Source organism: Pantherophis guttatus, chromosome 7, assembly GCF_059756535.1.
Source record: "Pantherophis guttatus breed Tessera chromosome 7, ASM5975653v1, whole genome shotgun sequence".
Taxonomy (NCBI): Eukaryota; Metazoa; Chordata; class Lepidosauria; order Squamata; family Colubridae; genus Pantherophis; species Pantherophis guttatus.
The window spans coordinates 28,929,829-29,074,007 of NC_142069.1; the positions used below are offsets into that span (position 1 = coordinate 28,929,829).

Consider the following 144,179-nt stretch of genomic DNA (forward strand, 5'->3'; position numbering starts at 1 on the left):
CTAGTTCTGGCTTCCTGGAAAGAACCCAAAAACCTAAAACAGATAGATTTAGTCTAATTAGCAACACAAATAAAGTGTCTAATTGTCACACCACTTGAGGTTTTTCATATGTTTGCTACCATTTTCTTCCTGAGCATGATAGCTTTAACTATAGAATGGCTTACACTTACAAATGAGCATGTTGAAATTGGTGGGAATCCCTTCTAAGAGAGGAATATATTTCTGTGATTTAAGATTCCTCTTAACAAAGACATTCATTGCAGTGTGAGCAACAGTGCTGTGGGTTTGCATTTTTTTTTCCAGGAAATAACCAAACTACTTGTGCAGAGTTCTGAATTGTGGGCAAATGGCTTCCTCTATCTATCGGAACTCTCAAGGAGGAACCAGAAACAAAGGGTGGAGTCACTTGGCTTAGTTATTATTATGTTCAAGTCACCTTAAGTTTGAAGAAAGGGAAGACTAATCGGAGGAGCTGCTGCCTTGCTTTTCAGACATCTTCAGGATGGATGCTTGTCTCATTGGTAAGTCTTCTCTTAAAAGAAATAGAGAACTTTGGTGTTGGCTTTCTAGATATAGGATTCCTGAGAGATCTGTCCCATAGGAATTTCATCAGCTTAAACAACCCAAAAGAAATGAGACAACTGGGTAGAATATAAGTTTGTCCAACTGGCTTGGTGGATGTTTGTTGTTGTTTTGCTCCCTTAATTTCAGCCAAGTATATGTTAAAGGGAAACCATTCTAGCTGCTATATCATTTCATTATTTTGCATGTGTTCTCTTGGATATTGGTATCACTTTATAAAACATGCTCACTATTTGAGCTTAATGATTGATGGAAAGATTGATGGAGGAGCCTGGATAGCTCAACAGACAGAGCTCTGTAATTTAACACCAGCTGTCTGCAATTAAAGTAAGATCGAATCTCGCCAGGCTCAAGGTTGACTCAGCCTTCCATCCTTTCTAAGGTAGGTAAATTGAGGACCCAGTTTGTGGGGCCAATAAGCTGACTTTGTATAAATATACAAAAGTATGAAGGCTATTGCTTAACGCATTGTAAGCCGCCCTGAGTCTCCGGAGAAGGGCGGCATATAAGTCAAATTAAAAAAAAAAGATATAAAAACCTTAGTAAAAGTGAAAAAGAACTAAAGGGCCAGGAAGACTTGTTTGATACAACTTTTTTTAAATGTCTTTTCATTCATCTCCACTTGGGTGATATAGAAAGGAGGCTTCCAGCTGGTGAGGCTTAGATGTACTTTGACTTGGCCCTTAATAAAGTTTCCTTGTGACTTTGAGATAGTGATAGGTAGATATAATATCTTGGAATAAAGTTATAAAGAGGCAGGCTAAGAACTTAGAAAAAGGCGAACTATTGGAGAAGAAATAATCAGATAGCCCAAACTGTCAAGGCTTTTATTTCAAACACGCTCTCATAAAGGCACTGTTCAGAGATGGAGTTTTATGCCAATCATTCAGATCAGAAAATATGAAATTACAGAAGAAAACTATAATCAGCTGTCTGAAATGGCTAACTTGATCCTTTTGGGGAAGTTTTAAAAACCAAACAAGTCTATATGCAAAGACCAGAGCTAGTGCTCCCGCCCCAAATAAAAAATTAGGGAAAGTGCTTGTGAAATGGAGAGTTATTTGATTGCTGGGTCATCCACAATCTTGATTCTCTTCCAAAAGCCTCATTTCTTCTTTGGCTACATGCAGGGCAGCTACTCAGGAACAGGGGGAATGGAAGGTTAGTATCTCTTCTAAGCTATAAAACCTTTGGTTTCTCCATCTGAGAAAGGAAATTAAAAAACCTGACTATTCTCATTGTATCCAATAACCCTGCTGAGTATGAGTCTTGTTTTTCAAGGAGGGTATTACATTTCTTCCTGTTGAGGCAAGTAAAGAGAATCTATTGCTACAATGGATGACAAATAATTTAGAGGACTTTCACAGCCAGCTAGACTGTTTTCCAGTTTCCTAACAGATTACCCCCCACCTCCCCTTCTCTTTTGTGTTTCATGACTCTTTGTAGTTGTCCGTCACTGATATATTGAAAAGGCCCCAGACAAGTTCCTTTATATTGACTTCCATAGAATATAACTGAAGGGAAGGCAGGGTAGCTTCAGCCCATCTCTCCGAATGGTTAAAAGAACCAAGGTTACTCCCACCTAGTAATCCTATTATTCCAGTAAACACAATTATCCCGTACTCCAGCCATCAAGATTTTTCTGAAACTTTCTTCTCTTTTCTATATTGGGAGTATTTTTTCCCTCATCAGAATGAATTAGAATAATTTTTTTTAAAAAAGGATAATTTTTCAGCAGAGCACAAAATTATAAGCATAATTGTTAAAGCGGAAGTATGTTCATCTCACCTTTTTGTCATGATTTTTCATTAAAAAAATAGTTCTTAGCAAAGGTTAGACCATTGACGGGCAGAAGGTTGACAGATTCCAACAAGGGTTCCACTAGTTTAATAATAATGAAATTAAAATGCATTTTCCCTTCCTAAATTAGATTATTAAAATACAGAAGGCTTGGGGAACAGAGGGTTTGTATGTAAAAATATTTATGTATGACCTGTTGTGCCAGTACTAAAAACAACTTCATCAGCTGAAGACATGCCTGGAGGAATATTGCTTCTTACAAAAGCAAATCCAAATGAAATAGAGCTTCACTTCAGCAGTGCTCTAAGTGAAGTGCCTTTCCTGAAGTGCCTTGATGTCCCATGACATCTCATGGCCATGAGAGCTTACTGTCTTTAACAGAATCAAACGTTTCAGCTTCTTAAAGAGAAAAAAACACTTGCCTGAGAAACATATCCTTCTCCCCTGCTCGAATGTGACCAGGAACTTTGTTCAGTCAAGACATTCTTCTGCCTTTCAAATAAAAAGAGATTTATTAATGATGGGAAAAGCTTTAAGCCAGGGCTGTCAAACTCCCAGCCCATGAGCCAGATGTGTTATGTGTGGCCATGCCCACACCGGGTTTAGGGAAGGGGGGGGAAGCCCCAATATGTCACGTGATGCTGCCGTGACGACCTGAGTTTGACACCCCTGCTTTAAGCAAAGACAATGGAAGGCCTTATTTCCATGCTAAGATGAAATTTCATACTATCTCTGGTTTTAGTTAAAAATAAGATCGTTCCCAATATGGCTGGGCAATATCTAGATATTGCCAGTATCCCTAGCCAGCAACACTATCTGGACATTACAAAGCAAAATAGAAGAAATGTAATATGCAGTAATTTACAGGATCACATTTTCTTTCTCGTAGGGATAGAACATTGAACAGCTCAGATTTAGATGTAAATTCCAATAAGCAGAGATTCAGAAAATTTCTGAAAGTATAAAACAGTCCATGCTCAGAAGCTGCTTTCACCGGAATGAAGCAGCAGATCAAGTGAGATTGGCCTTGGCTTGCTGCTTGCAGGAAGCAATGTGTCTCACTTTTGTCATCACATCAAAGCAATGATGCATCTTGGTGAGACAAAACAGCACATTAATGTGGATTCACTGTAATCTCCACAGATTTCTTCCTTAATTTCCTGCCTGCTCCCAAAGCCACCATAGTAGGTCTGGTTCCATTTCAGTGCCACATACAATGTGTTAGTTGCTGGAAACTTGGCCCATGCAGTGCCACATATATTCACATTTTATTCTGACAACTTTCCCATTGAATTATTTGCAGCTGTTTTCATAGGGATGTTGTCTGTTTCTTCCCCCTTGTAGTTTAAAAGTATTTCTATGCGACCTATATGACTGCTCTGTTATATACGTTTTCTAAGCAGCCAACTTTATACAGTATGTATTGAAACCTGACACATATTTTAAACGCAGCTTTCTAGAACATCTATTGATTTTATGCACCATTTCACCACTAGATGTTGTAAACGTCTCTATCTGGGGGTGATAGAAAATTGCATTTATTACAGTCTTTTATGTCACAGTATGTAATGGTATATGAGAATGACCTTGAGAGACAGGGACTGCAGTCGGAACAGTCAGATAAAGGGAAGTTTAGCTGATAGCAGAAAAGTGGGCATGACAAATATCTCAGAAGGGACTGTCCTTAATTTCTTGAGCTGTAAAGGTAACAGGAGAGAGATGTACTCTCAAACTTGCAAAATTCTGTTCATGTAACCAGTAGGCCTGTAATTAATATAACCTTAATCAAATAGAACAAGTTCTTCTGGATGTGCTTCTTGTCGGGACTGCTTTCCATGGCTGATACAATGATTTTCTATTAATGCATTCTGATATTTCTCTGTGAAAGAGAACTACAGTTATTTTTTTAAAAAAATGTTTTGTTCTTTTGAGTTCTATGGAAAAGAAGTTCCATCCATAGCATTTCTCCAGGGGTCCTTTTTGCCCCCAGAAGGGTTTTGCCACATAAGACTGGAAAGAGGATACTGATATCAGCAGGGCTACATTTATATTGACCAGTCAACTGATGCCTTATCAGAACAAATCCAATTCAGCTATGTCCAGATTATTTATTTATTTGTAAAATTTATTAGCCAACCATCTTATCTTACTACATAGTAACTCTTATCTCAAAGTGCATCTCAACCAGAACTAAGAATTCTAATTGTCCGGTGGTAGCTTTCAAGGTTTTTGGCAAATATATTTCTTATCATCTATTACCTTATGCTTTTAAGTGAAAATGCTTGTGACTGAATGTACGCACAGATCACCAGGAGGCAGGTATTATGTTATTGGTTCACTAAATTATCCAATACAGCTAGCCAGCTATTGTTTTGTGATGTAATGTAACATCTGTATCTCTGTGCTCTGAAAACTCAAGGGAGTAGCCTTTCATTTGCAAAATACCTGATCTGCTATTGAGCTTTTCTTCCTGTTGAATATTGTGATGTATGGTGCTGGTCAGTAGGTTCTGGAGAAAACCTTTTCCGTTTGGTGGACGGAAGATATAGTCAACTCATTCTGAAAGGACATCTTTTAAAGTGTGCTATAAATGCATCACTCATAAATACATAGCAAAGAATGTGCAGTGTGTGGCAAGTGGTTACTTTTATATGGTGTAAAGCTTCTGCCTTTTTAATTTGTGCATCTGGAATCCATTGCTACCCTACTCATAGTGCTACCATATGAACTATGGTGACTGTAATTCAATGAGAAACATCTCTTCCTCTTTTTTTTTTTTTTTTGCAACTATCATTAGTAACTCCCTGTCCCCAACTCTCAGTAATTGGTTCCACTGTTAAATTTCTCTTACTGTCACAAAGTGATTTTTCCCCCCAACACGCAGTTGCCACTTTTAAACTGAGTTCATGGAAATATAGTTCTGTTCATACAATCTAAAATTTAATTTCTACTCTTTGCAGCCATACCACACTTCTTACTTACATTCAGTTTTCTATCAATTACTATTTCAAGACCTTTTTCACAAACACAATCACCAAGCCCTAAAGAAGTAAAGTAAAGAACAGATCCACATGCAACTTTCCCATTCTGGGAATTATTACCCATTCCTCAATTTTCAAAAGCTCTTTGAAATATTCCAACCTTCATTGCATTTCTGGATGAAGCCAGAGTTGCTGCTGATTTGATCTTCAGGCCACCATCAAGCCACCATCAACAAACGCCATTCTGAGGCCACCCATTGGCTTTACTTCATGTGAAGTCAAAACCCATAACATTTCCAGTCAAAACAAATATAAAATGGTTCTAGACCCTTGATGGTGAACCTATGGCATGCTTGCCAGAGGGGGCACACAGCACCGTCTCTGATGGCATGCAAGCCGTCACTCCAGTGTGCCTCCTGCCAGCCAGCTGGTCTTCTGGTCTTTGCCACGCATATGTGGGGGGTGGGACATGTGCAGGGGGGCATGCATGCATGCACAGGGGTGGGTCATTGAAGGAGCTGCATGTGCATGCGGGGGGGTGCATGTGGTGGGGCCGCATGCACATTGCATTTTGGGGTTCAGGCACTCTGGCAAGTATTTGGGCAATCCCACGCACACTTTGGGCACTGGCTCCAGAAAAGGTTAACCATCATTGTTCTAGACAGAGAAGGTAGTCCTGCTTGTATTTTAAGAACTAGATATTTTAAGTATTTAGAAGTCAAAACCAGAACATTGAATTGCATTTGGAGGCTTACTGGGAACCAGTGGAGTGCCCACATTATTCCAAGAATGTGTAATAAGGTTGAAAATCAATGTAAGTTATGAAACACCTGTTAGAGTAGAGTAGACAATAGACATGTTATGTAGTCCTGAAACAGAAACTGAAGTACCAATACAGTTGTCACCAGTTAACTTCCTTGGAGAGAGTTTCCCATTTTCAGGTCATCATCCTAGGGATGATGATGCCATGAAAATGGGAAACTCTCTCCAAGGAAGAGAGTTCTTCTCTCTTAATGTGTTAACATTCAATAAGCCCCTTCTAATAAAAAGACAACATGAAGATACGTTTCCAAAGACTGAAACCAGCAATATTGAAGGAAGTTTACATTAAACAAATAAACATTAGCAAGAGGATGCAGAAAGAACTATTTCTTTCTAGCTCCCACGTCACCTAGGGCTCTGCACATCAGCATCAATATCTTGAATCTGGCTCAGTAGTATACAGGTAAGAGACCATGGTCTTTCAGGTCTGGAGCTACAAGATTCTTGATAGACGTTTGCGGCAAGCTATTGTAATTTTTGCATTATTTAAACCACTCCTGTTTATTAAAAGAAGAGCATCTTTTCTGTTGTGGCACCCATCCTCTGGAACTTCATCCCCTGAGAAATTAGACTTGCCCCTTCTTTTGTTGCAGGGCACTAAAAACCTGGCTTTGCCATCAAGCCTGATATGCTGATACCATAAGTGAGTCCATGACATGGCTGGTATGAGTAGCTGTGTGAGTCACCTTGGCCATTATTCCTATATTATTATTTTTTTGCTTTAAACTCTGGATATTTTTATTGTTTATTTTTATTTTGTTCTAAATGAAGAATCACTTAAACATAAGTCAGCAGTATTTGCAGCTGCCAAAAAAAAAAAAAAAAAAGCCACACAGTCCTAGGCAGCATTAACAGAGGGTTAGAATCAAGATCACATGAAGCGTTAATTCCACTTCATAATGCCTTGGTAAGGCCACACTTGGAATACTGCATCCAGTTTTGTTGCCATAATATTAAAAAGTTTTGGTGCTCTAGAAAGAGTGCAGAGAAGACCAACAAAGATGATTAGGGAAATGGAGGCTAAAATATACAAAGAAGGTTGCTGGACCTGGGTATATCTAGTTTAAGAAAAGAAGGACTAGAGGGTGATATGATGGCAGTGTTCCAATATTTAAAAGGCTGACACAAAGAAGAGGGGGTTCAATCTATTTTCCAAAGCACCTGAAGGCAGGACAAGAATCAATGGATGGAAAGTAATCAAGGAGAGAAGCAACCTAGAACTAAGGAGAAATTTCCTGACATTTAGAACAATGAATCAGTGGAATGACTTGCCTCCAACTCTGGAGGTCTTTAAGAAAAGATGTCCCAATGTGGCCAGATGAAAAGAAGACAAGTATTTCAGTGTCTTCAATAGTCATACTATTGACAATATACTACAGACAATAGTTACACTACTGAAGAGGAAAAGTTAACAGCTGTGGCTATGCATAAAATGTTCTTCTCAGCTGTTAAAAGAATTCTGTTCCTTTTTTGCACCTTGTTCTGCATTTTAGTTTCACTGAAATTTGCATTCACAGAACTCATGTTTCTCCTGAAAAAGAAGCCCAGCAATGTCCAAAAGACTTACTCTACATGTATAGGATTCCAGCCTCAGATTTGCTTTCAGAATAAACTTTTTTAAAGGGAATTTGCCAGTTGAAAGAATGGTTAAATTCCTTATCAGTTGGACTAAACAGTCTATGGTTAGAATGCATGTACTGGATGGGATGTTTTGCCAGTTTCACTGGCTTGGGGATTCTAATATGTTAACTCTCTTCATTGTTAGCCATTCTACTTTGGGGGTTTTTTTTTTTTGCTTTTGTTTTTGCAAACACTCTGGTTTGGTCTTCCCAGATTAAAGGCTCACCTAGGAAACCTTGCAACTGTACCTTCAATGTACAATTTTCTGTGATCCTTGTATCTACTGTGTAGAACATTGCTCAGAGGAAATGTATGAAAACAACTGTTTATAGAGGAAGTTGAAAATGCGCATATGGGTACATTCCAGGTCTGGAGCACTTTTAATAAAATATATAGGAAATCTCAAGCTTGGAAAAGTACTCTGTCCTAGCCAGTTTCCTAAATGTCACTTCTACATTGGCTAAGGCACTGGTCTGCAACCTTAAACACTTAAAGAGCCATTTGGGCCAGTGGTGGGTTTCAAAAATTTTTACACATGGTTCTGTGGGTGTGGCTTGGTGGGCATGGCATGGCTTGGTGGGCGTGGATTGGTGGGCGTGGCAGGGGAAGGATACTGTAAAATCTCCATTTCCTCCCCACTCCAGGGGAAGGTTACTACAAAATCCCCATTCCCTCCTGATCAGCTGGGACTTGGGTGGCAGAGAATAGACGGGGGCAGGGCCAGTCAGAATTTTTACCGGTTCTCGGAACTACTCAAAATTTCCACTACCGGTTCTCCAGAACTGGTCAGAACCTGCTGAAATCCACCACTGATTTGGCCCCATTTCCCACAGAAAAAAAAAAACCCACCATGAGCCACAAAACCCTTCCCGTGTCTGACTATGTGGCCACAAAACTAGCATATGTAGTTGAATTAAACATTCTTTTTTCTTCTGAAACTTTTCTTTTCTTGGATTTATCCATAGTTAGCCTACCAGGGGTTGAAAAGCTCAATAAATCAGGTGCTGACAGGTGTCGCACATTGGCGGTTGTGACGCACATTTTGAGTGACAGGGAGCCATAGCAGAGGGGTGAAAGAGCCACATGTGGCTCCAGAGCCGCAGGTTGCTGACCCCTGGGCTAAGGGGAAAGAATCTTAGACTTCCAATGGAAGAAATAATAGACTGAAGACAAAAAGCAAGCCGGTGACTGCAATAAAGAGTATTGCCAGTGAGTAGCCTGGTTCTTCAGAATCTCTCTGGACAAGGAGGGGATAGGAGATTGTCTACATGTGCTTAGAACAGTCACTCCCAATGAGGAGACCACAAGACAGCAATCTCTGATTTTATTTTATTTATTCATTTTATTTATTTTATTTTTAAATTTATATACCGCCCTTCTCCCGAAGGACTCAGGGCGGTGAACATCCAAAGGTAAAAACACAAAATACAAAATTTAAAAGCAATTTAAAATAAATTAAATAATTTGGCCGAACGGTTTAAATACCCCATTAAAATTCAGATTAAAATTAAACAATTTAAAAATTTAAAAATTAGGCCGGTTTTGATGGGTTTTGAGCACTGGGGCATGATGGGAATAACCATCTTCCCAATTATGGTTGATGCTTTTTAAAAGTCACTAAGTTTGCAAACTTTTTTTTTCTAATCCTGTTTGATAATTGCTTGCTAACTATTTTTTAATCTATTAAAAACCTTTGAATTAACAAATCTCAAAAATGCAGGTGAGTTTGACTTCAATCTTTGGTAAACATTAGGAAATGAATTATCTCTGGATGCCAATGAAAAATATGAGAATGTAAATGTTTTCTGCTCTAGAACAGAGATTGTGCAATCTATGAGTGTATTTGGAACATTTTTTTTGTTCGGAAATCATACTGCTAAATTCAATGGAAAAACGCAAACTTGGAAGTTTTTTTTTTTTAAATGTCATGTATCAATAGCCTCTCCCAGTGACAAAAGTTCATTTAAAAAAAAAAACCCAGTCCTTCTTCTATGTTGATATCACCATTTCTGTCAGGCTCCACATCAAGGCTCTGAAAAATAATTAGACATCAGCCTTCCTCTTTTTTTCTTTTAAAAATTTAGCCAAGGCAAAAAAGGGCATGTTGAATGGGATTCTTGTTCCTCTCCCTCCTTTTTCCTATCCAAATTTCACCTTGGGTCTAGGTGGTGGCTTCCCTTTTCCTGACCATATTTAGCAATAATCTGCATGTGAAATACAAAGTAGAGAAAGAGTTTCCAGGACCAATGGATTAAACTTCCTTTTTTCTACCCTGACAGAAGAAAACAAGACAAAAATAAAATGATGTGCTACTAAATTACTGAATGTGCTTGCAAAGAATATTTGTTCTCATGTAGCAGAGACCAATCAAATAAACCAATGTGAGTGCGATTTAAAATGTCCTAATAATTACAATAACCACTGTGAGTTAAATTTGCAGAACTCCTATTGGAAATGAACCACCTCATTTTCTCTAATGGAAGAACTAATCCTGACCCCTGCTAAACATTAATTTCCCTAAACTAACTAAGGTCCATTCTGAATATCAGTATTTAGCTAAAGCAAAGCACAACCCTCAGAGAGAGATCTGACATTTACATTTGTGTGATAAGCTTCTGTGATACCTTTATTCTCCATTAGAGTGAACGCCTCATAAATGGTACAATTTATACATCAAATAAATACATTTATTTGCAGTTACAATAGCTGTTTCTCATTAATAGACAAATATTTGCTAAGCATTCATGATTTAACTGTAGTATTATCCTCCACTGCCACTCTGACGCCTTGCTACTTCTGCTTCTTTAGTAAACCATTTTGTGGCTTTTATCTCTGACTTCAGCCACCCCGTTTCTGAGAACTAAACAGAAACTGTGCACAACCTAGAGTAAGATTTATGGACAGCTTCTGATAAAGCCTCCATTTCTTTCAAAATCTTCTACCATCTTAATCTCCCTTCAAGTGGGAGGAAGATATATGTAGATAAGGATATTACAACAGGTGTCCTGGCATAAATTTTAGGTTTTATGCTCTCATTGTCATTGCATATGTATGCTGTCGCAACAAAATAGTTGCCCAATTTGGACCACTTTCAGGATATACATGGAAATGACGCTAAGAAATTACTCATGCAGTCCTCCATGTTGTGAGTTTTCTGGGACCCAAGCACTTCACACAGAGGATTTGTTTTCCTTGAAAGAAATCGTGGAAGATTAAAGCAATTTACTGGAGCAAATGGGAGCAGATACCAGCTCAAACACACAGCAACTCACCCAACTCTCACCTTTTTATAGACTGTCTCCGCTAAAGCTAAAGCCTGCTTGCTTTTAAAGCAAACCTCTGCATAAGCACACCTGGCAGGAAGAAAAACAGATCCACCTTTCTTCTTCCACAGCTACAGGCAGTCATTCTCATAACACAAAGTACTTGATCATTCACTAAATGTATTGCTGTAATTCCATTTGGTTATCTATTTGTTCTCTTCCCCGGCTTTTCCCCCATTCAAAAGGGCTGTATTGAGTTAAAAGCAGGGGTGAAATTCAGCAGGTTTTGACAGGTTCTGGAGAACTGGTAGTGGAAATTTTGAGTAGTTCAGAGAACCAGCAAATACCACCTCTGGCTGGCCCCAGAGTGGGGTGGGAATGGAAATTTTGCAATATCCTTCCCCCAGGAGTGAGGAGGGAATGGGAATTTTGCAGTATCCTTCCCCTGGAAAGGGGTGGGAATGTAGATTTTGCAGTATCCTTCCCCTGCCACGCCCATCAAGCCACACCATGACCACCAAGCCACGCCCACAGAACCGGTAGTAAAAAAAAATTGAATTTCACCACTGGTTAAAAGCATCCATAAGATTATTTTGCTCAACCTCTCGTTTTGACTGATTCATTGACTGACTATGTGCCATCAAGCTTTTGACTCTTAGCAACCACATAGGTTTTCTCCATGACAATCTGCCCCAATTAGGTCTTTCAGATCTTCCAAGGGTGCACTCATTGCCACTGTAACAAAGCCCATCCGTCATGCAGCTGATCATCCTCTTCTTCTCCTTCCTTCCACCTTAACCAGGATTAAGGATGTTTTTAGGGAGTTAGATGTTTGCATAATGAGTCCAAAGTAAAATAATGTCAGCCTGGTGCTATGTGTCTTGAGTGAGAACTCTAGATTGATTTGTTCAATGATCCATTCTTTCATTGTCCGTGATATTGTGATGGATTTTTTCCAATGCCAGAGTTCAAAAACATCAATATGCTTTCTGTCTTGCTTCTCCAAAGTTCAACTTTCACTTCCACAGAGCGTCACAGGGAATGCTCTTGCTTGCACTATTCTGATTTTTAACCACTCACTTTATTAGGATATGATGACAGCAATTCCCAAATTAAGTTTTTAATTCAAGTGAATTTGAAACAGCTCTGTGGAAACGGGTCTGTCATTCCCACAATGTTAATTTTTAAAAATTAAGTGGATAAGGGCATAGAATTTAGTAGAATAATTCAAGTGACAGACTAGCACTTGAAAACCTTGGATTCAAATCCCTACTCATTCCCAAACTTCATTCTCCAGAAGAAGATATCTATTCAGAGAAGATGGCTCAGCAGGCATCATGATATGTTCTAAAAATGGTAACAATAGGAAAGAATAATCAGTTTAGCTTGCCTTGCATCTAAGCCAGAAAAGAAATCTGGAACTCCTTTTAAATTCTCAGGAATAGCAGCATCTGCATGGATTTGCATCACAGCTTCTGCTTTTAACAATGAAAAGCACATAAACAGACTTTTCAATAACATCCATATGGTGTCATTTATCTGAGAAATAGCTGAAACAGAAGCATAACCAGAAAAAATTCTCATTATAAAAGTTTCTAGTTAATGCAAATTCCGTTTCTGGGATCAACATCATCAATCTACTTCAGGCCTTGTACTGTTACTCTTCTTTTCCAAACTTATCTTCTGACTACCCACTTGAAGTTGAAGTTTGCCCTGGTACCTGGACTTCTCATTCATTGACTCAAATTTCTTTCCTTGTGAGCACTTTATATTACTTGTTCTGTTAATGAGAGTTTGTGGGTTTCGTTCTGGAGTAATCTAACAATTTTGTCCCCTGAAACTTTCATGACAGTCTAGACCTGACTGTTTTTCAATGAAGATGAATGAAAGAATCTACATGTATCTGGGATTTTTTTTTTTTTACCATACATGCCATTTGGGATCTTACTCTTATTATTGCAGTGTGTTTTATAGTGGGAATAAAAAAGTTTCTCTCTTTCAGATTCTTCTGACTTAAATGATGCTGAGGTGACTGAGCTAGAAATAATGAAGAAGCATCAGAAAGACTTTATGGAAGACATTCAGGTAGGAATCACTTTAGTTCACCAACTAGATGGGTTGAGTTGAGTTTACTTTATTGATTAGCTCATGGGCCATATTAAAGTGCAGAGTTCCAGACACAAATTGTTACTAAAATCTGATAAAAACAATTTAAAATGGAATTGGATAAAATACAATTTAAAATGAATTTGGAATAAAATACAGTTTAAAATGAAATTGGAATAAGATACAGTTTAAAATGAAATTGGAAACTAGATGGGGTAGACTACAATTTGCAAAATCGCATTCCACATGCCTATTGACTGTGGAGTAGAAATTGTAGGAGGTCTAGTCAAGAGCATTTGGATTACCCCAGGTTGGGGATGACTGAGAGAAAGCGAAGGATTATCTGAATCAATAATGCAGCTAGGTAATTTTTGACCCTGGATTTAATAGGGTTATAGGTAATAGAAAAAGTCTTATAAAGTCAAGAGTATTTTCTTGTGAGATAGAACTGTATATTTGGATAATGACTATGCTTTTGGGAAAAGACTCCTGACATTATTACTAGAAGTTTGTTGCATGACCATCTCTACTTGGCCTGTGACTTATTGATCTCAAGAATCTCTACCTTTCCACATATATTTTTCATCTGTATCATGGACATAATAACAATATATCTTGACAGATATTATAAGGATAAATAAATGTGTGTATTGCATCAAAGTGAAATGACTGAAAAATGCAAGTACTGTATTCTTTTGGCATATAAGATGCACCGGAGTATGCAGACCTTAGTTTTTGGGGAGGAAAATAAGAGAAAAAAATTCTGCCTATCAGGTATTCATCTGGCTAGCATCCTTAGCCTGGTCAGCTTAAGCACATTAGTTCTCTCTCTGGTTTTGAGGTTGGGGCTGGTTGGGGCTAAAAACAGCTTCTAAAGCACAGCTGATCGTGGGAGGGAGCAGCAATTAGAAAAGCAGGCAAAGCACGGAAGATCCCTTTGCTCGTGTTGGGGCTGAAAAACAGCTTCAAAAGCACAGCTGATTGCCAGAGGGAGCTCCAGTGACTAAAACAGGTGAAGCACGGAAGGGGTAAGAGAAGGCAGCAGCTGTTCTGGGTAGCCATTTTGGGCACTGTACATCACATTTTCAGCCTCCAAACATCTCGCGTTTTTGGGCAGTAATTGGCAGCAATGTGCTTTGACGATCCCCGCAGCCTTGAAGGGCTCTCAAACAGAGCGTTTGGAAGCTGAAAATATGACATGCAGAGCCCCATTGTCGGTGGCAGTCTCTGCAGCCAGGAAGAGGTTGTGCAGAGGCTGAAGGGTGAGGACCGGCGGGTGGGTGGGGTTACATTCAGAGTATAAGACGCACCACATTTTCAGCCTCTTTTAGGAGGGAAAAAAGTGTGTCTTATACTCCGAAAAATATAGTATCTGTTTACCTGGCATGTAATTATTGGTCTTTTTTTTTGACCACCTTATCTTCTCTACAGAATACTTGGAAAACATTCAGTGTGGTCACTGACTTCTCCCTATATTCATTCTCATTGTTTTTCTTGCTTCCAGAAAATAAATCAAGAGATTGCTGAAATATTTCTGGAGATTGATCATTTCCAGCAAGCACAATCATGGTGAGGTGCCAGCCACATACATACATACATGCATACATACAGTAAATATACAGTATATAAAACAAAATGAGGAAATGTTGGATGTTCCACATAGAAGTTCTCTTTGTATATAGAAGGGGAAAAGGTTTTTTTTTTTTTCATGCTACCCGTAAATACAAGGGATCTTGCAAATAATTTATACAAAAAGGGCATTTCATGTTGCAGCTAACAGCCTTTACTACTTCTTCTTCTTGTGCCATGTCCATCATTGGACACTGGCGATCATGTTGGCAATCCTATTTTTGTCAACAGCTGTATGAAAAAGTGCTGTTGAGTTTTGTTCAAACCATATAAATCAAAATAAATAAATAAAAATAAATAAACCAGTCCCTTAGGTTTTCAAGCCATGATGTTTTCCTTTTTCCTGGGCCTCATTTGTCTTCAATTTTTCCCTGGAGGATTAAGTGAAGGATGCTGTATTTTTCTGGGTGTCACCTCACATGTCCAAAATACTCTGACTTTTGCTTTTTAATGGCTTTGATTATTTCCCTTTGCTTTCCCAGGTGGCTTATCACCTCCTCATTTGTGATTTTATTAACCCAGTTTATACGTAACAGCCATCTTAAATCCACATTTCAAATGTGGAAACATTTACAACAGCTTTTACTATGTTAGTTAAATTAGTGAAGAATTGAGTTTAACCATGATCCAGAATACTGATTGGGGAATCTGGGAGTTGAAGTCCATATATTTTAAAAGTTGCCAAAGTTTTAAAAACACTGAATTTTAAGCAACATACGCTAAGGGAAAAGCTGCAGCAGCTGAGACTTAAGAGCACTCAGAGTTATACAGCTTGCTTTGCATCCTAATGTCTGTTTGATTAATCTGTTAGTCTGAAATGAGAATTGCCATTCTGTCATTTAACTCTGCCTACAATTTGTAACAGCAGTTTTTGGATTTATTTATTTTAAAAAAACTAGTTACAGGCTGCCTGTATCAGGTATTCAGGACCTGGGAGAGCTCCATGGGGGGATTAGAAACTGATCCAAAAAAACAGCTGGATTTTATATGCACAAGGAACACAAGCAATCTAATGTTTTTTTCAAGCCAGACTAGTCAAAAATGCAAAATGTTTCTTCTTTAAATTCTACATTTAAATTGCTATTTTGCTTTGCTTATTTGGTTAGGATAGGCATATCTTTATGAACAATTATATGCCATCAACTTGACAAATCAATCATACAGCATTTCCTAGTTTCCTTGAAAACATTACTAAGCCAAAATTGCAAAAATACTTAGCCAAACAAGTGCTTAAAGTGATCTTCTAAACAATATATGTAATAGAAACTTTGATTTGAAAGATAAGATTACAGAGACCAAGAGTAGTATATGTCTTATTTATACTATACTATAGAAGTAGTAGTATGTAATAGAATAGAAATATTTATTTATATACCAGCTTTATTATTTTTTATAAATAACTCAAAGTGGCAAACATATCCAACATACCTTCTTCCTTCTATTTTCCTTACAAACAACAATCCTGTGAGGTGAGTTGGGCTGAGAGGGAGTAACTGCCCAAGATCACCCAGCTGGCTTTCATGGCTAAGATGGGACTAGAACTCACAGTCTCTGGCTTTCTACCCTGAGGCCTTAAGCACTAGACCAAACTGACTCTGGTTCTATTGCTTATAATATTACTTATAATTAATTAACCTTTTGCATGAAAAGCTCCATAAAATGGGCACATAGAGACACCAGGGGAGATCTGCTCTGCTTCATACTGTTCCTTTTATTTCATAAATTAGTAATGTTTAATTTGTACCTATATTTTGTCTAATATAAAACTGAGATTTAATGTGCCTAAAATTAAGTAAATCAGTTGTATAAACTGAACTTGAATGCATCCAATGAGGGAAGTTTGGTGTATATTTTGGGGACTTAGCAAAAAAACAGCTAGAAAAAAGAGAAAGTGGCTTTCCTTTGTTTTTCCCTGTGCTCTGATCCTATCTTTATATTTGCAGCAAACTTATTCAAAGGGATAAGAACTTGAGCGTTGGACGGAAGAAATTCAATATGGATCCTGTTAAGGTAGGAACAAGTCTTTCAGATTTAATTTAAGATTGAGGTCCTTGACAATCTCAGCTTTCATGTTTCAAACAGTTGATTGACGGACAGACGGAAGGAAGGAAGGAAGGAAGGAAGGAAGGAAGGAAGGAAGGAAGGAAGGTGTTGTGACCCAGGCCATGTAGCAGATATTAAATGCAAAACAGTTCCAAAAAACAAACAGATTTTATTAAAACAGCTGAGAATTAACTCATTTTCAGCGTATTCTAAATTAAATGAAAGCAAAGTCCTCAAAACACCAGTCTTTAGTTATCTCTGACCTTGGGGTAATTAGGCAAACTGCCAAAGGCTTTTCTTGGCAACAGTTCAGGAACAGAAGAAATAACTACAGCCAAACAAGAAGCAATTCTCTCAACAGTTGTTTTCTGGCAAAGAGGCCAAGAGCCATTGCTGGTCTTTTCAGTCTTATGGGAGGGGCCAATCATCTCTTGGCCCTATTCCTGAGTCGTCCTCTCTGCTTTAGCTGCTCCTGGCTTCTGGCAGCTCTTCTCATACGTGCACTAGGAACAGGCTCCTCCTGTTCCTCTGCCTCTCTACTGTCAGCCTCTGGAGGCTCCAAAATCCGCACATCACTCCCCGATGACCCTGGCCCCATCTCTGCCTCTGACGCACAGCCCTCCAGGACTGGCCCCTGTTCTTCCTCAGCCTCATCGCTGTCCGACTCTGCTGCCAGCTCCGCAGGCTGCTGACGAACTACATCGGAAGGAAAGGAAGGAAGGAATTACTTTTATGCCCACCATGTCTCAAAGCCAATGTGCATCTTAGGAACCAGCTCAAATAGCAGCTGAAACAAAGGTGTTGGTACTTGGGCTGGATGGTTAAGAGGGAGAGAGAAAGTAGTTCTCTTTCTCTCTGCCATTTCAGGACATAACCCCCACCGAGTTATCTATTGTTTGCCCTGCTTTTGAATATGGCTTTAATGGTCTTCGAGAAAAGCACTAAAGCTTTTGTTCCATTTGAGAGTGGATTTAGTGCATTAAACCCATATCAAAATAATCCCCATTGTCAGATAATAGTTTGGCTCCTGTTGAACTCAGGTATGCGAAATATTTGCTCAAAGTCAGAGTGAATTTTGACTAAAGATGACTAAATCTGAGAGACCAGCCATTGGTAAAAATTCAACTCCTCCCAATCCCTATCCCCCAACAAAGAGTGTAATTGATAGCTGTTATCAGTCAGATGATGATAAGAGGAAGGAAAATTACAACAAAGGTTGTAAGTTTTGAGGCAGAAGAAACAGAAGGAAATGCAGAGAAGAAGTAAAGAAACTCTGCGCAACCCAGTTCAACAATATCTTCTTCTTGGATTGATCGGCAGCCCCGGCTCTCATTCTATGAAGATGGCTTCAAGACCCCCCCAAAAAGGTGTAATTTGTTTACTGGGACCAGTTCATCACGTTGTATTACTGGCTGGCCTAATGACAATAGTAAAGCAATACTTGCTGCGTAAGAATCCACTTTCTACAAAAACCGTCTGCTCTCTGACCGGACCGGGTTTTCTTTTTCTTTTTTTTTTTAGATTTTAATGTATTTATGTTCAAATCGATTAAAATTGGTCAGAAGGAAAAAAAAAAAGAGGAAGGAAAATTTCTTCCTTTGGAAGAAATTCTCCAAAGTCCTTTCTTAATATGCCCCATGGGTAATGAATAAGGATGACACCATTTGGTAGCATTGTGCCAATAGAAGAATAGAGAACTGATGGATGCAGCAACTTTAACATCAATAAAGTTTTTGACTTTTTGGCTCAAAGATTGATGGATAGCACTTTAACTCAGCCTTGGAGAAAGGCTCTTAGTTGCTTTCTTTTAAAAAAATAAACCACACACCCATTATTATCTAAGCCAAATTTTTATAATTATGTACAATATACATAGATTGGGTGTATATTGGATGAGAAGTGAAACGTCTTCAAAGAAAAACCAGAAAGTCCAGTTGCCTCTTGAAAAAAAACACCATGACCTGAATGACTGAGAATTTCCATAGACCAGCAGGTTCTGGAGAACTGGTAGCAGAAATTTTGAGAAGTTTGGAGAACCAGCAAATACCACCTCTGGCTGGCCCCAGAGTGGGAATGGAGATTTTGCAATATCCTTCCCTCAAGAGTGGGGAGGGAATGGGGATTTTGCAATATCCTTCCCCTGGAGTGGGGTGGGAATGGAGATTTTGCAATATCCTTCCCCTGCCATGCCTACCAAGCCACGCCCACCAAGCCACACCATGCCCACCAAGCCACGCCCACAGAACTGGTAATAAAAAAAATTGGATTTCACCACAACCATAGACATTTATGCACAATATACTACATGAAAAACAGAATGGACAAGATGAGAGAACTTGAATGAAAGTTTTGAAAGCCAAGTAATGAGACCACTATGAAATTACAAGAAATGAAATAAGCCATATAATGAAAGGCAGGTCCAGCTCTGAGAAATCTAGATCCTCTTTCTAACAAATGATCAGAAAGCAACCCAGATCCTCTTTCTGATGAAAAATGAATATGTATACACAACATATTCTGCTCTTTTGTGGTCCGGGTCCATCCTTTTCAACATCCGCCTCCTTAAAACAAACAAATGAATGAAGAGTGCATTGGTATTTTCTCCAGTCGTCTTTCCCTTCTTTGGAATTGATAGCTTACACTTGAAATGGAAAATCAAAATTACTAATGAACAGTTATGTTAACCGCAGCTAATTTCATCTTGGAGCTTTTATACATGCCCATGTTTTGGTTTCACCATATTTCTTTCTATTTGTCACAACCAGGCTTGCCTACACAAAGATGGAACTGAGGTTGTCTTTATCCTTATCTTTCTTTTCTAGATGTAATTATCTCTGTGCATTCCACTAACTGTAACCCATTGTGAATTGCACTTCACACTGAACTATTTCTTTCTGATACTTTCAGGGTAATTACTTCCTCTTACTAACAACACTACAGTCAAAAGTGACCATTCAATCATTAAATGGTAGTTAGAATCTTAATAGAAAAGCAGCTGCCTACATTACTACAATGGGGTAAAGGTGTGCTGAATATGAACAAGGCCTTTAAGAAAAAACACGAAGGACAATTTGAATAGAATAGTATAGAATTCTTTATTGGCCAAGTGTGATTGGACACACAAGGAATTTGTATTTGTTGCATATGCTCTCAGTGTACATAAAAAGACAAGATACATTCATCAAGAATCATAAGGTACAACACTTAATGATAGTCATAGGATACAAATAAGCAATCAGGAAACAATCAATATCAATATAAATCGCAAGGATGCAAGCAACAAAGTTACAGTCATGCAGTCACAAAATGGGCGACAGGAACGATGAGAAGACCAATAGCAATAGTAATGCAGCCTAATGTGAATAGTTTGACAGTGTTGAGAGAATTATTTGTTTAGCAGAGTGATGGCATTCAGGAAAAAATTGTTCTTATGTCTAGTTGTCTTGGTGTACAATGCTCTATAGCTTTGTTTTGAGGGTAGGAGTTGAAACAATTTATGTCCAGGATGCGAGGAGCCTGTAAATATTTTCACAGCCCTCTTTTTGACTCATGCAGTATACAGGTCTTCAATGGAAGGCAGGTTGGTAGTAATTGTTTTTTCTGCAGTTTTAATTTGATAGGATGATTGATATCCATTGTGTTTTAAGATCACTTTATTAGTTGTGTTATTATTTCTGATCAATTTGTAGGTTATTATTAAAGAACCTACCCATGCAAAACTAGTTCAACTAGAAAATATATCCAGCCCTATTTACAACCCCTCTTCAAATATGAATGTGTGTGTAAACACTAAAATATCAACACTGAGAACCATTTCCCACTTACCTTCACATTGAAGAGTGCTACTGTAAACACAGCTGCAAGTTGAAGACAGTTGAACACGTTTAAAAATACAATAAGGAACTGGTGGAACAAAATATCTTCACTTAATTGATGCAATTAATTAAGGAAGTTACTTATGCATGAAAGAGAATTCTATGGTTATGATGTCATCACAGAGAAATCTCTTAAGAAATCTCAGTTCTGATTTCCAACAATCACAGGGCCTAAAGCAGAGCTCCGGAATCCAGCTATACTTTGCTTACTAGGAACATATGGCCCAACTGTTGTAGCTGAATTTTGAGAAAGAAAACTGTTGGAAATCTTAAAATACACAGAGAAGAAATTATTAACCTATTATCTCTTTCTTTAGGCAACTGAATGTTCCTGAGTCTTGAGATAATGGATAATTCATGGCTTAAAATAAATTCAAGTCATAGAACAAAGAACATAGAATAACAGGTTTGGACCTTGGAGGTCTTCTAGTCCAACCTCCTGTTCGATTAGGAGATCTTCTATCGGTCCAGGCAAATGGTTGTCCAATCTCTTTTTGAAAACTTTCAGTGATGGAGCATCCTCAACTTCTAGAACCCTAACTGCTCTTTTTTGTGACAGCCACTCAGTACTGGAAGATAGCTATCATGACCCTCCTAATCCTTCTCTTTGATAGGCACTTATCTTTGTTGCTGTTCTCTGCACTGTTTCTAGACTAGAGCCTCAACATCTTTTTTGTATTGTGGTGATCAGAACTGGAACTGGTACTATTTAACTAGAACCAGTTAAGCTAAGTTGTTCATATACCAATAACCATCAGTCATTGTTATAGTCCCTTATTTTACATGTTCTTGTTTATTTCTTGAAACCAACAGTCCATTCACAGTTAACTCATAGGACTCCTCTGTTTTCCCAAACAGGGTATTCAATATCTGGTTGAACACAAGATACTCTCCTTAGATGCACATGAAGTTGCTAAATTTCTTTACCAGGGAGAAGGACTCAATAAAACAGCCATAGGAGATTACCTGGGACAAAGGTAAGTGCATTGTCAGTGAATAAACACATCTATGTTTCACTTCTGGCCTTCAGGCCACAGAGGAAAATATGCTTGGTGGGTGGGGGAAAAAAACCATGTCTCTCATCTTGCTCCTGTTCTCCTGCCAGGGATCCACTGAATCTCCAAGTTCTCCAGGCTTTTGTAGAATGTCACCAGTTTGCCAATCTCAATCTTGTTCAAGCACTACGGTAAGTTCCAAAACATGCAAAGTAACTTAAAGATTGAGGCTAGGTGCTAGATACTAAACTAATCAAGAAGAAAAGCAGCCTAGAACTAAGGAGAAATTTTCCAACAGTGAGAACAATTAACGAGTTGAACAGCTTGTTTTCAGAAGTTGTGGGTGCTCCATCACTGGAGGCTTTGAAGAAGAGTCTGGACAACCCCTTGTTTGGAATAGTACAGGGTCTCCTGCTTGAGCAGGGGGTTGGACTAGAAGACCTTCAAGATCCCTTCTAACTCTGTTATTCTATGGCTCTCTTTTGAGCTTGATGCTCATTTTTCTTCTCTAGAGGGGAACCAACTGAGATGCTGCCAATGTGAATGAAATGGAGACATTCTCTCATGCACTTACGTGGTTTTTGTTCCACTTCTATGCATATATATGTAGATAAATTCCAGCCTTGCTATGCAAAACCAGTAAGGATTCAAGACTCTGCCATTGTGAAAAATGATTCTAAATTTGTGGCATGGAAGAGAAATCCATCCAATAGTTTAGCACTTGGCTGTGTTCACACAAGATGGTTACTGAGCTTGTATCATAACTTGAACCAGAAGCTATCCAAATGGCTCAAGTACACAAAATAAGTAACTAAGCCATGAAACCTAACCCAGTTTTTAGTCTGTTGTGGAAATGTAGCTTCTAGTTTCATAACTGAACTGGTTATACATCTTAGATCAGTGTTTCTCAACCTTGGTAGCTTGAAGATGGGTGGACTTCAACTCCCAGAATCCCCCAGCCAGTGCTGCTTCTGGGATTCTGGGAGTTGAAGTCCACCCATCTTCAAGCTTCCAAGGTTGAGAAACACTGTCTTAGATGAACACAGCTGCTTTGTATGAAGAAAATCCTAGGTCACATGTGTGAAGTCGCAATTCTAACTCGCACTTCAGTTTGTTGCAAAAAGAAAGGATTGTACTCTTCCTTTCAACCAACTCAAAATATCTATGCAATTAATAAATCATCAGATGAAAATCATTACCAGAAATAGTAGAATTGTTAATTTAATTATTAATTAGAATTTTAAGACCACCTAACTCCTCAGTGACTCTGGGTAATTTATATGTAACAGAGACATATAAAATAAAAGACAAAAAAATAAATGCATATAAAAGAGGAAATGTCCTCACCAGAAAAACAACACTGGGTTCCAACAACTGACCTTTACCAAGGCTTAGGAGACTAACCATGCTTTCAGTAATGTCTGAAACATCATAAGGGTAAAATTTCTATTTTCTATGACATTTTCTGACAGAAGATTCTGAATATATGGTTTTCTTTACAGGCAGTTTTTGTGGAGCTTCCGTTTGCCTGGAGAAGCCCAGAAGATTGACCGTATGATGGAAGCCTTTGCCAATTGGTATTGTCAGTGTAACCCAGGCATTTTTCAGTCAACAGGTGAATGGATGGATGGAGATATTTATTTAGGATACTAAAACACTAGTCCTAATAGGGTGGATAGAGATGCCTGTCTGATTTCAATCTGTGCTTCAAATCAATGTGTCTATACTATTTCTGTATTATCTACTAATTTTCAAGCCCAAGATCTAGCTGCTTCAGTTAATGCATATTTTCTGCACTGCCTTTCAACTCATCGAGTGGCTCAGTGGATTAAAAAATGCTGGAGGTGGTCAATACTCCAGTGGTTTAAGTCCTACTACTGTAAGATAAACTGAGCTCCCATCACTTGCCTCAGCTTCTGCAACCTACTGTGTTTCCCCCAAAATAAGACCCAGTCTTATTTTCTTTTGGGCTCTGAAATAAGCACTAGGGCTTATTTTTGGGAATGTCTTATTTTGAGTGCTGCCGCCGCAAGGTGAGTGGGTGGAGCTGCCCCATGCACCCCGCACCCCATTCCATCTGGTTACTCACGGTGCTGCTGACACAAGGTGACGTGAAGCAGGGGGTGGAGCTACCCCACGTACACACCAGCTTACCTCAGGGCCCCCGCAGCCAGGCCAACCATGCTCTGACAACTGCCTTGCCTCGTGGCACCGACCCACTTCTTCTTCTGGCACTGGTGTAGCATCGGAGCAGGAAGCTGAGTGATGTGTTGGTGCTGTGGCTGCAAGGCGAGGCAGTTGTCAGGATGTGGATGGCCTGGCTGTGGGTGCCCCGAGGTAAGCCAGGTGTGTGTGTGTGTGTGTGTGTGTGTGTGTGTGTGGAGCAGCACCTCACCTCATGGCTGCAGCATTGGTGCATCACTCAACCTCCTGTTCCGGTGCTGTGCTGGTGTCAGAAGAAGTGGGCCATCAGCCACATGGGTTCCTGCTGCATATGGCTGCTGGTGTTGCTGCTGTGAGGCAGTTGTTGGGGTGTGGATGGCCTGGCTGTGGGGGCCCTGAGGTAAGCTGGTGTGTACGTGGGGTAGCTCCACCCCCTGCTTCACGTCACCTTGTGTCAGCAGCACCGTGAGTAACCAGATGGAATGGACAGACAGCCGGCTACACAGGTGCTTAAGTAGGGCTTATTTTGGAGATAGGGCTTATATTGGGTACATGCACAGAAAACATTCATAGCGCTTATTTTCTGAATAGGTCTTATTTTCAGGGAAACATGGTAGCAGTTCAAAAGCATGTAAATGTGAGTAGATAAATAGGTACCACTTCTGTGGGAAGGTAATAGTTTTCCATGTTTTGCTGTACACTTCATGCTGTGGTGTGATGTCATGCTGGCCACATGATCCACAGAAATGTCTTTGGACAGTGCTGGCTCAATGGCTTAATGAAATGGAGATGAGCACCACTCCTAAAGTCTGCTTTGATCAGCAGAGCAAAACCCGTAGGGATTCCATTACCTTACTTTCAATTCATTGTTAAGGAGTAATTAAAAGCAACAAACAAGATAAGGATAACACTGATCACATCCTGATAAGTATTAACATGGAAGAGTATGTTCTGCACCCCTACAATAAAAAGGACTTCCTGAAAATTATACAAGCCATTAAGGAACTAAAGGCAAAAATTATTAGGTGCCAAGATGGACAGAGAATACCTGTGATAGCACAATATCTTTGAAAAGGGTTAGAACCTACTGTTACTGTTTTACTTATTTAGGTAAAGTTAGAAATGTTAAAAACTAAAGCATTAGTTAAGCATTAGAATTAAGAATTTGTTATGAATGACGAGAAATATATTGTAAATAAAATGAAGGGGACAAGTAATAAATTGGAATAATATAAAGAGAAATAAGGGGAAATTGTGAATAATAAAGAAAGATCATCACGAAATCGCTGTAAAAAGAATATTCATATATATGTTGTATGTCTTGTATTGTTGTTTTATGTTATAATAAATAATAAATAAAGAAAAAAAAAGAAAAATATAGAGTTAATAGCTGACTAGTGGGTTTAGGGATTTTTCTTTCTCATTTTTCCTTTCCTCCAACCACTTGTACCATTTATGCCAAATCTTGTAATATTCTGTGTCCTCCTTTTCTTTAAGTTCTTTTATTAATCTGTCCATCTCGGCACATTCCAAGATTTTTTTAATTAACTCTTCATCTGTTGGTATTTTTTTTCCCCAATACCTAAGATAGCACAATATCTTTGAAAAGGGTTAGAACCTACTGTTACTGTTTTACTTATTTACATTTACTATGGCTGCCAACTCCAGAAGATTCTGGGCTGTTTTAAGATTATATATATAAAATTTTACTTAAGCTATATCTTTCAGAAACCCACTAGTCAGCTATTAACTCTAGATTTTTCTTTGTCAGATGCCTGCTACATCCTTTCATTCTCAGTCATCATGTTGAATACCAGCCTCCACAATCCAAATGTCAAAGATAAGCCTCCATTTGAGCGGTTCATGTCCATGAACAGAGGCATCAATAATGGAGCAGATCTTCAAGAAGTGCTTCTGAAGGTAAAGTAAAAAATAAACTAAAAATGTCATCTCTTTTACTGATATAAACACACCTTTGCTAAAAGATTTCTGGTGGTTTTAATGGTTGTGTACACTTCAGAAATGCAGTTATCCCCAGCATACTCATGGAGTGATAGGAGAATTTGCTTAATTGTATCTACAAATAGCATTGTTTGCTAAGAAAAAACAAATTACTGTGAGCATATTAGACATACACTGTCATAAGTCTAAAGAAGATACACTAATTTATTGCCAAGTACCCCAAAGAGCTAGGTTGATTGTCACAGTTTGTAGACCAGGTTGGCAACTTTTAATTACATTAAATCCTAACAAATGAAAGGAGAACGTGAGATGAGACACAAAAGAAAATCATCACATATTCAAGTAAAGAATTCCATCCAGATGATCTTAGTTTTTAAAAAAAACTTTGTCAGATTTGGATGGAACATTAAGAAAGTACAAGGGTGTAGGCTAGATAAGGAATTTAAAAAAAAACTTGGAAAAATCAATGTCAAACCACTTCTGAATTGTTGCTGAGAAGATGACATTGGATGTGTCCATATAATCACTAGGATTTGTAGCTTGCGGTAATATTTGTATCTATTCTACGATCCCTAAACTAGATAGGGATATTCAAATTATTTTGTGGTGCATTGATAGCACAGAATGATGTATATATAATAGATATTCTGATATGTATGGTATATGCAACTATATACAATGTAGGCAACCATACATTGTAAATGTACATATTACCCGTTATAATGCATACTTCTGCAGTAGTATTACAGGTAGTCTTCAACTTACAACCACAACTGAGCCCCACATTTTTGTTGCTAAGTGAGACAGTAAATTTTGCCCCATTTCATGTGGCACCTTTCATGCCACAGTTGTTAAGTGAATCACTTAACAAGTTGCTGTTAAGTGAATCACTGTTGTTAAGTGGGAGCCCCAGCCCTGTGGAATGAACTGCCCCCGGAAATACATAAGATCTCCGACCTCCGGGTGTTTCGCTGCGCACTGAAGACCCTGTTGTTCTGCCAGGCAGGGCTATCAACATAATAATTTTAAATTGGGGTATTTTAAATTTTTGGGGTTTTAAATCGTCCAAATCTATTTAATTATTTTAATTTTTAATTATTGTTGTGTCCTGTATTTTTAAATTGGCTGTACACCGCCCTGAGTCCTTCGGGAGAAGGGCGGTATAGAAATAAAATTATTATTATTATTATTATTAAGTGAATCACTGCACTTGTTAAGTTAGTAGCAATAGCACTTAGACTTATATACCGCTTTACAGTGCTTTACAGCCTTCTCTAAGCGGTTTACGGCGTCAGAATATTGCCCCCAGCAATCTGGGTCCTCATTTTACCCACCTCAGAAGGATGGAAGGCTGAGTCAATCTTGAGGCTGGTGAGATTTGAACTGCCAAATTGCAGGCAGCCGGCAGTCAGCAGAAGTAGCCTGCAGTACTGCACTCTAACCACTGTGCCACCGTGATCAACTATATGAAAAACAAACAGAATCATACTTGATAGCCATAAATGAACATGACCATTTGCATCTATATATAACCTTTCGCTTTTCTATTGAATGTGAGCGAGTGTTGGAATTATACAGTCCTTTTCATTTTATTTCTTCCAGTACTCAGGCTCTTAAACAGGGTTTCATAGCATGTTTGATTTGTACTATAGAGCTACAAGTTTTTTCTGTAAAAGTTTGCAAATCTGTACAAATTCAGTATCGGCTTTCAAAAATTAACTTGAAACACTCCTATGCAACTTTGCGTAGGAATCCGAAATTACTTTGTGAGTAAAAGCGGAGCTTTCTGAGTGAGCGATTTCAGGAAGTTGCAGGAACATTACATAACATATGACATCATATCCCAGTAGCCCAATGTTATTACTTCATTGGATGAGAAATCACTTTTAAAAACCCCGGAAACCTAGCAATAAGTTATATGCACATACGCAGAATTTATGGTTCTTAAAATGGAAATATACTTCCTGAGCATATATGTGTGTGCTTATCTTCATTTTAAAAAACTTTTTCCTGAAAACTGACTGGACAAATTCTTGCAGTTTTCTTGGCAAGATTTCAGAATTGGGTGCCATCCTATGGCTATGAGTGACTGGCCCAAAATCACCAAACTGACTTTGTGTCTTAGACAGGACTAGAACTCACAATCTCCTGATTTGTAGCCTGATACCTTAACCACCCCACCAAACTGACTCTCGAGCATAGAGTGAATTAATTTCTGTAGTGATGAAATGCTCTTTTCTTTCACTTTTCATTCATTTGTTTCAACTTACTCATTAGGACTAAATTGGTGGGGTTTATGTGATTCACAGCATATGCTTTATGATTGTGGTTTCAAATTAGATTGAGAGGAACGGCAGGAAAACATAGTTTCATTACAGGAAGTGATACACACACACACATACGTAAAGAGAGAACCGATAGAATGAAGTGGTTTAGCTAATTTCCTTCATTTTTTTAAAAAAAAGAAAATTGCAGAACATATCTCTATCTCATTTTGATGGATGAAGAAGTTTGTTTAGACTCCACTGTATCAGTGGTAACACTAGATGTCCGGTGATTCAGTCAAAACTGTATGTGTACTCCTAACAACACAACTATATTACGTATGTTTAGAGACTTAGGTTGGTTTGGTCGATATTTGGGATGGCGAACCTATGGCATGCATTTCAGAGGTAACACACAGAGCCCTCTCTGTGGGCACGTGCGCCGTTGCCAGCTGGTCTTCTGGTTTCCAGGGTGCACGTGCGTGCCAGCCAGCTGGTCTTTGTGGGTGCTAGAGCACTGGAAAATGGCCAATAACAGGCCGTTTTTCAGGTCGAAAAACAGCCTAAAAATGGCCAAAAAACAAGCATTCGTGCACCAGCCAGCTGGTTTTCAGGTTTCCAGTACTCCAGCATACACGAAGACCAGCTGGCCGGCACACATGCGCATGTGGGAAATGCAAAGACCAGCTGGCACATGCACCCAGCCAGCTGATCTTTGGGTTTCCGGTGTTCCGGGGTGTCACATGCACACACGTTCCAGTTTTGGCACTTGGTGCCAAAATGGTTTGCCATCACTGGTCTATATGGTTAATCTTAAGAAAGAGCAAATTGCCAGTTAATAAACAGAAAGGACTGTCCATTGAAAGGACTGATTCCAGATCCAGTCAAGGTTCAGAGCAATCAAAAGGAACAGGTGGCCTGGGAAGGGAGACGCTCTACCTGACGCCTATTCAAATCAGGAGGCCTATTACTGCACCAGATAAATAAATACATTGACCTGGTACACCGAATATTAAAGCTCATCACGATTTTCCCTTGCTTTCTCTTCTTCTTTTCCCTGGCAGAATTTATTTGAGAGTATCAAAAACGAACCCTTTTCCATCCCAGAGGACGACGGAAATGATCTCACCCACACTTTCTTCAACCCTAGTCGGGAAGGCTGGCTCCTCAAGCTAGGTAACCTGCTTGTAATTTGCTAATAAGAAGAAAAGAAAACAACCCTTGTTCCTGACTTCTACTCAAATTTAAATCTTTTTGCAAGGAAAAGGGTTGTGTTCATATGGTAGCAGAGGACTGCAGCAGCAGAAATCAGCTAGCCAGCTTTCAGCTATGGGGCGAGAATGACCCCTGGTGTTTGGCTCTGGTATATATTTCTCTAGAGACTCCTGCAAATGGCACAAGGCCATAACAGAGTGGCTGGTTTTTTTGCTCCTCACTTGGCCTGGGTAACTTGACTGGCATCATTTAATGGGCTGGAGGAAAGCCACCTGGAGAGCCAGTTGCTGAGGACACTTTTTCAAAGGATAAATTGAAAGCTATGTGGCTCTGTTGACAGGCGTTCCAGGCGTGCATAATAAACAGAATTTATGAACAGGAGATTTGAACCGGAATTGTCAAGAACCAATAATTTAACCAATAATTTGTACAGCAGCTCACCATTCAAAGAGAGATGATTTAATGAAATGCTCTTTTCTTTCCTTTCTCATCCATATACTTTGTTTCACTAATTCATCAACCTGCTTATTAGGATTAAGCCGGTGAGGCTTATTTCTGATTAACAGTGCACTCGTCTTCCTGGCTGCTCTTTGAAGTCCTCCTCTGTGCTCTTTAAAAGTATAAATCAAAAGCCGTAAAGAAAGGATAAAGTATTTTGGCTCCAATTGAATCAGATCCATAAGCTTCCTGGGGCAAAGTCCCAATTTTACTTAAACATCATCTCTCCCTTCTTCTTTCACCGAGAAGCCAAGCGATACTGTGAAACCTTTGCCATTCCATAGCTTTTTAAAAGAGAAATAAATGTACAGGTAGTCCTAGACCAGGGCTGTCAAAATTGCGGCCTTCAGGCCGGATGCATCATGCGCTGGCCACGCCCATGCCCGGTTTAGCGAAGGGGAAAAAAGTCCCAATATGTCACATGATGACTCTGTGATGCCGTGAGTTTGACACCCCTGTCCTAGACTTACTACCATAAGTCAGAGTTTCTGTTGCTAAACAAACTGTTTGTCAAGAACTGACCTATTTCATGACCTTTTTTTGCCATGGTTAAACAAATCACTTCAGTTGTTAAATGAATCCAGCTTCCCCATTGATTATGTTTGTCGAAAGCTGTCTGTAAATGATGATTATAATGATGATCACATGACCCTGGGATCCTGCATGGGATGCTGCAATTGTTATTAATGCCCAAATTTTGATCACATGACCATGGGGATTCTGCAATGGTTCTAAGTGAGAAGACCGGCCATTTTCTCATTGCCATTGTAACTTCAAGTGATCGCTAAAAGAATGATTGCAGGCCAATAACTACTATTGTATCTCAAGAAAGCAATTTTGAATGTTCGACTTGTGAAACTTTTCAAGTGCTGGTTCTCTAACACAGTGTCATCTTCAATATCACTATGGGAACTGGATGACATCTAGGGGAGAAAAAAAGGGGATTTGGGAGATAGGCTTGGAGGGCCTTTGGTGAAGGGGTGAAATCTAAAATTTGTTTTACCGGTTCTGTGGGCGTGGCTTGGTGGGGAGGGTGTAATGTGACTGGGTGGGCATGGCCAATTTTTTTTTAACTTTTAAAACCATTTTTTCTACAACCTCTTCGGCGAAGAGGCTGTAAAAAAATGCTTTCAAAAGGCTCTGACGATCCCAGCTGAGTTGCCTGATCGGCAGAGACTTTTTTTTCTTTTAAATGCCTCTGCCGATCAAGCAACTCAGCTTGGATCGTCAGAGGCATTTAAAAGAAAAAAAGGGCTGAGCTGCGCGTTCATCAGAGGCTTTTTTTTTTTACTTTTAAAAGCATTTTTTCGGCCAAAGAGGTTGTAGAAAAAATGCTTTTAAAAGTAAAAAAAAAAGCATCTGATGATTGTGCGACTCAGCTGGGCATGGGGGATGGGCAGGGATTTTTGCTGCCGATTCTCCGAACCACCCGCCTCCATCGCTACCGGATCGAGCGATCCGGTCTGAACCAGGAGCATTTCACTCCTGCTTTGGTGCCATTTTATCATGTGAATCATCTCCCTGGAGGTAGTACAGGTAGTCTTTGATTTACAACAGTTCTCTTACTGATAGTTTGAAGTTACAGCTCCAAAAAAGTGACTTATGACCATTTTTCATACTTATGACCACAGCAGCGTCCCCTTGGTCACATGATTTATATTCAGATGCTTGACAACTGACTCACATTTATGACGGATGCAGAGTCCCAGGGTCATGTGATCACCTTTTGCAACCTTCTGACGAGCAAATTCAACAGGGAAACTAGATTGACTTAACAACCATGTTACTAATTTAACAACTGCAGTGATTCACTTAACAAATGGGGCAAGAAAAGTTGTTAAATGGGGCAAGACTCACTTAACAAATTTCTCACTTAGCAATATAATTTTTGGGCTCAATTGTGGTTATAAGTTGAGAACTACCTATGTCAAATAATATTTGGCCCTTGAGATGGATATTTTTCCTCTGTTCCTGCCCTAAATCAACACCCTGGTTAAAAAAAAAAACTAGCATAAATAAGCTGAAAAAATTATCTTTACAGCAACAAGAGCTTCAGGTTTAGATGATGGACCTAGAAACAAGTTTTATACGTTGTGCCATGAAATGTAGGCTATTATAGGGTAGAATTCTAATTTCATCTCTTTTAATCAGGAGTAGGCAAACTCCCTTTCCTGGATAGGAAGGCTCTCCGCTTGGTCCCTCATGTCCTGGTCATCTCCTGTCTGGACTATTTCCACCGACTCTATATGGGGCCACCCTTGAAAAGTATCAGAAGCTTCAGCTGGTACAAAATGTGGCTGCAAGAGCTATACTGGATGGCCCTGGAAGAGCACATGTAACACCCAATGCTCCGCAAACTACATTGGGTGCCAGTTGCTTCTAGGTCCAATTCAAAGTGTTGGTTATGACCTGTAAAGCACTACATAACATGGGGCCAGGCTATCTAAGGAACTGGCTTCATCCCATTATTTATTTATTATTATTATTAATCATATTTCTATGCCGCCCACTCTCTGAGGACTCTGGGCAGCTTACAACAATCGACAGTATACTAAATACCATATGCCCCCAACAATCTGGGTCCTCATTTTACCCACCTCGGAAGGATGGAAGGCTGAGTCAACCTTGAGCTGGTGAGATTTGATCTGCTGATCTGCTGAACTAGCAGTCAGCTGAAGTAGCTGCAGTACAGCACTCTAACCACTGTGCCACCTCGGCTCTTACATAGGTTGCAGATTCCATCACTTAAAGAATTCCTACTGGTGGGCTCTAAGAAGAGAACTTTCTCTGCCATTGCTCCCTGTCCTATGGAAAATCCTTCCACACCGGAGGTGAGGGAGACTCCCACTCTCCTGGCTGTCAGGCCTGGAAGCCATCTTTTGTATTGGGCCTTCAGACCTGCCACAGTTACTACTGTATGGAGCATGAGTGATATATAGCCATAATAACATTCTTTTCTCAGAGGTTCAAGGACATCTTGCCCTGCACCTGGGAGGCTAGAACTGGGAGGCATCTTCAGTTGGGACGGTGCTTTGAATTGACCATATGATGGATTTATGGGTTCTGGGCACGGACTTGAACTTTCCTTTGGGTGGGGAAACCCTGGAAGTTTTCAGATTCAGGTTTCCCCAGATGTGCCAATATGACATCTCTAATAAAATGTGACTTTGAGGAAACTCAACCCTCGGAGTTTTCTTTCGTTGGGAGTGTAACTTAGAACCCTGACACTGGCCTTCTGAAACAGGGTTAAAATATGGCTCTGCAGCCTTGTTTGGGGAGCTCAAAGGAGCACATAGTTGTGGCATGTATTCAGTGGTGAAATGTAAAAATTTTTACTACCGGTTCTGTGGGTGTGGCTTGGTGGGGGGGAGGTAATGTGACTGGTTGGGCGTGGCCAACTTTTTTTTTTTTTACTTTTAAAAGCATTTTTTCTACAACCTTAAGAGGTTGCAGAAAAAAATGCTTTTAAAAGTCTCTGACGATCAGGCAACTCAGAGGCTTTTAAAGGCATTTTTTTTCCTACAACTTCTTTGGCCGAAGAGGTTGTAGAAAAAATGCTTTTAAAACCCTCTGATGATCCCAGCTGAGCCCTGCGATCATCATTGTTTGTTCGTTAATTCATATTGAGATAGATAGATAGTACCTCACATTTTTATGGATGTGTGATAAGAAGCTTTACCACTATATATCTAAAAAAAAACCCTAATTAGCTCATTTCATTCTCTTTTTGTTCCAGGAGGCAGAGTGAAGACCTGGAAACGCCGCTGGTTCATTCTGACAGATAATTGCCTCTACTATTTTGAATACACCACGGTAAGAGCATCCTCAGGGATGATCTTCGATGTATAAGATTTCTTGGCTAGAAACTAGAGCTTAGGTGAATCAAAAGATTGTCCAAGTTCCACGTTGACTGCTCTGTTGAGCCATAGCTGTATTCAGGAAGAGTAAGGAGGAAAGCCTGACTTTATCCTGCTGATATATTCCAGCAGAAGTCTTCCAGCTTTATGGTCTTTCACATTACTACACCAGTGATGGAATTCAATTTTTTTTACTACCTACCGGTTCTGTGGGCGTGGCATGGCTTGGTGGGCGTGGCTTGGTGGGCATGGCAGGGGAAGGATACTGCAAACTCTCCATTCCCACCCCACTCCAGGGGAAGGATACTACAAAATCCCCATTCCCTCTCCACTCCTGGGGCCAGCAAGAGATAGTATTTGCTGGTTCTCCAAACTACTCAAAATTTCCACTACCAGTTCTCCAGAACCTGTCAGAACCTGCTGAATAGCACCCCTGTACCACACCTCATGTTTGGTTATGCCTGGTTCACAACTTCTGGTTGTAGAGGTAAGCAATCAACATGAGAAAAAATTGATGAAAGGATGCTGAATCCTTCATGACACTGAGATGATGGTTTCAGTGCATGGTGAGGTGAATGAATATCTGTGTTCTGACCCAGCTCCCCAAACACGACACGCCCTCTGAATTTAACTCAAAGATTCCTTTATTAGGAGCGCCAGCAGCCCCGGCAAAAAGTTTCTCTCTCACCACAGGCGAACAAGTCCGTCCAGCCGGAAGATGAATAGTTGTCTGCCACATCTATTCATCTCCACCCCTTGCCTTTTATCCCCAGAGCTAGGGTGGGGCTTCGCTAGCAGTGTTGGCTCTTCTGTCCCAAGGCCCATAGATTTACCCTGCTCTCCTCTTCTCTGCCTTCTGTGCATCCACACGTCAGGCACTGGACCCAACTGTTCTTCCTCTTCCTCATCAGCCACCTCCAGACCTGGGGGCTGTTGACTCTCCATCTGAGGGCTGACGGATGGCCCAGGCTCCACCCCCCACACACACTCTTTCTCTTTCTGCCAGCTCCATTCCCTCTTCCCCCTCGGAGCTCTCAGGTTGCCTGATGATGACCTGACTCCCATGCCTCCTCCTCCTTTGATTCAGCTTCTGGAGGGGCCGGTGTCCAACAGGCCACAACAATCTGATTGTATTTGCAGAAGGCTCTGTAGCTCTTCAAAATTATATGGGGGAATGTGTATCACCTGCCGATCACATTCTCATTTACTTTGTCTTTCTGGAATAAATTCTTCCCCTGATTCTTTTCTAAAGCAGAAGTTGTATGACTTGGTTTGTCATTCCTTGGTACACACACACACACACACACACACACACACGTGTGTGGGTGTAGCATGTGTATATGTGTGTTATGTATGTGTATGACTAGATATACACTTTCTTTTGAGAGCAGGCAATAGAATTTCATTCTTAATGTGTGCTAGTGTGCCCACAGTACAAAATGGCAATAAAGATTAATCTTAATCTTAATTCCAAACTCTTAAAAAATCATTTATTCTGCTTCCCATTCCAGCTATAGGGCTTTTTGTAAGATGACAATTCTTTCTTTTTTTTCTTTTTTTTTTTTTTTGCTAAACTGGAATCCCATGCAAGAAAAAGGAATTAAGTCTTCTACCAGACATGTTGAAATGGAGACTTAAGATTTACATTAATTTCACTGATATTATGTGCACAGTGGGACAATTCACTTATGATTTCTGCTGTTTACTAGGACAAAGAGCCTCTAGGGATTATCCCACTGGAAAACCTATCAGTCCGACCAGTAGATGATCCCAAGAAACCAGTAAGTCATTGCTGTTGGGTTTGTAAAACATGCTAGATTGGGCTAAAATAAGTTAATTTCTGCTTCAGTGTATTGCAGGAACAATTTTATTAGATGCAGCCATAGCACCTATTATATTTTTATTGTAATTTTGTGTTTTAACTGTTGTTAATTTTTTATTATGTTTTTATCACAAAAATAAAAATATAATCAGTATAATACAAATATATAAATAGTATGTGAAAACAAGATCATTATGTTAAATATATGTTTTATTTGTTTGGGCATAGCATGATATGGAAATTCAACAAATACGTTTTATTATTTCATGTTTACAATTTAGTGTGTTATATGAACCATTTAATTCTCTGAATTGTAAAAATTTACTTGCTTCCTTTTTTGGGTTGTGCCCCCTCCCCCACATAAATTTCTTCTTTAGAAGTTAGTCATGACCATGAAATCTATGGAATCCAGTCCCTAAATTCCCTTTGTTCCTGTGTTGTACATTGTTGATTTAGAATTCCAATATATCATAGATCATTGCTGGAGGTTTTCAAAAAAAGTTTGGCTATCCTTTTGTCTGAGATGTAGAAGTTCTCCTGCCTTGGGCAGGGATTTGGACTAGATCCCTTGCATCCTTATGATGACTCTATGCTTCTGTGTTTCTTCTTTTTGTGGAGCCACCTTTAGTCCACCATTTCCTCATCTGGAAGTCCAATTTTATGGCTTTTTTTACAAGTCTACCAAGCATGATAAAAACGAACCTTTTAAAATTAAACCCCTCTGCAACCAGTTGTTCTCTTGAATTCATTTTATATTCTCCATGTTTTTGTTCGAACAGCTCTCAATAGGTTAACAATTTCTCTCTACCTGCTGTTTCTTTCTTATGAAATGCTTCTTGTGCTGAGACCCATAAACAGGCACCGTCTGTTTTTATATCTATTCCGTATTTTCAATACGGAGCTTCTAAGACAATGTTTTGTGAAATCTACATTAAAATTGTCTTTCAAAAGACGAGATGAAGCCCTTTGTTTCAATGTTTGGACTCCTCAAGGACCCAAAATATACAGACTTCACAGAGGTCAGGATGATCTCATCAGAAAACTCCACTAGAGAAAAACTGGTTACCAGTTCAGAAGCCAGTTTCCTACCTTGTCTACTAGTGTATTTATCAGAATGGAAGGGAGAGGAAATTTTGTCAATTATTCATAATGCCATATGCCATGCTGGAAAATTATTAAAGGAGTAGACCAAGTTAAAACAGCTAAACTGCCTTACAAAGCTGATATCAGATCCATTAACTTCTTGCATATCATTTGGATGGATAATCCTAATGAGACCAAATGGCTGATTCTTGCCAAGGACCAGTTAAGTATGATCAAAAACAAATTCCTGGCCAGTATTTTCCTTTCATTAAATAGCTGACACTATGCCAAGCTTACACAGGCTTACTCACTGGGAGTTGCTTCAAAAAAAAAAAATCAGCATAAGATTGGTGGTATAACATGGACCTATTCCCAGTTCACAAGCATTCTGAAGATCTGGGATTCAAGTGAAATCTCAACTATGGCCTTTTCCACAAAATCAGTTTTTCTGTATCCCAAATCTTCAAAATCTAATTAAAAATGGACTCAACATAGGATCCGGGCTGTTCAGATCTATTCAGATAAGTATCCAATGAATACAAGCTTATTTATATGTTGATGCCTCGTCCTTCTATCCCTTCACTCTTTGATTTGATTACTTCTTTATTTTCAACAAATCAAAAACCAAGGTTAGAAAACAGGAGCAAAACCTAATGTCTATTCATGGACTATAAAATACACATGTACCATAGTTTGCCGGTCCAGCAGTAATCAATTGATCTATTTAAGATGCTTATTTTCTGCTTTTCCTTGTACGGTCTCAGGTGGCTAATACAAGAATGGTAAAATGCAATTAAAACTGGGGCATGCTGAAATCCATCAAATGACTAATGGAAGAGAAGGAAAGCGCAGGAGGAAAACAGAGAGGGGAAAGTGCTTGAGCAGAGGACTCCTTCATGTAATATCTTCCATGATTTAGCATTTTATTGGAACTGAATCTAATTAGCTCCCAATATCCTCTTATAATGTACATTTTAAAATAAATGTTGGTATTTTATGGTTGGGGGTGGTCTAGGAACTATGCTGCATCATTTGGAGAAATGCAAAATTCTCATTTTGTAACATAATAATTGCAATAACTAACTGCATTCCATTCTGCATATTAGTCCATAAGTGGCGGACTAGGTGAAATCAGTTGGAATACATAAATCCACATGTAAATGAAACAAGTGTGCAAAATAGCATCCTCTTCCAGATGTATTGAATTAGCAGCCCTATCATCCCCAGCTATCCAGGTCAAGGTAAATGAAAGTCCTTTAGGATCTTTGTCCTGGGTCATAGAGAGATCCAGGATGTTTCTCACCAAAGCACAAAAGAGATGTGCACATCCATATCAAATATTGGAGAGAGTAGTATTGTTGATTCTAACTATTTTCCACCTAGAGGTCCAGGATGCTTCTCACCTACAGCACAAAAGAGATGTATCCATATCAGATATTGGAGAGAGTAGCATTGTTGATTCTCACTGCTTTCTACCTTTTTCCTCTCAGAATTGCTTTGAGCTCTTCAATGCAAACTGCAAAGGGCAGAAGATCAAAGCTTGCAAGACTGATGGGGATGGAAGGGTGGTTGAAGGCAAGCACCAATCCTATAAGATCTCTGCAGCCTCCCAGGAGGACCGTGACCTGTGGATTGAAGCCATACAGTAAGGAGGAAAGGCTGTCATTCTTTGGTGGGATAACAATGATGTGGAAAAGAAGGCCCCAGAAGGAGAGAGTTCAGTAATAAGGAATATCACAATATTTTAGTATGGGCTTAACAGAGGCACATATCATCATTTCATGAAACGGCTCTTCTGTGAGATATTGCATTTGAAATTTTGCATTATTCTCTCTGGTGTTTTTGACTTCCTATGCAATCATCAAGTAAGAAACATGCATGCATTAATCACTTGACCGCATTTACTTTTGAGGTCTCCTCCCCACAAATTATGACACAAGAGGGATACTTTTGGTGATGAAATTTGCCAAGGAGTGAGAAGAGATAGGGTCACTTCATCCTATAAATCAAAGAAAAGAGAGTTCTGACAAACATTTCAAAAATTGATAAAAAATATCCACTTAACTACCAAAAACTGGGAGGGAATAATGTTTTATATTCCTTTCAGCAGTACTCTCTTTCTTATTTCCTACTTTCATTGCCATGATCATTTTAAGTATGAGAAGAACTCTCTAAACCAGGGGTGAAATGCTACCAGTTCATACTGATTTGAGAGAACCGGTAGCAGCGGTGGTGGGTGGTTCAGTGAACTGGTAGCGGTGGTAGCGCAAGGCTCCGTCCACCCACCCGGACATCATTACTTCCTGGTTTTAACCAGGAAGTAAACTGTTTTTGACCCTCTGCACATGCGCAGAGGTTTTAAAATTGCATGTGATGCTCATGCACACTTCTGAACCAGTAGGCAAGGTAAGTAGATTTCACCCCTGTTCTAACCCAGTATCCAACTTTTTAGGGTAACCACTGAGGTTCCCTAGAAAGAATATGAAGGCCATTGTCAAGCCCTCCTGCCTGTATAATTTCAATGACACATGACCTCTAAACATGGAAGATGTTGGAAGTACATAGAAGCATGGAAATACATAGCTATCACATTGCTTTTCCCAGCTTCAGGCTTAAAGATTTCGCTGTGTTCTGTGAAGGAGGCAATCAGTGCTTTGCTAACAGCCAAATCTTAATATTTTTTCTATTTTTCTTTATTTTAGAACCAGCATCACTAGAGATCCTTTCTATGACTTGGTTGCTGCTCGTAAGAAAAAAGTTACCAGCAAAAAATGAACCTTCTGGCTTGTACCACCTTGTTTGGTGGATGATTAACACCAAGAAAATATTTATTTGAAGTCTGTAATGGCAAAATTCCTCAACCATCTCTGAGACAGACAAGAGAATGAAAGGATGATCAGTGGCCTGCTTCCATTTTCTAGAGTCAGCGTATGCAGAATCAGAAACTGGTACAGGAATTCTTTCTGCACAGAAAACAAGCACAGATTTCTGAGTAAATGGAGCAGGATATAGTTGTGTGCATGTGCCTAGGTATGGATGATGGAAACCAGGGAATGGTTTCAACAATATTTTAATACCTGTAAGACTAGATTTTTCTACATTGACACCTGCCTACTCTGACTCACTGTCTTGAGGTTTCTTGAATAATGATGCTATCTGAGATAAATTTACTTGGAATAATAGGATGAAGGACAAAGTGAACTAATAGACTCAAGAGATGCTGTGAAACCTGGCCAGAATAAACACATATTACTGTGTGGCTGAGCTTGGCAAATGGCTGGTTTGGAGCTGGGAATTATTGCCAAGTTGATGGTAATCCTGAATGTTAGTTTTTTTTTAGGACAGAATCTTCCAGCCAAAGTCAGGCTCTAAACAATAATCAATGCAATGAGTTGTTAGTTCCTATGTTCTTTGAGTTGGCTGGTGTCTGCTCATCAGTGTTGGAACAGTTGAAAAGTGTGTTTACAGATGGATAATTGTTTACTTCTCTTCTCTTCTGAAACATTCATTAGCCTAGAGGATCAAAAGCTAGTTTTGTTTTTGTTTTTTTGCTTTGGAAGACTTACATTCAAATTCCATCTTGACCATAGTGATCGTGGGAAAATTGTTTCCTTCTCGTCTGAATTTTTCATCTATACAATGAGTTCTGTAAAATAATAACATTTGTTTAACGTGGTTATGAAGAACTGGATTGTTGTAAGAATGATGCCTGCATGCTAATGAGTAGTACGATATTTTTGTTTAAGGAGATGTAAAGAGTTGCTTGTTATTAAAATACACTCCCATATGCACACTTAGCCAGAATTCGGGTGTGTTGTTTTCCACACTGATACAAACAGATGGAGAAATAACTGTTTTTCTTTTCAAATGAAAAAAATGAAAAACATCTTGAGGTCTTTTACACTTGTGGTTTTGTTTTTATTTTATCAACATAAAACAGAAGCAGGAGGTATGTTATGTGTCTCTATTGCTTTTCTTTTTTCTTATGAATCCCACTATACAATTTGGAAAAATACCAAAGATTTGTTAGATATGAAAAGTCTTAAATTCACCAAATGGCAACCCTATTCAAAGAAAGAAAATTCAGTCAAAGTAAGAAAGTCCAGCTTGGATGGCCCAACAAATAGCTTGATATAAAATAGCTTATAATATTAACATTGACAGGTTTGGAAGCTGATGGCATTCAAAGATATAGAAGATGTACTCTTATTCAGAATAAGGAATATACATGGCAAAAAAAGATCCAATTTTGAGTCTTATCCGGCACTCCTAAAGTATATCATCTGAACTAATTCACTGGAAAGATCCAATCTGACTTTAATCCATGATTTTAAGTGGATCCTGAGAGAAGAGAGCTCTTCTTGCATAGAGATTGTATAGTATGTATAGTTCTAGTACATGGAAGAAACATGTGCTCATTTGTTTTAATTGTTACAGAATAAAATGAGATTTGCAGGAAAGCTATACATGTAATGGATGAATTAAATAAGATCACTATCAAAATAATTCATATAGGGGGATTGAATTAATATCCTTTAAATTTGATTTCTTTATTTAGAAAAGTGCCTACAATTCTGTCATTTTAGGAATAGAATAATTCCTAAATTATTCAGAGTAAGTGGTTACTCTGGTGGGAAACATCCAAAATTCTCAGATTAGGTTGAGAGATATTTTGCAAAAAGGAGAGTGTTCTGAGGAACCCAAAAGTGCTTTTTCAAAGGACAACTGGACTTTCTTTTTCCTTGAAGATGTTTTGGTTCTCATGCAAGAAGTTTCTTCAGAACTGAAAAAGCTTCTTGGATGAGAAGCGAACTATCTTCAAGGAAAAACAAAGCCCAGTTGCCTTTTGAAAAAACACTTTTGAGACAACCATGACCTGGATGACTGAGAAACTCCATAGACATAGCACTTTGAAGAATGGTGATGCCCTCCCTGAATGTAGTAGAGCTGATTTGTGGGGATTAAGGTAAAAATATAAGACATGAACCCATCATGGGTTAGTTCATGCATAGCTGAAAGGACCAAACAGCAATGAGGGGACAAACAATGAATGCCAGCTGCTGGCCTGTGAGTGAAATGTTTATCTGAATTTGAATATTTTGGAGAATGAATATGTAAAGCATTGTATGATTCAGAAACATTGGATGTAGTGTAATACTGGAACAATGGGAGAATATGTGGATGAAAGGCCTAAAATTTACACTAAATTACAATTTAAAAGAAAAAAATTATAAGATGATGTATCTTTGGTATTTAACACCAGATAAATTGTCAAGAATGTATAAAGGTATTTCAAATGAATGGAAATGTAAAGGTAAAGAAGAGGACTGTTATCCTTTATGGTGGGTATGTGATAAAGCAAAGAAATATTGGAGTAGGATTCACATCTTAATACAGAAGATTCTCAAAGTGAATATAAAGATAAAACCAGAAACTTTTATTCTGGGTTTAATGGAAAAAGACTTGGGGGAAAAAATGGAACTTTGATGTTATGTTGACGGCAGCAATATTACTTTATGCACAAAAATGGAAGGACACTTTGATGCCTACAATGGAAGAATGGTTGCAAAAGCTGATGGATTTAGCAGAGACAGCCAAATTGACTGCTTTGATTAAAGAAAAAAATACAATTACTTTTGTTTCTACTTGGAAACCACTTCTCAACTTTGTGCTTGAGGTGGGAAAAAATGAAACTTTGATTTTGGGTTTTACCAATTAATAGGTTTATTGTTATAGAAATGACTTGTTTATAATATTATTATGTAAAAGTTGAAGCTTGACATTACTATCTTATTTTACTGCACCAAAGGGAGTTGGAAGTCAATGCTTTCTTTCTTTTTTCCCCTTGCCCTACAGTTTTCCCTTCCATTTTCCCTCCCCTATTTTCCTACTATTTTCTTTTATATTTTTGTATTATATATTATAAACTAATAAAAATGGAAAAGCATAAACATTTTTTAAAAAATAATATTTTATACCTACCTAGTTTAGAAACCTTTCACAATTTGTTTTTTAAGATCAGGGATGAGAGGAATGCTAGCATGTCTAGTGTGATCCTTTGGCTCACACTCAGAAATTAGTGTGATCCTAATTTCTCATGTTAAAATTGGAGATACATGAACTGATTTCCCCAGATTATTGGGAATATGTATAATAGAAAGACTGTGACTTTAACAAGCAACTCCAAACAAATTATAGATAACGTTGAATATAATCAAGGTTTGATGCTGGTAGCAATTCCACAGCTATGCAGGAAGAAGTGTATAAAGTGTACTTTTTTGGAATAATATCAGTAGTAGTAGCACTGAGCTATTATAATTCTGAAATACAGTCTGAAAATGTGTGAATACCAGAGTAGAAATAAAGATTTATTGATGCCAATCTATGCAGAATCACTTTCTGTTCTAGCACCCTCTGTTTTAGCTAATATATAATCTATTCTAGTTTCTATTGTTATATTTACTTGTTACTTGAATTATTTATGCATTATTATTCTTATGAATTAATTAGATTACTTTGTCTTTTTAATTGCAGTAATTACCTTGTCCTGTAAGTACTATACTATACTGTACTATAAATTAGTATTTAAACAAACATTTAGTGCAAAATTCAGGCTGTGGTGACCTCTGCATTTCTTTGCTGTTCTTTAAGCTGGGCAAGACAGAACAATCCAAAAGAGGAATTGTGGGTGCTATGCTATTTGCATAATGTATAGATGGTAGCTAAATTTAGAAGGTGGATTACTTATGTGCATGGTGATTGTAATAATGAATTACAGCTAGGAAATGAGCAACTCCTTTTTTCTTGAGTATGAAAGAGCAGTGACTATTCCACATCTTGCTTTTTCTTTCTGCAGATAATCTTGCCTCTTTTATCTCCAGTTGTGGTTCTTCTTTCTCTCTTTTCTTCCTGAAGAGGGCTCTGTGCACAAGGAAATTCAGACACCAAGTTCTTTTTTCTTCTTTGGCACTGCAACAGGGCAGGTGAATTAATTCCAGCAGGCACAGCGAATAGATATTACAGTCAAATCACGTGCCAGCACAGGAGATGAATGTGAAGGTTTTCCTTGAATGAGGCACCTGTGTTGTTCTTCCTTTTTGCTAATGGTGACAATCCTCAAGGAGTTTGCTTATTTATTTATTTATTTAGTTGACTAGCATGTATCATACATCTCCCCGTGGAATGAGGATGAAGAAATATCTTTGGGGGAAAAAGGCAACTTTGAACAGAAAATGGAAATAAATTACCAAATATTCTGAAAAGATTATACATGCCAGGAGCTTTCTAACCAATTTAGCTCACAACAGAAACTCCAAGAAAGGCTTGGCCTGTACCACCTGTTCAAATACTTGAGGATGTGCAAAGAGAATAAATGTTCAGGTAGTACAAAATAATTCCAGCTGGATTTCTTCCCAGATCTCCTAGATAGGCTACTTTAGAGCTTCTTCCAGATGAGATGAAATCTATTTCTAGTCATTCCCTCCACAATGTTTCCTCAGTAAAATGAATAAATCCCTTCAACATGACAATATATTATTTTTAAGCCTTTAAGAACATCATGTCAGGCAAAAATTCAGTCATGTGAAGTTCTTGGTGTATTTTGAATTTGCTTGTTTGCTTGCAGACACATTTCATTACCCAACTAGGTAACAACATTAGTGTAACTGAATATGAGGTGTGCTGCAATGCACTATATATAAGCAGGCAGTAAACTTACACACCCATTGATGATGTTACTAGTCCAGGAGTAAAACATTTGCAAGCAAACAATCAAGCTCAGAGAGCACCAAGAACCTCACATTTCAGCCTTGAGTCATTTCAATTCAATTTCTCAATTTTCTGTCTCCACAAAATATTTCACCTGCAGTTCAGCCAGCTCTTGATATTTTGTTTTCAGGAAACTAGGAACAAAATAAGCCCTCTTCCCTTCAAATCAATGTGCAGGATTGCATATAATTTTAGTACCCAAGTGGAAAATCCTACCAGTGTTTTATCATAACAAATTAAATTAAACAAACAAATCTGTTACTCTCTTGTGTTATCACAGCACACACCCCTCCCAACTTGGCCCTACCCAATAATATGGCTGACCTGGGCCTCTTTGTATAAATTTTCAAAATATGCTTGAGCTATACTTTCTCTTTGAAAATGGCTAACTTGGTAATGTGGCATTTACAGAAGTCATAATGCCCACAACTCTACCTGGATCTCCAAAATTAAATATTTTAAAAAGGAATCAAATGATCCAAATCTGAAGGATTACTGCCACAATGGGCAAAGTTTTTGTTATCACATGAAAGTTTATGAGATTTTTACTCGTATTTAAAATTTAGAACCAGTTTGTGCTCATCACCTTGAGGGAAATAGCAGTGCCTGTGTCCTGAAAAGTTTGCTATTGCCTGAGAAGTGACCAGCTTTGTCTTTAATTTGGTTAAGGATCTTGAACATAGTGCAAACTAGGTAGCTTCTTTTTAAAATTTATTTTTATGAATGGGTAAGAGTTACTGCTGCTGAAGAAGGAAAGAAAGAAAGGTCGCTTTAAAAGATAGAGAATTTCCCCTCACAGACATTGCTTATATTTTCTCCTGTACTGAATATAAAATTGATATAATTTCATATTTCCTACTACCATAAAGGTTCAGAAAGGGTCATTTATACCTGCAGAAAATCCCTACACGTTGTTAGGGATTCACCCAGCTGCAGAGCTATATATAAAGTAGCTTAAAATGTATCTAACATTTTAAACTATCTCTGGTAACTTAGCTTCATTAAGCAAGCAATATAGATTGTATCTAGGTTGGTGATTTACTGCTCTCCACCTTCTCACTGGTAATGGGAAGAAAGTGAGAGATTGTATTGCTATGCTGCTTGATATGTATAAAAGCAGAGGGAAAATTTAAATTAAAAGAGGAAGAAGTAAGTCAGAGTATTATTTCTTTTAGCCATTTTAGAGGCAATCGTCTGAGCTGGGAATAGATCTCAAGAGATTAATCTGAAAATAAAAGGTTTGAGGTTTTAAAAGTCTCCCCCCCTTTTTTTTTTAAGCACAGGATCTCTTTTCTCATAACCTCACAGATCTAAGGCTGATCTTCCAAATGCTGATGGTCTAGACCAGTGATGGCTAACCTTTTTGCCATCACATGCCAAAAGTGGGGGGGAGTGTGGGGTAGTCGCACACATGCGTGCCCACACCCATAATTCTATGTGCCCTGCACCCCATGCATGTGCACGTGGCTCCCGTGCGCCCCCCGCTTTTGGCATGTGTTGGCATAGTGGAGCCGGTAGACCTGTTTTTTGCCCTCCCCAGGCCCCAGAGGCTTTCTAGGAGCCTGGGGAGGGTGAAAACAGCATTCCCCCCGAGACCCTCCAGAGGCCAGAAACACCCCTTTTGCCGACTTCCAGGGGGCCCAGAAGGCCCGAAAATCAGTTGGCCAGAGTGCACATGCGTGCTGGAGCTGAGCTAGGGCAATGCTTGCATGCCCACCAATAGGGCTCCACGTGCTACTGTGGCATGAATGCCATAGGTTCACCATCACGGGTCTAGACATTACTGGAAGTTGGTCAGGTTGGCTGTGGCTACTGGGAATTGAAGATTATGCAGTATTTCTGGGAGAATGAAAGATGGAGGATATAATCCAATTTTTCTAAGGCAAAGATATACAGCCTTCTTTTCTTTTTTTGTAGAGCTATTTTCGTACAGAAGTAATCTGCTAGAGGTGGCACTGGTGGGCAGAGCAAGAGACAAAAAGTGGATGTAGACAGAGACATCAAGCGCACACACACACACACTTGTTTTTCTTCCGCTGCAAAGAAAAGGATAAATTGCTTTTGGAAAAGATCTGATCTGACTTGATTACTTACAAAGGGCTTTTGAAATCAGGCCGAAGGCCCCAGGATTCTAAAGCTGTAGATTGCCACTTTTGATTAGAGGCATCACAGTGCTTTGCATATAGAATAAATCAGGTTCCAACCACAGTATTGCTCTGCCCTCCCCTGCAAACATTACGTGGTAGGAAAGTTCTTTTCCTGAATCCTGTTTACAAAAGCTTGCATTCTCTTGCATTAGGCAGCTTCCTAAATTCATATCCTTATTTCTTATGCTCCAGGGTTCTATCCAGGCTCCTTTCCAAATACCGAGAATATAGATTCTGGAGCAAAGCCCTGATGAGACTTGGGTTAAAATGAAGTCCTAGACAAGCACTGAATCTTAATGTTTAAAATAAAATTTAAACGGCGTTGTTTGAAATGTATGGTGGGGTAGAGAGGTAGACAATGCTGGGCTAAGTTTCTTGTGGTAGGCTGTGGCAGGATTCTGAGTCTCAAGTTTCCCAAAATGCCTTGAAATAATAGTGGGCATTCTGGAAAATTAAAATGAGGACAATTTCTGATGCATTTGATTGGAACATTTTTCTTCATAGACAGGAGCTCAGGCTGGACCAGAATATGGACCAGCTTAGATTCATATTTCACTTTGTTCACCCTTTGACTCAAGATGTAATCTGTGTTGACCCTTCATCATTAATTCAACCAAAAATTTGCCTCACTACCCATGGACACTTTCCTATCTGGGTGTGCAATGCCCTGTCGGATAGTAAATTTGATAGATTGCTGGCTGGCTAACATGCTTCCGTGCTTGGGAGCACAAGGATGTCTGAAGACAGAAAACGAAGCTTGACACTTTGGGCCTTTTTCCTATCAAGGACTTTGGAGTGCAGCTGGTAATTTATTTTCATAATAAATGCCTATATATCTTCATAAAAGGCCAGGAAGCAATGGGCATAAAACAGAGGAATATGGCATTGTCCCTCCCTTTCCACCTCGGTTTATCAGTTTCTCTTTTGAAAGATGATACACTTTTTAAAAGGCTTCAAGAAATCATTTGCCAGTGAGGGAGACTGAAACTGGAAAAACAGCCAGGAATTATTTTCAGCAGACTTCAGAAAAGATGCGGAGAGCATGCTAGCAGGAAATGCAAAGGTGGAGGGGTGGGTGGGTTGAGGAGCAAGTCAGCAAGAACAAGTCAGAAGCTTTGAGATACTGCATCTGGATTCTTGTTCTAATTCCAAGCAAGGTTTTATAGTAAAACAAATCAAACTTTAGGATTGCAATAAGCCAAATTTTGACCTAAATATGATCTTTGGAAGGAATGAAGATAGACAGAAGCTCCCTGGCTGGAGTAGGTAAGCCTCAGAAAATGCTGATGTTTGTGAATAGTTTCACACTACTTCATTTTGAGTTCCCGATTCTTTATAGTTATTGTGTTAATTTTCACTTCTGGAACTGTCAAAATTCTGAAGTCATGAGGGAACTGTCTGAACTGGAAATGAAACATGGAGACTACATAGGACCAAAGAAGATCTTCTCACCTCTATTCTACATGAAAGAGGAGAAACAAAACTTCTAGTCCCCATCACCACCTTGCCACTCTGTATTTAAGCACATATTGTATACATTTTCCTTCATTTCCTTTGTGGTGGTGGTGGGGGGAAACACTGATGGTTTCTATCATAGGAAGCTAAGTGGAAAACACCATTCTTCTGCTGCATTGAAAAGCAGTAGACATCTCTCTCAGGCTGTGGTCCATCTTTATAGTCTGAGAGATACAATGGATATAAAATTTTAAACCCCCGTTAAATTTTAGACCCCTGTTAATATGTCATGTTTTTTGAGATGTAAAAAAAAATCAGACCAGGAGAAATCACTTCAGAATTGTTTCCATCTTTAATATGACATATAAGCTACACCATTCAACTGAAAAACAAACTGAACTCTTTTAGGAGGGAAAATAACAATTTAAAAAATGTACAGTAAAGCCCCAATACCTGAGTGGCACTAGTCAATATTATGCTGGTGGGGAGGAAAAGACCATGCAATGCTGGTTAGTTCTTCAACTGAGATCTTCAACTGCTTGTTGTTCTTTTCTTCCTTTCATGTTCTAGCACAGTGTGAGAGTTCAATGGTCCTTCCCTTGTTTTTTAACTGCAGCTCCTGCCATTACTGTTGGCCATATTGATTGATGGATGATGGAATTCAACATACCTGCTTTCTATCTCAATCTAATAAATCCCCTGACCCTACTTTAAAAAAGTCTCTTATGGGTATCATTATCACTGTGGCCCCAATTTTGTATTTCCATTGGCTAAAGAATGAATGCCAGTGAAGGCATCACTGTAAGCGACTGTGACAGGGGTATGCCGCAGTTTAATCTTGCTGTGCCATTTCCAATCTGCCTTTTTCTTTTTGATGTTGATGAATGGGGCCTAGGTAGAAAGGAAAGGTAGAAAGGAAAGAGATTATATATGGGAAAAGACATGCATGCATATATTCTTGCATCTTCATTATAGAGTGTCTCTCAATTTTATGAGGGTAGGCTGAAGTTACAGAAGTAACGCAAATAGGAAGTTATTCTCTAGAAGAAATAGGATAATACCAAGTTGAGGGCAGGCTGTTCATTGCCTAATTCCTTCTCTTCTACCTCATGTTTGATCTTGTAAAAATATAAGAGACCATTCAATTTCTAAGAGCAGCAGAAACACGAGGGAGTCAGCACTGGTAACATCCTGGTGGATTGGTGACTTTTTCTTTGTTGCAGCTACGATCCAGACCACTTCTCTGCCCCTTTTATATGCTGTGGAAATGAAGCTTCCCCAGATGATCTGCTTTCAGGGAACACCATTAAATTCTATCCCTCCTTAGTGTGGCTTATGAAGCTGTCTAGCTTTCACTGACCAACAAAAGCCGTGGTGGCCAGTGGTTAGAATGCAGTACTGCAGGTTACTTCTGCTGACTGCCAGCTGCCAGCAGTTTGGCAGTTCAAATCTCACAGGCTCAATATTGACTCAGCCTTCCATCCTTCCGAGGTCGGTAAAATGAGGACCCAGATTGTTGGAGACAATATGTTGGTTCTGTAAAACTGCTTAAAGAGGGCTGTAACACACTGTGAAGCAATATATAAGTGCTATTGCTATTGCAATATCCTCTTTTTTTCCCCTCCCTCTAATAATCCCAATTTACATTAATCAAATTGTTCTAGAAATTCTTTCCAAGGAAACAATATCTTAAATGAAGTACGATGTTGCTATACTCATTTCATCAGCCAGGATGCATGTGTCTACTCAGTCTTTTGTTTATCTTGTCTCCGGTGGTCTGAAGCCTCCTTGGCTTCTCATGTTCCCTGCTGAAGATATAATCTGAGATCTCCCCCGTGAAGCATTTTCAGGAGCAATATTGTTGTCACATCTAAAAAAGTGTCCTGCCCTTGTGAAATTTCTGGAGAAATGCTGCTTCTCTTGAAAAATTTGCAGAAATAATCTATCACATTTTCCTATCTGTGAATAATTGCAAGTATGGCAGGCTGCCCTTTGTAGCTGTTTTTCACTTTAGCCTAGGACAGGGGTGGGCAAATGTGGCCCTTTTACAACCTATGGACTTCAACAGCCAAGCTGGCTCAAGAATTCTGGGAGTTGAAGTCCACAGGTCATAAAGGGGCCATATTTGCCCACCCCTGGCCTAGGAGAATATAACTTTGTAGTGATATATATTAGTATAGTATAGTATAGTATAGTATAGTATAGTATAGTATAGTATAGTATAGTATAGTATAGTATAGTATAGTATAGTATTATATTTATTATATTATATTATATTATATTATATTCTTTATATTATATTATATTATATTATATCCTGCCTTTTCTTCAAGAGCTCAAAGTGACATAATAAGACTGCTCTTCCATTAGCTGGGCTCAGAGAGAGAACAAATGGCCTCAAAACAGTCAGTGAGCTTCCATCAGGCCCTCAGTTTAGGTCTTGTTGCCAGTCTTGCTGTCTGAACTTGAGCATAGCATGCAGAACAATGACACTTCCCCTCTCTATTTCCCTTCCATGCTTATCCCCCACTCAGTTCAGGAGTGAAATCCAGCAGGTTCTGACAGGTTCTGGAGAACCGGTAGCAGAAATTTTGAGTAGTTTGGAGAACCGGCAAATGTCACCTCCAGTTGGCCCCAGAGTGGGGTGGGAATGGAGATTTTGCAATATCCTTCCCCCAGGAATGGGGAGGGAATGTAGATTTTGCAGTATCCTTCCCCTGCCACGCCCACGAAGACACGCCCACGAAGACACACCACGCCCAAGACATGCCAACAGAACTGGTAGTAAAAAATTTGGATTTCACCACTGACTCAGTTGTTCAGATGGGCAAAGAAGTGTCATGATCTTTGAGAATATCCTTAAAAGAGGGGACGAGGAAGATCCATAGGATAAGCAATAAGAAGCAGTTTAGCAATTTCAGAAGGGACCTTCCCTAGTTTCTTAGGCTGTAAAAGCGAAGGGGAAGAAATGTATTTTCAGGCTTGCAAGATTGATGTTAGCTCCTAGAAGAAATCCAGACAAGAAGCACCAGCCAGGAGTGCTAACACTACATATTTCTTTATTACCTTTTGTTCTTGAGCTAGCTCTGTTGGTACATGAGCACCCATCATCCTGGCAGCACCAACAGTTGCAGTCCTTTCAGTTGACAGCACTGCCACTTTACTGTAGATCTGGCACTTAAGGTACTAAGAGTCTATCTTCTTGTCACAACAGAGGATCTCTGGGAGGCCTCTGGGAGGGGGGGGGAAGCCTTTCCATTATCACTCAAAAGCACACCACTAAATCTGAGTCAAAACACCACAGTACCTCAGGTTACCTATCATTTTTATCAATGCTGGAAGCTCTCCCAACAGATGGTTATTACTTAAATGGGAAAGAAACATAGCTTTCCTCAAGTGGAAGGAATGGAAAGCAAAGATTATAGTGATTTGTCTGGAATCAGCAGGGTTCCTTTCTTTCAGCTGCTGGAACTTTGGTATGCAGAGGGGGGCAAATCACCCTCCAGATATATTCAAGTTCTCAGTCCTGCAACACTCAGAAGAGTGAATTCAATGAGATTGTAGATGCCTTGACATTAATCCTAATATGAAGAAAGGAGCCACTCGTGAGAATGTCACAGCTATCTATTCATGTCTCTGCTGGCACTGGTTTTGATCCTGTTAATACAGTAATATTTGCTGGTAGTTATAAAGACAAGACATCACAATGACTTTTTGCATCAAGGGAACGCAAGTGAGGCTAGCACATTTGTTGATAACAGTTTAATTTAAAAAAAATTGGTCTAAGATGAATCAGAACCAAGGGGCAAGATTGTTCCACGCTGTCAGGTCTGATGGCTGTCGGCTCTGTGTGAGAAAATGAATCTTCTTCATATTTCAGAGGTTTCACTGTTTCCGTTCTACTCCCTATTGATTCTCTCTGAATTATCCTTTTTTGGGCCAAAAGCTTATTAACTGTTTAGAAAACGTACTAACAGGAAGCTCCTCTCTCTTTTTTTAAAGACTTTTGTGTAAACCCGCTTTTATTACTTTTATAAATAACTCAAACCTAATATTCCTTCTTCTTCCTGTTTTTCCCAACACAACAGTCCTGTGAGGCGAGGTAAGGTGGGCTGAGAGAGAGTGACTGGCTCCAAATCAACCAGCTGGTTTTCATGCCCAAGGTGGGACTAGAACTCAGTTTCCTGGTTTCTAGTCTAGTATCTTAACCAAATTGCCTCTCATGCAATCTAAATCAGGGGTCTTCAACCTTGGCCACTTTAAGCCTGGCAGACTTCAACTCCCAGAATTCCCCAGCCAGCGAAGAGTTGAAGTCTGCCAGGCTTAAAGTGGCCAAGGTTGGAGACCCCATCCCAAGCTTAATGTACAGTGAGGTTCAAAAAAGGTATCCCTGGAATCCGTCTGTCTTTTATAACTTCTCACTGCATAAATTGTTTACAGTCTAAAAATGGAAGACACGACCTTCAGCACTAGCTATGAGTAGTGTAAATAACTGAGATAAGGTGTAAAAGCAAAGGATGAGAAAAATGACCTGTCAAACCCCCGGAACAATTAGTCACATGAGAAGACAAGAGGGGTGGTGGAAACGAGCAGCTAACAGAATAGTTGTCTCAATGTTATTTCCTCAAATAATACTTTTCTGCAGCTCTACTGCAATAGAGCCAGAGCTAAAAAATATGGTAAGGTGTATCTTCTCCCCCCCTCCTTTTCACACAATGTAGTGCCTAAGAAAAGACAGATAACTTTTTCCAGAGGTCAAATACTTTTGACCTCTGATTCTTTTTAAAGGTTTTATTTTAAATTCATCCAATGACAGTAAACTGCCCTAGATTTGTAAGTTGCTTATCTCTGATTTATGATATAATGCTTTCTGGAGGGGAGGGGGGGGGTCACTAAGCCTTTCCTTATTTACCTCAGTCTAATTTTACCCAGTGTCCTACTGACATCAATGAGATGTTCAATTAAGCTTGGCTAGGATTGACGGTACTATAGAAGAGTTCATAGCTTCCATCTGCTCTTTTGCAAATTGCACCTGGGGAGATAAGCTATCATAGATCAGTTATGTTTTTCTAAAGGTATTTTTTTCCAGTGAAGAAAGATGTCTTCCCTTATGATTAATGTGCACAGCATCATCACCTCAGTGCAGCTGACAGGAGAAGGTATTTCCAAAGATGAAGTATATGGTTGGGGGAGGGGGAATATGTTGGGGCTTAGGCATGTGATCTTGCCAAAAAGCAGATAAAAAGAAAAACAAGAACACTATTATTTCTCTTATGAATGGTTAAACACATTAGATCATGGTGGTAACAGCTAAAATGTCTTGTTTGGTCAGGGAGGGAATGACAACTACTTTTATAAAAGACTGGGAAAACTTTTATGGACTTTTTGCTGAAAATGGAAATAATTTGGTGATTTCTGGATTCACTAATTAAAAAACGGAGATGCATGTGGGAGAAGGGAACTCTGCTGTATAGTTTTGAATGGGGCATTCACTATATCCATAAATGTGGTAAAAAAGATTGGATGGTCCATCTTTAAATATTTTATTTCCTTTTTATTTTCTCACATTTTATTGTTTTCAATATTTTTCTATCTTTCCTGTTTGTTTTTCTTTTTTTGTGTGTGTGTCTATCTTTTAACTTTGTTAAAATTATTTGATATATATACATATAAAGGCAAAGGTTTCCGCTGTCCAGTTGTGTCTGACTCTAGGGGGTGGTGCCCTTTCTTAGTCGAGGACATTTCCATGGTCATGTGGCTAGCATGACTATACATCAAGGCACACGAGCCATCAAAGTGGTACCTATTTATCTACTCACATTTGCATGCTTTTGAACCGCTAGGCATGCAGGAGCTGGGACAAGAATGGGAGTTCACCCTGTTGCTCATCTTAAGCTCTGAGCCATCACACTCCATCTACCTTTACCTCTATCTCTACCTCTACATCATCTACATCCACATCCATGAATGTACATGTACATCAGGGGTGGGTTCTAATTTTTTTTACTATCGGTTCTGTGGGTGTGGCTTATTTTGTGGGCGTGGCTTGATGGTCATGTGACAATTCTTTAGGATTTAGCAGAGGTACTGGTCTACCAGGCTTTTAACTGCTTGCAGAGCTGTACCAGTCTACTCATTTGTTTTTGGAGAAACCGGTCTACCCATTTGTTTTTGGAGGCACCAGTCTAATCATTCGTTTTTGGAGGCACCGGTCTACTCATTTGTTTTTGGAGGCACCAGTCTACCACCATACTGCCTTTTAACACTGATCAGCTGTAGGGAGGCCCTTTGAAGCCCCGTGGCAAGAGTTTAAACAGTGTTTTTCCTTCTAGCCGATCAGCTGGGACTTGGGAGGCAGCAATAGATTGGGGGTGGGGCCAAATAAAAGGTAAGAATAATGCAGGGGGACGGGGGGCCCCAGCTCCCGAAGAAAGAGAACCGGTTCGGTGACGTCATATCATCACCACTACCGGCTCGGCGGAACCGGGCGAAACCGGGAGGAACCCACCACTGATGTACATGTACATATTTATTTTATTTATTACAATTTGTCAAACAAAAACGAGAACAAGAATAAAAGAAAAAATACAATGACAGGAATGATAGGCACGATTGTGTACTTATGCAGGCCCCCTCTACTGACCACTTAAGTATGAAATAAGGTCCACGGAAGTAAATTTGCAACTGAAACTATGAAAATTTATAGCTGAGAAAACTGGATCAGGTAGAGCATTCCAGACTTTGACAACTCTATTACAGAAATCGTATTTTTTTACAGTCAAGTTTAGAATGATATACATTGAGTTTAAAGTGGTTGTTCACGATTAAAACAAAAAAAAGGTCATTTACAGGTAAAGCATTACATATAATTTTGTATGCAATACCTACATCTGACTGCAAGCGATGCAATTCTAAGTTATCCAAACCAAGAATTTCGAGCCTAGTAGCAAATGGAATTCTATTGTGTACAGAAAAGTGCAAAACTTTTCTCGGGAAATACTTCCAGACCCCCTCGACTGTACTGATGTCAGATATATGGTGGGAACTCCAAACAGTTGAACAATACTCTAAGTTTGGTCTAGCATAAGTTTTATAAGCTCTAATTAGCAGTACAATATTTCCAGAAAAAAAGCTTTGCAAAATTAAATTTACAACTCTTAATGCTGTACACATATACATATTAGACCAGGATGGTAATGCTACAGAGAGACAAACATATGAATCTTACAGTGTGTAGCCCTCACTACACACTGGAGATTTCTAGGCTTTGGAGCAGGTGTTTTACTCAGCCTTACCTGAAGATGCCAGCCTTTGAACCAGAGACATTTGCCTGCAAAGCTTGTGCTATGTCACTGGCATGACCCTTCCCAAGGAAGGATAGGATTCTGGGGGGCATGTAGCTTCTGAGTGGATGAGCAGTAGCTGTTGCTTTCAAAAAATAAAAACAGAGCAAATTAAACAGAGGGTAAGAAGCGAACTGAAATTGTAGAAAGGTAAGAGAGTGAAAAAATGGAAAGGAGTTAAAGCAATGGTTATCAATATGAAATTTAAATTTAAAGTGACAAAATGCTCGAAAGGTTTCTGCACCCTTCCTGCCCTCAAAGCATTAGAGGTGTCCCACAGCATTAGAGATGGGTACCATAGCTTCCCTCCTCTAAAACTTTCCCTTTGGTTTCCTGCCTGAAAAATGCAAGAACATTTTGCATAAAAAGAACTCCTTCTGCAGTATATCTCTTTCCATTTAGAAGATGAAAAGGTGAGAAGTAGTTTTTCTTCTTCTTCTCACTTCTGAAAGCTTCAGCCTTTGACATTAAATATAAAGGAGAACAATCATAAATCCAACAAAAGTGGGCACTGTGAACCTTTGTCTGCTTCACAGTGGGACAGAGAGGCCAGGGTGTAAGGAGCAGGAAAGCAAGAATGGGAAATATGAAAAATGGATAAACAAAATAGGTCAGAGGCAAAACGACCCCCTTAAGTTTTATGTGACGACATGGAATGAAAATGTATAATACATTCTTTAGTGCCCGAAACCCCATCCTCCAAGTCAGGTACAAATAGCATTAGTGTAGCATTCTCTAACAGAGTAGCCCCCATTTGTGCTCGCTTTAATTTGTCAAATACACAGTCAGTATATGAATTCTGTAAATTGGAATTCCATTGAATATATATTCTTGCTTGGTTAAAGGTACCCTATAGCAGTGATGGCTAACCTTTTTGCCATCACATGCTAAAAGTAGGAGTCGTGCAGGGAGGGTCATGTGTGCGTGCCCACACCCATAATTCTATGTGCACCATTCCCTGCGCATGTGCACGCGACCCTCCCACGCTCCCCAACTCCCCACGCTTTTGGCACGTGATTTTGCTGTCCCCAGGCTCCATGGCCTTTCTAGGAGCCTGGGGAGAGCAAAAAATGGGCCTTCTGGGCCTACCAGAAGTTGGCAAATGGGCCGTTTCCGGCCTCCAGAGGGCCTCCAGGGCGGTGGGGAAGGCTGTTTTTGCCCTCCCCAGGCTCTTAGAAAGGCTATGGAGCCTTAGGAGAGCAAAAACCGGGCCTCTCCCCCCCACAGGCCCTCCAGAGGCAGGGAAACAACTTGTTTCCCTACTTCCAGTGGGCCCCGAAGGCCCGAAAATCAGCTGGCCAGAGTGCACATGCGTGTCGGACTGAGCTTGCATGCCCACCGATATGGCTCTGTGTGCCACCTGTGGCACGTGTGCCATTGTTAGCCATCACGGCCCTATAGTAATGATGGTGAACTTTTTGAGTTCAGTATGTCAAAAATTCAGAAAATGGCTAACTTGACTCTATGGTGTGTCTCACATACACCCAAACACATCTAACAAAAGAGAAACAATTCTTTACAAAGAATTTATTCTTTACAAATAAATATTCATTTATTTAAGAAAAATACAGACCAATAGTAGGTATTATATATTACACAGAGAAATATTAAATAATTACAAAAACGAAACATGAATAAAACAAACTCAAACACATGTAAAATAATAATTAAAAAGCAGAGTCACTAAATGAGTTTCATATTAAAACAGCATATTAATCAAACAGAAGGAAAACTGCAGTTATTCCAAAGAATAAAGTGTGAAAAACTGAAAGAAAAGAGAGTGACTTACAACAGAGAAAACAATACAGTATGCCCACTGATAATTGGGCTTAAAATAATACATTATTGTTTGAAATGATTACTTCTAAATAATTCATTATGGTTTGAAATGGTACAATACTTCATCAAATGAACATTTTGCCCCAGTCTCAGGAAAAAAAAAAAGCTATCTGAGGCAGCTATGGGTCACATGAGGCCTTCACTTTGGGAACTTTGCAGCCTTTGAAAAGAGCGGGAAAGTGTGGCCTATTCTTGTGTACTTTTTGGAGACCACAAGAGCACAGCCCTGCCACGTGACTTCCAGCGGGGCTGGAGGCTGCTTGAGAGCACACCACTGGCCTCGACAGCCTCAGAAAACAAAGCAAAAATGGGCATGCCAGTATGTCGCCGAAAATGACATGTGTGTCACCTGTGTCACACATGTCATAGGTTCCCTATCAACATTCTATAATGTGGAGAGCACTAGGTTAGGGAAGGCTCTGACTTAATTTTTATATAAGAACCTTACATGTTTTATGGGTACTTTCACTTAAGATAATCATAGTCACTGTGCTCACACACTGCATTAAGCCATACCTTCCCAATCCAGGTGTCTGAACTCCATTTCTCCCAATTCTCAATAATGGTCATGTAGAATGATGAATTCTGAGTACTGGAGGCAACACGTTGTTAGAGGCCACAGGCTGGAGAAGGCAACATTTAAAGTTTATTAACCTTATTCAAGGTTTATTGTTTAGATACCCACATCATACCACACAATAAGCCATTATTTCCAAGTAGAATGGCCGGAAAAAAAAGCAGAAGGCTAAGGTTAAAACTATACTTTGGCTAGATGGAATGTATGATCTCAGTCTTTCGGTCTGCTTACTTTCACAATGGCAGCAGTGGCACTGATATATGATTTGTGTGTTTGTTTGTCTGTTTGTTTGTTTGTTTATTATACTGTCTATTTTACTATCCAAAGTTGTTGCCATTAGAAATAGAGGTCCTTTTTAAAAAAAAAACAGGCAGGGCTCTAAGACAGTGAATAATTGGTACTGAACATAATGAGATATAAAGATACATAGAATTGGATTGTACAATTAATCTAGATTGGACAGCCCTTCAGACAGTCACTCATGCTTAATCACCTTAAAGCTTGACTATTGTGATGTGCTATACATGGGACTGCCCTTGTAGACCATCTAGATTCTAGAAGTTTTAGCTGGTCCAGAAAACAGTGGCATGAATAGTGATGGGCATGGCTTGGTATGCCCCTGTAAGGCCTATTTTTGCAAGCTACATTGCTTGCCAGTTTGTTCCTGGGTGTGATTCAAAGTCCTGGTCACTCACTTCCTATAAAGCCTTACATGTCACAGGATTCAGCTTCTTGAAGGACCACCTGTCTTCTGTAGAATCTACCTAGCCAGATGGATCTGGCAGGATTAAGACACTGTGGATTCCTTCAATTAAACAATGTCATTTATTGGAACCATAGTGGCATTCAATTCTGAGCAATATATGATATAATCCAGTTCATTTGATCAGCATCAGATTGGAGAATGTCACCAATCTGCTAACTTTCTGTCATTGTTTCATTTAAAATCTATCCCAAGGACAAGCCCCATCATCATGATCACATTTTATCAGGTTTTTTTTTTAAAAAAACATGTCTTCAAAAAGTTTGTTGAAGCACTATGATTATGTGTCATGAGAGAAGAATGGTTTTTTGCAGGAGGTACTTCAAGAAACCATTGTTTGTAGCATGCTTGTCAGATCAATAAAACAAAAGAGAATTGTGCCGGAGAGAATCTGAATCATGAACTAAGAGAAATGAAGCACTGATGCTTCATTTTTGAAGATGAAACCTGCTGAGGATGAAAGAATGTTCCTTAAAGCATGAAAATCTAGTCTGGGATAACTGATTATTGCTGTCAGTGTATGACTCATGAAGACTGGTGTAACATAGTGACTGCTAGTTTTTAGAGAGCATATTTAATACAATGGCCAAGATACTTATCTATGAACTATTGAATTCTTTCCTCAAACATCATGTGTCTTAAGTGAGTTGCATTCAAGGAACACTGGTCCTACCATTGGTCTGAATCAGACAATTGTTTCTGGCTCCCAATGCAAATGTCAGGGAGCACTAGAAGTATTGGAATATGCAGCTGCTACTACCATTGCAGTAGATAACATTCTTAGAGCACCAACATTAAACCTTTATGCCATTTCATATCCCACCAAATATAGTGCTCCAGAAGTGCACAAACTAGGGATAGTAAGATTGATTTACCTTGCAAAATTGTAAGGAACATTGTTGAAATAATCCTCAATGATGTTCTTATAAATTTTAAATATTATCACCATTCGGCAAATGGACAAACAGTACTCTATATGTATTTAGTCAAATATTCACTTTTTTCACTGCTTCATATCGTCTAGGGATGAGATGTGGCCTTACAATCATATCTTCAATCTCCACAGTAGCATAATTTATGCTTGAGCAGCAACACAAACTATACCAATTCCTTTAAAATCTGTAGCTCTTGATAAGGCTGGCATGTTTATTTAGGGTCTTCTCATCCCTTTACTATATATTTCATTTTCTTTCACAGATTCTCTTGTGACCTGAAACATCACATAATCAGTTGAACACCATCTTGCTTTAAAATAAGTAGTGTTGAGTTAACTTTATTTAGTACAAATAGAACATAGTGTGGAAATCACTTTTATGGACGCTCTTTTTCAGTCTCATTGAGCACAGCTAGCACCAGATTTCCATCTGCCTATTGGCTAAGACAATTCATTTAACCTGGTGCTCTGCAGATAAGTTCAATTATTTTGCATCAGTCCCAGCTTAGAGCTATATATGATCTATTAGAGGGGATCTAGTTGAAAAAGACTAAGTCGGGTGAAATTTGAAACAACACATTTGATATTCATCTCAAATCTAACTTTCTCCTTATCCAGTAAAAACTGAAACCTATATAACTCTCTAACGCATAGAAAATGCAAGCAAAAGGGAAGCAGATTATACTTTAGTATGCATCATATATGCATAAATCCACAAGTGGGAGGGAAGGAAAAGTGATAAAATGTGTGTCACAATGTGGAAATGCGAACTACTCCACCCTTTATAAATGTACACACATTACAGTATGGTGCGAAAGAGTACAGCACATTTCATCACTTCTGTATTCTCATGATTAGGAACAGGGAAACAAAGAATCATGAATATTTTGCACAGCTGGCTTCTCCAGCTATGTATCAAGTGCAAAACTTTCTGTAACCTATTTCTAAGCTCATTAGTGACCCATTCTCAATATGTTGCTGTAGAATTGCAAGTTTAGATGCCTGCTTGCCTCCATCTGAGTATAGATGCTTTTATTTTCCTTGGATTCCTTGTTTCTTTGGGGTGTGAATTAATAACTTTCCAATCCATTAGCTGCAAGCCCTTCTTGGATGCCTTTTTTTTTTTTTTGGAATTGCCAACTCTTATCCAGCCTGCCTCCTATTTTACAGATAACTTTCCATGTTTCTAATCATTTTATGCAGAAGGAGATGCCCCACAGCATATCCTGGTTGTTATATAAGGACATAATTTGCAGTTTGCTCACTCCGAAACAATTTAATGAAGAACATCTTTCAAACCTCCTTCTGCTTCTCAGATAGCTCTGTTGTCAATTATAATTAGGGCAACAACAAGTTTAGTGGCCTAATAAAGATTAATAGAATTTTATGGTTGTAGGCAGACTGGAGCCCACTGCCTCAGATGAAATGCATTTTAGTCCATTTAGAAACCCATGCCGCAATCAGTCTGTTAGCTTATGTGCAGAATAAGATTCCTAATATTTTTTCTTCTAACAAACTAACATGGTGATACTTCCCTCTCTTCAAATACACCCCAGTATGAACCCTGAAGGGTTCAGCCTTTACATGTCTCCTCCCTCCAATCGGTACTCAAACCAACCACAGGATGGCACCTCTGTTCTGCTAAAACACCTTTGAGGATCAGTTGATCTGATTTGGTATGCAGGCAGCCACTTTGCACACAATCTTTTTTTAATGACTGCTTTTTTGATGCTACTTTAAACACAGTGATGCACTCCTCGATACCAGAGAGCAGTCCCCATCAGTGAGAAGGAAAAACAGCTACAGTAGCCTCAGCAAATTATTTCCAGTCAGTGTCCCTGCATATTGATAGAATAGGGCCAGCCTAAACACATCTCACTGTAGATCTTTAATATTCATATCAAGGAAGGAGAAAAAAGAGCAGTGTAAAGCTTCAGAGAAGAGGGCACAAACAATGTTGTTAGCTATGCAGTTCCACCATCAGTCATATAGCTGCTGTTGATAGAGCCATAGCTCAAAGGTCGGGTCCATGTTTTGTGTTAGAAGATCATAAATTTTCCAGCATCTTCAAACACAATTTGGAACAGCACCTCTAAAATGACTGCCAGGCAATATGGTGCTGGCCAAGGGTCCAACAAAAGGCTACGTCTTGTATTATAGAAACAAATTGCATTTCAGAAAGTCAGAGGTAAAATAGTGAGAAATATACTTGTCCTACCACCAAAATCAAGAACTTGGAAAATTTGACGTCTCCAAATTGCACACTCCTCACTCCCTGAATGGTAGTTGTGTTTTGGGAAGCCGTTTCCACCTTTCTGAAATGCAAGTCTTCATTTCAGCCAGGATTAAGCCAAGGAATCTTGTACTCAGATTTGAATGCAACTTTCACTGTCACTTCTCTTGAACCAATCTAAAATATTATAGCTATCCTTTCATATTCATATTTATATAATTTTGTAATAGGTAGTTGCCACTTAGAAAACAAGGTGCAGCATATCAGAGAGAAAAATCTATACCAGTGATGGTTAACCTTTTTGCCATCATGTGCCAGGAGTGGGGGAGGTTTGTGCACGCACATGCGTGCCCACATCCATAATTCTATGCGCCCCACCCCATGCATGCATGCACGACCATCCTCCCCTCTGCTCCTGGCACGCAATGGCCCAGTAGGCCCATTTTTCTTTCTCACCTGGCTCCAGATCCTCTCTATGTGTCTGGGGAGGGCGGAAACAGCCTTCCCCACCCCGTCAGAGACCCTCTGGAGGCCCAAAACGGCCCATTTCCCAACTTCCGGTTGGACAGGAAGTGATGTTTTTTGTTGTCCCCAGCCTCCAGACATTCCTAGAGAAGCTCTGGAGGCTGGGACAGCAAAAAACATCACTTCCTGCCCAACCAGAAGTTGGGAAACAGGCCATTTTGGGCCTCTGGAGGGCCTCCGAGGGGATGTGGAAGGCTGTTTTTGCCCTCCCCAGATGCATAGAGAGGATCTGGAGCCAGGTGAAAAAGAAATATGGGCCTTCCCCACCCACCCCCCCAGGCCCTCTGGAGGCAGGAAACAGCCTTTTCCCCTACTTCTGGCGGGCCCAGAAGGCCCGAAAATCAGCTGGCTGGTGCGTGCATGTGCACCAGAGCTGAGCTGGTGTGCCAGGCGACATGGCTCCACATGCTGCCTGTGGCACCCGTGCCATAGGTTCACCATTGCGGGTCTATACCAAAGACACATATACATTTTTAAAGGTATAAAATTCATTTTATTAGGTGAAAGCTATCGGCAAAAACTGTGTTCAGTGAGCAAAACTGAAAAGAAATATGTGTACTCTATGCCTGAAAAAATATTCACACAAAATACATACTCATTTTAGAACGTGCTTGATTAAAAAGCAAGCAAACTGTTATGAAAATAATAGCATCTGTATCAAGACAAACACTGGTAAATTTGCACATCCTTATTCAACCACAGAATCTTCTTTCATTGTCAGATCTCAGACTCAGAATATAGAAAGCATTTTTGAGGATGGTTTCCCCAGAAAGGAACTGAAAGCATTTCCCAAATCAGTAAATCCCAGAAACATATAACATAGTACAGATTAAAGACAGGACAACAAAAAGCACCCTTTCTAAGCAGATAAGATTAAAAAGTGTGTTACTTTATAGTGATTCAGCAACAGATGAAAATAAGAAAACCAATAAGGCTGATATGCCAATGTTTGACTTGTAAGGGAGCTGATCACATGCCAGAATTGTACAGGTTGGGAAAAGTGCCCTAGTACCCCTTGTTTTGTTTCTGAGAGGAACAGAAGAATCCCATTATGAAATGCCTTCCGTGTAACCAGTATGTGAGCTCTCTTTGCTTGGCAAGCTATCTGTAAAGAAACAGCAGGTGTTGTCTGGGGTTAGCCTCCCCAAATAAACAAGGTAGGAATCACAACCAGATAAGCTAACTCTACCTTATTGTAAAGCTACATTGACAGGATCTCACAGGTCTGAAAGTACAATTCTCTGCCCTTCATCCTATCTCCTTCACAGTCCAAGAAAGTAGTGAGATTGGCTCCAACAGACCTGGCTCTACCAGTTGGTCTGGGCCCCAATGAGGGAAACAGCACAGTGGAGCTGGTTGATCAAGTAACAATAGATCCCACTTCTCCCCACATTCTGCTCCCACCTTTCCTACCTGAGTTACCTCATGGGCAGCCAATAAACCAAACAACCAAACAACCAAACAGCGAGGGACTCTTCTGAGGCTCTTGCCCTGTTCACCATCCAGGCTATGCTGTATTGTATCTGTCTGTTCCCTTTGCAGTATCTCTTTACTCAGTCTTCCAAAGTCATTCCCGTATTCCATTATAACAGGAGGTTGTTTGTGTGTGTGTGTGTGTGTGTGTGTGTGTGTGTGCAGAAAGCCTTGAAAAAATACCATTCAACTCCTGTTTTGGCATTTAAATGATATGCCACATCATTTTTGCTTAACCAGCAAGACCCCATTCATCAGGTGTCAGCTCTGATGTGCCAGCTGGCCCAGAGCTGCCATTCTGAGGGGAGGCAGCCACCACTCTCCCTGGCCGTCCTGGAATGTTCTGGATGACTGGCTTGGAAGGGCCCTCCTGTAAAAGCTGACTGGCAGCAAAGGAAGAGGAGGACCAGTCCTCCTTAAAAACTTACTGGCAACGGCGGAGGAGGGAAAGGAAGGCTGGACTTAAGGTGGATGCTGGCTCCTTCACATGTATGCTCATTTCAGAGTCATGTGGGAGGGAGCTGCGTGCATGAGTGGGTAGGTGGTGCTTATAGTTTAAAAGATGGTGGCGACCACGGGGGGGGGGGGTTAGCCCTAAAAGAAGTTCCTTTTGCGATTGTCAGTGAGTGCCAAAAAAGAAATAAAGCAGGCAGCAACAAACCAGGTTTGTGTTTGGCTGTTTTTCTTTCTTTTTCTTTTTGTTTGGAACCTGACATCTGGATTACTATTAAAGAATGAGATGGTTCTGAAAGAGAGAAAAAAGCGTTCATAGTCAAAAACTAAATAATAGGCCAGGAGACAGCATTTATGTAGAAAATAGTGGTGCTGTCTTTATAGATGTGAGAGATCTTAGATGGGACACAAAAGGAAGCAGAAATTTGCACACTTTGAAGGGCAAGACTACCCCTTAGTGGTGAGAATAAAGCCACCACTGAGAAGGCCCATTGGGATGAATTCTCTTACAATGTAGTGGGAAAAATAACTGTGCCACAGCTGCCAAAAGCCAACAGAGTCCTTGGCTGCATTAACAGAGGGATAGAATCAAGATCACGTGATGTGTTAATATCACTTTATAATGCCTTGGAGGCCACACTTGGAATACTGCAACCAGTTTTGGTTGCCACAATGTAAAAAAGATGTGGAGACTCTAGAAAGAGTGCAGAGAAGAGCAACAAAGATGATTAGTGGACTGGAGGCTAAACATATAAAGAATGGTTGCTGGAATTGGGTATCTCTAGTTTAATGAAAAGAAGGACTAGGAGTGACATGATAACAGTGTTCCAATATTTCAGGGGCTGCCACAAAGAAGAGGGAGTCAAGCTATTTTCTAAAGGACCTGAAGGAAGTACAGGAAATAATGGATGGAAACTAATCAAGGAGAGAAGCAACTTAGAACTAAGGAGAAATTTCCTGATAGTTAGAACAATTAATCAGTGGAACAACTTCCCTCCAGAAATTGTGGGTACTCCAACACTGGAACCTTTTAAAGAAGAGACTGAACAACCATTTGTCTGAAATAGTATAGGGCTTCCTGCCTAAGCAGAGGGGTTGGACTAGAAGACCTACAAGGTCCCTTCCAAACTGTCATTCTGTTATTCTGTAACAGTAGCTAAGAGGAGGAAAAAAATCATATATCGGGCAAATGTGTTCTTAACCTTTCTAGTTAACTTTTGAAAGGCAAGGACGGGTTGCTTACTTAGAAGACTGAATTTTACAGAAAAAGTCTTCAAGTGATAAACATTTCAAATGTTTCTGCACCAAGGTACAGGGAACAATTAGAGATTCCAACTGTTATGATAGGTCGGGCAACAATGAAACATGGTGAAATACTATTCATAATTACCACATAGTTTGGAAAATTACAACTTATTCAAAAGAAGCACAGCCACCATAGTCTTATAAGACTAGGTGGGGGTGTTGCACTGTGTGCAAATAATAAAATACATTTGCACAGCAATTCTGGAATTGGAGCATGGAAATTTTATTAAAAGCATTTCTGTAAGATAAGCGAGCAACAAACATTGTAGTTTGAGGGAGATTATTATGAACTGCCTAGGCAGTTAGAAGATATGTGTGAAGCCTTTCTGTACCAGATGACAAGTCTTTCAGAACTTTCAATTATCCAGCTGGGAATCCAACTCTATGATGAGTCAGAAATCCAAAGAATTTGTATCCACTTTTGAAGACAATTTCATTTATCAGATGGTGGAATAAAGAACAAGGTAGTTTTGCTATACAAGATCTAATCCTCACCAATAGGGAGGAATTGAAGGTGATAGGTACCTTGAAGTGAAGGTGACATGTACCTTGGAGGAAAGTGATTTTTGAGTTCCTGATATCCAGGAAAGAAGAATCTGAGAAGAGTCAAACTTCTATCTTTGGTTTCAAAAAAGCAGATTTTGATGAACTGTGAGGGAAGATAGGTTGGTTCCAATCCCTTGATGTCCTGAAAAAGATAAGTGTTTAGGAAGGATAGGAAATCCAACAAAATGAGATACTAAAAGTGCAATCAAACAATTTGAGGCTTGTAAAAAGTACCCAAAAACACAAAAATGAGTTTTCTGGATGCCTTAGAAAAAACAAGGAAGCCGAAGAGGATAGCATTACAATAGCACTTAGACTTATATACCTCTTCACGGTGCTTTATAGCCCTCTCTAAGCAGTTTACAATGTCAGCATCTTGCCTCCAACAATCTGAGTCCTCATTTTACCAACCTCGGAAGAATGGAAGACTGAGTTAACCTTGAGCCGGTGATAATCGAACTGCCGAACTGCTGGCAGTCAAGCAGAATTAGCCTGCAGTACTGCATTCTAACCACTGTGCCACCATGGCTCTTATAGGATATAGGTCTACTGCAAGGAAAAATAGTGAACTGATGATGAGAACGGAGAACTTCTTAAGCCTATTTGCATTTGCTTTATCCTAGAAAGGAAGGAGAGTCTAAGTTGGTCATTGTTATGTCACCAGGAGAAGGTGGAAAGGGCAGTTAAGGACTGACAAGAAGACAGTAAAAAGAACTTAGCTCAATGAATTCAAATTTCCAGAGCCAGAATTACATATTAGGGCAGGGGTGAAATTCAAAATTTTTCCCTACCAGTTCTGTGGGCGTGGCTTGGTGGGCATGGCAGGGGAAGGATATTGCAAAATCTCCATTCACACCCCACTCCAGGGGAAGGATACTGCAAAATCCCATTCCCTCCACACTCCTGGGGGAAGGATATTGCAAAATCTCCATTCCCCACCCCACTCTGGGGCCAGCCAGAGGTGGCATTTGCTGGTTCTCTGAACTACTTTCACTAACGGTTCCCCAGAACCTGTTAGAACCTGCTGGATTTCACCTCTGTATTAGGGTATTGAAAGGAATAGGCAAGTATTCCTATGAAGATAGGAGAGAGCAAAAATTATCCCCGTCTTCAATAACATAAAGAAAAGGGAACTGGGAAATGACAGGACTGTCCGTTTAGTGTCTATGCTATGCAAAATGCTTGAACAGATTATTAATCAGCATGTTTGTGAGACGTGCTGTAATTAATAGGAATCAGCACAGGTTTGTTGCAAATAAATTGTGCCAGGCTAATCTTATTTCCTTCTTTAATAGAGTTACTAGCTTAGCAGATCAGGGAAATGCCACAGCTACAGGTACACCTAGAGGTTGGTAAAATGAAGACCCAGATTGTTTGGGGACAAGATGCTGACTCTGTAAACTGCTTAGAGAGAGCTGCAAAGCACTGTGAAGCAGCATATAAGTCTAAGTGCTGTTGCTAGTAGTAGACCATAGCAAAGCAAAGTGCTTTATGGTATTCTCATTAAAACAATGGTTAAGTATTCACTATATAATTCTATTATTTTTCAATAAATTTATTAAGAATTATACTAATGCAATGGCATAATGCAGAAATACATTAAAATATTTTTTAATTAAAAAAATAATAAGAAAAAAGTGCAGGAGAATAAGAAATAAAACAAAAGGAAAAGAGGAAGGAAAAAAGGGAAAAAAGAATCTTCCCTCTTTATCCCCAGCATGCAGACAACATAACAGCTTATCACTTGTGTCTTAAAATAGAACCAAACATTTCTTCCTTCCATACATCATCCCATTTTCTATAAATCCATCTGTAAATCTGCAACGCTCCTTATTAATCAGCAAAACTCCAGCAAAGTTATCATAAATAAAAACTTAAATATTTATATCTCCATTTCTTAGACATTCCTCCTTATCCCTGTCTTCAAATAATCAAAGTCCAATCCCAGTCAGAAAAAAAAAACAATTAAACATTACCAAACACATCCATCATCTAACTCCAGTAAAAAAATCCCTCATTAAATATCAGAAAATAGCAACACATTGTTCATATATCAAAAATAACAACTTTATAAATCATTTCCCTTACACCCAATTGAACATTTTCAAGAATATCCATAATCATTCTGTAAGTTAACCCATTTGAAATAATTTGGTTCAAAAAACTTTTGCCTATAATGCACCATTTCTCCCAGTTAAAGGTTATAGGAACTGGAGTTTTAATAGTATATAGATAAGGGAAAAAAAGATAAAATCCAAAGTGATTTTTAAAAGATGTTGATGGGCTGAAACTTGAATCAATAAAAAAGATTATATTAACGGCTCTGAGCTTGATGGAATCCTGTAACTCCTAGCAGATTACAAAAGACCACAAAACATCAGTTTCTCCTCTTTGTTTATGAAAATACATCTGAATGGAAAACATATGGGTAATCTCAAGATCTCTCCATGGTCCTGCAAGAATTTTTTGCAAGTACAAGAAACCATGTTTGATAAGGTCAGTGTGAAAGTGATCTGTTATAAATACTTTTTATATGCTCTCACAATACAGTTCAATATTAGACTTCTGGAATATATGCACAGCTAGACTATTACATTGCAACCAACACAATATACTGAAGCGTTATTAATATCAATACCTGCTTTTCCACATATTATCCTTGGGAACATTCCTTCATTCAATATGAATTAAAGTTCCACTTATTTCAGCAAATGGAAAGAATAAAGAATGAGAAGAAACAATGGGACACAATAAAGTATGGGCAAAAATGGGTCTCAGAATTACAGATCTGGAAAGTGCTATTTAATCTAATGAATTGAATCTCTGCTCAGGGCAGGAATCCAGATTAAAGCATTTCAGTCACATTGTAGTTTAGCCTTCTTTTGAATCACTCCAGTGAATACATCTCGGGTTAACTGGAACTGTTGTCAGACTGATCTTTCTGTTAAAAGGTAAAATCTAGTATTTAGTTGGAAACAGCTTTCTTTAATTTACCGGTAAATGGATTATTCTGTGTGTCCTGAACTCTAGAATGATAGAGGATAGGCCTTGGCCTTTTTCTTTGTGATATCCTTGCTGATATTAGAAGAATGTGATCATAATGAATATCTGCCCCTTCTCTTTCTTTCTTTTTTTTAAAAAAGCCTTTTCTTTTCTTTGTAGAATTAAGCTTTTAATTTCCTAATTATCTTCATTGCCCTTCTCTGAACCTTTTATAGTTACTTCATATTTCTTGAAGTATGGAACCCGAAGGTTGACATGAGATCTGATCAAAGCAAAATTAGTGAAATGATAACTTCCTGTGACTTGGAAATTGCATCGCCCTGCTTGGCTCAAATTTAGTTTCATTCAGCTATGATTCGAATACCATTTTTTGCCAGGATTACTTACCAAGTGAAGTATGCTCCAGTCTCTATTTGTACATTTGTTTCCTGTTGCCTAAGCAAAAGGCATGGTGATTGTCTCGGATAAATTTCAATCTGTTACCTTTTACCTAATCAAGTTCATTTTCAATTTTATTTCTGCTTGCCTAGGGTATTAGCTGTACCACTCATTTTGTATTAAATGCAAATTTGATAAGCTTTTCCTCTATCTCTTCACCCAAATCATTGACAACGAATATTGAAGAATATAAGGCCCAAGACTAAGTCCTATGGATACTGGATACCTATCTCTATTTTTATGAAGGATCATCACACTTTCTAACTGCAATACTTGAGCTAGCTTTGTCGCATCTTATTAACTTATTCTTGTTAATTAGTGTGCTACAGGTAATTTTTCATATACTTTGCTGAAGTCATGATATAATATTTCTACAGTATTTTCACGATTTATTCTTAAACCTATTTGATCAAAAAAAACTTATATAAGATTAATCTGGCATAAAAAAATGTTCTTGAAAAATCCATGGTGACTTCTAATAATTACCACATTTTTTTCAAGGTACTTACATATCGATCAATTCATGGTCGACTGTAGAATCTTTCCAGATATCAATGTCAGACTAACTGATATTGATCTTTCTTTCCCCCTTTTGAAGATAGGAACAACATTTGCCTACCTTCAGTCATTTGGTAATTCATCAGTTTTCCAGGATTTCTCAAAGATAAATACATCATGTTTCAGCCAGAGAATCACCTAGTTGCTTCAGTACTCTTGGATTTAATTCATCTGATCCTGTAGCTCACTCAGAGTGACAAGAAATCCCTTTGCAATTTTTCAATTTCAGCCTTTAGTCCTGTCTTCAGCCCATCAAAATTTTCTGGTGCAATACATGGCTTTTGTTAGAGAAGATTGAACTGAAATAGAAGATGAGTACCTCTGCTCTTTCCTTGTTATCCGTTACCACTTGATTGTTTTCATTCACCAGCAGCTATACTGATTCTTTTCTATTCCTTTTATTTTAAACATATCTAAATAAGCCTTTTTGTCACATTTTCCCCCTTTGCTAACTTCACCTCATTCTGAGCATTTGCTTTTCTGACACCAGCTTTACAGTTCCAGACTACCTGTCTGTATTCATCTTTTGTGATCTGACCTTTTCATTCCCTCTATATATATTCTCTCTCTCTCTCTCTCTCTCACTCACACACACACACACACACTCATGCACACACACTTTCAAAAACTTTTCTAAGATACTGTATATCACCATTTTAGCTCCTTCTTTTGTTCTTCAATTTTCCCCCAATGAATTATTTGCAAGTCAGTATTCTCTTATTCAGAAATTCCCATTCAATCTGAACTCATTTTCTGATTAATTTCTCCTTGCCTGTGATCCTACTGTGATCTGATTTTTATAGCCAGAGTTAAATATTTAACTATGATTTATTTCAGTTTCTGTTAAAATCAAGAACTTCAGTGTGACACATTACTTCCTCCCAGTGTTCCTGCAGTGCCCATTTCCTCAGTCCCTCAAGCATTGTAAACTGATTACTATCAAACAGTGGTGGGATTCAAATAATTTAACAACCAGTTCTCTGCCCTAATGATTTCTTCCAAGAACCAGTTCACCAAACTGCTCAGAAAGTTAACAACCGGTTCTCCCGAAGTGGTGCGAACTGGCTGAATCCCATCACTGCTATCAAACCAAGAATAGTTGTACTGGTGTCTCTAGCCTATTTGTCTGTAATTTGTTTGGCTGAGGTAAACTATATAATTGACACCCTCAACTCCAAACCACTAGAGTAGGGGTCTCCAATATCTGGGCCTCGGCCCACTACTGGGTCGCAGAAGTGGTGGCCAAGAGCACATATGTGCACTGCTCCATTTGTGCAAGTGGCAGAGACGGGTGCACACCACTTGCACAAATGGAACTGTGTGCACATACACACTTACCCGCCACTCACATAATATCATCTCCTCTCCCTTCCCCCCCACAAGCTGGTCCACAAAGCCAGAAAGATTGACGATCACTGCCCTAGAGCATATCTAGGTAAATTAGGAAATATTTTGGCACTATTGTCCATTAATATTTTAAATCATATTTTTGTAAGTAGATATAATCATTGGGGCTGTCCATCTGTCCACCCAATATTTCAGAGATTGGATAAAATAAAAATGCATCCCCCCCCCAAAAAAAATGATGTTCAACACTTAAATTGATTCCCTAGATAACTACTTATTTGGATGGAACATTTCTGATAAACAATACTCTTGGGCCATCTTCCATCCTTCGGAGGAGAAATTTGTCAGCAAGAGAAATGATTAAATTTCTGAAATATCATGCATGATAGTATTTATCTTCCAATGCAGAAGTTATGAAAGAATGCCATCACTCTAACTTTGTCTCTTTGAAAGATAGTTATCATCCACATCTTCTCCATAGTTGGGCAAAGAAGAATACTTGAAAATAAAAGAGCATTGCTTTCATGTGTTCCTCCACTTATTTTAAATTAGTAAGTCTCTATAGTATTCTCAGACATGTTATGTGAAGACCTGGCTTTCTGGAAAAGGTTCTATGCAAGGTGGATGGATGCAGTTATAGTGAAAGATTGGAAGATCTGAAGGACAAGGTTAGGGATAGATTGTCATGGACAAAATCTATGTGTTTGCTAAAAGTCAGCATCAACTGTATGCCATATAATCAATGTTTTTTTTTACAGCTTTGCTAAGAAGTTCATTCATTTGGATTTTGGGGTAAATGAAAAAAGTTATTCAATTGCTGTATTTTAGTCATATGAGTCATCCCTCTAGATCAGGGGTGTCAAACTCAAGGCCCATGGGGCTGTCTTGGAAAATGTAAGGGGCCGTCCTGCATCACTTTGGCTCAGTCTACCCAATGCGGCTTCAGCCCGGTCTACCCAGTGCAAAGAGGAAACATGCCAGCAAGCTGGCCACTCCTGCCCAGGCGGCCACACCCATCCAGTTGGCCATGCCCACCCAGACCCCCACGGTCAACCACAGCCCTCATGCCGCCCTCAATGAAATTGAGTTTGACACTCCTGCTCTAGATGTCTGTAATACCTATTTAATCATATTTATCCTTCTGTATTAAGAGCCCAAGACCATCATTTTTATTCCTATGCCCTGAGATCTAGCATATAGATGGTGAAGATGGTGAAGACAATGAACTCTGTGACCCAGTGTGACTTTCACTTTGTGGTTTAAGAAGCCCCATTTGAGCAACACCCCTACAATATGGTGCACAATTCTTTCTATGAGGTTCATGTCTTCATGAACTATATCACTAATCCACCCACCTTTGTTTCAGTTCTTCATAATAATGACTGATGACTGTTTGTATGTCTCTTCTGTTTGTCTTCTTATGGCTCCTCTCTGATCCTTAAGAACCCACCAATTCTGCAATGTTTCTTTTACTTCCCTTGCTCCTGTTCATCTGCAAAAAATCATCTCTGAATTCAAGCCCTGCAGAATATCCTCTGTGTCTCTTGTTTCCAGACATTTTTCATAACCACTTGGCTTGTTCTGATCTGAGTGTTTTTCTTATACAGAATTGTTTAAACTATCAATTTCTGTTGTACAGTCTCTTTTCTTTGAGCTATCTTTCTCCACAGCTGAAGTGTGGCCATTTGCTGCTCCAATCTTCTGTCTTGTTTTTAAGGACTCTTATGAATTTGCATTTGCTGCATACTGTATATGTGGCAGGTTGTTTCCAGGCAGGAATACAAATATCTTATAATTGCATACTCTTGTTCATCCATCATCACTTTTTTCTTCTTAGGGCACCATCAGTAGAAAGAGCTTTATTTGTAATTGGTCCCATCTTAGATTTTCAGGTTAGTCAAGAACAAACTCTTGAATTAAAGGGGAAACCACTCCAGATTCCTCCCACAATCTCCAGTTTGCAAACGCCCTGGGACTGCAATACTTTATGTTCCTGCTATGCTCTGCTCCTCTCTGGTCTACTTTACTTCTGCTTTTCTCGATAGGAAGAAGTCAGTAGATAGACAATTTGCAATCAGCAGCTATTCAGAAGGTGACCTTTTCATTCTTCGAAGCTGAGCACACAGTTTCTTAGAACGTACAGTTTCTCTGTTCACTCCATTTTCCTGGTTTCTTCCTTTTGTAAAATTATACTGGCAAATTCCTGTTTATTCTCCATATTTGTTCTCTCAATGAACAGTTTCCCTTTGGAGGAAAAGCAAATTGGTATACTAGTCTCTAGCATTTAAAGCCATAAAGAAATTGAAGTATAAATATAGATTGATTCACGTTTTATTCATTAGAATTTGTCTAAAACTAATCTATTTAAATTCAAGTTCATTTAGAAGTAATTAGATTTTAATTAAAGCAAAGTCAGGTTAATTGTCATTTAAATTACATCAATTTGATTAATTTCTTTTTTTAAAATATCTAATTTTTTTTACAGATATTATTCATTGTAGAAACAGGTTTCTTTAGTATTTGGGAAGAAATAGAATAGGATTGCCAATTGTTTTTTTTTTTTATGAGTGTTGCTTGCAGCACACACATACACAAACAGAGAGAGAAACCAGTTAGATGAACTGCTGTTCTGAAAGCTTTCCACCATGAACCTGATGACAATGTTTTTATCACATGAACAGCTTCCAGTTTTGGTATTGAAAGGGGTTCAAACCAGAGACCAGGACACATTATATTGGAGGGGGAAATGGTTTATTGACAGAAATAGAGGCAGAGACAGGCTAAGAAGAGCTGGGATTACTGTCCCCTCTTCTTGGCTGTACACAAATTAGAATATCCATGTATTTCATTGCATATAACACATCATATTTATTTATCTCTTCATGAAGACAATTTGTATGTGTGACAAATTCCAGTGCCTCCAGGTGGCTTAAAAGGGCAAAACCCCAGTACAAAACCAATATCCCTCCTCCCAACAATCAGACTAGCCATTTGATGGGCTCTGTATCACTCTTGAGGGATCCTCAAGCCCATTGGCTCAACCATCTTATGAAAGAATGTCAGAGCATGGGGGGGGCAGTGTAGGGGATCTTATCTCTGCAGGTGAGGCTGATATCTGATGAGGTCAGGAAAACCATTAGGGTGTAACTATGAAGTAATGGGGCATAACTTCAAAGACAATAGGGAACAAAGAGGCAGTATTCTACGAACACGGTTTCTTTTGGAAGTATTCTTTGTTTTCCCACAGCTCTACTCACCTGCCAGTAGCTTTTCCCAACTTATCAGCATTCCTTGGGCTTCTAAATATTTTATGGCTGAACTGAGAGTTTTGATTTACCTGGCAAGGTGCTTCTGCGATGAAGTATTTGTCCAATTTAATACCGTGTAGCTGAGCCAGTGCTTTGTTTTCCCTGGGTATTTGAGTTAGGAGTTTTTAACCTGATTCCCTTCCCCCATTCTCCTTCAATGCTGGGTTCCTGGATAAGAACACAATTGGTTCTGAACACAGATTCAATAGGTTTTATGTGGCAAAGAGGAGCATGGGTCCAAAAATTAATTTATTCAAAACTGAGGTAGTTGTGTTTGACAGGGAAATTGGAGATCAATAACAAGTTATACACAATGGTAAAATAAAGCTAGAGCAGCTGGAGGAATTTATAAAGGATAGGAAAATAGATGAAAAAAAATTTAAGATTTCAAAATGCCGGCAGAAAAGTAAGAGTGTATTGTATGTGATTTATTGCAACTAATGAATGTTTGTCCAATAAGTGTTAATGGTTATGTTTAAGAGTATGCTGCTGTCAATTTTGTTACGTAGAGGTGAAAGTTGGGCATGTTAGAAAAAACATAATAAGTCAAGATGCAATGCGAATCCAACTTCCTTTCTGTTGTCAATCTCAACTTTAATAGGATATCTCATGTCCCCCAAGCAAGCTCAAACATCATTGATCTATTTAATAACTGACTTTTCCTTGTCTATGGATTGCAACATTTTAGCTATAGAAAATTCTATAGAAAAAGTTATAGAAAAAGTGTGACTTGCTATTATTATATAACTGCTTTCCTAATGTAGTTTTCTCCATGTATAGTGGACTACATTATCTCTTACCCCATACCAGTACTGGTTGTTATTGTCTAGCACTATGGGGGCATAAAACTGTTAAAGGCATTTATTTATATTCAGACATTATTTCACTTTTCCATACAATAGTCCAACTATCTTTTTACTGCTGTTTGACATCTTCATAATTTGAGTCATAAGAAAGTAATAATCTACCAGGAAAAGAGCTTCATAATTTTGGAGCACATATACGTAGATATGATTAGGCTTTGACATACAACTTCTTTCATAACTCCAAGAGATGGAGCAGAAGATGTGACAAATCTCTATCAGTATTTTTTCCATCCAGCTTTCACTACAGATGAAGCTAAATTATGTTTTTTTTTAACCATGTGCTGATTAAAATTTGGTATATTCACCAAAGGATAAATAAAATTCCGTTTGACCATAATTACTCTTCAGACTGCCAGCTGGCCATCTCTGTTTCAAATAATAATTAAAAAAAACCTTTCTAATCATGTACAGAGTGGTTGAGAGATCAGTCTTTAGAATCTTTAGATTTAAGCATTTTTATTACTAGCTCAATTGGAGGGGGCTGGAGATGCCAGAATTTGGGCTTCAGCATGGAAGCTTATGTTCTAATGTTCAGCTATGGTCCATTACACATATATTAATTGAGCATATGTATAATGGATCACAACTGAACATTAGGACACATGCATGCATGTTGAAGCCCAAATTCTGGCATCTCCAACCCCCAAAATTCAAGCAACTGATAATTGGGGAGATGACTTTGGAGAGAAGTCCTTTAAACAGCAGAAAGAGCAGCAATGGTGCCGAATGCAGAAAAGCCAGCTTACTGTATCCTGAAATGAATAAAACTGACATCTAAAAGGAGGCTATAGTCCAAAATTTAGAGCTTCCTAATTGATAATAATAAAAAAGAACCTGGAGCTACACAGCCAATCAGAATGCTATGCTAGATAGACCAGTACAAGAAATAATTAAATTATTTGTCTATATTAATTTTCTATATAAATATCCTTCTATATCCCAAGGGTTTTAAAAATCAGTTGGTTCCAAGTATTTACTATTTATTCATTATGGCAAACCTTTCTGCAACCAATCTTATTTAGACTAATAATCATTTATTATTCCTTTAATAGATTTTTCAAGTTGCCACTTAGCATTTCCAGTTATGGTCACTCCAGGAATCCAGTTCCATGTTGCTTCCATTCAAGTCATACTTTTTAAAAAAATTGTTGGTAGATGCAGATCTTGCTACTGCAAACAGTAAAAATAAACATCACTGTAGGGGTGAATGTGTGTGGACTTTTCAGAGGAAAGGCTTTAATTTCACTTCTTCCAACAAAAGTCTAAACTTGAAGGCATTGGGATTCTTGGGATCTTTTTTATGAGAAACATTTATACGAGGTTTTTATAAGATTTAATATTTTCCCAATAAATCATATCTGCACTGTTTGGTTTTAGTTTTGACAGTTTATGCTATACTCTTGCGTTTTTAAAATGAGAACAGAATCTTATGAATTCGGGTCATGGATTTTTATTTCAGATACCCTGAAACAAACTCTACCTGACCCCCCCCCACCCTTGCTCCAGCGTCTTATGCTTACCATGTTTCCCCAAAAATAAGACCCTGTCTTATATTTTTTTGAACCCCAAAATAAGTGCTTGGCCTTATTTTCGGGGATGTCTTATTATTTTGTGGCACATGGAGCAAGACGGGACTCCTCTTGCTATCTTAGCTGATTTCCAGCTCTGTCTCCCTAACCCTAACCAGAGGAAATGGTGTGGACTGGCTGTGCATGCATTTAAATATTTTCAGGGAGGGCTTATTTTCGGGGGGGGGCTTATTTTAGCACATGCACTCAAAAGCCTGATTGGGCTTATTATCAGGTGATGTCTTATTTTAGGAGAAACAGGGTGCAATTATTAATGTGGATTAAAGCGGTCTTTCCCATATGCACTTTTAAAAAAGATTAGCAATAGGAAAAGCAAGCAGAGCAAGACCTTCTCGAAGTCTTTCCAACCCCTTTACCATCATTGCAGGAAGTGTTCTTTTGTGGAATGAAAGAAAGCATTGCATATGTATGTTTCTGTCCTTCCTTAGAAGTGTTGTACTTCTAAGTGTGTGTATACTGGAAAGCACTGGTCAGGCGCCATGAATTCTGTTCTGGCTCATATTCCCAGGAAGCAAAAAAAAGGAGGTTTAAATTAGAACTGCCAAGATCCTGAGCCATGCCCATAGAGATGCCTCCAGCCTGATACAGCCGATTTCCCCACTCACACTTTCTTTTGTTGGCTTTAGTCCTGGTTTCTTTAGTTTTTGGAGACTTACCCTGTTCATGGACAACAGAGAGAGAAAAACCTGATGTCCTTCACATTATTTCTTTCCAGTATTCTGTTGGCATAGAAAGAACAGCAAGGTAGGGGATCATACCAGTGGTGGGATTCAATTTTTTTTACTACCAGTTCTGTGGGCATGGCTTGGTGGACGTGGCAGGGGAAAGATACTGTAAAGTCTCCATTCCAACTGCACTCCAGGGGAAGGTCACTGCAAAATCCCCATTTCCTCCTGATCAACTGGGACTCAGGAGGCAGAGAATAGAAGGGGGCGAGGCCAGTCAGAGGTGATATTTACCGGTTCTCCGAACTACTGAAAATTTCTGCTACCAGTTCTCCAGAACTGGTCAGAACCTGCTGAATACCACCTCTGGACCACACACAAAGGATGGCTTCTAGAATCCTTTCCAGCCATAATCATAGTTCCAAACTGTGTCACATGACCAGGAAAATAATCTTTGAATAGAGGAATTGGCAATGTTCTGAACTATTACCCCTTCCTATAGGATGCAGTGGGAATTTTCTTTCTTTCTTCCTTCCTTCCTTCCTTCCTTCCTTCCTTTCTTTCTTTCTTTCTTTCTTTCTTTCTTTCTTTCTTTCTTTCTTTCTTTCTTTCTTTCTCTCTCTCTCTCTCTCTCTCTCTCTCTCTCTCTCTCTCTCTCTCTCTCTTTCTTTCTTTCTTTCTTTCTTTCTTTCTTTCTTTCTTTCTTTTCTTGGCAGCCCCAAGCCAAGGCTACATATAAAAAATGAAGGCGAATATATGTGTCCCAGGATAATGTCACTGGGACAAGACCCAGTGGTCCCAGTCTTCTGAGCTTTTGGACTTGTGCTGGAGCCCATCCTCAAGGAACTTCTCTCTACTGGAATGTATGAACAGAACAGAACAGAACAGAACAGAACAGAATTCTTCATTGGCTAAGTAGAGAGAAGTTTCCCGAGGATGGGCTCCAGCAAGAATCTAAAAGTTCGGAAGACTAAACCTCTGGTCCCAGTGACCAACCCAGATTGGATCTTGCAATGTAGCCTTTTCTGGGCTGACTTCTCCTCTATCATTGCATTTGTTCCCATTCTGCTAATTTTCTGATGAATTATCCTGCTGGATGGATAGATGGCCTGCAATCTGATCCATTTCATATAATTTCCACCGTTCTCTTGGGTTGGAAAGAATAAACGGATAGAGAAAGCATGTATATCATGATTTCTGGAATTCCTTCCATTCTCTTCACCAGCAGTGGCCATATAAGGCACCTATGTTTCCTTCTGGGTAACAGAGAAATGCCTTGCAATTTTAATGTTTCTGCTCTTCCCATTTGTTCTTCCTCTATATGTGTATGGGGTGCTCTGTGAATCACTATGCTTTGTTCTGAGTCACATGACAGGGAGGGAAAAGAGGAAGGGTCTTAACGTGAAGAAGCTTCTTGGATGAGAAGCAAAATGTTTCAAGAAAAATCAAGAAAGTCCAGTTACTTTTTGGAGAAAAGCACCTTTGGGACAACCATGATCCAGATCAGAGGTGGGCTTCAGCAGGTTCTGACCAGTTCTAGAGAACTGGTAGCAGAAATTTTGAGTAGTTCGGAGAACCGGTAGTAAAAATTCTGATTAGCCCCGCCCCATCTATTCTTTGCCTCCCAAGTCCCAGCTGATCAGGAGGAAATGGAGATTTTATAGTATCCTTCCCCTGCCATGCCCACTAAGTCACGCCCACCAAGCCATGCCACACCCACCAAGCCACACCCACAGAACCAGTAGTAAAAAATTTTGAAACCCACCACTGATCCGGATGACTGAGAATTTCCATAGACATGGAGGATTGAGAGCATTTTGAGCCACTGTCCAACTCCCTTTCCAAGGGATGCATTGGGAAAATATTTTCTGAAATAGTCTCCTTCACAACTGGATCTGGCTCATTTTCAAACTCTAACTTTTTTTTGTGGCTTCTCCAACCATACCAAATTTGACCCTGTATTCAGTTTTCAGAGAGTTATTCTGCTAACAGACAGACAAATGGATAGAGACCCCCTTTACATAATTTATTTCTAACATTCTGTGGAGTTGGAAAGATTAAAAAAACTCAAAAAAATTGATGAAAAATCCTAAGGTTTTTTTCCTAAGGTAATAGTTTAAAAGGCTAATTGAACATTTATGCAAGAGTTGTGGGCTTTCAAGTTCCCAAGGAACTCTTAATCAGATAAGGAAAATAAAAATTCAGTTAAAAAGAGAAGGAAATTAAACTAGCAAGGCTATTGGTCACAATCTTTCATAGAATTTATGGTTTGTACTGAGAATTATGGACTGATTACTGAGGAAATTAACATTTTTTAATTAAGTCCCAGTCACTAATTAGCCATCTCTTTAAAGCAAAGTAATAGTAACAGGCCTATTCTAAGCAATCAGCGTAACTGTTATCAATAGCAAAAAATAAATGATGCAAGATAAAGATAAAGGTAAGCAATATCACAGACAGAAAGAAGCAAATATGGCCAGTTTCCACAATGTATAGATTGCATAGTTCACCTTTCTCTTAGTGTAGAATTTGGAAGACCTGTCCATAGTGTTGTCCTTTTCTTTAATACAGTGAACATACTTGCACGATGGAGTTCATAGTGTCATTACAATGAGTCCTATATAAGGTTATATATTTCAGCTGATTTATGCCTTATCTTTAGGAATACAGGTAGTACTCTAATTACAACCATTTCTGTAGTGACCGTTTGAAGCTGAAAAAAGTGACTTATTTTCATTTCATTGACACATCAACACTTATGATTGTTGTAGCATCCCAGTGGTCACATGATCAAAATCTGGACACTTGGCAATTGGTTCATATTTATGACGGTTGCAGTGTCCCGGGGCCATGTCATTTACCTTTTGCAACTTTCTGACAAAAAAGGCAATGGGAAAGGCAGATTCAGTTAACAGCTGTGTTACTTTTATATGAGCCGCGGTGGCACAGTGGTTAGAGTGCAGTACTGCAGGCTACTTTTGCTGACTGCTGGCGGCCTACAATTTGGCAGATTGAATCTCACCAGGCTCAAGGTTGACTCAGCCTTCCATCCCTCTGAGGTGGGTAAAATGAGGACCCAGATTGTTGGGGGCAAGAGGCTGACTCTGTAAACCGCTTAGAGAGTGCTGTAAAGCACTGTGAAGCGGTATATAAGTCTAAGTGCTATTGCTACTAACTTAACAAGTGTGGTGATTCACTTAACAACTGTGGCATGAAAGGTCGTAAAATGGGGCAAAATTTACTGTCTCACTTAGCAACAAAAATTGGGGGCTCAATTGTGGTTGTAAGTTGAGGACTACCTGTAATACTACTGCAGAAGTATGCATTATAATGGGTAATATGTACGCTTACAATGTATGGTTGCCTACCTTGTATATAGTTGCATATATCATACATATCAGAATATGTATTGTATATACATCGTTCCATGATCCAAAGACACCACGAAGATGGGTTCTGTTACTATTACTCAGACATGTTATGCTGATATTTATTTATTTTCCTTTTAACAATTACTTTTTGTGGAAAGAAGCAAAGATGGGTGATATACAGGGGTGAAATGCTCCTGGTTCGGACTGGATCACCCGATCCGGTAGCAATGGAGGTGGGTGGTTTGAAGAACCGGTAGCAAAAATCCCTGCTCCTCCCCCCCCCAATTGCCCAGCTGAGCCGCACAATCATCAGAGGCTTTTTTTTGTATTTTTAAAAGCATTTTTTCTATAATCTCTTTGGCCGAAAAAATGCTTTTAAAAGTAAAAAAAAAGCCTCTGATGATCACACGGCTCAGCTGGGATCATCAGAGGATTTAAAAAAAAAAAAAAAGAAAGCCTCTGCCGATCAGGCAAGTCAGCTGGGATCGCCAGAGGCTTTTTAAAAAGAAAGAAAGAAAGCCTCTGCTGATCAGGCAACTCAGCTGGGATCGTCAGAGGCTTTAAAAAGCATTTTTTTTAACAACCTCTTCAGCCGAAGAGGTTGTAGAAAAAATGGTTTTAAAAGTAAAAAAAAAAAAGTTGGCCATGCCCACTCAGTCATATTAACTGCCCCCCCCCAAGCCACGCCACAAAACAAATTTTACATTTCACCACTGGTGAGACAGTGTAAAATTCGTGAAGATGCCAAATGCAAGATAAGGTTACCTTAATAAAATTCTGGTTTTGAGATCCTGCAGTTGCCAAGAACTTCACTCGCAACTCCTTTTTATATTTATTTGCTATTTAGCAAAGAAGATGAGCTCTCTTGATTTTATTGGGATCTGACTGAACCCTGGAGTAAAGTCCCTAATTACATCACTTCTCATGCTACTACTGCCAAACTGATATGCTAGGTTTACTTTGCTATCAATCATTGCTTAATAAGATGATCATAGAGACAGACAGTGCAGGTATTCATTCACTACTCAACCCAAATGGGAAATACAAATGATCTGTGCATCACTTCATTACTTTGTGAGGAAATTCTTCAGGATCCACCATCTGCTAACTACCACTGAATCTCTTGTGATATCTCAATCTGAGTTCTGGGCAGCAGATGGCTCCCCTGGATCCTGAACGATGGCTCTCTATTGCTGAACGATCTTGGGTGCATTTTCAATCAGAGGAACTGTCACTCACTTCTGCTCTGGAACTAGATGGAGAATTGTGTGTGCTCTTGAGTCAAGGCCTTTCTGAAAGCCACTTAATAGGTTGTCAGAGTGGTGGCTTTGGCATCAGGAGGGAATACAAGACCTCTGGATTTTTGATCAAAGCAGAAAATCACCTTTATTTTGGATTCCATTCCCTCAATTAGTTTAAAAATTGAGTCTCATGAGAAGATGGCAGAAGGAATGTTTCTGCTACTACTGACTTCTTAAAGAAAACAGTTTTGCCAGGCTGGCTATACACTACCTTTAGAATTATGGATAGCCATCTTATAAATATTAAGTTTCTGAGAACTAGCAAGTGATGTTATTATCCTCAGGCTTGCTTGTCAACTTTCTAAAGCAGGGGTGGGCAACTGTGGCCCTTTTACAACCCGTGGACTTCAACTCCCAGAATTCCTGAGACAGCCAAGCTGGCTCAGGAATTCTGGGAGATGAAGTCCACAGGTTGTAAAAGGGCCACAGTTGCCCACCCCTGTTCTAAAAGGATCTATCTAATTAACCACTGGTATACCTTAGTCTATCCTGTGTACTGTATTTGATTTCCGTTTCCCAAATAAAGAACTTTAGATTTGTCTCTCAAATGTCATTGGGTTGTTTTCAGCCCATTTCACTAACTTACGTATCAAGATCTTTTTTTTTTAAAAAAAAAATAGTGTCTTCTACTGTCTTACTTAGAGCCAGATTGGAGTAGTGGTTAACACATCAGCCTACAACCTGGAAAACTGTGAGCTTTATTCCCACCTTAGGCACAAAGCCAGCTGGATGACTTGGGCCAGTCACTCTCTTTCAGCCCTAGGAAGGAGGAATTGGCAAACCACTTCCAAACAATCTTGCCAAGAAAACCGCAGAGACTTATCCAGGAAGTCATCAGGAATCAAAAACTTACTTAGAAGTTTAGAAGGCACAAGAAACAACATTAGTTACAAACAGGGGTGGGTTCTACTTACCTTTACTACTGGTTTGCAAAGGGACTGTGCACCCGCATGCGCAGAAACTTCCTGATGACATCCGGGACAGTGGGCGGAGCCTCCCACCGGTTTTACTACCGGTTCTTGTGAACCAGTCTGAACCGGGGGCAACCCACCACTGGTTACAAATGGTCTTCAACTTATAACCATTCATTTAAAGATCCCTCAAAGTTACAACAGTCCTGAAAAAAAGTGACTTATGACTGGGTCTTCCTACTTATAACCATTGTAGTTATGGTCAAAATTCAGGTGCTTGGCAATGGGCATATATTAATGATGATTGAACATCCCAGCATCACATGAACACTATTTGTGAAATTGCCAGGGGGCTTCTAACAAGTGGAAGTCAATGAGGAAAGCTGGATTCATTTACTGACTGTATGATTTGCTTTATGACTTTGGCTAAAAGTCATAAAATTGGGTGCAACTCAATGACTGTATCACTTAGCAATGGAAGTTCCGCTGCTAAGTGGTTGTGAGCTGAAGACTACCTGTATTCCATATTATTTCATGTCTCTGGAAATTGGTATTCCTCCACCTTTTCATCCAAATTATTAATACAAATGTGGAAGAGTGCAGATTCTAAGACTGAATCTTGTTGCACCCAATCCAATCACAAACTCCAAGGAATCTTTAAAGGTAAGGTAAAGGTTCCCCTTGCACATATGTGCTAATCGTTCCCGACTCTAGGGGGTGGTGCTCAGGGGTGAAATGCTCCCGGTTCGGACCGGATCACTCAATCCGGTAGCGATGGAGGCGGGTGGTTCGGAGAACCAGTAGCAAAAATCCCTGCCCCTCCCCCATGCCCAGCTAAACTGCGCAATCATCAGAGGCTTTTTTATATATTTTTAAAAGCATTTTTTCTACAACTTCTTAGGTGGATAAAAGGCCAAAGAGGTTGTAGAAAAAATGCTTTTAAAAGCCTCTGATGATCCCAGCTGAGTTGCCTGATCAGCAGAGGCTTTTAAAACCATTTTTTCTACAACCTTTTTGGCCGAAGAGGTTGTAGAAAAAATGTTTTTAAAAGAAAAAAAGCCTCTGCTGATCAGGCAACTCAGCTGGGATCGTCAGAAGTTTTTAAAAGCATTTTTTTTAACAACCTCTTCGGCCGAAGAGGTTGTAGAAAAAATGGTTTTAAAAGTAAAAAAAAAAGTTGGCCATGCCCACCCAGTCACATTACACCCCCCACCACCAAGCCACACCCACAGAACCGGTAGTAACAAAATTTACATTTCACCATTGGTGGTGCTCATCTCTGTTTCAAAGCCGAAGAGCCAGTGCTGCCAAAGACGTTTCCGTGGTCATGTGGCCGGCATGACTAAATGCCAAAGGCTCACGGAATGCTGTTACCTTTCCACCAAATGTAGTCCCTATTTTTCTACTTGCATTTTTTTACGTGCTTTTGAACTGCTAGGTTGGCAGAAGCTGGGACAAGTAATGGGAGCTCACCCCGTTACGCAGCACTAGGGATTCGAACCGCTGAACTGCCACCCTTTCGATCGACAAGCTCAGCGTCTTAGCCACTGACAATGAAAGCCACCGCGTCCCTCTTAAAGGAACCTTTAAGGAGTATTAATTGCCAATTAAGATCCCACTTGATTCTTATACCATCTGGCCTACATTTCACTAATCTGTAAGCATTCTGGAAATCATTCCTACATGATTTCTATTTCTATGAATCACCTGTTTTCCTCTTTTCGAAGAGAAGAATACATATCCCCTATTTTAGTTATCTGGCACTTATGCAGGACCTTTCAGACCTATATTGTGACAAATAGACCCAGGTTCAGAGTCAGAGCAGTAGTTGCTTCCTTCAGTTCCCTAACATACATTCCACATGGCCTTGCACAGTACAACTCACCCAAAGAATCTTCTCAAAATTGTCTGGTGGAACACATTTTTACTTTTTTGAAGAAACTAGAAAGTGAATAAATGTGCATTCTCTTATTACCAATTAGCATTTTGCCTTGCTTGAGAAACCTTACATACCTTTTTTTCCTGTTCCTTTTATTTTGAATAAATCCAATAAAATTTACTTTAGCATAATTTGAGAACTTCATCTTATTCTTAGACTTTAGCTTTTCTGGTACCTTCGATGCAGTTTTGAACTACCTTACATACACTTCCTTGGTGATCTTTCCCTCTTTCCGCTTCTTGATAATTATGTTCTTTCTTCATTGTCAAGAATTCACTAAAGTTCTTAAAATCTTAGATAAAGAACTTAAGTACAATAAGGTTTGGAAGACAATGAATAGCCTAGACCACATCTCAAGCAAAAGCATAATTAGTTAAACCTTGTGTCCAGATCCAATCATGTTTTAAAAGAAATTCAGGCAAACTGGATCATAGGGGACTGAAAACTAACTCCTTTGAGGGAACTGAGAATAGAATTGAATAGAATAGAATTCTTTATTAGCCAAGTGTGATTGGACACACAAGGAATTTGTCTTGGTGCATACACTCTCAGTGTACATAAAAGAAAAGATACATTCATCAAGAATCATAAGGTACAACACTTAATGATAGTCACAAGGAACAAATAAGCAATCAAATCATATTAGGAAACAGTCAATATAAATCTTAAGGATACCAGCAACAAGGTTACAGTCATACAGTCATAAGTGGGAGGAGATGGGTGATAGGAACGATGAGAAGATTAATAGTAATGCAGATTTAGTAACTAGATTGACAGTGTTGAGTGAATTATTTGTTTAGCAGAGTGATGGTGTTTGGGAAAAAACTGTCTTGTGTCTAGTTGTTCTGGTGTGCAGTGCTCTATAGCGTCGTTTTGAGGATAGGAGTTGAAACAGTTTATGTCCAAGGTGCGAGGGGTCTGTAAATATTTTCACAGCCCTCTTTTTGACTCGTGCAGTATACAGGTCCTCAATGGAAGGCAGGTTGGTAGTAATTGTTTTTTCATGTATCATAACTTGAATATCATAACTTAAGAAAATAGGTTACTTCTCAAGATGCCATAATATGGTCTTCTTAATTGTGGCAACTCTTCTGCGAAATACAGAATTTACATATCAAATTTCTTTATTGCAGTCAAAGATACATATAAAAATTCAATAGTATATCAATAGTATATCAATAGTATATCGCAAGTTACACTCCCCATATATTTCTGTCTATATGAACCACGTCCCCAATGAGCTTTCTTTTATAATAATTTTTATTGAAATTGATAAATACAATACAAACTAAAAAGAATATTATAAGAGGGAAAAATAGAAAGTACAAAAAGGAAAAAAGGGAGGAGGGGGGAAAGGTTACATATACGTATACATATATGTATACGTATACGTATACTTTTCGACGAAGTCTCATTTGTCATCTTCAGGCTGGTGTTTTCGGCTTCGTGCTTCTAGGAGCACGAAACCGAAAACACCACCCTGAAGATGACAAATGAGACTTGGTCGAAATATCGCCAAGACACTTCCAATTTTACGCAGGAGAAAACCCGAATAACCAAAGACCTACATACAAACACCCGTGAAAACCTCAGAAAACATGTAGATGTATATACACACACACACATATACACATACATATACATATAGAAAAGAAAAAAAGAAATATAGAAATTACTTCCCTCTTCATCAAGACACATACAAGCATTTTCTATAGATCAACATCTTTCCTAATATTTTAATCAGAAGTTTCTTTATCCATATCTCAACTTTATTTGTCAATCAATTTCATGTTTCTTCCTTTCCTTTACACCAGATTTCCCCAACCTTTCCAGCTGTGAGGATCAGTTAGGGAGAGGGGATGGTTCCGCGTGAGTGATGGACAAGGGTGTTCATGCACACAGCTCCATTACCACGATCAGAGGGCATGTGTGCCCACTGGATGTACGAGTGGAGATATTTGCACTTATCTGCCACTTCCACAGCCTGGTTCCAAATGGCTCAAGGTCTGGTAGTGGGTTGCAGCCCGAGGATAAGGGGCCCTACTTGTCATTTTCTCTAAAAATATAAAGGAAAGAATATCTTCTTCCCATGTCTTATATGTATGAACAAAACTTTAAAACCTCATCATTCAAACTTAATCAAGAAAAATCCCATTAAGAGCTAATAGAAACAACAAATTAAAAAATATTAATCTTTAATCCCTTCAAAAGATGTTCCCTAAATTAATTTCTTATCATCTTCTCTTCATCTCCTCCGAGTCTCTAAAAATATAACAATACATTCGTCTTCTTGTATCTTATCTATCTATAAACAACTGTAAACTATAAATGTATAAACAAAACTTTAAAGCCTTATCATCTTTGATGGACATGTAAGAAAGCTAAGAAATACTGGGATCAGATATGTATTTTAATCCAGAGAATTCTTTAATGTACAATTCAGACCAGAATCTTTCATTTTAGGCTTTATAAATAACATATTGCAAGAAAACAATTCTTCCTACAATGGAAGAATGGATGATGAACCTAATAGAATTGACTGAGATGGCAAAATTTATTACTTTGATCAAAGAAAATAGTTTGTCCGGCTTTGTTTCTACCTGGAAACCACTGTTGCTTGAAAGAAATGAAATTCTTATTGACAATTAGTAGAACTGTTTATGGTTATAGAAACACTGTGTAGTATTGTTGATTTTAGAGTAAGAGATTAATATATTTTATATGTATTGAATAAAATTGGAAGCTATTCTTTTTTCTATTTCCCCCTTCTTTTCTGCACTCCTAATTTTGCTTTTTTCTGACCTTTCCTTTTTCTAAATCCCATTTTTCTGTTTTGTTCTATTTTAGCTTTTGTTGAAATTTAATAATTTTTTTAAAAAATCTTTAAGCATCATTCAGTCCTAGTAAATAAAAAAATAATGAAAAGCTGCTAGGAAAAGGAGGATCGTATTCAGTTTAAGCTTGATCAAATAAGCCAACCATATATATTTCTCTTTTAGTATTAAAGGTTTGATTATTCCTTTTAGGTAATATCCCAGAAGCTGATGGCTTCTCTCTTTTCCTTTTCTCAAGAAATTCCTTCACAAGTATAACATATTTCTTTTGTAAATCCAAAGTAAAAAAAATTGTCCAAGTCAATTTTCCGAATGAAAATTCACATATCCAAGTCATTTGTTTGATTTGTTATTTGTGTGTCCCTTTTAACTATTAAAACTTCAGTCAGTGTCATATGCAGGTCTTCAATATCATTTACATATCCTATCAATTTTAAATCCATATCCAAAGAAGTAGTAGTAAAAGAAGATTCTCCTCCTCCTCTCCTCCTCCTCCTCCTTCTTCTTCATACAGTATTAGTGGGAATTGTCTTTTAATTATAATTTTTAATTCTTTCTGGTTGCCTCTAGTAACCAACCTTCAAAGTTTCCTCTTATCATGCTTTTCTCTCATCCAGAACATTTTCTCGGGAAGAGATTTCTTATGCTTAAACTCCTTCATATAGTTTTAATAAGATTTGAAACAACTTCAAGAAGTATTTTTATAACTTTTTTCAAAGTTCTCATTTCCACACAATGTAGCCCCCTAGTCCATTTAAAAAAAAATCCTAAATCAGCATTCTAATCACCCTTCTGCTGCTTATTTCCAAATAAAAAAAAGTTTTTCTTTAAGCTTTAAACTTACATAAATCTTCTTTCACTTAGGATTGAAGGCAAATCATCTAGTATAATAAAATATGTCTTCCTGGCAGCTTTTAATGTCCAAAAAAAATTTTATAAGCTATTTCCAATAAAAAATAGTTTAAGAGGTGAAATAAGCATCTATTTGAATGTCTCCAAACAATGGTTTGGCTAAAACTGTCTCTCTTCATTACACTTGTGGTCCCATCCCAGAGAGTCCCCATTAAGGAGCATTCTGGGTGATCCCAAGCCATCTCCTTCCTCTGGAAATGGATACAGGGAACTGGTTTCTTCACTAACTAACTTTCCATTGCATTCATTGGCTATGTGAAAAGTGAAGCTTTGTTAATCTACCATTGCTTTTCCAGAAGTCCCATGTCCCCAATGAGCTTTTGTAGAAAAGTGAAAAGGCAGGGTGGGACTATTTATGGAACGCAACATTTGAGATCTGCTACTACTGGGATCCATCACTATAATGGATTGTGCCTTTATAGTTTATGTTTTTCTCATTTTCTTCTACTATTTTCAGTCTTTAATTGTGACGTGTGCTACTCAGTCACTTGAAATGCAGTAGCACAGCAATATTATAATAAATTTTAAAAAAATACAAAACTAAAAGATGATAAATAGCATAGAGTGCAGTGCTTCACAAACTTTTCTTTCACAAACTGCTTATCAGAAAGTCCTTTATACCAGGGGTCTCCAACTCCCCAAATTCTGGGAGTTGAAGACAACTTAAGCATCCCTCTTGTGATTGGATAAGAGGTTTATGTGTCGTTACCCAAAGAAAAACCACTTTTATCCAATTTTATGCAAACCTTCAAACCCGTGGCAAAAAAGCAATTTATGAAAAAAAAAGCTTTATAATTTCTAGTGAATGCCAGATAATTTATACAATGCAACAAGGAATTGAAAATTAATGTATATTGAAGGCTGTGGTACTTGTGTTTGACAGGAGAATGGAGTGAACAGCTGCAAGCTATGCATAAAAAGTGAAAAAATAGAACACGTAGACAAATTTGTGTACCTTAGTAGAATGATCCCTAAAGATGGAAAAATTGATGGAAAAATTTCAAGACATGCAAATTCTGTTAAAAATGTAGCAGGTAGTATATGGTCTATTGCAAAGAAAGAAATGTCTGTATAAGACAGTAAGAATTGTGTATATCAAGAGAAATTTGCAATTAAGTGCAGTCAATGGGACTTGGTTACTTAACCAGTATATGTGATAAAATGAGAAAATAAAGGTTCCAGAAAGAGAAAGGGCCAAGAATGAGAGAATGTTGGATTCAGGGAAATGTGAGGATCAGTGTGAAAAAGATATATTGAGGTAACTTTGTCTTATAAAGAGAATGACTGAAGATTAAATTGCAAACTAAATATACAAAAGAATGAACGTGTTGAGAGAAAAGGGGAAACAAAGAAATTTATGGTTCGGTGGATTTGATGAGATATTCAATGAGCAAGAGGTGAGAAGTTTAAAGAACAAAAAGCATTATATAATTCAGTGTATGGGTGTAATAGAAGAAAGGATGGTATGTGTGGATTAAAAAGTTACAGAGAAATTCAGTAAATCGATTTAGTTAGATCTCCTTCCACTGCCAATTTCTTTTCCTTAATACCTGTTATATATTCTCAGTATTTTGCATAACATTGCTTACCATGAAAGGGAATAACATGATAGCTATTTAGATTTATTTTTAGGAAAATAGATCACATTAAAAGTAAAGGAAAATAATCAGGGTAAACTCATATTTCTTTCTACAGTAGTTCTAAGCTTCAAATTTAAATGCTTACAGACTGGAATTGTCCTTTGATATCTCAATCACATACATTCTTCACATTTTTGAAAAGTCCTTGTCTAAGCAATATCTGCTTGGCTCCAAGGCTTGGAAAACATCATATTAAAATTACTCTTTTTGTAATTATTGTAATTGTAATTATCATAACATTTAAATATGGTTACTCAATTGGAATCCATGTTTACAAGGTTTGTATAAGTCTAAACATATGACTAGCAACTCATATTATGCATTATAGACTGAATTCAAGATCTGCTGGGATTTTGGCATTCCCATCTGAGATGTTAATGTTCACATCTAAAATCTTATAAATCTAATGTAACAAAACTGAAACCTCATGGGTTGTAGTGACTTTAACCAAGTTTTATTTTTTCATGTATATAAATTCACTTTATTTAAGTTTGGTGGGTGGGCTGAAAAATCTTTATAAGACTATTATGGGCATTGCGTTGCTTGCCCTAACTGAATGTGTGGATACCTAGTAGAAGTGGTGAAATCTAAATTTTTTTGCTACTGGTTCTGTGGGCGTGGCTTAGTGGGGGGTCATATGACTGAGTGGGCATGGCTATGTAATCATGTGACTGGGGGGGTCAAAAGGCAGAAACTCACTTTAACATTGTCCTGCTGGGGCAGGGGGTTGGACTAGATGACTTCCAGGTCCCTTCCAGCCCTGGGTTGCTGTGCTCTTTCAAGGTATCCTCTGAAGCTGCGTCTAGTGCCAGGTTTGTAGTCCTTCCTTCCTCTCCTTTTCCACTCCCTTCCTCCCTCCTTCCCTCCTTCCCTCCCTCCCTCTCTTTCCTTCCTTCCTTCCTTCCTTCCTTCCTTCCTTCTTTCCTTCCTTCCTTCCTTCCTTCCTTCCTTCCTTCCTTCCTTCCTTCCTTCCTTCTCTTTCTTCTTTCTTTCTTTCTTTCTTTCTTTCTTTCTTTCTTTCTTTCTTTCTTTCTTTCTTTCTTTCTTTCTTTCTTTCTCCCTTCCTTCCCTTTCTTTCTCCCATCCCACCCTCATTCTTTCTTTCTTTTGCAGCACCCCTCCACGCCCCGGTTTTGGCCAGCAGGCCTCAGGGAAGCCTCCTGGGAGCAAAAACGGACACACACTCTGTTTTTGGCCTAGGGGGCCTCAGGGAAGCCTTCTGGGAGCAAAAACCGATCCCCGATAGGTAGTAAAAAAAAATGCTTTAAAAAGTAAAAAAAAAAAAAAAGTTCCAAGGATTGCGCAGCATAGCTGATTGTCACAACTGATTGTTGGATCCTTTTTTTTAATTTTTTAAAGCATTTTTTTACTACTATTGCCCAAACAAGTAGTAAAAAAATGCTAAACAAAAGTAAAAAAAAAGTTCAGACGATCAGCTGTGCCACGCGATTGTAGGAACTTTTTAAAAACTTTTTAAAGCATTTTTTTACTACCGATTCGGACAAACCAGTAGCATTTTGACTACTGGTTCAGGAGAACTGCCCGGAACCCGTAGCATTTCACCCCTGCCTAGTAGCATATGCTAATTTTGTACAAATCTATGACTTTTGTCTTCTGCTTTGAAAATTAATATCTAAAAGTTGGATGAAGTAATATGTATGGGGTCACCCAATTCTACACATTTACAGAGCTCATAAATTTTATCATTTGGTAAAAATAGATAACATCTTGTAAATGTTTGGCAGGGAACAATTCATAGTGGGTTTCAAATTTTTTTACTACCGGTTCTGTGGGCGTGGCTTGGTGGGCGTGGCAGGGGAAGGATACTGTAAAATCTCCATTCCCTCCCAATCAGTTGGGACTTTGGAGGCAGAGAATAGATGGGAGCATAGTCAGTCAGAATTTTTACTACTCGTTTTCCGAACTACTCAAAATTTCCATTACCGGTTCTCCAGAACTGGTCAGAACCTGCTGAAACCCACCTCTGGAACAATTATCTGATGTCTTGGATTCCCAAAATTGGATCTCCCAAAACTGAAGGTGAAACTAAGAAGGCCATGGAGTAGCAAATTGTCTGCTGAACCATTTAGGATCTCACATTTGTTTAAGCAAATAGCGCAGTTCTGTTCCCAAGATTGAGCAAAATATAATTTAGCGACCACAATTGGGACCGGCAACTTGGTCATTAAGCAAAGCAGTCACTAAGTGAAACTGTGACTGCGCTTATGATTTTACTTAAGCTTTCCTTTGCTTCATAGAGTTGTGAGAGTCATAAATGTCATAAATTAAATAATTTCAAGGAAAACACGATGATCAGAAAATATTAGTTCTGTTCAGACTTCTGAATTAAGCGTTGTTCAGTCTCCTTTCTGTTACATACCTCTGCTCTGTAAAAAGGGGTTCACCTTAGGTCTATCCCAAACAATGTCTTACATTCTTGGCTCAGGCACTGTAATTAGAATAATAAAGAGGGAAATTGCAATCATAACCCTTAAAGGAGAAAACATAGATTCAGGTTCTATCACCAATCAGGATGTGATGCGTGGCAAAAGAAGAAAAGGCCTCTCACTTCCAGGCTTGATCATTTTTCCTTTTGTGCCAGTGACTCCATGCCGATCTCTGATTGGCATGCAAATAAAGAATGCAAGCAACTTACAAGAACCCCACTCCCGCATAAGGCTGCTTTTGAAAGGCCTTAATCACTATGATATTATAAATTACAAAAAAACGAGAAAAAAAAAAAAACCCAGGATGGAAATCTAGGAGAAGAAATCTAAGTAGAAGGGGGGAAATGTGCTTTTTGCCCTCTCTGCTCCCACGCACCCTTCTCCCCCTCCCCTTACAGCCTACAGGGGGCAAAGCAAATGACAGAATGACAATGGCTGCAAGAGCAGAGGCTGTTGAGCCCAGCTGTGCTCAGCTGCCTTGAGTCAGGCAGCCGTGAAAGGCACCGAAAGTGGCAGGCAGGTAACTCACCTCTTTGTGGGACTGTTTCAACTGGACTTTGTATGGCAGTCCCAGCGTGAGGCGCGATTAATATACGGAGGCGCTCATTTATTCCTCAACAGCAAGCCCTTTTAGCTATCAGTTCACACCAAAATCCTTTGCAAGGTACAAGTGGGGACCTGCTGATTCTCGGCGGAGCTTAAAGCTAAGACGTCCTCCTCCGCTCCAACTAAATTGGGTGGTTTTCTTCTAGGATGACTAGCTTCGCCTAAGCTTCCTCTCTTCTTGTGAGGCAGGGAGGGCGAGAAAGATTCAGGGAAGAAAGATGGAGGTTTGAATAAGTTACTTCCAAATGAGGAAAGGGGTTGCATTAATGTGCAGAAAGCAGAGGTAAAGTTATGTATTATGTACATAGATTTATGTGCATACAGACTTTTCCATCATTACCTGTAGTCAGTTAGACATTGGTTTTGTTTCTTAGGTTAATTCTGTCAGTATATCTCCAATGGATGGATATGAATACTTTCCATGAATTAAATCTAATTTCTTATGTTGTTGGATATATTTGTTCATAGAAGACTACATAGTTTCTTAGCTATTTGTGGTCTAGCTATTTATTTCTTTCAGCTGGGGAGCACAAGCAAAAACATTGTGTATAATGGCACAAGCATTAGTATACTCTATTGCCAAATACTGCATACCGGTATGGGGAAGAAGTTGTCATACTACAAGACTGATGCTCACCTTAATGATACAATGAGACTATCTGGAACTCTTAAATCTACACCACACTCATGGCTTCATATTCTTTCCAACATTGCCCCTCCTGATCTCAGGCGACAACAACAGACAACAGCTTCCTGTTATTCTGACAGGAATGGAATAAGATAAACATGCCATCAACTCCTAGAGATTTTCCAATACACAAATATTAGTCTATTAGAGAGTCTATTAGACTCTCTAATAGTATATTAGACTCTCTATTTTTCACCAGGCTTAAGTCTAGGAAACCAATTTGGGATAGCATACCACAGTCTAGATGAAGAATGGTGATTAAGACGGGCACTTTTAATAACAACCAAACAGATTATTCAAAGTAACAGTAACAGGAAGGGACCTTGGAGGTCATCTAGTCCAACCCCCTGCTCATGCAAGAGACCTATACTAGGGATTCAAACCGCCGACCTTTCTGATTGACAAGCTCAATGTCTTAGCCACTGAGAGCACAGTGAGTGGGGGGAGTGGGGGGAGATGCCCACGAAGGCTTGAAGAAATGTTATGATTTAAATCTTGAGTTAAGTCTCGTGGGGGATCCTATGGCCACAAAAGGTATTTAGAGGAAGTCTGTGGTGAAGAAAAGGATGAGAATCACTGGGGTAGGAGATGAGCAGGCTGAGCTGGAAGGTGGGGTTAAACGTGTCATTAGTTTGGAATCATTGCGCAGCCACAAGACACCCACATCCAGCCCTCTGTGAATTCTGTTGACTCTTTGTTGTTAGTTGCGAAATCGTGCCTGACCCATCACGACCCCATGGACAACGTTCTTCCAGGCCTTCCTGTCCTCTACCATCCTCTGGAGTTCATTTAAGCTCACGCTGACTGTTTCAGTGACTCCATCCAGCCACCTCATTCTCTGTTGTTCCCTTTTTCTTTTGCTCTCAATCCTTCCCAGCATTAGGCTCTTCGCCAGTGAGTCCTTCCTTCTCATTAGGTGGCAAAAGTATTTGAGTTTCATCTTCAAGATCTGGCCTTCTAAAGATTCAACAAAACCACTTCCAGAAATGCAGTTGCCCCAAAATATATGGAGCCACCTGAATAGAATCAGGACAGGCCATGGCTGCCCAGAACTAAGGCAAAGCTCTTTAAGTGGGGAATGGCCGAAAGCACGCAATGCAGCTGTGGTGCTTTGGAACAAACTATAACACATGCAGTTCAAGAATGTATCCTGAGAAAATTTCAAGGCACTTGGAATGATTTCACAGCCACACAGTTAGGTGATTAGCTTCCTTAGATATCAATTTATAACATTTAGTTTAGCCCATTGAAAACCTATGGCTCCATATTATGGTGATTTTATTATGATTTTATCTTAATTTAATATTTTATCTCTTATATTATATTGCCCACATATCACACACACACACACACACATGTCACCTCACCAGTGACTTTCCTTATGGGAAGCTGGCAAGGACCATTGGAAATGGTAAGCCATTGCCATCGCCGACCAGCATAACTTTTCCAAAGTCCAATCTCATAGGAAGATAAGCTCATCAAGCTAGCTCATTTGAGACACATCGATTAAAAAACCAATTAACTTTTTTCCCCCAATTAAAAGTCACAAATAGAGAAATAGGAGAATTTTAGTAGCAGAAAATCATTTTCCTAGAGAGTAGGTACTGTCCCTTCTAGCCTTCTGAAAAAGGATTCTGGGTACTCCTGGTTGGGTCAGAAAAAAAGCAGTTGAATTTAGCAGATAGAAAAATGATTCTGTGCTAAAGGGAGCTGTGGAAACAAGGCTAACTACTTTATTTCACATGAGGGGACAACCCTACTGTGGCCTTTCCTGTGCCTTCACCATTTTCCTTTCATCCGGTTAGTCATAGGGGCACTTTGTCAGGGTTCTGACCGATGCCCTGATAAAAGCAGGAGCCTCAAGCCATTTTTCCAGAAAAATCCAGTTGTTTATTTATTTATTATTATATTTCTATACTGCCTTTCTCCCGTAGGACTCAAGGCGGTGTACAGTCAAGAAAAATATAGACACACAAACATCATAAAATTGCTAATTAAAATTATTACTTAGTTTGGTTAATTAAATAAAACCCAGAATTAGATCACATTTAAAAAATCATTCACATGTTCATATGTTTAGCCCCGCCTGTTGGAACATCAGGGTCTTGAGGGCACGGCGGAAAGCACGGAGATCAGGGATATTCCGTATCTCCGGGGGCAGTTCATTCCAAAGGGTTGGAGCCCTCACAGAGAAGGCCCTCCCCCTGGGAGTCACCAGTCGACATAATTTGACTGACGGTACCCTGAGTAGTCCCTCCCTGTGAGAACGAACTGGTTGGTGGGAGGCTATTGGTGGCAAAAGACGGTCTCGTAGGTACCCAGGTCCTAAGCCATGGAACGCTTTAAAGGTGATCAATAACACCTTGAATCGCACCCGGAAGACCACCAGGAGCCAGTGCAGCTCGCGTAGGAGAGGTGTTACATGGGCGTAACGAGCTGCGCCCATAATCACCCACGTGGCTACGTTCTGGACCAGTTGGAGCCTCCGGGTGCTTTTCAAGGGGAGCTCTTTCAAGGCAGCGGGAAAGACACCCTCACTCAGAGAAGCATTTATAATCCCCTGGAGCCAGCCTCGTGTAACCTCCCGGGAGGCCAGTACCAACCAGGAGGGACACGGGTCCAATAAACATGTGGCAGCGTTAAGCTTGCCCAGAATCCTGTCCACATCCTCAGGAGTCACAGAGTCAAACTCTTCCCAGATAACGCTCTCAAGACCTGCCCCTGTCTCCTCCCCTGGATCTACCCAATCGGAGTCCAGGCCTTCCCGAATCTGAGCGACTTTATCATGCAGGAATTGTACAAAATCCTCAGCTCAACCCTTTAAGGGATCTTCCCGTACCCCCACCTGAAGTAGGGAGCGGGTCACCCTAAACAGCGCAGCTGGGCGGTTCTCTGCAGATGCAATAAGAGCGGAGAAGTAGCTAGACTTCGCCGCTCTTATCGCCACTATGTAGGTCTTAATATAAGATCTCACCTGTGTTCGGTCAGATTCAGATCGGCTTGACCTCCAAGCGCTCTCCAGGCGTCTTTTCCGACGCTTCACCTCTCAGCTCCTCGGAAAACCAAGGAGCTAGACGAGATCGGCATCGGGTCAGAAGCCGCAAAGGCACGACGCAATCCCAAGGCCGCAGTAGCCGCCCTGTCCCAGGCGACCACCAGGTCCTCAGTCGAGTCGTGAGCCAGAGTCTCAGGAAATGGCCCAAGCTCCATCAGCAACCTTTCGGGGTCCATCAGGCGCCTGGGACGGAACCATTTGGTTGGTTCCATCTCCCTGCGGTGGGTGGAAGTGACTTGAAAGTCCATGTGAAGGAGAGAATGATCAGACCATGACAAGGGCTTGATGTCTATATCCCCTATTCTTAGATCATTCAGCCACTGATCAGAGACAAAAATCAAGTCCAGAGTGTGATTCCCCAAGTGGGTGGGGCCTTGAACTACCTGGGTCAGGTCCATGGCCGTCATGGAAGCCATGAACTCCTGAGCCGTCTCCGACATCTCACCAGCGGATGGCAGGTTAAAATCCCCCATAACAATAAGTCTGGGGGTTTCCACTGCCACCCCGGCTATAATGTCGAGCAGCTCAGGCAGGACCGCTGTTACGTGGCAGGGAGCCAGGTACGCAATCAGTAGGCCCATCTGAATCCCCTGACCCCACTTCACAAGGAGGGACTCACATCCGGCTATCTGAGGAACAGTGGCCTCCCTCGGGCAAAGACTTTCTCTAATGATTGCTGCCACTCCCCCACCCCTTCCCTGAGTCCTTGGCTGATGGAGCGCCATGTCGGCATGAACCAAGTGAAGCCAGCTCTGACTTCATCCAGTTCATGCCTTGGCTCTTACCCCATTTCCCCCTCCCTCCAGTCACATTCCCCAACAAAGCAATTTCATGGGTCGTAGAAGTCACTCCCTCCGGCCATTGTGAGTCTCTGTGGAGATGGCCTTGACTTTGGCCGACTAGGATGTGTTTTGTTTTGACTGAGGTGTGATTTCCCATCCCACTGTCTATGGCAATTCAGGAACAGGTCAGGAAAGCTTCTGTGAGTTGGCACACTTGTTATAGCTGTTTTCACCACCCTTTTAATAAATGAAGTTATCCAAAGGAGCCCAAATGATAAATGCTTTGCATATATTTCAGCATCTTGATGAACATGCTTTACTAAGTTGATGCTCTTCTTCAAGCTATTGAACACTTTTTAACCAGTAGTGAGGTGGCCAGATGTACTCATTTGCAATGGTTTCCTTTTCTGAGGACTGTCAGAAAATACTCTTTTATAAATGCAACCTTCTTCTATTAGGCCACTGAGTTTAAAGGATAATAACCATGAGAAACAGGACAGTAGTTTCTCTAGTTTTGATTTTCCATCCATTGAGCATCACCTGCTGGTGAGAATAACCACCACTGATCATTCTCAATAATGTACAGTTGAGAAGGTTGGGGGAATGTAGGTGGTGCCTGGGTAGGATGGAAGTTTTTATCTACTTTTCAGTTTCTATTAGGATGCAGGGATGGAAAATGGAACCAAACTATTTTTGAACAAGGATCTAGCACTTAGAAGAGTGCTAGACCTAAAAATCCTTTGAGGTATCCAAGCCAGGAAACTCCATGAGAATTCTAGAATTCTATTTTATTGATTTAGGCCAAAGTAACAGAATCTTGAAATCCTGGCTGAGAGTTTCTTTCCTTCCAAAGAATGAAGGCAGAGCTTCTTTCTTAATTTCTAAGGCTTAAAACTTTTTTTGTAACTGTCATCATGTAATTTCTTCAAGGTCATCCCTGTGGCTCACCACTTTAAGACCTGTGTTTGAACGGAGCACAGATGTCAGGTCACGAATATGGTGGAGGGGCGCTGGGTGAATCAGAAGACAGTGCCCTTGATACTCATTGCTACTCTTCTGGTATTTCTGAGACCAGATACGCGAACTATTTTGGGACATGTATTTTGGACAGGGCATAGGCCAAAGAGGGAAGTGCTCAGTAACTGGAAGGTTATGTTTGCAGCCACCTAAAATGTCCAGTGGGAGTCAGGAAGATCACCTCATTAACCACATTGTTAAGGAAATATTGTAGATTGCATCCATGGTAAAAAAAATTGCGTTAGGAGGAGAAGACAATTTAATACTGGAACAGCTTTAAGCGACTTTTGCAGTGGATTGACAACAGAGACATATTTAAAAATAGTTTGTGGAGTATCTTTATTCATTCAGATTATATGCTCACCCAGCTAAGAGTGTGAGTCTACACAGGCAGCATCCTGATAACCAAACCAGAACAAAAACATATTTGAATTTTGAATTTATATACCACCCTTCTCCCCCTAGGGATAATGAGATAATGGTGGAGGATGGAAGGATTTGAAAGAGGGGTCAAAGAGGCCATCTACATTAAGACTGAACAGCCCTCTCTCAACAGAGGGGGAGGGATACATCACTACCTATCTCCTGTTTACAATACAGTCCTTTTAGCAGTTCCAAGAAGGTTCCACATTTGCACTATTCAGGGCACAGATAAGCTTCCAAGTGGCCTCAATGACTCTCAGAAAGACTGCTAATGACCAGATGACTGCAAGAAATATAAATCTTCTCATCCTCCACCATTCAGTCACAACTGAAGAAGCTTCTTGTTTGAGAAACGAAATGTCTTTAAGGAAAAACGAAATCTAGTTGCCTTTTGAAAAAGCACTTCTGGGACCTTCCAGTTGAGGTGATCCCAGTGTCTGAAGACTAGGTTGGTCTGGACAGGGAAAAGCAGACTCAGGCTCAATTCTACCAATACTAAATGTATGGACATCAAGTAAGACCTGTAATCATCATTCTTTAGTTCTAGATGGGGTTGCACACTCCCCAGACTGAACGAGCCCATAATTTAGGGGACCTCTTGGATTCACAGTTCCTGCTTGAGGAAGAACATTGCCTTTGTGGCTAAAAGGGCTTTGTGTAATTCCATCTTGTGAACCAATTAAAATCAGTTATGGATTAGGTGGCAGTGCTTACAGTCATTTATATCTTAGTCACATTTTGATTAGCAATTTCAACTCATAGTACAGGAGACTGCTCTTAAAGACTACCTGGAGGCTAAAGAATGAAGCAGCATGAATAAGGACACTTCCTTACTTGCCTGAGTAATATTACTGCTGCAAGACCTGTATTGATTCCAGTTGGCTTTTGGGTGCAATTCATGGTGTTGGGCTTTCACCTTTAAAACTCTATATAGGAGTGGGGAACTATGGCCCCTTGGCATAAAGGGCCCATAGTTCTCCACCTCTGATCTATATGGTCCAGGACCAGGATATTTGTGACATTCTTTTTTCCCAGTGTTTTCTATCCACCCCTTAATATCTACTGGAGTAAGTACCCTTCACATGCCTTCCTTGAAGGATTACTATCACTAGGGACCACATGCATTTTTGTAGTTATACAAAATTGGAAGATACAGTGGGCCACCTCCCTACACAAAGTTATAGTTACTAGTGTGATTGTTTCCCTTGGAATACCAATTGTTACTGAGTTTGGGAATTTGTTATTTTTTCTTTTAAGATTGTTTTTTTGTATTTGTAGGACTCATAGAGTCTTTTTGGAACTGATGACATCATTGGCACAATAATAAAGAAATAAAAGGGTTGTGTGGTATTCAGAGGACTCAGGAAACCAAGTATCAATGAAGACAGCAAATGCTAGGAGAGAAATGATAACGGGACAGCCTTAGTCATAGGGTGACATAAGATGAAGGTAAAATGTAGTGATCAGTAGGCCACAACTGTGCTGGACTTTTTCAGTCCTTGAACTGTACTGGAGGTGACAGAGAGATCCAATGCAGATAAAAACACAAGCACTGTTTTTTACATGCAAGATCCCAGTAAAGAGACACAATCACCTTCAATGCTCTGTATGGAAGTTAGGATTTGTAAAGCAATATATCTGCTGTCTACTTAGATCACTGGAAGGTCAGCTTCTGTCTCACTGTCCCATCAAAGACACCCAGTTGTAATGAAGTGCATCAGGCCCTTTCTTCAGTTCAGTCTTCAGATTCATTGCCCTGGGGAATCTGCTGACTCTTGTACAACCAGGTTTTTCTGAAATGACTGGAAGTACTTTATTTAAGCAGGCATTTCGGTTGTTAATCACTGTCTTTGATTAAGCTGACTCCAGCCTCCCATTAGAATTAGAAAAGTAGAATTTGAAGCTATTAATTAGGTCAATATGAGTTGCTGCTGTCAGGATATATGTGCGTATTTCACCGGCTGAAGCCTCCAGCTGGCCTTTGAGACCTGGCCTGGGTTCAGCAAAGTACATTTAATGAAACAGAGGAATGTAAGCCTCAGATAAGAGGCACTAAAGACAAAGGAGCAAAGCTAGTAGCCACGGGTTAACCTGGTAGCGCTGGCTGACAGCTATTAGCTACAATTTTAAATTTCCCCAAAGGTATCCAAGATGTTGATATAGACATTGTGGAATGTTCCTACCATCCTGATTGCATTGATGTAGGATTTGCAGTTGCTGTAGCTAATGACACAAATCTAGAGAGGTAAGTAACGGGCCTAGTTTTGCAGCACATCTGCACTCCCATCAACCTCCCTGTTTTTTCCTGCAGTTTTAATACCCAGCTAAGAAATTAATCCATTCCTTAAGATCGAAACAAGCTAGATAAGAGGCAGGTCAGTGAATTAAAAATCTGACTCTTGATGCAGCCGTAATCATATTTTTTTTTAATCCTCCCCCCACACACCGAGAGAAAGACAATTTGCACTAGAAAATAAATTGCTTCAATAAATTATATATTTAATCTGCACTTGGGACTAGAAAGTTGGGCTCTCCGTTCATTGCAATGTATTGCAAATAATCAGCCCTTTCTTCTCTCACATGGAGCAAACTAATAGGTTTTAAACTATTCCATTATTTGATAATTTCTTCCATTATTAATACAAATAACCTGTGGTTGCTTTCAATTAAAGGGTTTTTATTTTATAATAAATTCTAATCAGCAAAAATTAACCTTCTCCCTAAAGATGGGGAGGAGCTGACAGGTTCTACTTGAATATGATGCGTGTAAATAATTGTTCCTTCTTCCCTTTTCTCATCTGCCTTTTCCTGCCATTCTCTCATCCCATTTCTTCCCTTAATCCTGCCTCTCATTCTCTCCCCTTCTACCGAGCATCTTCAGAAGTGAAGCCAGAGACCCATTCCAGTCTAGAAAACTTCACAGGCAACCACTGTATATCAGATGTACAAGTAGGACCTACACAAAATGTTACAATTTGAAATCCTTCTATACAGTGTCCTAGCTGGAACATTCTTCCATCCCATCCAACTTCCATTTGCTTCACATCTTTCAGACAGGGGTGGGCTGCTGGAGGTACGCAGGGGTTTGGCAGAACCTCTAGCTAAGATTCTGTGCAGTTCGGAGAACCCCCCAAATTCCACTCCTGGCTGGCCCCACTCACCCTGCTCTGCCCCTCCCAGGAGTCCCCACACAGCACGTTTTGGATGCAGGTAAGTGCAGGACACACATGGAGGCTCCCGGAGGATTGAGGAAAGCCTCTGGAGCCTGAGGAAGGCAAAAATGCTCCCCCCCCCGCCATGGTGCAGGAGGCTGACTAGGCCATGCCCACCATGGCCACACCCACCCAGCAACTGGGCAGAGAACCCCTTGCTAACATTTTTGAAGCCCACCTCTGCTTTCAGGTCATATTTCAGAGATCCATTCAATTTACACGTTCTTCATTGTGTACAGAGCTCTTGACCTTTCTTCTTAGGTCCATTTTGGCTATACCAAATAAGTAGCAATAACCGTAGCCTGCACCACGGGGATGATGCTCTAATCCAGCCTGCAGCAATTGCCAGAAAAGAAGCCTTGCTTCAGTGATAACCCATCGAAAACCCGCATTGGGCCACTAGTCTCCAATTTGTATAACTAGAGCACTGTGAGATCGCACTGCCAAAAATTCATAGAAACATTAAAGCAAGAACATTAAAGGGACAGTGGAAACGGACATGCTCTTGGAGATTTAAAAAAGTACCTATTTTTGTCTTTAATCTTTAATCAAAAATGCAGAAACAAAATCCCATTATGCAGGATTGTTGGATGTATTGCCAAGAACAATGTGACATGCACTTTGAACATTGAAAAGCCATATATTAACGCCTAACAATTGCCACAAAATGAGTAGAAAAAGTTTAAAATTCAGCGAAATAACAACAATAATGCTTGCTTTATATTTTAATCCTTGCTTCTCATTATAATTTAGCTTTGTGTCTTTTTTTGGAGAAGATGAAACCAGTGAAACTTTAATCTCTTTGGTTCCATTGATTTCTATAATCTTTCATCTTTTGCAGAATTTTTTTGGGGGGTGATTTCCATATAATCAAAAGAACCGGGGACTGAACAATGATGGAAAACTTATAATTTTGGTAATTACAATTATGGTGTAATTCTCTTGGCCTGGTTGACCGTTTTTAATCAGGCAGATGGTATGCAAATAGATCAGGACGATGTTTCATTAACCAAATGGATAGGAAACTATGGAGGATCTTGAGTGTTTGGAACAAGGAGGCATCACAGTTTAGAAAAGAAAATTCCCCATCAGCTAATATTTTGGGGTCCATGGTTCTAGGACCTATTAGTTCTGATAAGATAGTAGTGTATCTGTTGCTCAGTAAGAGTGCCTTCATGGATGCAATTATGATCTGTGCGGATCTGTACTTAAAGCAAGCTTCAGAAAACCATTGCAAAACTCTCTTCTATGATTTCTCTCTTCCAAGAACTCGTTTCACTACTGATAGAAAAAGGAAATGGGTTACAATACAGTGAATTCTGTAGCCAAACGTGCAGGAATGTTGAGTTCCAGTTATGATATATCCAAAACAATGTAGGTCAGGGGCAGTGATGGGATTCAAGTAATTTAACAACTGGTTCTCTGCCCTAATGATTTCTTTCAACAACCAGTTTGCCAAACTGCTCAGAAAGTTAACAACCGGTTCTTCGGAAGTAGTGCGAACTGGCTGAATCCCAGCACTGGTCAGGGGTGTCAAACCCTATCACACCGTAGGCTGTATCATGATGTATCACAATGTTTTTTGCAGAACTGGGATGGGCGTGGCCTATGCAGGCCATATCCAGCCCGTGGCCTTCCAGTTTGACAGGCCTGGTGTAGGTGCCCCCCTTAATTTGCATATATCAGTGGTGGTATTTAGCTGGTTCTATCTGGTTCGGGTGAAACAGTAGCAGTGGCTGCGGGAGGTTCCGCCCACCCACCTGGACGTCATCACATCCTGTTTTTGATGCTCTCCACATGCGCAGAAGGTCCTGCGCAGGTGCGGAGGTGGCACGTGCGCTCACATTTGCGAACTGGTAGCGAAGGTAAGTGAATACAACTCCTGGCATATATATATAAACAACTTTGGCATAATCAAATGAGGAATGCAGCAGGAGAGAAAGATCACATCATAACATGGAGATAATTAGAAACATTCTAGAAACCTGGACAATGATTAAACATGATTCTGCCTGCTTGAATTTGCCATAGGAAAATCTTAGACCTGCACAGGTAGGTAGATTCTTTCTGTCAATGTGTTTTGTTCCCTGGAAGGTTTGCAGCTCTTAATACTTTAATTAAAAAATATCAAATAGGAGCTAATCTATCCTGACCAGCTACCTGGCATCTGAAAAAGGGTTTCTGTACATACAGAAGCTGCTTTTTTATACAAAGCAATGCTGCAATTCTTTTAAAGCTTTGCATAAATCTAGAAAATATGTTGCATTTCTGAGACTTGCAGCACTTTAAAGCTAAGCAGATTTATAGCTTTTACTATAACGAAATATCAATTTGCTTGGCATGCAGTATCCCCAGGTTAAATCAAATTCTGGCTTTTGCTAGCTGGTCCATATGTGTTCATTAAAGCAAGTTGTCAAGGAGGCGAGTTGTTTGCCTCAGATGGTTTAGAGAGAGCAAATATGTAATATACAGTGGACAGCAGATGCAACATGATTTGCAGAGATTCTTCTTGCTGGTTATATACTCTTTTACTCGGCTGAAACATTCTCAAAGAAAACATCCCCATTGTGTTCCTGTACAGCAGCTCTAGCTGTATGGGCACATGCTTAAAAACCTTTGATCCATTCAGGAGGATTTCTGCTTCATCATATGAAGGCTGTTGTAGGAAGAGAATTTCACTTGATTTCACTTAATTGAGAAGTGCTTCAAAAGGCAAGGAACAGAGAAATACCTCAGAATGGATCCCAAAGAGAGAGGTCAGTGTACAGAAGGAAAAACAAGAAGAGGTTGTAAAAAAATGCTTTCAAAAGGCTCTGACGATCTCAGCTGAGTTGCCTGATCAGCAGAGGCTTTTTTTCTTTTAAATGCCTCTGATGATCAGGCAACTCAGCTTGCATCGTCAGAGGCTTTTAAAAGAAAAAAAAGTCTCTGGCGATCAGGCTATTCAACTTGGATCGTCAGAGGCATTTAAAAGAAAAAAAGGGGTTTTTTTTCTTTTAAATGCCTCTGACGATCAGGCAACTCAGCTTGGATCGTCAGAGGTTTTTAAAAGAAAAAAAGCCTTTTTTTCTTTTAAATGCCTCTGACGATCCAAGCTGAGTTGCCTGATCAGCAGAGGCTTTTTTTCTTTTAAAAGCCTTTGACGATCCCAGCTGAGCTGCGTGATCATCAGAGGCCTTTTTTTTTAACTTTTAAAAGCATTTTTTCGGCCAAAGAGGTTGTAGAAAAAATGCTTTTAAAAGTTAAAAAAAAAAAGCCTCTGATGATTGTGCGGCTCAGCTGGGCATGGGGTGGGGGCAGGGATTTTTGCTACCAGTTCTCTGAACCACCGGCCTCCATCACTACCGGATCAGGCGATCTGGTCCAAACCGGGAGCATTTCACCCCTGCTCTGAATTCTAGAAAAGTGCTATGCAATGCAATGGACCCTTCAACCCACCCAAGTTCCAGCAAAGCTTTGTAGAATTTGAACCTCTCAATCTACTTTTATTAGCTATCATGTGAGATAGACAAAAGGAAAGATAGGAAAGGGAAGCCTGGTATAGTTCTAACCTTGGTCTGAGGGAGTCTTATAGTAGCAAAGTAAAGGGGAGCTTTACGACACTAGAAAACATTTCTCTACTGCTGGAATTGTTGTGGTCCCCAAGGAAGCAGGACCCAGTAATTCTGTCAGCTACTATGGCAACTAAGAAAGAGCAGGAATTGGGGAAGGAGGGGGAGAAGTGTGTTCTGGTGTGGAGGAATTGATATGCAGAGGTTGTTATCTGTTACCGTCCTTGATCATTAGAGAGCACGGCGGCTGCAGGGGACGGGTGGTTGAATATCAGGAGAGGAAGAAGGAAGGAGGCTGCACAACGGAATAACTGATGCTGAGCAGGGGTATTGGATTCACACACACCCTTTCTAATTGGCTCTTATTTTCATCACATGCACTTGTATACACATCCCATGGCCTTCTGTAATTGCACCAAATTTATAGGAACATCTGTTAAGACATATTTGCTTTCATCATATTCCGACCACTTACTCTTCTTCCTGCTTTATCATATTACCTGCTGTATAAAAGGTAAAGGTAAAGGTTCCCCTCGCACTTATGTGCTAGTTGTTCCGACTCTAGGGGGCAGTGCTCATCTCCGTTTCAAAGCCGAAGAACCAGCGCTGTCCGAAGATGTCTCTGTGGTCATGTGGCTGGCATGGCTAAATGCCAAAGGTGCACCGAACGCTGTTACCTTCCCACCAAAGGTGGTCCCTATTTTTCTACTTGCATTTATTACGTGCTTTCGAACTGCTAGTTGGCAGAAGCTGGGACAAGTATTGGGACCTCACCCCGTTACGTGGCACCAGGGATTCAAACTGCTGAGCTACCGACTTTTTGATCGACAAGCTCAGTGTCTTAGCCACTGACCCACTGTGTCCTTTTACCTGCTGTATACCCTTCATATAACACACAAATGTACATAATGGATGAGTTCACATAACCAGAATAAGCCTAAGCCTGATTTATCAGAAAATAGTAGCTTGGTCAGAATGATGTGCTATTCCCAAACAAGTAAAACACAATGGGACTGAAATTTCCAACCAATATATCCATTTGTCATATTGACTAGTAATTATAAAACTGTAATCTAGTGTTATAGAGATGGGAGTTCTGATGCAATAATTCTTCAACTTCTGACTGTTAGTAAGACATTAGAATTGTAAGCTGAGGCTCCCAAGTGACTCAATTTTATGTCATTTTTGAGGTGGTTATTAAGTGAATCACCACAATCATTAAGCATGCACTGTGGTCATAAGAACTCATATTTTATGATGGCCAGAAGTTCTTTACAGTTCATAAAGAGGATTTAACAACAAGGGTCTACACAACAATTTCTAGTTACCAACAGATACTAGCAGTGGAAGCCTACATTAGTATGATGGTATAAATGGTTAGATTTCTCTTGGTTCATTCATACATTCCCACTTTCTTTCTTACACAAACATATATATCATGGTGTTTATAAGCATTTTGCATGCATAAACAGAGATCTTAAAGTTCTCTGAAACCTTGAAACCCAACATAGCCCAACAGATACTAGCCATGAAATCCTATACCAATGACATAAATCAGGGGTGTCAAATTGGATTTCTTCGAGGGCCAGATCAGCACTGTAGTTCTCCTCCACAGGCCGGGGGAGGGGGAGGCGTTTTCCTGGCCTCCTGAAGCACTTTGCCAACTAAAACGGGGTGCATGGCCACCTGCACCCTCTTTTGGCTGGCAAAGTGCTTCAGGAGGCCATTCAGGCCGAAAACAGGCCGTGCAGGGGCTGCAAGTGGCCCCCCTGCACCCCATTTTGGCTGCCAGAGGCACTGCGGGCCGGTCCTTTGCTATTTCCAGGCCAGCCCTGCAGGCCAGATTTAAACACCCCATGGGCCTTGGGTTTTACACCCCTGGCATAAATGGTTAGATTTCCTTTGGTATTCTCTCTCCCCCCCTCCCTCCCTCTCTCTCCCCCTCTCTCTTATATAAAAACCATGTCTCTAAGCATTTTACATGCATAAACAGAGATCTTAAAATTCTACAGTTCACTTCAAAACAATATACCCAGGAGAGCTTTGAGCCAGTGAAATCAGATGCCATAATAAATTTGCTTGTCACTAAGTGATGTAAGGTACATTAAAAGGGAAAACGATTATATATTTGAGAGAGCCAGGTGGAAAAACATTGCAGGTGATGCTGTAACCCTGCCTTGAAAAAGGCAACAGGTTGGGTAGCTACACCATTAATAGCTATCAAGAGAAGAGGACAAAATGGGCTTTGCTTTACCTGTTACATGCAAAAGAGAGAGGGGGTGGAGGGGGAGGGGGAGGGGGAGGGGGAAGGAGGGGGAGGAGGAGGAGGAGAAGTAGAAAGGAGGAGGAGCAGCATCAGCTTTGTGATTTTCTTTGCTCAAATGATTGCAAGAAAAAAGGAAGAAAACAGAAGAACATGGTTCCTTCTCCTTTGGGCAAAAAGAGCTAGCAAAGGATATGCCATCAGAACTGTCAATCTGGCTGCACTGTATTAATTTAGTACCTGTGTGTGCCTCTCTCAAACCTGGAATGTGCATACATAATGAGCTCGTTTATTTTTTTTAATTCATTTTGATTGCGATGAGTTACTATAACATGAAATATGCCACAGTTTCAAGCGTAATGGGAAAAAGAGAATGAAAGCTAAACTTCCCCACCTGTTTGTTGAATTCTAAGTATTATTAAAAGGATTGTTAAATTATTATATAATTATTAAATTATAAATTATTAAGATAAAAAAATAAAATAAAACTCAAAGGGCAGACTTGATGGACCACTAGATCTTTTTCTGCCATAAATTTTCTATATTTCTATTTTTATGTTTCTACTACTCTCTAAAAGAAATTATCTTGCTTCTTTCAGGTGCCAAGCCTTTATGGAGATTTGGGACATGTACTATATGTAAATTAGCATTTAATTAATTAAAAAGATATGTTTACTGTATTAAATATTTACTTCTTCCATAATCCTAATTTTTGTCTTGTCTGAAATTTTTTGGGTGATTTTCTTATATTTCCTAACTAAATGAACATTTTGCAAATATCAGATTTAAATTCCAAATTTCATATTCTCAGTATTTGAAATTTGACTATATTAGATCAGTCTTCCAATATGAGCCAGATGTCTTTGCCACTTCAGAGGGAATTGAAATGGCTTCTTATATGATAGAATCTACAATGGAACAAACTCACAATCCCTTGTTTTCCCGAAAATAAGACTTACCCCGAAAATAAGTTCTAGTCTGATTTTTCAAGCATGCACCTAATATAAGCCGTACCCAAAAATAAGCCCTAGTGAAGATCATCATCAGCCTGGAAGGGGGGCATGGTCAACACGGGAGGCAGCAAGGGCATTGGGGGCTGACAGTGTCCAGCAGCAACCATCGCCTCACAGCACAAGTGAGTTGATTGCCTATCCAAGCAGCAGGTAGAGGCAGAGACCGGGCCGGGGGGCGGGGGGGGAGACAGGTGATCCAGACATGCTGTGCGAACCGTGGGAAAGCTGAGAGTTGGTGGGACAGAACAGGCAGCCGGCCACAGGAAGCTCGTCTCACAAAGTGGCACTGACAGCAGACGGAGGCAGAGGTGGGGGGGGTTGGGGGGAAGGCAGACTATCCTGATGATCCATGTGGGTGCAAGCAAGCTAAGAGGGGTGAAGACAAGTCTCCTGTGGCTGGCCGGCCACCCTGTCCCACCCTCTCTCTATTTACCTACAACCCACGTGGCATGTCCAGATTGTGTGCCTTCCTCCCCATGCCTCTACCTCTGTCTGCTGCCGGTGCCACCGCATGAAGATGAGCCTCCTGCAACCAGCCTCCCACTCTGTTCCATCATCTCTTGCCTGCTCTGTTGTGGCCACTATCAAGCAGAAGTGGGCCAGCGGCCATGTGGGATCCTACTGGACGGGGCTGCTGGAGCTGCCACCACAAGGCGAGGCAGGTATTGGGGCATGGATTGCCTAGCTGTGGGGCCCTGAGGTAAGCTGGTGGAGGGTGCATGGAGCAGCTCCACACACACCCCACCTCATGGCGATGGCATTGGCATGCCGTGCGGCCCCCTGTCCTATTGTGCTGTGAACAAGCAGAAGAACTGCGTCTCCTGTACAGGGGAAAAAAATAGGACAGGGGGAAAAAAACAGCCCTAGTGCTTATTTTGGAGTCCCCAAAAATATAAGACCAGGTCTTATTTTCGGGGAAACACAGTATTTTAAATTTACCAAAGTTAACATTTCAAAAGTAGATGCTAATGATATATATCAATCACAAAATCAATAGAAGTAAGTCCTTAAAAACTTTAAAGTGGTATTGGATTTTAGACTATAAATGATTCATCCAAAAGTTGCATTTTATGTCTACTGGTCTTCCCAAAGAATGTACAATATTTGAAAAGATGGAGATTGAATGTTTTTTGTTGGAAAAGTAAACAGAGTGAGGGATCATTGACCCCTATAATCTGAAATGGTGAGCGGTTGGTACCTTTTTAGAATAGCATTTCAATAGATAGAATTATGGGGAAATCTCTAAATTTCAAATGTTAATATGACACTGAATTATTTCCCAAAGCTATATTTGACAAATTATAGTTATACAGGGCATGGGAATTGAAAAAAGAAAGAATCTGAGAAATTGGAATTATGATTGATTGACTTTTGGAAACATGTAATTTATCCAAATGTAATTTATCCATCTTGAATAAGGCAGTATTTTCACTCAAGCAGAAAGTAGCCAAAGGTCTACTGTAAACTGCTGGATGATTTTAATTAGAACATCCAGGATTTCTTACTCCTAGGAACAGCTGCATTTAAAAAGAATTTCCCCAGTTGTATCCCTGAAAAGAATAATTGGAAAAATATGGAGAATGTGATCTGTGTGTAAAGGTTTGTGAAGTTATACCAATTAGGTATTCTTGCCCTGAGTATCTTATCAAAAGGACCTCATTTGTGAATACCATATGTTGCCTAACGGACCCCTTGTCTGATTCCTACTTCAGTCTGCTTGCTAGTAATGTATACAACTGTAATATTGTTACTACCAACAGTAATAATTGTACTGTTTTGGCTTTCATTTAGAAAAAGTCTTAAATATGCATATGGACCAGAATAATACTTGAATAGAATAGAATAACAGAGTTGGAGATTATTGAGTCCAACCCAGGGGTGGGTTCTAAATTTTTTTACTACCGGTTCTGTAGGTGTGGCTTATTTTGTGGGCATGGTTTGATGGTCATGTGACAATTCTTTAGGATTTAGCAGAGGTACTGGTCTACCAGGCTTTTAACTGCCTGCAGAGCTGTATCAGTCTACCCATTTGTTCTTGGAGCGTCCTGGTCTACCCATTTGTTTTTGGAGGCACCGGTCTACCCATTTGTATTTAGAGGTACCGGTCTACCGATTTGTTTTTCGAACATACTGGTCTACCACCACACTGCCTTTTAACACTGATCAGCTGTAGGGCAGCCCTTTGAAGCCCTGCAGCAAGAGTTTAAACAGTTTTTTTTTCTTCCAGCTGATCAGCTGGGACTCGGAGGCAGAAAATAGATTGGGGGCAGGGCCAAATAAAAGGTAAGAATAATGCAGGGGGGGAGGGCCCAGCTCCCGAACAAAGAGAACCGGTTCTGTGACGTCATATCGTCACTGCTACCAGCTCGGCAGAACCAGGCCAAACTGGGAGGAACCCACCACTGGTCCAACCCCACTACTCATTTCTGCCTGGTGGCAGTCCAGTCTCTTCTTGAAAGCTTCCAGTGATGAAGCTCCCACAACTTCTGTAGGCAAGCTGTTCCATTGGTTGATTGTTCTTGCTGCCAGAAAGTTTCTCATTTCTAGGTTGAGTCTCTCCTTGATCAGTTTCCATCCATTATTCCTTGTCTGGCCTTCAGGTGCTTTGGAAAATAGGTTGCCCCCCCCTCCCCTCTGTAACAGCCTCTCAAATATTGTAACACTTGCCTATCCACACGGAAGAAAGCCCAATTCCAAAATTCCAGGGTGATCAACTCTCTCTTCCAACATGAAAAACAGAGCCTTGGTTGCTGTTGGCTACACAAATGACACCACCATCCATGAAGGAATAATGTATGCAGCCTCTTGGCAGCCAGCTCAGCATGCTACAGAGTCACTGGCTGAAATGAGTTCTGCAAGAAAGAAATCCACCTTCCCACATTGCTCCTAGATAGACAGAAGAACAATGTGATAGCTTTGGTGTGAAATTCTCAGACTCAACCATTTCACACATAGACAGCACAAATTGAGTAAAAATACAAAAAAATCTTCAAGGATTGCAGATGGTTTTATAACAACTACCGAGCCAACAAAAATTCACCCCACTGCTTCTTCTTTTCAGTGTTTTGTTTGTTTTCAGAGTGCACTAACCACTGCAAAAAACACAGGTCAAAGTGGTCTATCACAAATAGTCCAATCATCAATCCAGGCATGTTGAACTGTCTATTGTAATGACGCTATCCTTTTGACAGGCGGATATCCCAGAAATCGCTTTCTAAGTCAGTTTAGACCAGGGTCTCCAACCTTGGCAACTTTAAGACTTGTGGACTGGCTGAGAAATTCTGGGAGTTGAAGTCCACAAGTCTTAAAGTTGCCAAGGTTGGAGACCCCTGGTTTAGACTGCCACATTGAAGTTCAGCTTTGGACTACATAATTCTTGAAGTTATTTAATCAGAGGGTGGCTAGCCATCTCTCAGGGTGCTATGCCTGATCTTGCATTGAGTGAATTAGAGTAGGTGTCTCCACAACATATACCAATGGACATGCTATGCTTTACTTGGAAGAAATGGACTAAGTTGAAAACGCCAGCCTTCTTGTGCTGTTTTCAGAGATAGATAATATGATAAATCAGAGGGTAAAGATATTTCCAAATCCCATTCTTTATCCAGTTTGGGTTAACCAACAGAGGAAAATAAAACAAGGTAGCAAGCATTTACAGCCTTAGTCCTGGAATTTGTCTTACCTCCTTAATAATTGTGCCTCTCTGGTCAAGTGACTGAGGGGGAAAGGATTGTAGAGTGGAGCTTTGTCCCTATCTTTCCCAAAGGAAGACATTGGTAAAGTTCAGAAGTCTCTAGGTAAAGGAAACACATAAACACACAAAATGGTAGATGCATGCATATCATATCATATCATGATCATTTATGTTTGGAGTGAAGGGAGCTACAATCCCTCCACAAGAGAATACAGAATAATAGGGTTGGAAGTGACTTTGGAGATCTTCAAGCAGGAGACTCTGCCATATTTTTTGGAGTATAAGACCCACCTTTTTCCTCCCTAAAAGGGGGTAAAAACTTAGGTGCATCTTATACACCGAATGTAGCCCAGCCCACCCACTGGCCCCCACCCTTTGGCCTCTGCCTCGCAGCAGTTACTTCCTTGCAAGCAAACAGCAAGAAAAAACAGCTCCTTTCAGCTTCAGCACAGCCTAATTAGCACAAGTTGGTTGGATCGGCCTCCTGACTCTCAGCTGATTTGCTCTCAGCTGTTTTGCGCAGGGCTCTGCTGCTTGCTGCAAAGAGGTAAATTGCTGGAGCAGATTTTTTTTTCCCTTGTGCTAATCAAGCTATGCTGAAAACGAAAATGAAAGTACAGCAGGCTGTTTGCTGCAACTAGGCAAAATTGCTCAGAGGCAGAGGCAGAGACAGAGGGAGATTTCTTTTTCTTCTTTTCCTCACCAAAAAAGGTAGGTGCATCTTATACTCCAAAAAAATATGGTATACTATTCCAGACAAATGGCAGTCCAATCTCTTCTTAAAAACCTCCAGTGTTGGAGCACCCACAACTTCTGGAAGAAAGCCGTCCCACCGATTAATTGTTCTTATTGTCAGGAAATTTCTCCTTAATTCTAGGTTGAATCTCTCTTTATTAAACTTCTATCCATTACTTCTTGTTCTGGATTTGGTTGTTCTGGAGAATAGGTTTACCCCCTTCTCTCTGTGACACTGAAATATTGGAAGACTGCTATCAAGTTTCCCCTAGGCCTACTCTTTGTTTGGACTAGACATACCCAGTTCCTGAAACTGTTACTGTATTTATTCTCCAGTCCCCTAATCACCTTTGTTGCTCTTCTCTGCACTTTTTCCAAAGTCTCAACATCTTTTTTGTGTTGGGGTGTCCAGAACTGGATCCGTATTCCAAAGTGTGCTCCCACCAGTATAAATATATGATCCTCACCAAGTTGAGTAAAATGGTTCAAGACTTCTTCACCCACTCAGCCAAAAAGAGACCCACCATGGTGTGGGTGGGTCTCTTACTCTTGATGGGCAAATACAAATGACTGGAGACCTATCACATACTTGGAACCCCATGAGTGACAGAGGCCATCCCCGGCTATGTTGATCTTTGTCTTACAATGTTTGTCTGGTTTGTATTTTTATTTTTTTCTACTATACTGGATTTATGTCATATATATTTTTATTATAAGCTGCCTAGAGTCATGTATGCGAGATTGGTGGCTATATAAATTGATTAAATAAACAAATAAATCACACACAAGAAAAACACCCCAGTTTCCCAGCAAGTTACTATCAGTGGCGAATGTTGTTCTGCGGCTTCCCATTTAATCACCTCCTCACCCCCCATCAAAACCTAAGGCAGGTTCTGTAAAGGAGCAGCCAAATGCCATTTCATCAGCAGGAAAATGGCTGATCTGTCAGAAAGCCACCAATTAAAAACTGTGCAATAGATAAACTGCCTTTGTGTGTGTTTCTAGAGGGCTGGGGCCTCCTCCTACCCTCTCCTTTCTACTCTTCTTTAAATCTCGTTCTCCCCCGCAGAAAAAGTTGAACATAAAAAAAGGTAGAAAAATGCTCTGAGACACGAAAAGGATTTTTTTTAAAAAAAAGGAACGATGGGTAAAGGAATAATTGTTGATAGAATGAGGAGGGGCATTCATGTTGGTAGTTCAAGAGAAGGAAGGAAGGGAACCAGAGCTTGGGCCAAGTATGTATTCAGCAGATAATTACCAGTTGTCAGGACATTAAACCTCAGGACACAAACTTGGATTGCAAGCCAGGCGAAGAAAATACGGAGGGGCAAAAAGGTTAATGGATCAGTGGAGCTATTGCTGATTAGATGCCAGGATCATGGTGAACCAGCCTGATGGGGAACCAACATTGCATTCCAATGGAAGGTCACAGCAGCCAAGAAGCTGCCAGCAGATGGCACCCCTGTCCCCTAGAGGAAGAAAGGGCTCCTTTATGTCAGCACTGTGGTCTACGCTTTCTCCAGATCAAACTAAAACTCTTAGCTTATCCCAGCTTTCCCTGGGATCTTCCACCTGTGTGGGAATTATTTTTGGTTGGCACAATATAAATCAATAGCAGCAAAGAGCATATTTATGGTTCGGGGATGCTTCTGACCCTCTCATTATTCCTTCTCTTTCCCTGTCTCTACATCTGTGTGAACACATGATTATTACAGTATTTGCAGAACAACATATTGTCTGTATGACAATATGACATAAAATGTTGACTCTCATCTTCATTGCCAGTCTGTTTCCAGGGTCTGATTCAAAGGGCTGGTTTTCTCCATATAGAATAGAATGGAATGGAATGGAATGGAATGGGATGGAAGGGAAGGGAAGGGAAGGGAAGGGAAGGGAAGGGAAGGGAAGGGAAGGGAAGGGAAGAGAAGAGAAGAGAAGAGAAGAGAAGAGAAGAGAAGAGAAGAGAAGAGAAGAGAAGAGAAGAGAAGAGAAGAGAAGAGAAGAGAAGAGAAGAGAATTCTTTATTGGCCAAGTGTGATTGGACACACAAGGAATTTATCTTGGTGCAAACGCTCTCACTATACATAAAAGAAAAGATACATTCGTCAAGAATCATAAGGTACAATACTTAATGATAGTCATAGGGAACAAATAAGCAATCAAATCTTATTAGGAAACAGTCAATATAAATTGTAAGGATACCAGCAACAAGGTTACAGTCATACAGTCATAAGTGGGAGGAGATGGGTGATAGGAACAATGAGAAGATTAATAGTAATGCAGACTTAATAACTAGTTTGACAGTGTTGAGGGAATTATTTGTTTATATATTTGTTTATTTAAAACCCAAGGTACACAAGTCCCATGTTATCTGAAGGAGCATCTGTACCTAAATGTCTTTCACAACTATTAGGGTCACTGAAAATTGTATTATAAGGGTAAAACATGGGCCTTCCCTGCAATGATTTTAAATTCTGGAAGCAACCCCTCAGATAAAGGGTGTCTGGTAACCTCTTTTGTAAGCTTTAGTTAAATTGACTGAAACTTTCCCTTTTGCTATATATTCTGTTCATTATAGAAACTGGTTATTGCAATTTCTGATTTCTTTCATTCAAATGATTGTACTTTGGTTTCAGACTCTCATTCTCTAAAGTGTCAGCTATAAGCCTATTTTTAAACTGAGCAAGTGGGATAAAGACTTTCTATAGATAAGGTTGGTTCACACAGTCATTGTCTAAGATATAATGCAGTTAGGTAATTTGTGATTCAGCCGCCTTATTTCCATGACACACTTCATAAGGTCACTGGCGAAGAAAGTTTGTTAGGGGAACTCCAATTAAGCCACTCAGCTAACCCTGAAGGGGTTAGATTTAGTCCTAATTGGGTTGCAATAAGTGCTCTGCTCACTGTGTGTTTGTTAACTCTCCTCAGAGTGAGATTAAAACCTAGAATGGTTTAGTGAAAATAGAGCCTTTCTAGGAATTTCATCTCTACGACTTCAGGCACATGGGAAGGGAAAGGCTGAAAATCAGTATATGTGAGTGGGATATGGTTAGGATCCTCCTTCCAATTTTAATTATGCTACATTTAAAAAAATTGTTCCCTCTGCCTGGAAGCAGGGAGAAAGAAGTGGCAGAAAGTGACAACCTCCCAAATTTTTTGGGTGGCATTTTCTCACGCATCTCCATGTTGCAATATAATTTATAGCTAATTGATTAATCAGTTCATAAAGTGTTAATTGCCAGAAGTGGACCACATGATCCCAGCAAAAAATGTACTGATGCTGAAAAAATAGAACTTAATACTTTCAGACAGCATTGGCAATGAGATGGTGAATCACATAATTTCACACAGGAGATGAAGAAAATGTTACAACACGTACCATTTTACAAATGCTATGGATAGTTTATAGTGGAATAACCAGGGGTATCTGGAAGGGGTGTATCACAAAATCAAGCTCTCAGTTACAACGATGTAACTGAAACCCACTTATATTTATAAGTGTTTGAATGACACTTGCAAAGAGAGATGGGGCCATGGTCATCATCTTGATTGATTGATTGATTGATTGATTGATTGGTTCAATTTATATGCCGCCCTTTTCCGGAGATTCAGGGCGGCTTACAATGTGTTAAGCAATAGCCTTCATACTTTTGTATATACCTGCTTAGTAGGGCTTTCGGGGGGCCCCAAGCGGTGTTCTTTTTTTATACAAAGTCAGTTTATTGCCCCCACAATCTGGGTCCTCATTTTACCTACCTTCGAAAGGATGGAAGGCTGAGTCAACCTTGAGCCTGGTGAGATTTGAACTTGCAATAATTGCAGGCACCTGGTATTATCTTAACAGTGCTTTAGTCTGCTGCACCACCAAGGCTCTTGGTGGCTCTTCTGTTACTCCAGTTCAGCACTAGAGACTATGTGAAGTTTATCAGAACTGCTTTAGTTATTTCTAAATGTTTATAAATAAATGAGCATTTACATTCTGAATGGGAAAGGAGAGGGGTGACTTAAGCCTCTGGGAGGGCAACATAGCTAAACCAATAAGATTTTCCTTCCTTGTCATTCCTAGTCTAGGAGATTCAAATAAGTAAAACAGGAGTGAGAGTCATATCGGTAAAGGGGGAGGGTAGTATAATCACTTCCAGCCCTGCTACAATTCCATCTTCCATGAAGCATTTAATTAAACCAAGAGGACAGCTCAGGGGTGAAATCCAGCAGGTTCTGACAGATTCTGGGGAACCGGTAGGGGAAATTTTGAGCAGTTCAGAGAACCAATAGTTGAAATTTTGAGTACCACCTCTTGCTGTCCCCAGAGTGGGGTGGGAATGGAGATTTTGCAATATCCTTCCCCTGGAGTGGGGTGGGAATGGAGATTTTGCAGTATCCTTCCCCTGCCACACCCACCAAGCCATGCCCACCAAGCTAGACTACGCCACCAAGCCAAGCCCACAGAACCGGTAGTAAAAAAAATTTGGATTTCACCACTGGGACAGCTCCATGGACACAACTGGAAGTTTTCTTCCCAAAACAAAGAGCTATTTTGTGCGAATGGCAGCTGCAAGATCCCAATTTGCTCCTCCTACCCACTGATTTTATTTTTTTCACATCACTAAAATTGTTTGTATTTATTACACAGTATCAACGTTAGTTTAATTCTAAAACTCAAAGTTTTTTTTCTTTTTCAGAAAAATAATTGAATCCCATTCCCACTATTTTTTTGGTGTGCTGCAAAGGACATTTATCATCTTATAAAGCTAAGCCAAGAGTGGAAATGTGATATATATTCAAAGCATGTTTATTATGCTTTTCCATGCTGCCAACCCCAACAAGCATACCTTGAGGGGATTATACAGATCAGTATTTTAAAAAAGCCCTTACTCTCAGACATGCAATGTGAAAATGGCAAAAAAGCAGAAATTGATTAAAATAGAAAGACAAGGGCACCAGCACCTAATTGCAAAATTCTTCTACATTTTCTTTATCACAGGGAGGTGCAAGCAACTGCTTCATCCGTGACACATGGATGGGACTAGATGATTGAATTCCTTGTTGCTTTGATTTTTATCTTGGAAAGCTATAGATGCATGCAATAATTGATCTTCTAGTAGCTGGCAGAAGTCAGAGAATGTTACTCTCCAGGTAAGTAATCACAAAGAACTAAATATTTCACTTCTTTTCTTTGCATGGTGCTTTGGAGGTTATACAAGAGTGTATAATCTGCTGATATTGGACTACAACAATCATTTTATCTGACTGTTATTAGAAGAGTCATGGTTGCCCATGCTCATAGGTGCCCTGATAATGTTACCTAGTTGGGCAATGAAATGTCTGCAAGTAAACAGCTGAGCTCAGAGAGCACTAAACATTTCACAGTTCCTAGACTTTTCTATAATTATAAACTAAAAAGGGGAAACGAAAAGCCCCCTTTTTGCTTGTGGGCAAACATTGTTTCCAGTTCTCTTGAGCCTTGTCTTAAAAGGAAATCTTGTACAGCATCTTTGAAAGATAAGCCAGGGAATTAAACTCTGTAACTTAATTGCATAGGACAATAGATTGAACAGTTGTCTTGGCTAAGATCCTGGATTACTACAACTGGCTTTAAATCCCTGCTGGTTAACAGAATGCAGGGGTTCATTGGATTGTAGCCCTTGGGATGAAGTAGTTTCCATATAAATAACCACTGCTTCCATTACTTCCTTTGCAATATTTATAATTCTCATAGGAAAGATCAGTTTGATCCCAAGCATTGATTGGAGGGCCCATCAAATCTGTTTTGTTTTTTCTTCCTACTAGAAAGTATTTGCCTACCAGTGAGCTAGTGGCTGTAGGACTACAGAAAAAATACAGGACTATCACTTTCTATCTGCAAGAAAGTTCATAACATTGGGGGTAGTAACCTACATTTCTACTCTTTCCTTTTATATTGATTTTATGTTAATATTACAATTATTTGAGTATTAAGTTATAATACTAAAATCAAAGGGAGCAATAAAAGTTCTTTGAATGTTTAGGCTGTTAGGATTGTCTATGCTAGGCAATTAAGCCTCTTAGTGGGAGGCCAGGGATTTTACTCCAAAATGTGAACAAGGCTAGGACACCAGAGTGGGCAAAGCAAAGCAGAGATAAAATATGCCTTAATTTACTTTGAACCATTTCAGATTTGAACCATTTCAGATCCAGTTAATATAACTATTCTTCATCTTTTTAATAATTTCTGTTCTCTGGTCAGTTTTAATTGGGTAGCAACTGGCAGAGTGGCTCAGTTAGGGTTAAGCTGTGTGCAAACTTATCTTTCATTTACCATCCAGGGTTACCAGTCAGGAGTTTTTTCTAAGCCCTAGGTAGCTTGGATTGAATCTCAGACTTACTTCCTACCAAACACGTCTTGTAGTTTTCAGACAGGGTTTTCTCTGAAGCAAAATATATAAGCCATTCAGACTTAGGTTGTCAGTACTCAAGTAACTACGTGAATTTAAATCAAATACAGAAAATCGCTCACCTCTTAGCGATTTTCTTTTTCAAAGCATTACCCTGTTTCCCCAAAAATAAGACATCCCCTGATAATAAGTCCAATCAGGCTTTTGAGCGCATGCGCTAAAATAAACCCTCCCCCAAAATAAGCCCTCCCTGAAAATATTTAAATGCATGTGCAGCTGGTCCCCACCATTTCTTCTGGTTAGGGTTGGGGAGACAGAGCTGGAAATCAGCTAAGACAGCAAGAGGAGCCCCATCTTGCTCCACACGCCCCAAAATAATAAGACCTCCCTGAAAATATGGCCAAGTACTTATTTCAGGGTTCAAAAAAATATAAGACAGGGTCTTATTTTGGGGGAAACATGGTAGACTCCTGAGCTGGGAGAGTGTTTTAAATGCAATTCCACATAATGAATGATTGAAAAAGTGGTTGGTGCCCATAGAACAAAGAATGGGGTCCCTTGATCTAGAAGAGCCACAAATGATGCCCATAATAGCAATAGCATTTAGACTTATATACCGCTTCACAGTGCTTTACAGCCCTCTCTAAGTGGTTTACAGAGTCAGCATATTGCCCCCAAACAATCTGGGTCCTCATTTTACCAACCTTGGAAGGATGGCTCAACCTTGAGCCAGTGAGGATCAAGCTGCTGGAGTGAGCAGTGAGTTAGCCTGCAATACTGCATTCTAACCACTGTGCTACCATGGCTCATGGGGTTATTGTTATGGCTACAAAAACAATGCACATGACCAGTGCATTCAAAACTGACTCCAATATTGAAAAACAGTATCTAATGCAATGTTTCTCAACATTGCCAGCTTTAAGATATGTGGACATCAAGTCCCAGAATCCCCCAGCCAGCATGCTTGTAGTCTTGTAGTCTTGTAGTCCTCATGTCTTGAAGTTGCCAATGTTAAGAAACACTGATCTAATGGTTCAACTTAGTACAACTGGAAAAATAATTGTACAATGAAAACCAACATGGTTATAGTGGCTAAAGTATTGGATTACAACTTGGGATTCCAGAGTTAAATTTAGAGTGGTGTGGTAGCCTAGAGGTGGAGCTCTCACCTCACAATCAGGAGGCTGTGAGTTCAATCCTAGATAGAGGCAGATATTTCTCTTTCTGGGCACAATGAGAATATATCTGCTGAACAAAGCTCCGCATTGGTGACAGGAAGGGCATCCGGCCATTAAACGCTCTGCTAGCTCCATTCAGTTGCCCAGACTCCACCTCACAAGGGATTATGGGGTCGTTCAATGACGATGATTCCAGAGTTAAGTTTACAGTACCCTCATCCATGAAAACTCACTGGGAAACTCGGAGCCAGGCACCGTCTCTCTCACACTGAATGAATGTTAGTTCTCATGCAATCAACCAGGGACTACAATATATCAAGCCATTATCAATACAAAGAACAGATAGAAACTGCTTCTCCTGCCTAAAAGAGAATCACTCCTAGCTTTTTAAGCAGAGGAAACAGAAGAAAAAGATGAAAGAAACACAAATATTGATAGATATGAGAATTCACATTTGTTACTCAGGAGTTGATAGAATTCTTTTATAGTGGCCTGTTAGCTTTTCTACAATAAATTACTTATCAGAAGGCCTTGGATTCTTTTGTGTATGTTTAGTTTTTTTGCCCAGTTTGCCAAAAAGAAGCATGGTAACAACTGACTGTACATCACAAGTTTGCTTTTGAGGAGAGAAAGAGTCCCTTGGCCAAAAGGCAAAATAAAAATACAATAAATAAAATGGCATGAGGTTGTAGCCTCAGTCACTTGGCTGGTGTACCATTTTCATCTTAGTAATTGCAATTTGGGTTGTGGTGGTGAAACTAAGGCAAATATCCAAGCCTGATAATGCTGCACCAAGACAGTATAGTCCAATGTTCACCTTCTCTTTCAAAACTCAAAGCCATTTCCAACTTGTCCTGATCTACAAACATACCCTGGCAATGTGTTATGTCTCTGTGATGTTTTTTTCATCTCATCCCCCATCAGACACAGGGATCAGCAGCATTTTATGCCAGCATAATTTTCTGCTGACTCAAGGATGGATAGAGAGCACTTTTATTCCTCCCCCCAGCTCTCTCGTTGAGAATGTAAAATTCATTAGCTGCTGCATATTCATGAGGCCTAGCAAACAGGTGGAGCCAAGGAACGTTGCTATTTGTTTTGCAGAAAAAACAATTTAAATAAATATAAGCAACAATCTCCAATAATTTAAGAAAAGGCCAAATACTTAAGTAGTGGTTAATGATTAAGGACAACGGAAGAGAAGATAGAACTGAATTATTGAAAATTCCTCCTTTAACATTTTCATATGTTCTATTTTTTTTTTACTTTGTTTCAGTATTTCAGTTTCTGTATATACACTATTTTTTTTAACATCAGCTTGAAGAAAGTAAAATGACTGTATGTTTATAATAACATTTCATATTCAAAAAAAGCAATTGTGATAGACTGTGCTTTTGTGTATACTTTATGTTGTTTTCAGGGTTGTTTGATCTGATCTGCTGAAGACTCTTATTTACCAGTGTTTCTCCTGCCATTCTAAATATATCAAATGTGTTTGTTCAGACTCTGTGTTAATATGACATCCTTGAGTGTTTGAAAGCTAGCCCATCAGGAAGTGATAGGAACCAGACTGTCTCCTGAATGTGCCAATTATTTTACTTGAAGGGTATACACTATACTTGAAGCATAGTACTGGTATCAAAAGTATGTTAGGGGGTGAATAAAACATATTTGGGACTGGTTTCTTTTCTTTTCTTTTCTTTTTTTTTGAGGGGGTGCTACTGATTCTTAAACAGAAGAATCTGTCCTAGAACAAGAAAGCAACTGAGTAATAATAAGATATGGATTATCTTTTCCTACTCACCAGGACTACTGCATCTCATCCTATCCAAATATTTACTATTGCAAATAACCATCACTGATAATTGTTCTTGCTGTGACTACTTTTGACACGGAGTAGAAAGCTCAGAGCCTCCATTCTGAGAGGCAGCAAAAACCATCAGCAGAATTCCACCGTGGTTCTTAATTAATGCTCACTAACTATGTCCACAGCAGGCTGTGGGACAGTGAGGTCTCTAATGGCTCCAGAGTGCTGAACATGAAATTCAACAGCAAAATGCAAAAAAGGGGAAGCAGACAAGAAAGAGGAAGAAGTGAGAGAGGAGAAAATATCAGAGGAAAAAGATCCTGACAGATTGAAACACTTGGTCAGCATCTTTTTATAATTTGGTAAGATGTTTTATGTTAAGAATGTAAGAGGATGTTCTGGAAAATAGTAGAAATATTATGCTATTATTATATGCTTACTACTATTCTATGCTAACTATATTATGGATATATTATTCTGTCTCAAAAGAGTAACTTGGCCAACCGGCATTGTCCCTTTCACCTCTCAATCTTTTATATCCTTAGATCAGAGGGAAAACTCCTCTTCTTCATCCGTGTTGACCACTGGCAGCTGCTCTTGCTCCCCGCCTGGAGCCTCCAGACTAATTTGCTGCAGCTGTGATTCTCTCAGCCCAAACTAAGCTGGCTGCCCTCTGGTTGTTCCAGCTGTAGTTGCTCCATTGAGCTGGAGTGAGCTGGAATCCGGTGCTCTCTGATCTGCATTTCCAACAGCCCTGGAGCTCACTTCTCTCTTCTCCGGAGTGCCAGGGACTGGCTCATTCTCCTCTTCTGAACTAGCATCTGGAAAGGCGACTGGAGGTATGTCCATTACATTGGTGGGTTTAGGACAACTCGACACTGCCAACTCGCCACAGCCAACTCAATGCAGGATAACATGCCACAGGACAAGAGTTACATTAATATTGGAATAGAATCATTAAAAAAGGAAAAGGTTTTATTCAGTAGTTCCAAGATCACATCTGTCAGCTCCTTCAGAACCCTGGGATGTAATTCATCTAATCCTGGCAACCTGAACTCATTTAAAGTGGAAAGGCATTCTCTTACTAATTTTTTGCCTACTATGAACTTTTTTCCTGTTATGTCTCCTACTGTGATGCTTTTGATAGGTTGGGCTATCTTTTTTTGCATGAAGACAAATGGAGGAAAAAAAAGAATTAAGCAGTTCCACTTTCTCCCTGCTGCCTGTCTTGCCATCTTGCCATTTTCTCCCATTAGTGGATTTATCATTTCCTTGACTTTCTTCTGATCCCTTATATACTGGAAGAAACTTTTTGTTATTTGAATATCACATATGTACCTCTTGGATATGGGGGAATCATCAAATCATCTTTGATTCATACTGTTCCTAATCTGGTGAAACTGCAATGCACAGATTGACAAAATGGCAACACCGTGTTTAATAATTCTATAAATAAAGCAGAGTTTCACCATGGAAGTAGTCAAAACACAGGAGAACATTATAATGTATATAAACAAGGGTGTACCCCAGAAGCTAAGAGTGAAATTCATTTTTTAAAAAATCCCAATTTGGTTACCATCTCAAAAGCTAATGGGGTGTCTCTAACATGGAGATAGTTAATTAAAAAGTTTAAGGAAATCCAATTAGTTCAAAGGGTTGTGACAGGCATATTTTATTTTTCCTTTTACTTGCACATTTAGAATGATCTAGGTTTTATCCAGGGGTGGGCTGTTGGGGGTTCGCAAGGGTTTGGGAGAACCTCTAGCTAAGATTCTGTGCAGTTTGGAGAACCCCCAAATCCCACTCCTGGCTAGGGTTGCCAGGTCTGCTTCCAAAAAATAGCGGACAAGCGGGGTGGGGGGTTTAAGTAGTAAAAAAAAAAATACAATTAAATTATATATTTTCTTACAAACATTTTAACACGTATTAAAATAATCACTTCAAAACTTTACTTAAAATTCAAAACATCAAATATATTATAATAATATGTAAAATATTAAACTACATTTTACTTTGCTGTCGTGTGTATTTTTTATTTGACTGCGCAGCTTTGATCAATTCTTTGTGTTTAAGGAATAATTCTTTAATTTCAGTACAACGTTGAGAAATATTTAAAAAATATACAAAGTTCACTTCAAACTGATACAAGCAGTCGGTTACGTTCGTCAGTCCACAAGTTTCCCATGACGCTGAAAATTCGTTCAACGTTTGCATTTGATACCGGAATTGATGCACAATACTGGAACAGTTTCAATAAACTCGGAGCTGGCTCTTTCTTGAAAAAGTACGCCCACTTATCAAGGGATGAATCGCCCTGCAGATGAACATAAACTTCTTCTAAGGCAGAAATTTCATCGAAGAGAGTGTTGGGTGGAAGTTCTTCTCGCCATGGTGATAATAACCAGATGTTCGTCATTTCTTCTAAAGTTGGAGGATTATTGCGATCAATTAGATTGAAACAATTTAGAGTCTCATATACTGAATCGGTGAAATTATACCACTTTTCTAGGTATGCAATGGCTCTTTGATACACGTTGATGGCTTCTTTCTTGAACTTTTGCACGGCATTCTCAGGCAAATGTTTTTTACGTAAGGCAAATAAAACTTTCATTCCAAAAAACTGCTCATCGTATTTTTTTTGCAAAGAATCACGCAGCTTACACATGATAATGTGAAGATCACATGCAAGAATTTTCTTGCTTTCCAGCTTCAGTAGGGTGTCTTGCATTATTGACATGAAGAAGTGCGTAAAATATAAATACAATTCTGAAATTGTTGGTTCATCGTCCTTTGCGAGTTCATTTTCCTGATCCAAAATAAGGTTGCAGATAACCTTATGGCACTCATCAGATCCAAGAGAAATAAAATACGATTTTAGAGGTATCCAGTTTAAAAGAAGTCTTTCGACCGCTTTAAACAAACTTAACCAACGTTTTGGAACAGGACGCAAAACTTCATGGAATTCTGACTCGCAAAACTCAAAAAAATGATTTCAACTCTTCTCGTTTCTTCGCAGAATTCGAAAATTCGGCAAAAACCTTCAGCACTACATTTTCAATATCAAAAGATAACTGCTTTAATGCTTTTTTTGCGCTGTTGTGTAAAATGTGATTATTGCAATGAGCATTCGATCTTTGTCTCCTTCTAACTTATGAAAAAAAAAGACAAAACGTGATTCTCCTATCCTTATTCTCTTAGACTGTACAGCTTTAGATTACGTACCATTTCATCATAAAGCTTTTGAATAAAAAAAATGTCCACTATTTTGTGAAAAAAAATAATGAACATAATGTGAAAAAAGTGGACTGTCCGCTCAAATAGTGGACACCTGACAACCCTACTCCTGGCTGGCCCTGCCCACCCCACCCCACCACTTCCAGAAGTCCCCACGCAGCCCGTTTTTGGATGCAGGTAAGTGCAGGGTGCATGCAGAGGCTCGGGGAGGGCAAAAAATGGGCCTACCGGAAGTTCAGAAAAGAGCCTGTTTCCGGCCTCCAGAGGGCCTCCGGAGACTGGGGAGGCCATTTTCACCCTCCCGGAGGCTTGAGGAAAGCCTCTGGAGCCTGGAGAGGGCAAAAATGCCCCCTCCGCCATGGTGCAAGGGGCTGACTAGGCCATGCCCATCATGGCCATGCCCACCCAGCAATTTTAGCAGAGAACCCCTTGCTAACGTTTTTGAAGCCCAAATTGGTTTTATCCCAAATTCTCAAAGGCATCTAGATCCAGCCTCAGATTACCTTTTCTAAATTCAGTTGAAACAATCATAGATCCAACATTCTAGGAAGGACAGATAGAGGATCCTGTGGATTTCAAACTGTCTTGGTCTGTAAACCCAAAACAAGGAAATAAATGTGAACATTGATGTTGCTAAAAGAATTTCCCTCCCATTATTTGCAGTGGGAAAGAAACAGTTTTTTAAAAAAAGAGAGGGACTCTTATATTTCTCTTTTACCTTCCCAGATTCTTGCTGGCAAAGCTCTGAATAACGTCCGGTATCAGCATACTCTTCGTTAGAATTAGGATTATTCTTCCCATCACTTACATTGCATTACAAGTTATAACAAAAAGTCAGTAGCATTATCTCATAAAAGTAATATGTATAAAAGACTATACCAGGCTACATTTCATTACAATAATGAAAAATGAAATGTCATACTGTATGAATCCAATCTTAATGCAATTCATAAGTTATAACCAACTTGCAAAAATGATTCACTTAAAATCTATTTCAGGACTAAACTCTGACAAACCCCATTGTCAATATTATTCCAGTTCTCTGAGTTCAATTAAGATAATCTTCCCTCTTTGAAAGACGGTATGGTGTAATAGTAAGCATGCTGACTATCTTGGGGGAGACCCCAATTGGTGGGGTCAGCCACATAAGCTAACTGGGCAATTTGTTCATTCCCTCTCTCACTCTCTCAGCCCAACTTTAATAATAATAATAATAATAATAATAATAATAATAATAACAACAACAACAACAACAACAACAACAACAACAACAACACAACATGCCAGATATCACAGTTGTCGAGGGCCGAAGTGTACAATTTATTGATATCGCTGAAGAAAAAAGAACTGGAAAAAATCATGAAATATCACGTCCTGGCCATTGAACTATACAGTTATGGATGAAACATGTAACAGTGATATCCATTGTCACCGGGGCACTTGGTACCATGTCCAAGAATTTTACAAAACACATCAAGAAATTGCAGCCTCCTGCAATAACATCAGGGGAACGGCAAAAAACTATGCTACTCAGAACATCGTATATTTTAAAAAGACACTTGGTTGATACCAGTGGTGGGTTGCTACCAGTTTGCCCCAGTTCAGGTGAACTGGTAGCAGCGGCAGTGGGAGGCTCCGCCCACCTGCCCGGACCTCATCAAATATGCTCTGCACATGCGCAGAAGCTTCTGCACATGCGCAGAAGCTGGTAGCAAAGGTAAGTGAAACCCACCACTGGTTGATACCTAGGATGCTGGCAGCAATCTGTATCAACTATTAGCACCAGTCAATGGTATTTATGATACATTTTTAAATGTTCAGTTGACTGAGTTTCATGTTTAATGAATAAAATAACAACAACAACAACATTTATTATCATTGTACATATATACAACGAAATTGATTTAGCCTCTACTGGTGCAATCCATAACAAAATGCAAAACAACATGAATAATATCGAAAATGGTCCTTAAAGAAGTAATTAAGGAGAAACCAGTCATACGTTTCCATGTACGCATGGAGTGATTGTAGTTGTATTTAGGAGTCTGACAGCCCATGGATAAAAGCTGTTTTTAAACCTGTTTGTCCGGCTGGCTATACTTCCTTTGTAACTTACTTTGTAGGGATCATTGCTTAGAGATAACACTGGAGAAAGAAATGCTTCATTGAATTTCTGGAGGGTAGGCAGATATAAATCTAAGAAATAAAGAAAAACTAGACCACTTGTGCATTCCAGTTTGTGACCCCTTGATGAATTTTCATGCAAACTAATAAATATATACTTGGTGTAGTAACAGTTTACTTTGTGATGTTAGAAGACTTATTATGAGCATGGAAAAGGGAGCAGAAGTCATCTTGAAAATTACAGTCTGGCTTGACACAATGGCAGCCAACTACCTACCAAAATAATGAGAAAAAATATGCTCCGTGAAGAGAGATTTGTCTTATACTGTGGAGATATTATATACCTAAGAAACAATAATACAAGAAGCAAAGACTCTAATGTGCCTTTTCAAATAAAATGCAACATTCTGTTTAGATCAGCAGACAGACATTAACTTTTCCCAAGATGGCAGTGTTGAAGACAAACACTGCATTCTTGGACACACACTTTTGAAATTTCTTTAATTTACAGTTCCTGCAGTTAAGTGCATGTGTTTACTTTTGGACAAAATGCAAATCTATAATATAAATTTCCTTTTGATCAGTTTGCTTCCTTAATTATGCAACAATTTATATACCACCCATTTCCAAGAACCAAGGTACATTTAATTAATTAATTCTAAGATTGAAATGTGTAACAATCCCAGATATAGAGTTGTGTAGCATGACATCCTCACAATCCAAATGCATCATGTTCATTTTTGTCTGGCCTCTGTTGCTGTTTAATTTTTTTTTTTAATTTGATTTATATGCCGCCCTTCTCCGGAGACTCAGGGCGGCTTACAATGCACCTCTACGTATCCCTGTCCACGTAGTTCTACAATTTTCTTGAAAATTAGGTTCCAGTGGCTAAATTGCAATTCCATCTTGACCTCACCTCACAACAAGCAATGGTCTCAGCTCCAACAACAAATAATAAAATACCTTACTTTGATTTGGACAACTTGCAGATTCCATTGAGAGCAAACACTGAAGAATGCTAGCAAGGTAGAGGATGGGGAGAAGAGATTAAAAATGTGCTGCTAGATGATAAAGATTCCATCATGTACAGCAGATGCCACCAAGCAGAGGTGAAAGTAATTTTCTGCTGCACAATACATAACCAGACCTGGGAGAAAATACAAAGCATGTCAAGTATTCTAGTCATTCTCATTATGATGGTTCATCTTTGCTTGCACAGGAACAGTTGATGAGGAACTAGCAGTGGATAGCAGAAATAGAAATAAGAAAGATCAACCCACACATGGAAGCCAAGTAGATAAGCAACCAGATGTCTCTCCATACTTCCAAACTCCATTTTCATATGCACTACTCCCTGCTCAACCTCTGTATACATTCCATGTGAACAGTATCATTTCTGAACATAGACCAAATGATTAATCACAAATGATTAATGGGACTAAATAGGACACACAGCCATGGAGAGAATTGCTCATAGCTTTCACAGCAAAACTATTAGCAGGTTTTTCACAGCAAAACCTGCTAACCTGCATGAAACAAGCACATCAAAAAGTGCACACCCCAAGTTCATCTATGCTTTACTTTTCTAAAGAAGCGTTGTATCCTAGAATACTTGGCTAGCCCTACAACGCATTCATGCCCACATGGGCTATAATACATCTCCTTCAACACCACTATTCCTGTACAAATGCCTTTTGATGGCTTCAGTTCAGGATTCCTTCATGATGTCCAAGCTTCCATTCTTTCTTTTCAGGTGCTGCTCCAGTGGCTACCACTTGTTCTTTGATATACAGCTTTCCATTATTTGAAAGAGGGCTGTGAAAATATTTACAGACCCCCTCGCATCCTGGACATCAATTGTTTCAACTCCTATCCTCAAAAAGACATTATAGAGCATTGCACACCAAGAGAACTGGACACAAGAACAGTTTTTTCCCTGAATGCCATCACTCTGCTAAACAAATAATTCCCTCAATACTGTCAAACTATTCACATTAGGCTGCATTACTATTGCTATTGGTCTTCTCATTGTTCCTGTCGCCCATCTCCTCCCACTTGTGACTGCATGACTGTAACTTTGTTGCTTGCATCCTTGCAATTTATATTTATATTGATTGTTTCCTAGTATGATTTGATTGCTTATTGTACCCTATGACTATCATTAAATGTTGTACCTTATGATTCTTGATGAATGTATCCTGTCTTTTTATGTACACTGAGAGCATATGCACCAAAGACAAATTCTTTATGTGTCCAATCACACTTGGCCAATAAAGAATTCTATTCTATTCTATTCTATTCTATTCTATTCTATTCTATTCTATTCTATTCTATTCTATTCTATTCTATTCTATTCTTATTGCAGAAAAAGAAACAGGGAGAACTCTGCATAGAGTGCATGGTTGAGACTATTATGAGGCATTTAGCAGGACCTTCTGCATGAGCTGGCTAGTGAGCATGAGCACACTGCAACATCCATCAGAAAGTTGAAAGACGATGCACAGGATTACAGGTACATATACCAGGAAATAACACTTTGTGTTTATGGGGACATCAATATCTGAACTGTACAAAGTTTCAAAGGAGTGTTTGCTTCAATGATCCTTCAAGTGGAGTATGCTTCAAAATCTGTTATGAGGTAATTTGTGTCTCTCTCCCCTCTCCTTCTTCAAGGACTGAAGTGGTTTCTTTGCTTTGTTTGATCTCACTTCTGAGGCTTCCTCCTGCAGCACCAATTCATGGTTGAGGTTTTGAGGCAATGCAAAGTGCTTTGTCAAGGCAGTTCATGTTGTCATGTCACCTCAACAGGAAGAATCCCATTACTTCTGTGACATAAAGCACCCAGTTAAAGCAAATCCAAGTCGCCTTGTGCAGGGCTAATAAATAAAGCAATTTCATCATCAGAGGACATCTGCTCCTGTGCCACATAAAGGGATTTTAAAAGGCTAAATGTAAATGTTAAAATATGCATTTTTAGATGCCTATGGCAATTGTATATCTCTATGAAATTCAGAAACCAGCCTTGCCAGCTCTTGAAATTTAACTTATATTAGCTGTTACCCATTTTGCTAGCCATTTTGTGAACTGACAAGTGTCCTGTGGCAGTCATTTTGTGAGTGTTCGCACTAAGTACTTCCAAAATCCTAAAAATATCCTTGCATTTTTTTAAAAAATACTCTCCTTTCTCTGGTCTAAATACTCTCACAACAGAGTATTGTGAGAGAGGAACTAGGCAGAATACAGCTACATTTGCTCTGAGCTCCTTAGAAAAGAATTGGTTAAAATAAAAACTAATAATAATTAAATAATGGACAAAGCAAATTAAACAGGAGTTGGAGTAGCCTAGCTTCTTGTTTTTCTAGAGACTGATCTGAAAACCAAAGCAAACATGATTTGTCTACTCCCAACCCTTCAGATTAGCAATTTTGTCCAGAGGCAAAACAATTCTTTTTTAAAAATGTAAATCTTTTTTCACATCATTGCACTTTCTGAGCATTGCAACTTCTCCTCATCATTTGGGGTTTCTCTTAATTTGCCTACTAGTTTGATTGATAGCCTCCCAAGCCAAGCTCATCTAACTACTTTATTTTTGAAGGCCCAAGTATGAATATCATGGATACTTCTGGATTCACATCCCAAGGGTTGAAAATGCTGCCTTAGTATGCCTGCCTTAGTAAATGTGGATTGTGGTTATTGACAGAGGTTGCTCCTGAAATGAAATGGAATGAATTTCAAGAAATACTTCCTCAGTTTCAGAGGCATCTGATATGCAGATTCAATAGCACCTATTCTGTTCAGTTCCATGTGAGCACAAAAACATTTTCCTTTCTTGACCTATTTTTTTATTGCCTGGGGAAGAGCTGTGCAGCAGTTCCACTAAGAAAAGTTGATTCAATAAAATATATCATGTTAAACTCCTCAAGGTGCATTTTGCTCAGCTGGAGACTATAGGAATCTTTGATGTTTATGCTTGATTAGATTCCAGGTTTTCTTCTTTCTGAACACAGAAATGCAAAACTCCAGAATGTAAGTTTATGATCATGTGAAAATGAATTTGCTTTCCATTTTCTTCAACATCAGGGTCAGATAGTTCAGTCTGCAATATATGGGGGGGGGGGGTTGGAGGGAAGTAAGAGAAAAGGTGAGAAAGGAAAAACTTCATTTAGCAATTGACTTAAATGAACTTGAAACTTGTTTTCTAGAATCTGTCTACCTTAACTCTATCTGTACCTCTATTCTACCTAAACTGTGTCAATGGGCCTTTTTCCTGTTTTCTCTAATAATCTCATTCGCGTGTGCATGCATGCGTGCATGCGTGTGTGTGTGTAGAGCATGGTAAAATAAAATGACAGCTGCAATGATGTGATCAAAACTCTACCCATTTAGGTGTGTATTATATATGTTTTGCATATAAAAACCGACAGTTTCCATTTCGCCAATGTGGCTGACATTTTGACTTTTTCACATACCTACAGATACCCTGGCCCCCATTTAACCAAATTTGAATTCAAAAACAATCCAGAAGAGTGCAGCCCATAACAGGTGTTCATTCTCTGGAAAATCAAACCTCTGTGAATGGACATCTTGGCTTGGCTGATGTAGTTTGCTACATCTTAATTCCAGTCCAATAAAACACAGCTCATAAATTAATAGGTCATGCTGTGCCAAAATAATTAAACCATATTATAATTTATTATAATAGGCTGATTCATGCAATATCTTAACAATATTCTTTTTAACAATATAGTGACCCACAATCATCCAAGCCCTTTTTTGTGTGTGGTGCATGGATAGGCAATATGTCACAGTTGTAGATGATTATTCATCCAATATTAAAGATAATCCAGTTTGTGAAACTGCAGAAATAACTAGCTTTTTAAGATAGTTTTTTCTCAAAACTCAAATCTCAGATATGTTGTCTCAAAAGTGCTTTTTCAAGAGGCAACTGGACTTTCTTGGCTTTTATTTTGAAGATGTTTTGCTTCTCATCCAAGAAGCTTCTTCAGCTCTGACAGGATACAGGGGAATGGAAGGATTTATATTCCTTGCAGACAGCTGGTCATTTGCATCATTTTAGAGGGTCATTGTAGCACTTGGAGGTTTATCTGTGTCCTCAGGGTCACTTGAGTGGTGTTCCTGGTTCCTGTATATTTCCCCCCCCCCCCGGGAAATCCATTCCTGCTCCCACACTATTCAAAGGGTGCTCATCCCAAATTGTATAGCTAAAAGTCTGTAGAGATTGTCAGTCATCCAAGTCATGGTTGTCCCAAAAGTGCTTTTTCAGGAGGCAACTGGACTTTCTTGTTTTTTCTTTAAAGACGTTTCACTTCTCAACAAAGAAGCTTCACCCTTTGAATGGTGTAGAACTAGGAATGGATTTCCATGGAAAAAAACCCGAAAAAGCACTTTTGGGACAACTATAATCTGGATGACTGACAATCTCTACAGACTCAGATATATTAGGACTACAATTCCCATAATTCAATTTCTGGCTTGAAATTCTAGGAATTGTGGTTCAACGTTTCTGGAGAGCACAAAGCTCAAGAAAATGCTAGTTCAGACCAGCAAAAGTATAAATACATTATTGATTGCAATGACAAAGTAGAGATTAATTATCATTCTGCCACAAAATATTTTGACAGAGGAAAGGGATAGCTGCATCCATTTCCTGCTGATAATGACTTCCTCATAGTTACTTTTCAAAAGCATGAGCCAGAAAACTGGTTGTAACATTCAATTAATTAAATCATGCTCCTGAATATATAGTGAAAAGTGAAAATACACAGATATATGACCCTGCCATACTTTAAAGTGAAAGCTTTGTAGCTCTGCCTTAATGTACTTGCTGAAAAATATTTAAAGCTTCTTTTAGTTATTTGATGTACAAAGAAGTGAAGAATTTACCCTGTTTGACTAGTTCATGTTCAAAAATAGGGGATTAGTTTGTATGACAGAGAAACTAAACCATCTAAGTCAGGCATGGGTTCTACTTACCTTTACTACTGGTTCACAACGGGGCCGCGTGCGCGTGCTCGCTTTGCTCGCACACATGCGCACTTCTGTGCAGAAACTTCCTGATGACGTCAGAGTCGATGGGCAGAGCCTCCCGCCAGTTTTACTACCGGTTCTATAGAACTGGTGCGAACCGGGGGCAACCCACCACTGATCTAAGTGTACTTTTGTACGGTTTAACAAGCCATATTTAAATTTATTTGCATTCTGGATTCAGGATTTTTTTTTTTTTAAATAGAAGCCTCCAGCACTATTCATGAAAAATTGTTAGTACCAAAATTAGCAAATCAGATTCAGAAGTAATAGAGAAATGCTAGGTACAAGTTTAAAATATTAAGTTGGTTGCACATGGCTCTCCCAGGAATGTCAGGACTTGGTTTTTGCATTAAACCACATATCACAACCCCTCCCCCATTCCTCTCCCTACTACTGGATTGTGTGAAATTGATCATATCTCACCAGCTCTGGACAGGATTTTAAACTTGGATTTCCATGTTGCTCCTTTGTTTGACAGTTATATGCCCCTTTCCATCATAAATCCCACAATAGGATATTGGGAATGTACAAGCACACATTTTACAACAGGCAAAAATGTTTTCTTTCTGAGATAACCTGGGTTTCACAATGTTTTTGCTTTGGATACAACACAACCACCAGATTTTGAAGGGAAACTACTTTTTGGACAAGAAGTTTTCTTACTCAAGCATTTGATGTTAAGGATATGAAAGGCTTTTGACTAAAGCACTTAAGCAGTTTGTGAAAATAAATCTTCCTAGCATTTTCTCATAAGTGCAGGAATTTGATCCATTTGAGCTTGACATTGTGCCCAAAGTCACCCACCTGTCTTTCATGGCTAAGGAGGGACTAGAACTCACAGACTTCTGATTTCTAGCCTGGTGCCTTAACCATTAGACCAAATTCACCAAATTGTGGAATTTCTGAGAACTCTCAGTTTCTGAAAATAAATACAGTAAAGAAGCACTCTTAACCAAACTGTTTAAAAACATTCTTAAAATAAAATAGAAAGGAGTGCAATTTTAGTGTTTATTACTGCAACTAAAAGAGTGACGATTAAGTGTCTTTTTAGCTTTGTTGATTTCAGTTGGGCTGTGGCAAAGGTCTTCATCCACACTTAACATTGCACTTTCCATCTATTTATGAACAGCAATTCCTGAAATATGCCTTGACCACTCCCTTCCCATCTTCCCCAGGCATCTCCATTATGTTGAGAGTGCAGCATCTCTAACCGGCTGCAGAACGCTCTTCTTCTTTTTTCTTCTCCTTCACAACTAATTGGAAGTGTCAAGATCAGCTCCCAATCTGTTCCTGCATCCACATCCTTCCTAGTAGATTATTTCTTCCTGCTACAGGTGAAAAGCAAAACAGGGGTTTCCTGGCAGGTTGAGCCTCCAATTGGGACTGACTTGGCCAATCTGATAGAGTTGCCAGGTATGCATTTGCATCAAAGCATGGTTGTTTTTTCTTCCATTCTGCCATCTTTGCAGTGGTCCCACTTACTTTCTAGTGAATGCTAAATGTGGGATTTTAGGTTAAGAATAACCACAAAAATAACAGTGCCCTTCACCAAGCGAAAAGCTGTCAAGCCACATTATGCCTTCCTACAATGTGTGAAGCTAATCGTAATCTAATCTTTACAGCATGGTAAAAGGCTGATAGAAGGCTATTCATTGGTTTTAGAATGCTTATATTCCTCTGCTAGTTGATCTCAGTCTTCACTCCTTGAAATGTATCTCTTAGATCATACCTATGGTGAAGCGTTTTGATATTATTTAAAGTATCTTTATCTTTCTTTTTGCAATCCTCTTCCTTGGTGTAACATTGTGGGTTCTTTATCATTACCATAGCTGTGAGTGAATTATTATGTAGAGATGGTTAATCTTGCCTTTTTGCTTGCTTGGTACTTAGGCATAAAATACAGTTTAATGCAGCTCTCCTTGTGAACCACAAAGTTATAAAAATTACTATCCCACACATCATTAGGTTGGAGGAAAAAAACTCCTAGGAGGCGTTACTCATCCGCTGCAAATGAGCAACGGTTGCATATGGAATAATATTCCTATTCCCACTTAAGTTTTAACTCCTTTGCCTTTTTGAATGAGAAACAATTTTCAAAAGCCACATTCAGAGGTATGATTTACTATGGATTGTACATATACCCCAGCATAGCTAAATTAAACAAAAGACATATACATTGCAATAATGTATATGCAGCAATCCTTCATTCAAAGATACATCAATAGATCTTAATTAAAAATAACACGAAGAAAAGCAATCCAATACCATCCAGATACAAGGGGTCACAGGGTCATAAAAAGAAAAAAAAATGTTATAGTGGAAAATAATTGAGAGTTTTAAAACTTTCCGCTAGACTGAGGACAGAGAAAATGGAAGAATCTCTAGGAGAGGAATAATTATTCAAAAACTGCTCAAAGATAGGCGTCTCCATTGGTGGTGGTAGCAAAAGAAATGAGAAAGCCTAATGCAGTGTTTCTCAACCTTGGAAGCTTGAAGATGGGTGGACTTCAACTCCCAGAATCCCCCAGCCAGCGCTGCTGGCTGGGGGATTCTGGGAGTTGAAGTCCACTCATCTTCAAGCTACCAAGGTTGAGAAACACTGGCCTAATGGAAGGAATTTCCTCATGGTGCCATTCCATGGGATCTTAGTGGAACTATGGGTTGTCAGGATGGCTGTACATCAATGCTTATACAAGGAAAGATAGGACATTCACACATGCAAAGCTTTAGCACTTCATAGTCATACTGCTACCCTTGGATTTTCTCCAAAGTGTTGCTCTTCTTTGGAAATATGTCTAAAGCAAACCCTGATTCATATAGAATAAGGATCAGTGGAAAAAATACTGGAGGATTTCTCTGTCCTGCAGAGGTCTCATCTCTTTCAATTTTCAATCAAAGTTCCAGGGTTTCTGGAGGCTGCTCCACCCCATTTGTGGAGTGAATCTCTTCAGAATTTCAGAAGCCTTTGTTCAGAATGATGTAAACTTGAATTGTGGAACCTGAAAATCCAAGCCTGCATGAGACCTCTAAAAAGAGACACGGAGTCTTCCAAAAATTATTGCCAAATCATAATTGTTTATGTGACAAAAAGAGAGCATTGTTATTATATAGATAAGTGGAGAGCAATCATATTAACTCTAATTAATTCATTCTTCATTCTAAATCACTCTTCCCTCTGAAGTTCAGCAAGCCTCTATTCTCCTGGTCTTCTGAAATGTACAGAAGATCTTCCTCTAAGCCAGGGGTTTCAAACTCACGTCATCACAGTGTCGTCACGTGACATATCAGGATTTCCCCCCCCCCTTTGCTAAACCAGGCATGGCCGTGGCCAGCATGTGACGCATCTGGCCTGCGGGCCGCAAGTATGACAGCCCTGCTGTAAGCACTGGGGTAGGAAGAGGTGACAGCATTGTGGGAATCTTGACTTGGCACTGGGTTTTTTTCTTTGTATGATTTATGTTTTTAATACTTATAAGGGTTTTATCTGCTTTCTAAGTGATGCGGTGGCTCAGTAGTTAAGATGCTGAGCTTGTCAATCGAAAGGTAGGCAGTTCAGTAGTTTGAATCCCTAGTGCCGCGTAGTGGGGTGAGCTCCCGTTACTTGTTCCAGCTTCTACCAACCTAGCAGTTCAAAAGCACATAAAAAAAAATACAAGTAGAAAAATCTTTGTTGGGAAGGTAACAGCATTCCGTGTGCCTTTGGCATTTAGTCAGGCCATCCACATGATCACGGAGACGTCTTCAGACACCGCTAGCTCTTCGGCTTTGAAACAGAGATGACCACTGCCCCCTAGAGTTGGAAACGACTAGCACACATGTGTGAGGGGAACCTTTACCTTCATGCTGCTTTAATTCTTGATTGGGAGCTGCCCCAAGTTTGAGATGGGCAGCTATATAAAAGTTTTAAATAAATAAATGTGCACCCTGATCTAAGCTTTTAGAGCAGAGGTGAGCTTCCTGAGAGTCTAGTAAGAATTTCAAAGTCCCTCTGTAGCCTTCAGTTCCAGCTTTCTCCCTGAGGCAATACAGTTTGGTCAGGGGAAAAAGGTCACCTGCTGCTGAGTTCAAGGCTCAAGCTTGCCCTTACAATCCTGCCTCCTCCCATCGCTTTCAGCTTTTCTTTCCTATTTATAATCTGCAACTTTCATTAGGCTGTTCTTAGTATTCTTTTTTGAAGAGAGTATTCTTTTCTGAGAGATGAGGATGATGACACTTATCTTAATTTCTCTAAACATTCCCATCCCCTCTTTCTCAAAGACCCAGTTTAGTTTTGATCTTATTGGCCTTTGCTCTTGGAGAGAATGAGTGAAATAACTCAATATAATATTAAAGCCATAAATAATGATATTGTGATTATCAAGAAGTAGTACAAATTAATGGCATAGTACAGGGATGCAGAGATTGAGTTTGGGCAAGATATTCAAATATTTTCTTTTGAAAAATCACTCCTTTTAGACTAAATGCATCATTCTTTTAATATTTTAGCTTATTGTTTTATTTTGTTTCTCATTGTTAGCTGCCCAAAGTCATGCAACTGAGATGGGCAGCCATAGAATTTGATGAACAGAATTTAAACCTAAATCCCAGGGTGATATCATAACAAATGAACTCTAGAATTCTATCACAAATAGCAGTTTTTGTGCATTTCTTAAAGACAGCTGGTGTAGTACTAGAGAGATGTATATATCAATCTTATGTAACCCTTGATAGTTCATATTTTTGCTTCATTTTCAAAGTTAGCTGTAAGTTGATTATACAAACTCATCAAATACATAAACAAGTGGCCAATCTTTGCATTTACACAAACACACATTACAGCGTGTTCATGTAGAAGGAAATTATTGCAGCTTTAAATGCACACTAGAAGACATTATTAGATCCAGCGCAGTTGTGAAAGATCAACTGAATCCTTTTTGGTCTTCCATTTGGTGTGCTTCTGCTTATTTAAAGCACTTCCATCAGAAATTCAAATATTTACAGGGATTGCTCATTTCTCCTATGTAAATTTTCCTCTTGGTTTCTTACCCTCATTAAGAATGACAAGATGTTTACATGCATAATTTTAGAAGTCAATGATTAAAGATTTGTATAAGTGAATAAAACAATTGAAGGCTGCTTCCAGACAGACCTTTTAATATATACTGCACACAGTTCATTATGATAGCTTCACTGGGCATGTGGACTTTGTTGTCAACCTTTAGTTATCAGTACATTTTATTTTATTTGACTTCTACCCCACTGCAGGCAAATCACTCTTGGCAGTCTACAGGCAATATAAATAAAATTAAGTCTTTCACAGTGAGATTAAAGCCAGTCATAACAATGATGATGATGATAACAACTACAGCCCCATATAGAATCATAAGGATATAAAAATGATGAGAAATAAAACAATCTCAATCAAAGAACCATTATTCTGACTGGGTGATCTTTACAAGAAGCTAAAAAAAAAAAAAAAAATTAAAAACAAAGACTCTCAACCAGCAAAGCTAGAAAGCAATGTGAGAGGAACCCAGGCAATGTCAGAATAAAAAATAATAATAATTTGTTATTATTAATATAATAATATTAATATATAATATTACCAAGAGCCTTGGTAGTACAGTGGTTTAATGCACCCTGTTATTAACACAGCTGCCTGCAATTTCTGCAGGTTCAAATCTTACCAGGCTCAAGGTTGACTCAGCCTTCCATCCTTTCTAAGGTAGGTTAAATGAGGACCCAGTTTGTGGGGGCAATAAGCTGACTTTGTATAAAATATACAAAAGTATGAAGGCTATTGCTTAACGCATTGTAAGCCGCCCTGAGTCTCCGGAGAAGGGTGGCATATAAATCAAATTAAAAAAAAATAATAATAATTCATTGAATGAAACAGTAAAGCACTTTCATGTTGTCCTAATTCCCAGCACTTCCAACCTTGGCAAAAGTGCTGTTAATTGCCTTTCATTTACATATTTATTTATTTATATTTATATCCCTCATTTATTTTATATTTTTAAAAATAACTCAAGGCGGCGAACATACCTAATACTAAGGGGTTCTTGGTGCTCTGTGAGCTTGGTTGTTTTCGTGAAGACATTTCATTATGTAAAATATGTAATATCATCACTGCACTTCTTTGGATGTAATGAAAACAACCAAGCACCCATCATTTCAACTCTGAGCTACAAATATTCTCCTCGATGGATACTTCATAGTCTTTCCTCTTCCTATTTTCCCCACAACAACAATCCTGTGAGGTTGGTTGGGCTGAGAGAGAGAGTGATTTGTTTTTATGTCTAAAGTGGGATTAGAACTCACAGTTTCCTGATTTCTAGCCTGGAGTTGTAACAACTAGACCTAACTGGTTGTTCCACTGTGTTTTCTCTTAAGGGGGAAACATTCTGTTTAACCAGGAAGTCCCATAAGTACAACTCTAAAGATTTGTCTGTTTCATAATGCTTCATGTCAGCAGCTTGCATGTGGAACATAAGTGCCAGTAATCTGTACATGTTATTGTGGTCCACCAGGTGAGGAGGCTGAGGAAGAACATGGGCCAGTCCTGGAGGCTGGGGAAGGCCTGGATGAGGGCTCTGCATCGGAGGCAGAGATGGGGCCAGGGCCATCTGGGAGAGATGTGCGGACTCTGGAGCCTCCAGAGGCTGACAGCAGAGAGGCAGAGGAACAGGAGGAGCCTGTCCTTAGTGCACGCATGAGAAGAGCTGCCAGAAGGCAAGAGCAGCTAAAGCAAAAAAGACGACTCGGGAGTAAAGCCAAGAGATGATTGTCCCGTCCCATAAGGTTTAAAAGACCAGCAATGGCTCTTGAGCTCTTTGTCAGAAAACAACGTTGATAAGATTTGTTTCTTGTCTTGCTGCATTTATTTCTTGTCGGCGTCTTCTGCTTCTGAACTTTAGCCAAGAAAAGCCTTTGGCAGTTTGCCACAGTAGACCAAGGTTGCTGATAAGGCTGAAGAATTGTGTTATGAAGAATTTGTTTTGAATTAGTTTGGACTACGCTGAGAATGAGTTAATTCTCAGCTGTTCTAATAAAGTCTGTTTGTTTAGAACTGATTGCATCTGATAATACCTACTTGGGCCTGAGTCACAACACATATATACTACAAACATTTTCTTTGCAAAAACCGCCAGAATTCTATAATTCAAAATTACTACAAATGTTCTACTGCAAAATTTGCTTAGATCCTTTAACTTTTTAGAGAGAGGGAGAAATAGGAGAAATATTTTCCAGTGCAGGATAGAGACAGATGTTTTACCTGCAAATAGACATTCTTTGTTTAAAACAGAAATGTGCGCTTGTTGGACAGTACAATTCTGTGGGCAGAGACTCAGTGGATAAAGCAATCAATTACACTGTGATGCTACAGAAGGAGATTCTTTTATACAGGATGCTGTCTCATGTAAACCTCATGGATCTTGTTAATAAAAGTAAGTCATTTTATCTCTCTCCCAAGGGTAGGTTAGAGGAATGAGAACACTTGGCTGGGGATAATATGACTGAAGCCCAACAGTTCCGGAGGGCATTGTGATGGGGAAAATGGAGCAGTCTTCTTGGTTCATGTGGATGAAAGTACTGTTATGCACACAATAAAGGTAGCTGTGATTTGAGACCTTGCTGCTTCATGTCCTCATCTGCTGTAATAGCTCAAGGCTTGGCTCTTTATATAGTAAGCAGAGTCCAATATCTCATGGTGTCATTAACACCTGGTTTACTTCACATATAGTTTGGAGAGATACCTTGTTTAAAATGGCTGCTATAAAAAACAACCCAATAGGTTGGGAGGGGGATGTACATTTAATGATGATAAGGAAAAATCAGGTCAACGTATCATGGCAAATATTATTCATGAAGGCACAGAAAAAGTAATTATTTATTACTGCATATACTCACAGCGGCACGAATAGCCTTCACTCAAAAATTGAAAGAGAAAGATATCCCAGCTGAAGAGGAAATATTACTGAAAATTTTTAACTGCGCAGAAATGGACAGACTCACTTCGGAACTCAAGGATAAAAGCAAAACTAAGTACTACAAAATCTGGGAACAATTTTATGATTGGATAGATAACAAGAGGGTAGCCAAGACAAATGTATAGTGTTAGAACAAAAATATAGATGTTATTAATATCATATCATATTATGTTTAAATAATGAACAAAGCTTAAGAACTATATGTTTATATGAGTACTAATATTACTGTAAACTGATGGAAGATGTTTGGAACCAGTGATGTCATATCTATGTCCAATGTTTTTTTTAATTTTGTATTATTAATAAAAAACTTAAAAAAAAGAAAAAGGCTCAGAAGTCATGATATGGCAAGAAAGTGCATCCTTGGTTAGGAATGAAATTGGTTGTTCCTTATTTTTAATTTCCTCCTCCTCCTCCTCCTCCTCCTCCTCCTCTTTTTCTCCTCCTCCTTTTTTGAAGCAGCATATTAATCCTAGAATGATTTTATTATACAGGACGATTTTCACATGCAGACTACTACGTAATAAAGTATATACACCGTCCAATAGAAACAATACATGTATTTCTATCCTTGCTGTCATTTAGTACTTAAAATTCCTCAAACCCCACTTCAAGAGAACCTGAAAGCAAGCCAGCAAAACTGGAGACTACATGCATACATCTTACCATCATGCAAGGAAGAAACTATGCAAAGCACACAAAAAAAAATAGTTTGAAGTACCTAGCAAAGAAAATTAAAGAGATAAGATGCAGAAAAGTAAAATAGATCTGGTTTACATTAACACCATGTATTTTAATTGTTTGTTTATGTGCTATCAAGTAAATACTGATTATTAGCAACCGCATAAATATACCTGTACCCAGTCCTGGTACTTGACCTTTGCAATAGTCTACCGTTGCTGCTAATTGAGTACATCCATCTTGCTATTCAGCTGTTTCTTCTTTTTCTTTTTACTTTTCCCAGAATTACTGACTTCTCAAGTGAATTGATCTTTGAATAATGAGTCAAAATTATAATAATTTGAACCATTTGTGCCTTGAATGAGAACCCTGGACTGATATGTTCTACAGTCCAATTTTTTGTTATTGTAGCTATCCATCATATTCCCAAGTGTGTTCCTCAACACCAAAAGTTTAACAGAGTCAATATTGTTATGTTATGCATACTTTATTGCGGTCATAGACCAAAAAACCAAAACATCCAAGGCACGTAGCTGGCACACGACCAGACTGAAGTGCAAAACGACAACAAGATCAGTGGTAGAAAAACCACTCTGTCAAGCTCATAGTTCATGTGTTACAAAAATTTTTTGCTCTAATCTATATGGACTAT

General features: G+C 39.4%; 1 protein-coding gene and 1 long non-coding RNA gene across 3 annotated transcripts; one reads left to right on the top strand and one right to left on the bottom strand.

Moving 5' to 3' along the window:
* The first annotated feature begins 426 nt into the window (after window positions 1-426).
* CYTH4 (cytohesin 4) lies at window positions 427-42,961 on the top strand. 2 transcript variants are annotated; one of them, XM_034403029.3, is made up of 13 exons: window positions 427-521; window positions 13,071-13,153; window positions 14,679-14,743; window positions 16,747-16,813; window positions 21,580-21,698; window positions 21,827-21,907; window positions 23,219-23,331; window positions 25,651-25,799; window positions 29,170-29,281; window positions 33,555-33,631; window positions 35,385-35,456; window positions 38,071-38,225; window positions 39,283-42,961. In XM_034403029.3, exons 1-13 carry the CDS (start codon window positions 503-505, stop codon window positions 39,353-39,355), a joined length of 1,185 nt encoding a protein of 394 aa, XP_034258920.1. In that variant the 5' UTR covers window positions 427-502; the 3' UTR covers window positions 39,356-42,961. The 2 variants fall into 2 exon arrangements, with proteins under 2 accessions (XP_034258920.1, XP_087729985.1); XM_087873859.1 differs by lacking the exon at window positions 427-521 and adding an exon at window positions 12,687-12,825.
* Window positions 42,962-48,326: 5,365 nt separating this feature from the next.
* Window positions 48,327-58,056, bottom strand: LOC148112786 (uncharacterized). Its single transcript, XR_015728795.1, has 3 exons — window positions 57,648-58,056; window positions 55,245-55,377; window positions 48,327-48,840 (listed from the first exon to the last, which is right to left on the bottom strand). It is a non-coding gene; the product is annotated as an uncharacterized LOC148112786 (long non-coding RNA).
* Between the last annotated feature and the right edge of the window lie 86,123 nt (window positions 58,057-144,179).

Bases quoted from the DNA above. Each gene is read 5' to 3' on its own strand.
- CYTH4 (XM_034403029.3), top strand. The intron at 13,154-14,678 runs GTAGGAATCACT...TCTTGCTTCCAG, and splicing joins ACTTTATGGAAGACATTCAG to AAAATAAATCAAGAGATTGC. The intron at 35,457-38,070 runs GTAAGTCATTGC...TTTTCCTCTCAG, and splicing joins TAGATGATCCCAAGAAACCA to AATTGCTTTGAGCTCTTCAA.